Source organism: Pseudophryne corroboree, unplaced genomic scaffold (genome assembly GCF_028390025.1).
Source record: "Pseudophryne corroboree isolate aPseCor3 unplaced genomic scaffold, aPseCor3.hap2 scaffold_207, whole genome shotgun sequence".
In the NCBI taxonomy this organism is placed as follows: Eukaryota; Metazoa; Chordata; class Amphibia; order Anura; family Myobatrachidae; genus Pseudophryne; species Pseudophryne corroboree.
In genome coordinates this window covers 410,707-541,933 of record NW_026968711.1, presented here as the reverse complement: position 1 = coordinate 541,933, position 131,227 = coordinate 410,707, and the positions used below count along the sequence as shown (strand labels likewise).

The window sequence follows — 131,227 nt, the reverse complement described above, 5'->3', positions numbered from 1 at the left end:
CGAAAGACACTAGAATGAAAATTTTAAAGCCTCCTTTTAGTGCTTCATCTACACGTAATAGCCCTGAATTTTCCAATGCCTATCTTTTTGCAAAAGAGAGATATCGGCAAGGAAATGCTGTATTGTACCTTTGCATTTTTCTCCCAAACGAAAGACACTAGAATGAAAATTTTAAAGCCTCCTGTTAGTGCTTCATCTACACGTTATAGCCCTGAATTTTCCAATGCCTAGCTCTTTGCAAAAGAGAGATATTGGCAAGGAAAAGCTGTATTGTACCTTTGCATTTTTCTCCCAAACGAAAGACACTAGAATGAAAATTTTAAAGCCTCCTGTTAGTGCTTCATCTACACGTTATAGCCCTGAATTTTCCAATGCCTATCTCTTTGCAAAAGAGAGATATCGGCAAGGAAAAGCTGTAATGTACCTTTGCATTTTTCTCCCAAACGAAGGACACTAGAATGAAAATTTTAAAGCCTCCTGTTAGTGCTTCATCTACACGTTATAGCCCTGAATTTTCAAATGCCTATCTCTTTGCAAAAGAGAGATATCGGCAAGGAAAAGCTGTATTGTACCTTTGCATTTTTCTCCCAAACGAAAGACACTAGAATGAAAATTTTAAAGCCTCCTGTTAGTGCTTCATCTAAACGTTATAGCCCTGAATTTTCCAATGCCTATCTCTTTGCAAAAGAGAGATATCGGCAAGGAAAAACTGTATTGTACCTTTGCATTTTTCTCCCAAACGAAAGACACTAGAATGAAAATTTTAAAGCCTCCTGTTAGTGCTTCATCTACACGTTATAGCCCTGAATTTTCCAATGCCTAGCTCTTTGCAAAAGAGAGATATTGGCAAGGAAAAGCTGTATTGTACCTTTGCATTTTTCTCCCAAACGAAAGACACTAGAATGAAAATTTTAAAGTCTACTGTTAGTGCTTCATCTACACGTTATAGCCCTGAATTTTCCAATGCCTAGCTCTTTGCAAAAGAGAGATATCGGCAAGGAAAAGCTGTATTGTACCTTTGCATTTTTCTCCCAAACGAAAGACACTAGAATGAAAATTTTAAAGCCTCCTGTTAGTGCTTCATCTACACGTTATAGCCCTGAATTTTCCAATGCCTATCTCTTTGCAAAAGAGAGATATCGGCAAGGAAAAGCTGTATTGTACCTTTGCATTTTTCTCCCAAACGAAGGACACTAGAATGAAAATTTTAAAGCCTCCTATTAGTGCTTCATCTACACGTTATAGCCCTGAATTTTCCAATGCCTATCTCTTTGCAAAAGAGAGATATCGGCAAGGAAAAGCTGTATTGTACCTTTGCATTTTTCTCCCAAACGAAGGACACTAGAATGAAAATTTTAAAGCCTCCTGTTAGTGCTTCATCTACACGTTATAGCCCTGAATTTTCCAATGCCTATCTCTTAGCAAAAGAGAGATATCGGCAAGGAAAAGCTGTATTGTACCTTTGCATTTTTCTCCCAAACGAAAGACACTAGAATGAAAATTTTAAAGCCTCCTGTTAGTGCTTCATATACACGTTATAGCCCTGAATTTTCTCATGCCTATCTCTTTGCAAAAGAGAGATATCGGCAAGGAAAAGCTGCATTGTACTTTTACATTTTTCTCCCAAACGAAAGACACTAGAATGAAAATTTTAAAGCCTCCTGTTAGTGCTTTATCTACACGTTATAGCCCTGAATTTTCCAATGCCTATCTCTTTGCAAAAGAGAGATATCGGCAAGGAAAAGCTGTAATGTACCTTTGCATTTTTCTCCCAAACGAAGGACACTAGAATGAAAATTTTAAAGCCTCCTGTTAGTGCTTCATCTACACGTTATAGCCCTGAATTTTCAAATGCCTATCTCTTTGCAAAAGAGAGATATCGGCAAGGAAAAGCTGTATTGTACCTTTGCATTTTTCTCCCAAACGAAAGACACTAGAATGAAAATTTTAAAGAATCCTGTTAGTGCTTCATCTAAACGTTATAGCCCTGAATTTTCCAATGCCTATCTCTTTGCAAAAGAGAGATATCGGCAAGGAAAAACTGTATTGTACCTTTGCATTTTTCTCCCAAACGAAAGACACTAGAATGAAAATTTTAAAGCCTCCTGTTAGTGCTTCATCTACACGTTATAGCCCTGAATTTTCCAATGCCTAGCTCTTTGCAAAAGAGAGATATTGGCAAGGAAAAGCTGTATTGTACCTTTGCATTTTTCTCCCAAACGAAAGACACTAGAATGAAAATTTTAAAGTCTACTGTTAGTGCTTCATCTACACGTTATAGCCCTGAATTTTCCAATGCCTAGCTCTTTGCAAAAGAGAGATATCGGCAAGGAAAAGCTGTATTGTACCTTTGCATTTTTCTCCCAAACGAAAGACACTAGAATGAAAATTTTAAAGCCTCCTGTTAGTGCTTCATCTACACGTTATAGCCCTGAATTTTCCAATGCCTATCTCTTTGCAAAAGAGAGATATCGGCAAGGAAAAGCTGTATTGTACCTTTGCATTTTTCTCCCAAACGAAGGACACTAGAATGAAAATTTTAAAGCCTCCTATTAGTGCTTCATCTACACGTTATAGCCCTGAATTTTCCAATGCCTATCTCTTTGCAAAAGAGAGATATCGGCAAGGAAAAGCTGTATTGTACCTTTGCATTTTTCTCCCAAACGAAGGACACTAGAATGAAAATTTTAAAGCCTCCTGTTAGTGCTTCATCTACACGTTATAGCCCTGAATTTTCCAATGCCTATCTCTTAGCAAAAGAGAGATATCGGCAAGGAAAAGCTGTATTGTACCTTTGCATTTTTCTCCCAAACGAAAGACACTAGAATGAAAATTTTAAAGCCTCCTGTTAGTGCTTCATATACACGTTATAGCCCTGAATTTTCTCATGCCTATCTCTTTGCAAAAGAGAGATATCGGCAAGGAAAAGCTGCATTGTACTTTTACATTTTTCTCCCAAACGAAAGACACTAGAATGAAAATTTTAAAGCCTCCTGTTAGTGCTTCATCTACACGTTATAGCCCTGAATTTTCCAATGCCTATCTCTTTGCAAAAGAGAGATATCGGCAAGGAAAAGCTGCATTGTACTTTTACATTTTTCTCCCAAACGAAAGACACTAGAATGAAAATTTTAAAGCCTCCTTTTAGTGCTTCATCTACACGTAATAGCCCTGAATTTTCCAATGCCTATCTCTTTGCAAAAGAGAGATATCGGCAAGGAAATGCTGTATTGTACCTTTGCATTTTTCTCCCAAACGAAAGACACTAGAATGAAAATTTTAAAGCCTCCTGTTAGTGCTTCATCTACACGTAATAGCCCTGAATTTTCCAATGCCTAGCTCTTTGCAAAAGAGAGATATTGGCAAGGAAAAGCTGTATTGTACCTTTGCATTTTTCTCCCAAACGAAGGACACTAGAATGAAAATTTTAAAGCCTCCTGTTAGTGCTTCATCTACACGTAATAGCCCTGAATTTTCCAATGCCTATCTCTTTGCAAAAGAGAGATATCGGCAAGGAAAAGCAGCATTGTACTTTTGCATTTTTCTCCCAAACGAAAGACACTAGAATGAAAATTTTAAAGCCTCCTATTAGTGCTTCATCTACACGTTATAGCCCTGAATTTTCCAATGCCTAGCTCTTTGCAAAAGAGAGATATCGGCAAGGAAAAGCTGTATTGTACCTTTGCATTTTTCTCCCAAACGAAAGACACTAGAATGAAAATGTTAAAGCCTCCTGTTAGTGCTTCATCTACACGTTATAGCCCTGAATTTTCCAATGCCTATCTCTTTGCAAAAGAGAGATATCGGCAAGGAAAAGCTGTATTGTACCTTTGCATGTTTCTCCCAAACGAAGGACACTAGAATGACAATTTTAAAGCCTCCTATTAGTGCTTCATCTACACGTTATAGCCCTGAATTTTCCAATGCCTATCTCTTTGCAAAAGAGAGATATCGGCAAGGAAAAGCTGTATTGTACCTTTGCATTTTTCTCCCAAACGAAGGACACTAGAATGAAAATTTTAAAGCCTTCTGTTAGTGCTTCATCTACACGTTATAGCCCTGAATTTTCAAATGCCTATCTCTTTGCAAAAGAGAGATATCGGCAAGGAAAAGCTGTATTGTACCTTTGCATTTTTCTCCCAAACGAAAGACACTAGAATGAAAATTTTAAAGCCTCCTGTTAGTGCTTCATCTACACGTTATAGCCCTGAATTTTCCAATGCCTATCTCTTTGCAAAAGAGAGATATCGGCAAGGAAAAACTGTATTGTACCTTTGCATTTTTCTCCCAAACGAAAGACACTAGAATGAAAATTTTAAAGCCTCCTGTTAGTGCTTCATCTACACGTTATAGCCCTGAATTTTCCAATGCCTAGCTCTTTGCAAAAGAGAGATATTGGCAAGGAAAAGCTGTATTGTACCTTTGCATTTTTCTCCCAAACGAAAGACACTAGAATGAAAATTTTAAAGTCTACTGTTAGTGCTTCATCTACACGTTATAGCCCTGAATTTTCCAATGCCTAGCTCTTTGCAAAAGAGAGATATCGGCAAGGAAAAGCTGTATTGTACCTTTGCATTTTTCTCCCAAACGAAAGACACTAGAATGAAAATTTTAAAGCCTCCTGTTAGTGCTTCATCTACACGTTATAGCCCTGAATTTTCCAATGCCTATCTCTTTGCAAAAGAGAGATATCGGCAAGGAAAAGCTGTATTGTACCTTTGCATTTTTCTCCCAAACGAAGGACACTAGAATGAAAATTTTAAAGCCTCCTATTAGTGCTTCATCTACACGTTATAGCCCTGAATTTTCCAATGCCTATCTCTTTGCAAAAGAGAGATATCGGCAAGGAAAAGCTGTATTGTACCTTTGCATTTTTCTCCCAAACGAAGGACACTAGAATGAAAATTTTAAAGCCTCCTTTTAGTGCTTCATCTACACGTTATAGCCCTGAATTTTCCAATGCCTATCTCTTAGCAAAAGAGAGATATCGGCAAGGAAAAGCTGTATTGTACCTTTGCATTTTTCTCCCAAACGAAAGACACTAGAATGAAAATTTTAAAGCCTCCTGTTAGTGCTTCATATACACGTTATAGCCCTGAATTTTCCAATGCCTATCTCTTTGCAAAAGAGAGATATCGGCAAGGAAAAGCTGCATTGTACTTTTACATTTTTCTCCCAAACGAAAGACACTAGAATGAAAATTTTAAAGCCTCCTGTTAGTGCTTCATCTACACGTTATAGCCCTGAATTTTCCAATGCCTATCTCTTTGCAAAAGAGAGATATCGGCAAGGAAAAGCTGCATTGTACTTTTACATTTTTCTCCTAAACGAAAGACACTAGAATGAAAATTTTAAAGCCTCCTTTTAGTGCTTCATCTACACGTAATAGCCCTGAATTTTCCAATGCCTATCTCTTTGCAAAAGAGAGATATCGGCAAGGAAAAGCTGTATTGTACCTTTGCATTTTTCTCCCAAACGAAGGACACTAGAATGAAAATTTTAAAGCCTCCTTTTAGTGCTTCATCTACACGTTATAGCCCTGAATTTTCCAATGCCTATCTCTTAGCAAAAGAGAGATATCGGCAAGGAAAAGCTGTATTGTACCTTTGCATTTTTCTCCCAAACGAAAGACACTAGAATGAAAATTTTAAAGTCTACTGTTAGTGCTTCATCTACACGTTATAGCCCTGAATTTTCAAATGCCTAGCTCTTTGCAAAAGAGAGATATCGGCAAGGAAAAGCTGTATTGTACCTTTGCATTTTTCTCCCAAACGAAAGACACTAGAATGAAAATTTTAAAGCCTCCTGTTAGTGCTTCATCTACACGTTATAGCCCTGAATTTTCCAATGCCTATCTCTTTGCAAAAGAGAGATATCGGCAAGGAAAAGCTGTATTGTACCTTTGCATTTTTCTCCCAAACGAAAGACACTAGAATGAAAATTTTAAAGCCTCCTGTTAGTGCTTCATATACACGTTATAGCCCTGAATTTTCCAATGCCTATCTCTTTGCAAAAGAGAGATATCGGCAAGGAAAAGCTGCATTGTACTTTTACATTTTTCTCCCAAACGAAAGACACTAGAATGAAAATTTTAAAGCCTCCTGTTAGTGCTTCTTCTACACGTTATAGCCCTGAATTTTCCAATGCCTATCTCTTTGCAAAAGAGAGATATCGGCAAGGAAAAGCTGCATTGTACTTTTACATTTTTCTCCCAAACGAAAGACACTAGAATGAAAATTTTAAAGCCTCCTTTTAGTGCTTCATCTACACGTAATACCCCTGAATTTTCCAATGCCTATCTCTTTGCAAAAGAGAGATATCGGCAAGGAAATGCTGTATTGTACCTTTGCATTTTTCTCCCAAACGAAAGACACTAGAATGAAAATTTTAAAGCCTCCTGTTAGTGCTTCATCTACACGTTATAGCCCTGAATTTTCCAATGCCTATCTCTTTGCAAAAGAGAGATATCGGCAAGGAAAAGCTGTATTGTACCTTTGCATTTTTCTCCCAAACGAAGGACACTAGAATGCAAATTTTAAAGCCTCCTTTTAGTGCTTCATCTACACGTTATAGCCCTGAATTTTCCAATGCCTATCTCTTAACAAAAGAGAGATATCGGCAAGGAAAAGCTGTATTGTACCTTTGCATTTTTCTCCCAAACGAAAGACACTAGAATGAAAATTTTAAAGCCTCCTGTTAGTGCTTCATATACACGTTATAGCCCTGAATTTTCCAATGCCTATCTCTTTGCAAAAGAGAGATATCGGCAAGGAAAAGCTGCATTGTACTTTTACATTTTTCTCCCAAACGAAAGACACTAGAATGAAAATTTTAAAGCCTCCTGTTAGTGCTTCATCTACACGTTATAGCCCTGAATTTTCCAATGCCTATCTCTTTGCAAAAGAGAGATATCGGCAAGGAAAAGCTGCATTGTACTTTTACATTTTTCTCCCAAACGAAAGACACTAGAATGAAAATTTTAAAGCCTCCTTTTAGTGCTTCATCTACACGTAATAGCCCTGAATTTTCCAATGCCTATCTCTTTGCAAAAGAGAGATATCGGCAAGGAAATGCTGTATTGTACCTTTGCATTTTTCTCCCAAACGAAAGACACTAGAATGAAAATTTTAAAGCCTCCTGTTAGTGCTTCATCTACACGTTATAGCCCTGAATTTTCCAATGCCTAGCTCTTTGCAAAAGAGAGATATTGGCAAGGAAAAGCTGTATTGTACCTTTGCATTTTTCTCCCAAACGAAGGACACTAGAATGAAAATTTTAAAGCCTCCTGTTAGTGCTTCATCTACACGTTATAGCCCTGAATTTTCCAATGCCTATCTCTTTGCAAAAGAGAGATATCGGCAAGGAAAAACTGTATTGTACCTTTGCATTTTTCTCCCAAACGAAAGACACTAGAATGAAAATTTTAAAGCCTCCTGTTAGTGCTTCATCTACACGTTATAGCCCTGAATTTTCCAATGCCTAGCTCTTTGCAAAAGAGAGATATCGGCAAGGAAAAGCTGTATTGTACCTTTGCATTTTTCTCCCAAACGAAAGACACTAGAATGAAAATTTTAAAGCCTCCTGTTAGTGCTTCATCTACACGTTATAGCCCTGAATTTTCCAATGCCTATCTCTTTGCAAAAGAGAGATATCGGCAAGGAAAAGCTGTATTGTACCTTTGCATTTTTCTCCCAAACGAAGGACACTAGAATGAAAATTTTAAAGCCTCCTATTAGTGCTTCATCTACACGTTATAGCCCTGAATTTTCCAATGCCTATCTCTTTGCAAAAGAGAGATATCGGCAAGGAAAAGCTGTATTGTACCTTTGCATTTTTCTCCCAAACGAAGGACACTAGAATGAAAATTTTAAAGCCTCCTGTTAGTGCTTCATCTACACGTTATAGCCCTGAATTTTCCAATGCCTATCTCTTAGCAAAAGAGAGATATCAGCAAGGAAAAGCTGTATTGTACCTTTGCATTTTTCTCCCAAACGAAAGACACTAGAATGAAAATTTTAAAGCCTCCTGTTAGTGCTTCATATACACTTTATAGCCCTGAATTTTCTCATGCCTATCTCTTTGCAAAAGAGAGATATCGGCAAGGAAAAGCTGCATTGTACTTTTACATTTTTCTCCCAAACGAAAGACACTAGAATGAAAATTTTAAAGCCTCCTGTTAGTGCTTCATCTACACGTTATAGCCCTGAATTTTCCAATGCCTATCTCTTTGCAAAAGAGAGATATCGGCAAGGAAAAGCGGCATTGTACTTTTACATTTTTCTCCCAAACGAAAGACACTAGAATGAAAATTTTAAAGCCTCCTTTTAGTGCTTCATCTACACGTAATAGCCCTGAATTTTCCAATGCCTATCTCTTTGCAAAAGAGAGATATCGGCAAGGAAATGCTGTATTGTACCTTTGCATTTTTCTCCCAAACGAAAGACACTAGAATGAAAATTTTAAAGCCTCCTGTTAGTGCTTCATCTACACGTTATAGCCCTGAATTTTCCAATGCCTAGCTCTTTGCAAAAGAGAGATATTGGCAAGGAAAAGCTGTAATGTACCTTTGCATTTTTCTCCCAAACGAAGGACACTAGAATGAAAATTTTAAAGCCTCCTGTTAGTGCTTCATCTACACGTTATAGCCCTGAATTTTCCAATGCCTATCTCTTTGCAAAAGAGAGATATCGGCAAGGAAAAGCAGCATTGTACTTTTGCATTTTTCTCCCAAACGAAAGACACTAGAATGAAAATTTTAAAGCCTCCTATTAGTGCTTCATCTACACGTTATAGCCCTGAATTTTCCAATGCCTAGCTCTTTGCAAAAGAGAGATATCGGCAAGGAAAAGCTGTATTGTACCTTTGCATTTTTCTCCCAAACGAAAGACACTAGAATGAAAATTTTAAAGCCTCCTGTTAGTGCTTCATCTACACGTTATAGCCCTGAATTTTCCAATGCCTATCTCTTTGCAAAAGAGAGATATCGGCAAGGAAAAGCTGTATTGTACCTTTGCATGTTTCTCCCAAACGAAGGACACTAGAATGAAAATTTTAAAGCCTCCTATTAGTGCTTCATCTACACGTTATAGCCCTGAATTTTCCAATGCCTATCTCTTTGCAAAAGAGAGATATCGGCAAGGAAAAGCTGTATTGAACCTTTGCATTTTTCTCCCAAACGAAGGACACTAGAATGAAAATTTTAAAGCCTCCTGTTAGTGCTTCATCTACACGTTATAGCCCTGAATTTTCAAATGCCTATCTCTTTGCAAAAGAGAGATATCGGCAAGGAAAAGCTGTATTGTACCTTTGCATTTTTCTCCCAAACGAAAGACACTAGAATGAAAATTTTAAAGCCTCCTGTTAGTGCTTCATCTACACGTTATAGCACTGAATTTTCCAATGCCTATCTCTTTGCAAAAGAGAGATATCGGCAAGGAAAAACTGTATTGTACCTTTGCATTTTTCTCCCAAACGAAAGACACTAGAATGAAAATTTTAAAGCCTCCTGTTAGTGCTTCATCTACACGTTATAGCCCTGAATTTTCCAATGCCTAGCTCTTTGCAAAAGAGAGATATTGGCAAGGAAAAGCTGTATTGTACCTTTGCATTTTTCTCCCAAACGAAAGACACTAGAATGAAAATTTTAAAGTCTACTGTTAGTGCTTCATCTACACGTTATAGCCCTGAATTTTCCAATGCCTAGCTCTTTGCAAAAGAGAGATATCGGCAAAGAAAAGCTGTATTGTACCTTTGCATTTTTCTCCCAAACGAAAGACACTAGAATGAAAATTTTAAAGCCTCCTGTTAGTGCTTCATCTACACGTTATAGCCCTGAATTTTCCAATGCCTATCTCTTTGCAAAAGAGAGATATCGGCAAGGAAAAGCTGTATTGTACCTTTGCATTTTTCTCCCAAACGAAGGACACTAGAATGAAAATTTTAAAGCCTCCTGTTAGTGCTTCATCTACACGTTATAGCCCTGAATTTTCCAATGCCTAGCTCTTTGCAAAAGAGAGATATTGGCAAGGAAAAGCTGTAATGTACCTTTGCATTTTTCTCCCAAACGAAGGACACTAGAATGAAAATTTTAAAGCCTCCTGTTAGTGCTTCATCTACACGTTATAGCCCTGAATTTTCCAATGCCTATCTCTTTGCAAAAGAGAGATATCGGCAAGGAAAAGCAGCATTGTACTTTTGCATTTTTCTCCCAAACGAAAGACACTAGAATGAAAATTTTAAAGCCTCCTATTAGTGCTTCATCTACACGTTATAGCCCTGAATTTTCCAATGCCTAGCTCTTTGCAAAAGAGAGATATCGGCAAGGAAAAGCTGTATTGTACCTTTGCATTTTTCTCCCAAACGAAAGAAACTAGAATGAAAATTTTAAAGCCTCCTGTTAGTGCTTCATCTACACGTTATAGCCCTGAATTTTCCAATGCCTATCTCTTTGCAAAAGAGAGATATCGGCAAGGAAAAGCTGTATTGTACCTTTGCATGTTTCTCCCAAACGAAGGACACTAGAATGAAAATTTTAAAGCCTCCTATTAGTGCTTCATCTACACGTTATAGCCCTGAATTTTCCAATGCCTATCTCTTTGCAAAAGAGAGATATCGGCAAGGAAAAGCTGTATTGTACCTTTGCATTTTTCTCCCAAACGAAGGACACTAGAATGAAAATTTTAAAGCCTCCTGTTAGTGCTTCATCTACACGTTATAGCCCTGAATTTTCAAATACCTATCTCTTTGCAAAAGAGAGATATCGGCAAGGAAAAGCTGTATTGTACCTTTGCATTTTTCTCCCAAACGAAAGACACTAGAATGAAAATTTTAAAGCCTCCTGTTAGTGCTTCATCTACACGTTATAGCCCTGAATTTTCCAATGCCTATCTCTTTGCAAAAGAGAGATATCGGCAAGGAAAAACTGTATTGTACCTTTGCATTTTTCTCCCAAACGAAAGACACTAGAATGAAAATTTTAAAGCCTCCTGTTAGTGCTTCATCTACACGTTATAGCCCTGAATTTTCCAATGCCTAGCTCTTTGCAAAAGAGAGATATTGGCAAGGAAAAGCTGTATTGTACCTTTGCATTTTTCTCCCAAACGAAAGACACTAGAATGAAAATTTTAAAGTCTACTGTTAGTGCTTCATCTACACGTTATAGCCCTGAATTTTCCAATGCCTAGCTCTTTGCAAAAGAGAGATATCGGCAAGGAAAAGCTGTATTGTACCTTTGCATTTTTCTCCCAAACGAAAGACACTAGAATGAAAATTTTAAAGCCTCCTGTTAGTGCTTCATCTACACGTTATAGCCCTGAATTTTCCAATGCCTATCTCTTTGCAAAAGAGAGATATCGGCAAGGAAAAGCTGTATTGTACCTTTGCATTTTTCTCCCAAACGAAGGACACTAGAATGAAAATTTTAAAGCCTCCTATTAGTGCTTCATCTACACGTTATAGCCCTGAATTTTCCAATGCCTATCTCTTTGCAAAAGAGAGATATCGGCAAGGAAAAGCTGTATTGTACCTTTGCATTTTTCTCCCAAACGAAGGACACTAGAATGAAAATTTTAAAGCCTCCTTTTAGTGCTTCATCTACACGTTATAGCCCTGAATTTTCCAATGCCTATCTCTTAGCAAAAGAGAGATATCGGCAAGGAAAAGCTGTATTGTACCTTTGCATTTTTCTCCCAAACGAAAGACACTAGAATGAAAATTTTAAAGCCTCCTGTTAGTGCTTCATATACACTTTATAGCCCTGAATTTTCTCATGCCTATCTCTTTGCAAAAGAGAGATATCGGCAAGGAAAAGCTGCATTGTACTTTTACATTTTTCTCCCAAACGAAAGACACTAGAATGAAAATTTTAAAGCCTCCTGTTAGTGCTTCATCTACACGTTATAGCCCTGAATTTTCCAATGCCTAGCTCTTTGCAAAAGAGAGATATCGGCAAGGAAAAGCTGTATTGTACCTTTGCATTTTTCTCCCAAACGAAAGACACTAGAATGAAAATTTTAAAGCCTCCTGTTAGTGCTTCATCTACACGTTATAGCCCTGAATTTTCCAATGCCTATCTCTTTGCAAAAGAGAGATATCGGCAAGGAAAAGCGGCATTGTACTTTTACATTTTTCTCCCAAACGAAAGAAACTAGAATGAAAATTTTAAAGCCTCCTTTTAGTGCTTCATCTACACGTAATAGCCCTGAATTTTCCAATGCCTATCTCTTTGCAAAAGAGAGATATCGGCAAGGAAATGCTGTATTGTACCTTTGCATTTTTCTCCCAAACGAAAGACACTAGAATGAAAATTTTAAAGCCTCCTGTTAGTGCTTCATCTACACGTTATAGCCCTGAATTTTCCAATGCCTAGCTCTTTGCAAAAGAGAGATATTGGCAAGGAAAAGCTGTAATGTACCTTTGCATTTTTCTCCCAAACGAAGGACACTAGAATGAAAATTTTAAAGCCTCCTGTTAGTGCTTCATCTACACGTTATAGCCCTGAATTTTCCAATGCCTATCTCTTTGCAAAAGAGAGATATCGGCAAGGAAAAGCAGCATTGTACTTTTGCATTTTTCTCCCAAACGAAAGACACTAGAATGAAAATTTTAAAGCCTCCTATTAGTGCTTCATCTACACGTTATAGCCCTGAATTTTCCAATGCCTAGCTCTTTGCAAAAGAGAGATATCGGCAAGGAAAAGCTGTATTGTACCTTTGCATTTTTCTCCCAAACGAAAGACACTAGAATGAAAATTTTAATGCCTCCTGTTAGTGCTTCATCTACACGTTATAGCCCTGAATTTTCCAATGCCTATCTCTTTGCAAAAGAGAGATATCGGCAAGGAAAAGCTGTATTGTACCTTTGCATGTTTCTCCCAAACGAAGGACACTAGAATGAAAATTTTAAAGCCTCCTATTAGTGCTTCATCTACACGTTATAGCCCTGAATTTTCCAATGCCTATCTCTTTGCAAAAGAGAGATATCGGCAAGGAAAAGCTGTATTGAACCTTTGCATTTTTCTCCCAAACGAAGGACACTAGAATGAAAATTTTAAAGCCTCCTGTTAGTGCTTCATCTACACGTTATAGCCCTGAATTTTCAAATGCCTATCTCTTTGCAAAAGAGAGATATCGGCAAGGAAAAGCTGTATTGTACCTTTGCATTTTTCTCCCAAACGAAAGACACTAGAATGAAAATTTTAAAGCCTCCTGTTAGTGCTTCATCTACACGTTATAGCACTGAATTTTCCAATGCCTATCTCTTTGCAAAAGAGAGATATCGGCAAGGAAAAACTGTATTGTACCTTTGCATTTTTCTCCCAAACGAAAGACACTAGAATGAAAATTTTAAAGCCTCCTGTTAGTGCTTCATCTACACGTTATAGCCCTGAATTTTCCAATGCCTAGCTCTTTGCAAAAGAGAGATATTGGCAAGGAAAAGCTGTATTGTACCTTTGCATTTTTCTCCCAAACGAAAGACACTAGAATGAAAATTTTAAAGTCTACTGTTAGTGCTTCATCTACACGTTATAGCCCTGAATTTTCCAATGCCTAGCTCTTTGCAAAAGAGAGATATCGGCAAAGAAAAGCTGTATTGTACCTTTGCATTTTTCTCCCAAACGAAAGACACTAGAATGAAAATTTTAAAGCCTCCTGTTAGTGCTTCATCTACACGTTATAGCCCTGAATTTTCCAATGCCTATCTCTTTGCAAAAGAGAGATATCGGCAAGGAAAAGCTGTATTGTACCTTTGCATTTTTCTCCCAAACGAAGGACACTAGAATGAAAATTTTAAAGCCTCCTGTTAGTGCTTCATCTACACGTTATAGCCCTGAATTTTCCAATGCCTAGCTCTTTGCAAAAGAGAGATATTGGCAAGGAAAAGCTGTAATGTACCTTTGCATTTTTCTCCCAAACGAAAGACACTAGAATGAAAATTTTAAAGCCTCCTGTTAGTGCTTCATCTACACGTTATAGCCCTGAATTTTCCAATGCCTATCTCTTTGCAAAAGAGAGATATCGGCAAGGAAAAGCAGCATTGTACTTTTGCATTTTTCTCCCAAACGAAAGACACTAGAATGAAAATTTTAAAGCCTCCTATTAGTGCTTCATCTACACGTTATAGCCCTGAATTTTCCAATGCCTAGCTCTTTGCAAAAGAGAGATATCGGCAAGGAAAAGCTGTATTGTACCTTTGCATTTTTCTCCCAAACGAAAGACACTAGAATGAAAATTTTAAAGCCTCCTGTTAGTGCTTCATCTACACGTTATAGCCCTGAATTTTCCAATGCCTATCTCTTTGCAAAAGAGAGATATCGGCAAGGAAAAGCTGTATTGTACCTTTGCATGTTTCTCCCAAACGAAGGACACTAGAATGAAAATTTTAAAGCCTCCTATTAGTGCTTCATCTACACGTTATAGCCCTGAATTTTCCAATGCCTATCTCTTTGCAAAAGAGAGATATCGGCAAGGAAAAGCTGTATTGTACCTTTGCATTTTTCTCCCAAACGAAGGACACTAGAATGAAAATTTTAAAGCCTCCTGTTAGTGCTTCATCTACACGTTATAGCCCTGAATTTTCAAATACCTATCTCTTTGCAAAAGAGAGATATCGGCAAGGAAAAGCTGTATTGTACCTTTGCATTTTTCTCCCAAACGAAAGACACTAGAATGAAAATTTTAAAGCCTCCTGTTAGTGCTTCATCTACACGTTATAGCCCTGAATTTTCCAATGCCTATCTCTTTGCAAAAGAGAGATATCGGCAAGGAAAAACTGTATTGTACCTTTGCATTTTTCTCCCAAACGAAAGACACTAGAATGAAAATTTTAAAGCCTCCTGTTAGTGCTTCATCTACACGTTATAGCCCTGAATTTTCCAATGCCTAGCTCTTTGCAAAAGAGAGATATTGGCAAGGAAAAGCTGTATTGTACCTTTGCATTTTTCTCCCAAACGAAAGACACTAGAATGAAAATTTTAAAGTCTACTGTTAGTGCTTCATCTACACGTTATAGCCCTGAATTTTCCAATGCCTAGCTCTTTGCAAAAGAGAGATATCGGCAAGGAAAAGCTGTATTGTACCTTTGCATTTTTCTCCCAAACGAAAGACACTAGAATGAAAATTTTAAAGCCTCCTGTTAGTGCTTCATCTACACGTTATAGCCCTGAATTTTCCAATGCCTATCTCTTTGCAAAAGAGAGATATCGGCAAGGAAAAGCTGTATTGTACCTTTGCATTTTTCTCCCAAACGAAGGACACTAGAATGAAAATTTTAAAGCCTCCTATTAGTGCTTCATCTACACGTTATAGCCCTGAATTTTCCAATGCCTATCTCTTTGCAAAAGAGAGATATCGGCAAGGAAAAGCTGTATTGTACCTTTGCATTTTTCTCCCAAACGAAGGACACTAGAATGAAAATTTTAAAGCCTCCTTTTAGTGCTTCATCTACACGTTATAGCCCTGAATTTTCCAATGCCTATCTCTTAGCAAAAGAGAGATATCGGCAAGGAAAAGCTGTATTGTACCTTTGCATTTTTCTCCCAAACGAAAGACACTAGAATGAAAATTTTAAAGCCTCCTGTTAGTGCTTCATATACACGTTATAGCCCTGAATTTTCCAATGCCTATCTCTTTGCAAAAGAGAGATATCGGCAAGGAAAAGCTGCATTGTACTTTTACATTTTTCTCCCAAACGAAAGACACTAGAATGAAAATTTTAAAGCCTCCTGTTAGTGCTTCATCTACACGTTATAGCCCTGAATTTTCCAATGCCTATCTCTTTGCAAAAGAGAGATATCGGCAAGGAAAAGCTGCATTGTACTTTTACATTTTTCTCCCAAACGAAAGACACTAGAATGAAAATTTTAAAGCCTCCTTTTAGTGCTTCATCTACACGTTATAGCCCTGAATTTTCCAATGCCTAGCTCTTTGCAAAAGAGAGATATTTGCAAGGAAAAGCTGTATTGTACCTTTGCATTTTTCTCCCAAACGAAGGACACTAGAATGAAAATTTTAAAGCCTCCTGTTAGTGCTTCATCTACACGTTATAGCCCTGAATTTTCCAATGCCTATCTCTTTGCAAAAGAGAGATATCGGCAAGGAAAAACTGTATTGTACCTTTGCATTTTTCTCCCGAACGAAAGACACTAGAATGAAAATTTTAAAGCCTCCTGTTAGTGCTTCATCTACACGTTATAGCCCTGAATTTTCCAATGCCTAGCTCTTTGCAAAAGAGAGATATTGGCAAGGAAAAGCTGTATTGTACCTTTGCATTTTTCTCCCAAACGAAAGACACTAGAATGAAAATTTTAAAGTCTACTGTTAGTGCTTCATCTACACGTTATAGCCCTGAATTTTCCAATGCCTATCTCTTTGCAAAAGAGAGATATCGGCAAGGAAAAGCTGTATTGTACCTTTGCATTTTTCTCCCAAACGAAAGACACTAGAATGAAAATTTTAAAGCCTCCTGTTAGTGCTTCATATACACGTTATAGCCCTGAATTTTCCAATGCCTATCTCTTTGCAAAAGAGAGATATCGGCAAGGAAAAGCTGTATTGTACCTTTGCATTTTTCTCCCAAACGAAAGACACTAGAATGAAAATTTTAAAGCCTCCTGTTAGTGCTTCATCTACACGTTATAGCCCTGAATTTTCCAATGCCTAGCTCTTTGCAAAAGAGAGATATCGGCAAGGAAAAGCTGTATTGTACCTTTGCATTTTTCTCCCAAACGAAAGACACTAGAATGAAAATTTTAAAGCCTCCTGTTAGTGCTTCATCTACACGTTATAGCCCTGAATTTTCCAATGCCTATCTCTTTGCAAAAGAGAGATATCGGCAAGGAAAAGCTGTATTGTACCTTTGCATTTTTCTCCCAAACGAAGGACACTAGAATGAAAATTTTAAAACCTCCTATTAGTGCTTCATCTACACGTTATAGCCCTGAATTTTCCAATGCCTATCTCTTTGCAAAAGAGAGATATCGGCAAGGAAAAGCTGTATTGTACCTTTGCATTTTTCTCCCAAACGAAGTACACTAGAATGAAAATGTTAAAGCCTCCTGTTAGTGCTTCATCTACACGTTATAGCCCTGAATTTTCCAATGCCTATCTCTTTGCAAAAGAGAGATATCGGCAAGGAAAAGCTGTATTGTACCTTTGCATTTTTCTCCCAAACGAAAGACACTAGAATGAAAATTTTAAAGCCTCCTGTTAGTGCTTCATCTACACGTTATAGCCCTGCATTTTCCAATGCCTATCTCTTTGCAAAAGAGAGATATCGGCAAGGAAAAGCTGCATTGTACTTTTGCATTTTTCTCCCAAACGAAAGACACTAGAATGAAAATTTTAAAGCCTCCTGTTAGTGCTTCATCTATACGTTATAGCCCTGAATTTTCCAATGCCTATCTCTTTTCAAAAGAGAGATATCGGCAAGGAAAAGCTGTATTGTACCTTTGCATTTTTCTCCCAAACGAAGGACACTAGAATGAAAAATTTAAAGCCTCCTGTTAGTGCTTCATCTACACGTTATAGCCCTGAATTTTCCAATGCCTATCTCTTTGCAAAAGAGAGATATCGGCAAGGAAAAGCTGTATTGTACCTTTGCATTTTTCTCCCAAACGAAAGACACTAGAATGAAAATTTTAAAGCCTACTGTTAGTGCTTCATCTACACGTTATAGCCCTGAATTTTCCAATGCCTAGCTCTTTGCAAAAGAGAGATATCGGCAAGGAAATGCTGTATTGTACCTTTGCATTTTTCTCCCAAACGAAAGACACTAGAATGAAAATGTTAAAGCCTACTGTTAGTGCTTCATCTACACGTTATAGCCCTGAATTTTCCAATGCCTAGCTCTTTGCAAAAGAGAGATATCGGCAAGAAAAAGCTGTATTGTACCTTTGCATTTTTCTCCCAAACGAAAGACACTAGAATGAAAATTTTAAAGCCTCCTGTTAGTGCTTCATCTACACGTTATAGCCCTTAATTTTCCAATGCCTATCTCTTTGCAAAAGAGAGATATCAGCAAGGAAAAGCTGTATTGTACCTTTGCATTTTTCTCCCAAACGAAGGACACTAGAATGAAAATTTTAAAGCCTCCTATTAGTGCTTCATCTACACGTTATAGCCCTGAATTTTCCAATGCCTATCTCTTTGCAAAAGAGAGATATCGGCAAGGAAAAACTGTATTGTACCTTTGCATTTTTCTCCCAAACGAAAGACACTAAAATGAAAATTTTAAAGCCTCCTGTTAGTGCTTCATCTACACGTTATAGCCCTGAATTTTCCAATGCCTATCTCTTTGCAAAAGAGAGATATCGGCAAGGAAAAGCTGTATTGTACCTTTGCATTTTTCTCCCAAACGAAAGATACTAGAATGAAAATTTTAAATCCTACTGTTAGTGCTTCATCTGCACGTTATAGCCCTGAATTTTCCAATGCCTAGCTCTTTGCAAAAGAGAGATATCGGCAAGGAAAAGCTGTATTGTACCTTTGCATTTTTCTCCCAAACGAAAGACACTAGAATGAAAATTTTAAAGCCTACTGTTAGTGCTTCATCTACACGTTATAGCCCTGAATTTTCCAATGCCTAGCTCTTTGCAAAAGAGAGATATCGGCAAGGAAAAGCTGTATTGTACCTTTGCATTTTTCTCCCAAACGAAAGACACTAGAATGAAAATTTTAAAGCCTACTGTTAGTGCTTCATCTACACGTTATAGCCCTGAATTTTCCAATGCCTATCTCTTTTCAAAAGAGAGATATCGGCAAGGAAAAGATGTATTGTACCTTTGCATTTTTCTCCCAAACGAAGGATACTAGAATGAAAATGTTAAAGCCTCCTATTAGTGCTTCATCTACACGTTATAGCCCTGAATTTTCCAATGCCTATCTCTTTGCAAAAGAGAGATATCGGCAAGGAAAAGTGTATTGTACTTTTGCATTTTTCTCCCAAACGAAAGACACTAGAATGATAATTTTAAAGCCTCCTGTTAGTGCTTCATCTACACGTTATAGCCCTGCATTTTCCAATGCCTATCTCTTTGCAAAAGAGAGATATCGGCAAGGAAAAGCTGCATTGTACTTTTGCATTTTTCTCCCAAACGAAAGACACTAGAATGAAAATTTTAAAGCCTCCTGTTAGTGCTTCATCTACACGTTATAGCCCTGAATTTTCCAATGCCTATCTCTTTGCAAAAGAGAGATATCGGCAAGGAAAAGCTGTATTGTGCCTTTGCATTTTTCTCCCAAACGAAAGACACTAGAATGAAAATGTTAAAGCCTACTGTTAGTGCTTCATCTACACGTTATAGCCCTGAATTTTCCAATGCCTAGCTCTTTGCAAAAGAGAGATATCGGCAAGGAAAAGCTGTATTGTACCTTTGCATTTTTCTCCCAAACGAAAGACACTAGAATGAAAATTTTAAAGCCTCCTGTTAGTGCTTCATCTACACGTTATAGCCCTGAATTTTCCAATGCCTATCTCTTTGCAAAAGAGAGATATCGGCAAGGAAAAGCTGTATTGTACCTTTGCATTTTTCTCCCAAACGAAGGACACTAGAATGAAAATGTTAAAGCCTCCTATTAGTGCTTCATCTACACGTTATAGCCCTGAATTTTCCAATGCCTATCTCTTTGCAAAAGAGAGATATCGGCAAGGAAAAACTGTATTGTACCTTTGCATTTTTCTCCCAAACGAAAGACACTAGAATGAAAATTTTAAAGCCTCCTGTTAGTGCTTCATCTACACGTTATAGCCCTGAATTTTCCAATGCCTATCTCTTTGCAAAAGAGAGATATCGGCAAGGAAAAGCTGTATTGTACCTTTGCATTTTTCTCCCAAACGAAAGACACTAGAATGAAAATTTTAAATCCTACTGTTAGTGCTTCATCTACACGTTATAGCCCTGAATTTTCCAATGCCTAGCTCTTTGCAAAAGAGAGATATCGACAAGGAAAAGCTGTATTGTACCTTTGCATTTTTCTCCCAAACGAAAGACACTAGAATGAAAATTTTAAAGCCTCCTGTTAGTGCTTCATCTACACGTTATAGCCCTGAATTTTCCAATGCCTATCTCTTTGCAAAAGAGAGATATCGGCAAGGAAAAGCTGTATTGTACCTTTGCATTTTTCTCCCAAACGAAGGACACTAGAATGAAAATTTTAAAGCCTCCTGTTAGTGCTTCATCTACACGTAATAGCCCTGCATTTTCCAATGCCTATCTCTTTGCAAAAGAGAGATATCGGCAAGGAAAAGTTGCATTGTACTTTTGCATTTTTCTCCCAAACGAAAGACACTAGAATGAAAATTGTAAAGCCTCCTGTTAGTGCTTCATCTACACGTTATAGCCCTGCATTTTCCAATGCCTATCTCTTTGCAAAAGAGAGATATCGGCAAGGAAAAGCTGTATTGTACCTTTGCATTTTTCTCCCAAACGAAAGACACTAGAATGAAAATTGTAAAGCCTCCTGTTAGTGCTTCATCTACACGTTATAGCCCTGCATTTTCCAATGCCTATCTCTTTGCAAAAGAGAGATATCGGCAAGGAAAAGCTGTATTGTACCTTTGCATTTTTCTCCCAAACGAAAGACACTAGAATGAAAATGTTAAAGCCTACTGTTAGTGCTTCATCTACACGTTATAGCCCTGAATTTTCCAATGCCTATCTCTTTGCAAAAGAGAGATATCGGCAAGGAAAAGCTGTATTGTACCTTTGCATTTTTCTCCCAAACGAAAGACACTAGAATGAAAATTTTAAAGCCTCCTGTTAGTGCTTCATCTACACGTTATAGCCCTGAATTTTCCAATGCCTAGCTCTTTGCAAAAGAGAGATATCGGCAAGGAAAAGCTGTATTGTACCTTTGCATTTTTCTCCCAAACGAAAGACACTAGAATGAAAATTTTAAAGCCTCCTGTTAGTGCTTCATCTACACGTTATAGCCCTGAATTTTCCAATGCCTATCTCTTTGCAAAAGAGAGATATCGGCACGGAAAAGCTGTATTGTACCTTTGCATTTTTCTCCCAAACGAAGGACACTAGAATGAAAATTTTAAAGCCTCCTATTAGTGCTTCATCTACACGTTATAGCCCTGAATTTTCCAATGCCTATCTCTTTGCAAAAGAGAGATATCGGCAAGGAAAAGCTGTATTGTACCTTTGCATTTTTCTCCCAAACGAAGTACACTAGAATGAAAATTTTAAAGCCTCCTGTTAGTGCTTCATCTACACGTTATAGCCCTGAATTTTCCAATGCCTATCTCTTTGCAAAAGAGAGATATCGGCAAGGAAATGCTGTATTGTACCTTTGCATTTTTCTCCCAAACGAAAGACACTAGAATGAAAAGTTTAAAGCCTCCTGTTAGTGCTTCATCTACACGTTATAGCCCTGCATTTTCCAATGCCTATCTCTTTGCAAAAGAGAGATATCGGCAAGGAAAAGCTGCATTGTACTTTTGCATTTTTCTCCCAAACGAAAGACACTAGAATGAAAATTTTAAAGCCTCCTGTTAGTGCTTCATCTACACGTTATAGCCCTGAATTTTCCAATGCCTAGCTCTTTGCAAAAGAGAGATATTGGCAAGGAAAAGCTGTATTGTACCTTTGCATTTTTCTCCCAAACGAAAGACACTAGAATGAAAATTTTAAAGCCTCCTGTTAGTGCTTCATCTACACGATATAGCCCTGAATTTTCCAATGCCTATCTCTTTGCAAAAGAGAGATATCGGCAAGGAAAAGCTGTATTGTACCTTTGCATTTTTCTCCCAAACGAAGGACACTAGAATGAAAATTTTAAAGCCTCCTGTTAGTGCTTCATCTACACGTTATAGCCCTGAATTTTCCAATGCCTATTTCTTTGCAAAAGAGAGATATCGGCAAGGAAAAGCTGTATTGTACCTTTGCATTTTTCTCCCAAACGAAAGACACTAGAATGAAAATTTTAAAGCCTACTGTTAGTGCTTCATCTACACGTTATAGCCCTGAATTTTCCAATGCCTAGCTCTTTGCAAAAGAGAGATATCGGCAAGGAAAAGCTGTATTGTACCTTTGCATTTTTCTCCCAAACGAAAGACACTAGAATGAAAATTTTAAAGCCTCCTGTTAGTGCTTCATCTACACGTTATAGCCCTGAATTTTCCAATGCCTATCTCTTTGCAAAAGAGAGATATCGGCAAGGAAAAGCTGTATTGTACCTTTGCTTTTTTCTCCCAAACGAAAGACACTAGAATGAAAATTTTAAAGCCTCCTATTAGTGCTTCATCTACACGTTATAGCCCTGAATTTTCCAATGCCTATCTCTTTGCAAAAGAGAGATATCGGCAAGGAAAAGCTGCATTGTACTTTTGCATTTTTCTCCCAAACGAAAGACACTAGAATGAAAATTTTAAAGCCTCCTGTTAGTGCTTCATCTACACGTTATAGCCCTGAATTTTCCAATGCCTAGCTCTTTGCAAAAGAGAGATATTGGCAAGGAAAAGCTGTATTGTACCTTTGCATTTTTCTCCCAAACGAAAGACACTAGAATGAAAATTTAAAAGCCTCCTGTTAGTGCTTCATGTACGCGGTATAGCCCTGAATTTTCCAATGCCTAGCTCTTTGCAAAAGAGAGATATCGGCAAGGAAAAGCTGTATTGTACCTTTGCATTTTTCTCCCAAACGAAAGACACTAGAATGAAAATTTTAAAGCCTCCTGTTAGTGCTTCATCTACACGTTATAGCCCTGAATTTTCCAATGCCTATCTCTTTGCAAAAGAGAGATATCGGCAAGGAAATGCTGTATTGTACCTTTGCATTTTTCTCCCAAACGAAAGACACTAGAATGAAAATTTTAAAGCCTCCTGTTAGTGCTTCATCTACACGTTATAGCCCTGCATTTTCCAATGCCTATCTCTTTGCAAAAGAGAGATATCGGCAAGGAAAAGCTGCATTGTACTTTTGCATTTTTCTCCCAAACGAAAGACACTAGAATGAAAATTTTAAAGCCTCCTGTTAGTGCTTCATCTACACGTTATTGCCCTGAATTTTCCAATGCCTAGCTCTTTGCAAAAGAGAGATATTGGCAAGGAAAAGCTGTATTGTACCTTTGCATTTTTCTCCCAAACGAAAGACACTAGAATGAAAATTTTAAAGCCTCCTGTTAGTGCTTCATCTACACGTTATAGCCCTGAATTTTCCAATGCCTATCTCTTTGCAAAAGAGAGATATCGGCAAGGAAAAACTGTATTGTACCTTTGCATTTTTCTCCCAAACGAAAGACACTAGAATGAAAATTTTAAAGCCTCCTGTTAGTGCTTCATCTACACGTTATAGCCCTGAATTTTCCAATGCCTATCTCTTTGCAAAAGAGAGATATCGGCAAGGAAAAACTGTATTGTACCTTTGCATTTTTCTCCCAAACGAAAGACACTAGAATGAAAATTTTAAAGCCTCCTGTTAGTGCTTCATCTACACGTTATAGCCCTGAATTTTCCAATGCCTATCTCTTTGCAAAAGAGAGATATCGGCAAGGAAAAGCTGTATTGTACCTTTGCATTTTTCTCCCAAACGAAGTACACTAGAATGAAAATGTTAAAGCCTCCTGTTAGTGCTTCATCTACACGTTATAGCCCTGAATTTTCCAATGCCTATCTCTTTGCAAAAGAGAGATATCGGCAAGGAAAAGCTGTATTGTACCTTTGCATTTTTCTCCCAAACGAAAGACACTAGAATGAAAATTTTAAAGCCTCCTGTTAGTGCTTCATCTACACGTTATAGCCCTGAATTTTCCAATGCCTATCTCTTTGCAAAAGAGAGATATCGGCAAGGAAATGCTGTATTGTACCTTTGCATTTTTCTCCCAAACGAAAGACACTAGAATGAAAATTTTAAAGCCTCCTGTTAGTGCTTCATCTACACGTTATAGCCCTGCATTTTCCAATGCCTATCTCTTTGCAAAAGAGAGATATCGGCAAGGAAAAGCTGCATTGTACTTTTGCATTTTTCTCCCAAAAGAAAGACACTAGAATGAAAATTTTAAAGCCTCCTGTTAGTGCTACATCTACACGTTATAGCCCTGAATTTTCCAATGCCTAGCTCTTTGCAAAAGAGAGATATTGGCAAGGAAAAGCTGTATTGTACCTTTGCATTTCTCTCCCAAACGAAATACACTAGAATGAAAATTTTAAAGCCTACTGTTAGTGCTTCATCTACACGTTATAGCCCTGAATTTTCCAATGCCTAGCTCTTTGCAAAAGAGAGATATCGGCAAGGAAAAGCTGTATTGTACCTTTGCATTTTTCTCCCAAACGAAAGACACTAGAATGAAAATTTTAAAGCCTCCTGTTAGTGCTTCATCTACACGTTATAGCCCTGAATTTTCCAATGCCTATCTCTTTGCAAAAGAGAGATATCGGCAAGGAAAAGCTGTATTGTACCTTTGCTTTTTTCTCCCAAACGAAAGACACTAGAATGAAAATTTTAAAGCCTCCTATTAGTGCTTCATCTACACGTTATAGCCCTGAATTTTCCAATGCCTATCTCTTTGCAAAAGAGAGATATCGGCAAGGAAAAGCTGCATTGTACTTTTGCATTTTTCTCCCAAACGAAAGACACTAGAATGAAAATTTTAAAGCCTCCTGTTAGTGCTTCATCTACACGTTATAGCCCTGAATTTTCCAATGCCTAGCTCTTTGCAAAAGAGAGATATTGGCAAGGAAAAGCTGTATTGTACCTTTGCATTTTTCTCCCAAACGAAAGACACTAGAATGAAAATTTAAAAGCCTCCTGTTAGTGCTTCATCTACACGGTATAGCCCTGAATTTTCCAATGCCTAGCTCTTTGCAAAAGAGAGATATCGGCAAGGAAAAGCTGTATTGTACCTTTGCATTTTTCTCCCAAACGAAAGACACTAGAATGCAAACTACAGGTAGTGCTGCAGGGCCCACACCCTTTTACTTGCCTTACAGAGCAGCTCTGGAGCTGTTACAGTGCCCAGCTGCTGCAAGAAATCAGCTTGAATGCTTCAGGGGATGGGGCATGGCCAACATGAGCCCCACACCAAAGGAGGGGGGAGGTGTTTAATGCGAACTAGGGGTCATCCAAGCACTGCAAAAGGCCGCCATGCCCTGCATGCCCCTTTTCTCTTTTCATATGCAGATGAGGGTTCCAGTCAACTTTGGCCCACTGCTTGGATAACATCACCGTATGCAAATCCGTCTGCTGCAGACCTTCCCCCAGGAGTGCTTGTACTAGTTGTTGCATATGGTTTGATATTTGATGGTGCTTCAGTATTAGGCAGCCTTCCGCCCTCCCATGTTCATCTGAAAAGATGTGGTCTCCCTGCAGTTGTTGTCCCCAGATGAGAGTTCACTTGTGCTGCCTCAGTTGAATCTCCTTTACTTGACAGAGATGTGCCTGAGCAGCTGCCCTCACCAGCCCTATCCCAAATCATACTTATTTTGCATAGGAGATACCATGGTCATGAAGATTGTTCTCCAAGGGTGAGGTTCATTCATTGCATTCTGGGTATGCTGACCCCTGTGATTTTCCCAAATGTGGGAAACTCGACTGCATTATTTGTGGTAGTGGGGGACTGTGTTTGTGCTTTCCTCTGGTCAGCTCTGGTAAAAGTCAGATTTCTTTGTCTCAGATCTTCCTCTAGCCTTGTTCTTCTTTCGAGAGTTCCCTTGTGCTGCCTCAGTTGGATCTCTTTCACTTGACAGGGGGGTGCCCGAACAGCGACCCTCCCCAGCTCTAGCCCAACTCCTACTTACCTGCCAGGTGAGATACTATGATCATGAAGGTGCTTCTCCCAGGGCAAGGCTCACCCATTGCACTCTGGGTGTGCTGCCCCTGCGATTTCCCCAAATGTGGGAAACTTGACTGCATAATTTGTGTTTCCCCTGGTCGGCTCTCGTAAAATTCAGATCTCTTTGTCTCAGGTCTCTCTCCAGCCTAGTTTGCTGTCTGTTTCCACTTCTCTTTTCTTCAACCGCTCCCTTCTATACCCTTGTGCACTATCCTGACTTCTCCTCCCGTCTGCTTACTTTGTGCCTTCCAATGCACAATGCAAACTACAGGTAGTGCTGCAGGGCCCACACCCTTTTACTTGCCTTACAGAGCAGCTCTGGAGCTGTTACAGTGCCCAGCTGCTGCAAGAAATCAGCTTGAATGCTTCAGGGGATGGGGCATGGCCAACATGAGCCCCACACCAAAGGAGGGTGGAGGTGTTTAATGCGAACTAGGGGTCATCCAAGCACCGCAAAAGGCCGCCATGCCCTGCACGCCCCTTTTCTCTTTTCATATGCAGATGAGGGTTGAAGCCAACTTTGACCCACTGCTTGGATGACATCACCGTATGCAAATCCGTCTTCTGCAGAACTTCCCCCAGGAATGCTTGCACTAGTTGTTGCATTTGGTTTGTTGTTTGGGGGTGCTTCAGTATTAGGCAGCCTTCTGCCCTCCCATGTTCATCTGAAAATATGTGTTCTCCCTGCAGTTGTTGTCCCCAGATGAGAGTTCCCTTGTGCTGCCTCAGTTGAATCTCCTTTACTTGACAGAGATGTGCATGAGCAGCGGCCCTCCCCAGCCCTATTCCAAATCATACTTATTTTGCATAGGATATACCATGGTCATGAAGATTGTTCTCCCAGGGTGAGGTTCATTCATTGCATTTTGGGTATGCTGACCCCTGTGATTTCCCCAAATGTGGGAAACTTGACTGCATTATTTGTGGTAGTGGGGGACTGTGTTTGTGCTTTCCTCTGGTCAGCTCTGGTAAAAGTCAGATTTCTTTGTCTCAGATTTTCCTCTAGCCTTGTTCTTCTTTCGAGAGTTCCATTGTGCTGCCTCAGTTGGATCTCCTTCACTTGACAGGGGGGTACCCGAGCAGCGACCCTCCCCAGCTCTAGCCCAACTCCTACTTACCTGCCAGGTGAGATACTATGATCATGAAGGTGCTTCTCCCAGGGCAAGGCTCACCCATTGCACTCTGGGTGTGCTGCCCCTGCGATTTCCCCAAATGTGGGAAACTTGACTGCATAATTTGTGTTTCCCCTGGTCGGCTCTCGTATAATTCAGATCTATTTGTCTCAGGTCTCTCTCCAGCCTAGTTTGCTGTCTGTTTCCACTTCTCTTTTCTTCAGCCGCTCCCTTCTATACCCTTGTGCACTATCCTGACTTCTCCTCCCGTCTGCTTACTTTGTGCCTTCCAATGCACAATGCAAACTACAGGTAGTGCTGCAGGGCCCACACCCTTTTACTTGCCTTACAGAGCAGCTCTGGAGCTGTTACAGTGCCCAGCTGCTGCAAGAAATCAGCTTGAATGCTTCAGGGGATGGGGCATGGCCAACATGAGCCCCACACCAAAGGAGGGGGGAGGTGTTTAATGCGAACTAGGGGTCATCCAAGCACTGCAAAAGGCCGCCATGCCCTGCATGCCCCTTTTCTCTTTTCATATGCAGATGAGGGTTCCAGTCAACTTTGGCCCACTGCTTGGATAACATCACCGTATGCAAATCCGTCTGCTGCAGACCTTCCCCCAGGAGTGCTTGTACTAGTTGTTGCATATGGTTTGATATTTGATGGTGCTTCAGTATTAGGCAGCCTTCCGCCCTCCCATGTTCATCTGAAAAGATGTGGTCTCCCTGCAGTTGTTGTCCCCAGATGAGAGTTCACTTGTGCTGCCTCAGTTGAATCTCCTTTACTTGACAGAGATGTGCCTGAGCAGCTGCCCTCACCAGCCCTATCCCAAATCATACTTATTTTGCATAGGAGATACCATGGTCATGAAGATTGTTCTCCCAGGGTGAGGTTCATTCATTGCATTCTGGGTATGCTGACCCCTGTGATTTTCCCAAATGTGGGAAACTCGACTGCATTATTTGTGGTAGTGGGGGACTGTGTTTGTGCTTTCCTCTGGTCAGCTCTGGTAAAAGTCAGATTTCTTTGTCTCAGATCTTCCTCTAGCCTTGTTCTTCTTTCGAGAGTTCCCTGGTGCTGCCTCAGTTGGATCTCCTTCACTTCACAGGGGGGAACCCGAGCAGCGACCCTCCCCAGCTCTAGCCCAACTCCTACTTACCTGCCAGGTGAGATACTATGATCATGAAGGTGCTTCTCCCAGGGCAAGGCTCAACCATTGCACTCTGGGTGTGCTGCTCCTGCGATTTCCCCAAATGTGGGAAACTTGACTGCATAATTTGTGTTTCCCCTCGTCGGCTCTCGTATAATTCAGATCTCTTTGTCTCAGGTCTCTCTCCAGCCTAGTTTGCTGTCTGTTTCCACTTCTCTTTTCTTCAGCCGCTCCCTTCTATACCCTTGTGCACTATCCTGACTTCTCCTCCCGTCTGCTTACTTTGTGCCTTCCAATGCACAATGCAAACTACAGGTAGTGCTGCAGGGCCCACACCCTTTTACTTGCCTTACAGAGCAGCTCTGGAGCTGTTACAGTGCCCAGCTGCTGCAAGAAATCAGCTTGAATGCTTCAGGGGCTGGGGCATAGCCAACATGAGCCCCACACCAAAGGAGGGTGGAGGTGTTTAATGCAAACTAGGGGTCAGCCAAGCGCCGCAAAAGGCCACCATGCCCTGCACGCCCCTTTTCTCTTTTCATATGCAGACGAGGGTTGAAGCCAACTTTGACCCACTGCTTGGATGACATCACCATATGCAAATCCATCTGCGGCAGGCCTTCCCCCAGGAATGCTTGCACTAGTTGTTGCATTTGGTTTGTTGTTTGGGGGTGCTTCAGTATTAGGCAGCCTTCTGCCCTCCCATGTTCATCTTCAGGGGATGGGGCATGGCCAACATGAGCCCCACACCAAAGGAGGGTGGAGGTGTTTAATGCGAACTAGGGGTCATCCAAGCACCGCAAAAGGCCGCCATGCCCTGCACGCCCCTTTTCTCTTTTCATATGCAGATGAGGGTTGAAGCCAACTTTGACCCACTGCTTGGATGACATCACCGTATGCAAATCCGTCTTCTGCAGAACTTCACTTGACAGGGGGGTGCCCGAGCAGCGACCCTCCCCATCTCTAGCCCAACTCCTACTTACCTGCCAGGTGAGATACTATGATCAGGAAGGTGCTTCTCCCAGGGCAAGGCTCACCCATTGCACTCTGGGTGTGCTGCTCCTACGATTTCCCCAAATGTGGGACACTTGACTGCATAATTTGTGTTTCCTCTAGTCGGCTACTCGTATAATTCAGATCTCTTTGTCTCAGGTCTCTCTCCAGCCTAGTTTGCTGTCTGTTTCCACTTCTCTTTTCTTGAGCCGCTGCCTTCTATGCCCTTGTGCACTCTCCTGACTTCTCCTGTCTGCTTACTTTGTGCCTTCCAACGCACAATGCAAACTACAGGTAGTGCTGCAGGGCCCACACCCTTTTACTTGCCTTTCAGAGCAGCTCTGGAGCTGTTACAGTGCCCAGCTGCTGCAAGAAATCAGCTTGAATGCTTCAGGGGCTGGGGCATAGCCAACATGAGCCCCACACCGACGGAGGGTGGAGGTGTTTAATGCGAACTAAGGGTCATCCAAGCGCCGCAAAAGGCCGCCATGCCCTGCATACCCCTTTTCTCTTTTCATATGCAGATGAGGGTTCCAGCCAACTTTGGCCCACTGCTTGGATGACATCACCGTATGCAAATCCGTCTTCTGCAGACCTTCCCCCAGGAATGCTTGTACTAGTTGTTGCATTTGGTTTGTTGTTTGGGGTGCTTCAGTATTAGGCAGCCTTCAGCTCTCCCATGTTCATCTGAAAATATGTGTTCTCCCTGCAGTTGTTGTCCCCAGATGAGAGTTCCCTTGTGCTGCCTCAGTTGAATCTCCTTTACTTGAAAGAGATGTGCCTGAGCAGCGGCCCTCCCCAGCCCTATCCCAAATCATACTTATTTTGCATAGGAGATACCATGGTCATGAAGATTGTTCTCCCAGGGTGAGGTTCATTCATTGCATTCTGGGTATGCTGACCCCTGTGATTTCCCCAAATGTGGGAAACTCGACTGCATTATTTGTGGTAGTGGGGGACTGTGTTTGTGCTTTCCTCTGGTCAGCTCTGGTAAAAGTCAGATTTCTTTGTCTCAGATCTTCCTCTAGCCTTGTTCTTTTTTTGAGAGTTTCCTTGTGCTGCCTCAGTTGGATCTCCTTCACTTGACAGGGGGGTGCCCGAGCAGCGACCCTCCCCAGCTCAAGCCCAACTCCTACTTACCTGCCAAGTGAGATACTATGATCAGGAAGGTGCTTCTACCAGGGCAAGGCTCACCCATTGCACTCTGGGTGTGCTGCTCCTACGATTTCCCCAAATGTGGGACACTTGACTGCATAATTTGTGTTTCCTCTGGTCGGCTACTCGTATAATTCAGATCTCTTTGTCTCAGGTCTCTCTCCAGCCTAGTTTGCTGTCTGTTTCCACTTCTCTTTTCTTGAGCCCCTGCCTTCTATGCCCTTGTGCACTCTCCTGACTTCTCCTGTCTGCTTACTTTGTGCCTTCCAACGCACAATGCAAACTACAGGTAGTGCTGCAGGGCCAACACCCTTTTACTTGCCTTACAGAGCAGCTCTGGAGCTGTTACAGTGCCCAGCTGCTGCAAGAAATCAGCTTGAATGCTTCAGGGGCTGGGGCATAGCCAACATGAGCAGCAAGATGCAGCACTGGACTATTAGTAATGTACTGTTGTATGCTGAGCACCACAATGCAGCACAAGACAATGAGCAGTGATACTGAGCACTGATGAGGATACTACTGAGAACTGACACTGAGCAGGAGAGACACACTACTAGTATTACTGAGCAGCAATAAGTAACCACTGATACTGGGCACTGATATTGAGATTTCCACTGAGAGAACATAGCCACGTCCTCTCCGCTCTCTCTTCAATGCACGAGTAAAAATGGCGGCAACGCGCAGCTCTTTATATGGAATCCGAATCTCGCGAGAATCCGACAGCGGGATGATGACATTTTCCCTTGTTCAGGTTTTCCGAGTCAGGCGGGAACAACCGAGCCTGCCACGGACCAGTGTAAACCACGTGGAGTTCGTCGGGAATTCGGTTCTCGGAGAACCGAACCCGCTCCTCTATATATACTATATTACTATGTTACTGTAGTATACAGAACACCACAATGCAATGAGCAGTGATAGTGAGCACTGATGAGGATACTAGAACTGACACTGAGCAGCAAGATGCAGCACTGGACTATTAGTAATGTACTGTAGTATGCTGAGCACCACAATGCAGCACAAGACAATGAGCAGTGATACTGAGCACTGATGAGGATACTACTGAGAACATACACTGAGCAGGAGAGACACACTACTAGTATTACTGAGCAGCAATAAGTAACCACTGATACTGAGCACTGATATTGAGATTTCCACTGAGAGAACATAGCCACGTCCTCTCCGCTCTCTCTTCAATGCACGAGTAAAAATGGCAGCAACGCGCAGCTCTTTATATGGAATCCGAATCTCGCAAGAATCCGACAGCGGGATGATGACATTTTCCCTTGTTCAGGTTTTCCGAGTCAGGCGGGAACAACCGAGCCTGCCTCGGACCAGTGTAAACCACGTGGAGTTCGTGGGGAATTCGGTTCTCGGAGAACCGAACCCGCTCCTCTCTACCTTATACCCATCAATTTTTTTATTTTCAATCTAAGCCCCTGCAGTTTTCTGTAAGCATCTGCTTCGCTATGATGATCAACAAGTCACAAGGGCAAACACTCAGGGCTTGAGGCGTAGATCTTAGGACCAGCTGCTACAAGCATGGCAGAGGTGTCACTATCACTGGTGACACCCAGAAAGGTGGCGAGGGAGATTGTAATGCAGTGCGCGCAGATAAACAGCGCAATGGTAAAAAGGAGGCATGGTTTCATAGGTAGGGGCGTGGCCTGGTGGCCTGAATCTACATTTTGTTGCTCCGGGTGTCCCGGGGGTTGGGGGCTGCACCCGGGGACTAGTGTGTGAGCTGTGCTGGCTCCTGCACAGTGACAGGGCATGGCCACCCAGCATGACGCCTCCCTTCTTGACCATGCTGTAATTGCAGTCGCACTGCAGTTCAGCGTGATCATAAAAAATGGTGTAGGCTCCTGCTGGTGCAGGCTGTAGAGAAAAGCTGCTGTGACCACGCCCCCTGTGTCTCCTCCGTTGCAGACCCCATTTTGAAGCCTTGCCCCCGGACTAAGAGAAAAGTATGCCCTTGCGCACTATCCTGACTTCTCCTCCCGTCTGCTTAATTTGTGCCTTCCAACGCACAATGCGAACAACAGGTGGTGCTGCAGGGCCCACACCCTTTTACTTGCCTTACAGAACAGCTCTGGAGCTGTTACAGTGCCCAGCTGCTGCAAGAAATCAGCTTGAATGCTTCAGGGGATGGGGCATGGCCAACATGAGCCCCACACCAAAGGAGGGTGGAGGTGTTTAATGCGAACTAGGGGTCATCCAAGCACCGCAAAAGGCCGCCATGCCCTGCATGCCCCTTTTCTCTTTTCATATGCAGATGAGGGTTCCAGTCAACTTTGGCCCACTGCTTGGATAACATCACCGTATGCAAATCCGTCTGCTGCAGACCTTCCCCAAGGAGTGCTTGTACTAGTTGTTGCATATGGTTTGATATTTGATGGTGCTTCAGTATTAGGCAGCCTTCCGCCCTCCCATGTTCATCTGAAAAGATGTGGTCTCCCTGCAGTTGTTGTCCCCAGATGAGAGTTCCCTTGTGCTGCCTCAGTTGAATCTCCTTTACTTGACAGAGATGTGCCTGAGCAGCGGCCCTCACCAGCCCTATCCCAAATCATACTTATTTTGCATAGGAGATACCATGGTCATGAAGATTGTTCTCCCAGGGTGAGGTTCATTCATTGCATTCTGGGTATGCTGACCCCTGTGATTTTCCCAAATGTGGGAAACTCGACTGCATTATTTGTGGTAGTGGGGGACTGTGTTTGTGCTTTCCTCTGGTCAGCTCTGGTAAAAGTCAGATTTCTTTGTCTCAGATCTTCCTCTAGCCTTGTTCTTCTTTCGAGAGTTCCCTTGTGCTGCCTCAGTTGGATCTCTTTCACTTGACAGGGGGGTGCCCGAACAGCGACCCTCCCCAGCTCTAGCCCAACTCCTACTTACCTGCCAGGTGAGATACTATGATCATGAAGGTGCTTCTCCCAGGGCAAGGCTCACCCATTGCACTCTGGGTGTGCTGCCCCTGCGATTTCCCCAAATGTGGGAAACTTGACTGCATAATTTGTGTTTCCCCTGGTCGGCTCTCGTATAATTCAGATCTCTTTGTCTCAGGTCTCTCTCCAGCCTAGTTTGCTGTCTGTTTCCACTTCTCTTTTCTTCAACCGCTCCCTTCTATACCCTTGTGCACTATCCTGACTTCTCCTCCCGTCTGCTTACTTTGTGCCTTCCAATGCACAATGCAAACTACAGGTAGTGCTGCAGGGCCCACACCCTTTTACTTGCCTTACAGAGCAGCTCTGGAGCTGTTACAGTGCCCAGCTGCTGCAAGAAATCAGCTTGAATGCTTCAGGGGATGGGGCATGGCCAACATGAGCCCCACACCAAAGGAGGGTGGAGGTGTTTAATGCGAACTAGGGGTCATCCAAGCACCGCAAAAGGCCGCCATGCCCTGCACGCCCCTTTTCTCTTTTCATATGCAGATGAGGGTTGAAGCCAACTTTGACCCACTGCTTGGATGACATCACCGTATGCAAATCCGTCTTCTGCAGAACTTCCCCCAGGAATGCTTGCACTAGTTGTTGCATTTGGTTTGTTGTTTGGGGGTGCTTCAGTATTAGGCAGCCTTCTGCCCTCCCATGTTCATCTGAAAATATGTGTTCTCCCTGCAGTTGTTGTCCCCAGATGAGAGTTCCCTTGTGCTGCCTCAGTTGAATCTCCTTTACTTGACAGAGATGTGCATGAGCAGCGGCCCTCCCCAGCCCTATTCCAAATCATACTTATTTTGCATAGGAGATACCATGGTCATGAAGATTGTTCTCCCAGGGTGAGGTTCATTCATTGCATTTTGGGTATGCTGACCCCTGTGATTTCCCCAAATGTGGGAAACTTGACTGCATTATTTGTGGTAGTGGGGGACTGTGTTTGTGCTTTCCTCTGGTCAGCTCTGGTAAAAGTCAGATTTCTTTGTCTCAGATTTTCCTCTAGCCTTGTTCTTCTTTCGAGAGTTCCATTGTGCTGCCTCAGTTGGATCTCCTTCACTTGACAGGGGGGTACCCGAGCAGCGACCCTCCCCAGCTCTAGCCCAACTCCTACTTACCTGCCAGGTGAGATACTATGATCATGAAGGTGCTTCTCCCAGGGCAAGGCTCACCCATTGCACTCTGGGTGTGCTGCCCCTGCGATTTCCCCAAATGTGGGAAACTTGACTGCATAATTTGTGTTTCCCCTGGTCGGCTCTCGTATAATTCAGATCTCTTTGTCTCAGGTCTCTCTCCAGCCTAGTTTGCTGTCTGTTTCCACTTCTCTTTTCTTCAGCCGCTCCCTTCTATACCCTTGTGCACTATCCTGACTTCTCCTCCCGTCTGCTTACTTTGTGCCTTCCAATGCACAATGCAAACTACAGGTAGTGCTGCAGGGCCCACACCCTTTTACTTGCCTTACAGAGCAGCTCTGGAGCTGTTACAGTGCCCAGCTGCTGCAAGAAATCAGCTTGAATGCTTCAGGGGATGGGGCATGGCCAACATGAGCCCCACACCAAAGGAGGGGGGAGGTGTTTAATGCGAACTAGGGGTCATCCAAGCACTGCAAAAGGCCGCCATGCCCTGCATGCCCCTTTTCTCTTTTCATATGCAGATGAGGGTTCCAGTCAACTTTGGCCCACTGCTTGGATAACATCACCGTATGCAAATCCGTCTGCTGCAGACCTTCCCCCAGGAGTGCTTGTACTAGTTGTTGCATATGGTTTGATATTTGATGGTGCTTCAGTATTAGGCAGCCTTCCGCCCTCCCATGTTCATCTGAAAATATATGTTCTCCCTGCAGTTGTTGTCCCCAGATGAGAGTTCACTTGTGCTGCCTCAGTTGAATCTCCTTTACTTGACAGAGATGTGCCTGAGCAGCTGCCCTCACCAGCCCTATCCCAAATCATACTTATTTTGCATAGGAGATACCATGGTCATGAAGATTGTTCTCCCAGGGTGAGGTTCATTCATTGCATTTTGGGTATGCTGACCCCTGTGATTTCCCCAAATGTGGGAAACTCAACTGCATTATTTGTGGTAGTGGGGGACTGTGTTTGTGCTTTCCTCTGGTCAGCTCTAGTAAAAGTCAGATTTCTTTGTCTCACATTTTCCTCTAGCCTTGTTCTTCTTTCGAGAGTTCCCTTGTGCTGCCTTTGTTGGATCTCCTTCACTTTACAGGGGGGTACCCGAGCAGCGACCCTCCCCAGCTCTAGCCCAACTCCTACTTACCTGCCAGGTGAGATACTATGATCATTAAGGTGCTTCTCCCAGGGCAAGGCTCACCCATTGTACTCTGGGTGTGCTGCTCCTGCGATTTCCCCAAATGTGGGAAACTTGACTGCATAATTTGTGTTTCCCCTCGTCGGCTCTCGTATAATTCAGATCTCTTTGTCTCAGGTCTCTCTCCAGCCTAGTTTGCTGTCTGTTTCCACTTCTCTTTTCTTCAGCCGCTCCCTTCTATACCCTTGTGCACTATCCTGACTTCTCCTCCCGTCTGCTTACTTTGTGCCTTCCAATGCACAATGCAAACTACAGGTAGTGCTGCAGGGCCCACACCCTTTTACTTGCCTTACAGAGCAGCTCTGGAGCTGTTACAGTGCCCAGCTGCTGCAAGAAATCAGCTTGAATGCTTCAGGGGCTGGGGCATAGCCAACATCAGCCCCACACCGAAGGAGGGTGGAGGTGTTTAATGCAAACTAGGGGTCAGTCAAGCGCCGCAAAAGGCCACCATGCCCTGCACGCCCCTTTTCTGTTTTCATATGCAGATGAGGGTTGAAGCCAACTTTGACCCACTGCTTGGATGACATCACCATATGCAAATCCATCTGCGGCAGGCCTTCCCCCAGGAATGCTTGCACTAGTTGTTGCATTTGGTTTGTTGTTTGGGGGTGCTTCAGTATTAGGCAGCCTTCTGCTGCACCCTGCTTTGGTGTGGGGCTCATGTTGGCCATGCCCCATCCCCTGAAGCTTTCAAGCAGATTTCTTGCAGCAGCTGGGCACTGTAACAGCTCAAGAGCTGCTCTGTAAGGCAAGTAAAAGGGTGTGGGCCCTGCAGCACTACCTGTAGTTTGCATTGTGCATTGGAAGGCACAAAGTAAGCAGACGGGAGGAGAAGTCTGGATAGTGCACAAGGGTATAGAAGGGAGCGGCTGAAGAAAAGAGAAGTGGAAACAGACAGCAAACTAGGCTGGAGAGAGATCTGAGACAAAGAGATCTGAATTATACGATAGCCGACCAGGGGAAACACAAATTATGCAGTCAAGTTTCCCACATTTGGGGAAATCGCAGGGGCAGCACACCCAGAGTGCAATGGGTGAGCCTTGCCCTGGGAGAAGCACCTTCATGATCATAGTATCTCACCTGGCAGGTAAGTATGAGTTGGGCTAGAGCTGGGGAGGGTCGCTGCTCGGGCACCCCCCTGTTAAGTGAAGGAGATCCAACTGAGGCAGCACAAGGGAACTCTCAAAAGAAGAACAAGGCTAGAGGAAGATCTGAAACAAAGAAATCTGACTTTTACCAGAGCTGACCAGAAGAAAACACAAACACAGTCCCCCACTACCACAAATAAAGCAGTCGAGGTGAGGTTCATTCATTGCATTTTGGGTATGCTGACCCCTGTGATTTCCCCAAATGTGGGAAACTCGACTGCTTTATTTGTGGTAGTGGGGGACTGTGTTTGTGTTTTCTTCTGGTCAGCTCTGGTAAAAGTCAGATTTCTTTGTTTCAGATCTTCCTCTAGCCTTGTTCTTCTTTTGAGAGTTCCCTTGTGCTGCCTCAGTTGGATCTCCTTCACTTAACAGGGGGGTGCCCGAGCAGCGACCCTCCCCAGCTCTAGCCCAACTCCTACTTACCTGCCAGGTGAGATACTATGATCATGAAGGTGCTTCTCCCAGGGCAAGGCTCACCCATTGCACTCTGGGTGTGCAGCCCCTGCGATTTCCCCAAATGTGGGAAACTTGACTGCATAATTTGTGTTTCCCCTGGTCGGCTCTCGTATAATTCAGATCTCTTTGTCTCAGATCTCTCTCCAGCCTAGTTTGCTGTCTGTTTCCACTTCTCTTTTCTTCAGCCGCTCCCTTCTATACCCTTGTGCACTATCCTGACTTCTCCTCCCGTCTGCTTACTTTGTGCCTTCCAATGCACAATGCAAACTACAGGTAGTGCTGCAGGGCCCACACCCTTTTACTTGCCTTACAGAGCAGCTCTGGAGCTGTTACAGTGCCCAGCTGCTGCAAGAAATCTGCTTGAATGCTTCAGGGGATGGGACATGGCCAACATGAGCCCCACACCAAAGGAGGGTGGAGCAGAAGGCTGACTAATACTGAAGCACCCCCAAACAACAAACCAAATGCAACAACTAGTGCAAGCATTCCTGGGGGAAGGCCTGCCGCAGATGGATTTGCATATGGTGATGTCATCCAAGCAGTGGGTCAAAGTTGGCTTCAACCCTCGTCTGCATATGAAAACAGAAAAGGGGCGTGCAGGGCATGGTGGCCTTTTGCGGCGCTTGACCGACCCCTAGTTTGCATTAAACACCTCCACCCTCCTTCGGTGTGGGGCTCATGTTGGCTATGCCCCAGCCCCTGAAGCATTCAAGCTGATTTCTTGCAGCAGCTGGGCACTTTAACAGCTCCAGAGCTGCTCTGTAAGGCAAGTAAAAGGGTGTGGGCCCTGCAGCACTACCTGTAGTTTGCATTGTGCATTGGAAGGCACAAAGTAAGCAGACGGGAGGAGAAGTCAGGATAGTGCACAAGGGTATAGAAGGGAGCGGCTGAAGAAAAGAGAAGTGGAAACAGACAGCAAACTAGGCTGGAGAGAGACCTGAGACAAAGAGATCTGAATTATACGAGAGCCGACCAGGGGAAACACAAATTATGCAGTCAAGTTTCCCACATTTGGGGAAATCGCAGGAGCAGCACACCCAGAGTGCAATGGGTGAGCCTTGCCCTGGGAGAAGCACCTTCATGATCATAGTATCTCACCTGGCAGGTAAGTAGGAGTTGGGCTAGAGCTGGGGAGGGTCGCTGCTCGGGTACCCCCCTGTCAAGTGAAGGAGATCCAACTGAGGCAGCACAAGGGAACTCTCGAAAGAAGAACAAGGCAAGAGGAAAATCTGAGACAAAGAAATCTGACTTTTACCAGAGCTGACCAGAGGAAAGCACAAACACAGTCCCCCACTACCACAAATAATGCAGTTGAGTTTCCCACATTTGGGGAAATCACAGGGGTCAGCATACCCAAAATGCAATGAATGAACCTCACCCTGGGAGAACAATCTTCATGACCATGGTATCTCCTATGCAAAATAAGTATGATTTGGAATAGGGCTGGGGAGGGCCGCTGCTCATGCACATCTCTGTCAAGTAAAGGAGATTCAACTGAGGCAGCACAAGGGAACTCTCATCTGGGGACAACAACTGCAGGGAGAACACATATTTTCAGATGAACATGGGAGGGCAGAAGGCTGCCTAATACTGAAGCACCCCCAAACAACAAACCAAATGCAACAACTAGTGCAAGCATTCCTGGGGGAAGTTCTGCAGAAGACGGATTTGCATACGGTGATGTCATACAAGCAGTTGGTCAAAGTTGGCTTCAACCCTCATCTGCATATGAAAAGAGAAAAGGGGCGTGCAGGGCATGGCGGCCTTTTGCGGTGCTTGGATGACCCCTAGTTCGCATTAAACACCTCCACCCTCCTTTGGTGTGGGGCTCATGTTGGCCATGCCCCATCCCCTGAAGCATTCAAGCAGATTTCTTGCAGCAGCTGGGCACTGTAACAGCTCCAGAGCTGCTCTGTAAGGCAAGTAAAAGGGTGTGGGCCCTGCAGCACTACCTGTAGTTTGCATTGTGCATTGGAAGGCACAAAGTAAGCAGACGGGAGGAGAAGTCAGGATAGTGCACAAGGGTATAGAAGGGAGCGGCTGAAGAAAAGAGAAGTGGAAACAGACAGCAAACTAGGCTGGAGAGAGACCTGAGACAAAGAGATCTGAATTATACGAGAGCCGACCAGGGGAAACACAAATTATGCAGTCAAGTTTCCCACATTTGGGGAAATCGCAGGGGCAGCACACCCAGAGTGCAATGGGTGAGCCTTGCCCTGGGAGAAGCACCTTCATGATCATAGTATCTCACCTGGCAGGTAAGTAGGAGTTGGGCTAGAGCTGGGGAGGGTCTCTGCTCGGGCACCCCCCTGTCAAGTGAAGGAGATCCAACTGAGGCAGCACAAGGGAACTCTCAAAAGAAGAACAAGGCTCTGAAACAAAGAAATCTGACTTTTACCAGAGCTGACCAGAGGAAAACACAAACACAGTCCCCCACTACCACAAATAAAGCAGTCGAGTTTCCCACATTTGGGGAAATCACAGGGGTCAGCATACCCAGAATGCAATGAATGAACCTCACCCTGGGAGAATAATCTTCATGACCATGGTATCTCCTATGCAAAATAAGTATGATTTGGGATAGAGCTGGGGAGGGCCGCTGCTCAGGCACATCTCTGTCAAGTTAAGGAGATTCAACTGAGGCAGCACAAGGGAACTCTCATCTAGGGACAACAACTGCAGGGAGAACACATATTTTCAGATGAACATGGGAGGGCAGACGGCTGCCTAATACTGAAGCACCCCCAAACAACAAACCAAATGCAACAACTAGTGCAAGCATTCCTGGGGGAAGGCCTGCCGCAGATGGATTTGCATATGGTGATGTCATCCAAGCAGTGGGTCAAAGTTGGCTTCAACCCTCGTCTGCATATGAAAACAGAAAAGGGGCGTGCAGGGCATGGTGGCCTTTTGCTGCGCTTGTCTGACCCCTAGTTTGCATTAAACACCTCCACCCTTCTTCGGTGTGGGGCTCATGTTGGCTATGCCCCAGCCCCTGAAGCATTCAAGCTGATTTCTTGCAGCAGCTTGGCACTGCAACAGCTCCAGAGCTGCTCTGTAAGGCAAGTAAAAGGGTGTGGGCCCTGCAGCACTACCTGTAGTTTGCATTGTGCATTGGAAGGCACAAAGTAAGCAGACGGGAGGAGAAGTCAGGATAGTGCACAAGGGTATAGAAGGGAGCGGCTGAAGAAAAGAGAAGTGGAAACAGACAGCAAACTAGGCTGGAGAGAGACCTGAGACAAAGAGATCTGAATTATACGAGAGCCGACCAGGGGAAACACAAATTATGCAGTCAAGTTTCCCACATTTGGGGAAATCGCAGGAGCAGCACACCCAGAGTACAATGGGTGAGCCTTGCCCTGGGAGAAGCACCTTCATGATCATAGTATCTCACCTGGCAGGTAAGTAGGAGTTGGGCTAGAGCTGGGGAGGGTCGCTGCTCGGGTACCCCCCTGTAAAGTGAAGGAGATCCAACTGAGGCAGCACAAGGGAACTCTCGAAAGAAGAACAAGGCTAAAGGAAAATCTGAGACAAAGAAATCTGACTTTTACCAGAGCTGACCAGAGGAAAGCACAAACACAGTCTCCCACTACCACAAATAATGCAGTCAAGTTTCCCACATTTGGGGAAATCACAGGGGTCAGCATACCCAAAATGCAATGAATGAACCTCACCCTGGGAGAAAAATCTTCATGACCATGGTATCTCCTATGCAAAATAAGTATGATTTGGAATAGGGCTGGGGAGGGCCGCTGCTCATGCACATCTCTGTCAAGTAAAGGAGATTCAACTGAGGCAGCACAAGGGAACTCTCATCTTGGGACAACAACTGCAGGGAGAACATATATTTTCAGATGAACATGGGAGGGCAGAAGGCTGCCTAATACTGAAGCACCCCCAAACAACAAACCAAATGCAACAACTAGTGCAAGCATTCCTGGGGGAAGGCCTGCCGCAGATGGATTTGCATATGGTGATGTCATCCAAGCAGTGGGTCAAAGTTGGCTTCAACCCTCGTCTGCATATGAAAAGAGAAAAGGGGCGTGCAGGGCATGGTGGCCTTTTGCGGCGCTTGGCTGACCCCTAGTTTGCATTAAACACCTCCACCCTCCTTTGGTGTGGGGCTCATGTTGGCTATGCCCCAGCCCCTGAAGCATTCAAGCTGATTTCTTGCAGCAGCTGGGCACTGTAACAGCTCCAGAGCTGCTCTGTAAGGCAAGTAAAAGGGTCTGGGCCCTGCAGCACTACCTGTAGATCGCATTGTGCGTTGGAAGGCACAAAGTAAGCAGACAGGAGGAGAAGTCAGGATAGTGCGCAAGGGCATAGAAGGGAGCGGCTCAAGAAAAGAGAAGTGGAAACAGACAGCAAACTAGGCTGGAGAGAGACCTGAGACAAAGAGATCTGAATTATACGAGAGCCGACCAGGGGAAACACAAATTATGCAGTCAAGTTTCCCACATTTGGGGAAATCGCAGGGGCAGCACACCCAGAGTGCAATGGGTGAGCCTTGCCCTGGGAGAAGCACCTTCATGATCATAGTATCTCACCTGGCAGGTAAGTAGGAGTTGGGCTAGAGCTGGGGAGGGTCGCTGTTCGGGCACCCCCCTGTCAAGTGAAAGAGATCCAACTGAGGCAGCACAAGGGAACTCTCGAAAGAAGAACAAGGCTAGAGGAAGATCTGAGACAAAGAAATCTGACTTTTTCCAGAGCTGACCAGAGGAAAGCACAAACACAGTCCCCCACTACCACAAATAATGCAGTCGAGTTTCCCACATTTGGGGAAATCACAGGGGTCAGCATACCCAGAATGCAATGAATGAACCTCACCTTGGGAGAACAATCTTCATGACCATGGTATCGCCTATGCAAAATAAGTATGATTTGGGATAGGGCTGGGGAGGGCCGCTGCTCAGGCACATCTCTGTCAAGTAAAGGAGATTCAACTGAGGCAGCACAAGGGAACTCTCATCTGGGGACAACAACTGCAGGGAGAACACATATTTTCAGATGAACATGTGAGGGCAGAAGGCTGCCTAATACTGAAGCACCCCCAAACAACAAACCAAATGCAACAACTAGTGCAAGCATTCCTGGGGGAAGGCCTGCAGCAGATGGATTTGCATATGGTGATGTCATCCAAGCAGTGGGTCAAAGTTGGCTTCAACCCTCGTCTGCATATGAAAAGAGAAAAGGGGCGTGCAGGGCATGGCGGCCTTTTGCAGCGCTTGGATGACCCCTAGTTCGCATTACACACCTCCACCCTCCTTCGGTGTGGGGCTCATGTTGGCTATGCCCCAGCCCCTGAAGCATTCAAGCTGATTTCTTGCAGCAGCTGGGCACTGTAACTGCTCCAGAGCTACTCTGAAGCACCCCCAAACAACAAACCAAATGCAACAACTAGTGCAAGCATTCCTGGGGGAAGGCCTGCAGCAGATGGATTTGCATATGGTGATGTCATCCAAGCAGTGGGTCAAAGTTGGCTTCAACCCTCGTCTGCATATGAAAAGAGAAAAGGGGCGTGCAGGGCATGGCGGCCTTTTGCAGCGCTTGGATGACCCCTAGTTCGCATTACACACCTCCACCCTCCTTCGGTGTGGGGCTCATGTTGGCTATGCCCCAGCCCCTGAAGCATTCAAGCTGATTTCTTGCAGCAGCTGGGCACTGTAACTGCTCCAGAGCTACTCTGTAAGGCAAGTAAAAGGGTGTGGGCCCTGCAGCACTACCTGTAGTTCGCATTGTGCGTTGGAAGGCACGAAGTAAGCAGACGGGAGAAGTCAGGATAGTGCGCAAGGGCATAGAAGGGAGCGGCTCAAGAAAAGAGAAGTGGAAACAGACAGCAAACTAGGCTGGAGAGAGACCTGAGACAAAGAGATCTGAATTATACGAGAGCCGACGAGGGGAAACACAAATTATGCAGTCACGTTTCCCACATTTGGGGAAATCGCAGGAGCAGCACACCCAGAGTGCAATGGTTGAGCCTTGCCCTGGGAGAAGCACCTTCATGATCATAGTATCTCACCTGGCAGGTAAGTAGGAGTTGGGCTAGAGCTGGGGAGGGTCGCTGCTCGGGTTCCCCCCTGTGAAGTGAAGGAGATCCAACTGAGGCAGCACCAGGGAACTCTCGAAAGAAGAACAAGGCTAGAGGAAGATCTGAGACAAAGAAATCTGACTTTTACCAGAGCTGACCAGAGGAAAGCACAAACACAGTCTCCCACTACCACAAATAATGCAGTCAAGTTTCCCACATTTGGGGAAATCACAGGGGTCAGCATACCCAAAATGCAATGAATGAACCTCACCCTGGGAGAAAAATCTTCATGACCATGGTATCTCCTATGCAAAATAAGTATGATTTGGAATAGGGCTGGGGAGGGCCGCTGCTCATGCACATCTCTGTCAAGTAAAGGAGATTCAACTGAGGCAGCACAAGGGAACTCTCATCTTGGGACAACAACTGCAGGGAGAACATATATTTTCAGATGAACATGGGAGGGCAGAGGACTGCCTAATACTGAAGCACCCCCAAACAACAAACCAAATGCAACAACTAGTGCAAGCATTCCTGGGGGAAGGCCTGCCGCAGATGGATTTGCATATGGTGATGTCATCCAAGCAGTGGGTCAAAGTTGGCTTCAACCCTCGTCTGCATATGAAAAGAGAAAAGGGGCGTGCAGGGCATGGTGGCCTTTTGCGGCGCTTGGCTGACCCCTAGTTTGCATTAAACACCTCCACCCTCCTTTGGTGTGGGGCTCATGTTGGCTATGCCCCAGCCCCTGAAGCATTCAAGCTGATTTCTTGCAGCAGCTGGGCACTGTAACAGCTCCAGAGCTGCTCTGTAAGGCAAGTAAAAGGGTGTGGGCCCTGCAGCACTACCTGTAGTTCGCATTGTGCGTTGGAAGGCACAAAGTAAGCAGACAGGAGGAGAAGTCAGGATAGTGCGCAAGGGCATAGAAGTAAGCGGCTCAAGAAAAGAGAAGTGGAAACAGACAGCAAACTAGGCTGGAGAGAGACCTGAGACAAAGAGATCTGAATTATACGAGAGCCGACCAGGGGAAACACAAATTATACAGTCAAGTTTCCCACATTTGGGGAAATCGCAGGAGCAGCACACCCAGAGTGCAATGGGTTAGCCTTGCCCTGGGAGAAGCACCTTCATGATCATAGTATCTCACCTGGCAGGTAAGTAGGAGTTGGGCTAGAGCTGGGGAGGGTCGCTGCTAGGGTACCCCCCTGTAAAGTGAAGGAGATCCAATTAAGGCAGCACAAGGGAACTCTCGAAAGAAGAACAAGGCTAGAGGAAAATCTGAGACAAAGAAATCTGACTTTTACCAGAGCTGACCAGAGGAAAGCACAAACACAGTCCCCCACTACCACAAATAATGCAGTTGAGTTTCCCACATTTGGGGAAATCACAGGGGTCAGCATACCCAAAATGCAATGAATGAACCTCACCCTGGGAGAAAAATCTTCATGACCATGGTATCTCCTATGCAAAATAAGTATGATTTGGAATAGGGCTGGGGAGGGCCGCTGCTCATGCACATCTCTGTCAAGTAAAGGAGATTTAACTGAGGCAGCACAAGGGAACTCTCATCTGGGGACAACAACTGCAGGGAGAACACATATTTTCAGATGAACATGGGAGGGCAGAAGGCTGCCTAATACTGAAGCACCCCCAAACAACAAACCAAATGCAACAACTAGTGCAAGCATTCCTGGGGGAAGTTCTGCAGAAGACGGATTTGCATACGGTGATGTCATCCAAGCAGTGGGTCAAAGTTGGCTTCAACCCTCATCTGCATATGAAAAGAGAAAAGGGGCGTGCAGGGCATGGCGGCCTTTTGCGGTGCTTGGATGACCCCTAGTTCGCATTAAACACCTCCACCCTCCTTTGGTGTGGGGCTCATGTTGGCCATGCCCCATCCCCTGGAGCATTCAAGCTGATTTCTTGCAGCAGCTGGGCACTGTAACAGCTCCAGAGCTGCTCTGTAAGGCAAGTAAAAGGGTGTGGGCCCTGCAGCACTACCTGTAGTTTGCATTGTGCATTGGAAGGCACAAAGTAAGCAGACGGGAGGAGAAGTCAGGATAGTGCACAAGGGTATAGAAGGGAGCGGCTGAAGAAAAGAGAAGTGGAAACAGACAGCAAACTAGGCTGGAGAGAGACCTGAGACAAAGAGATCTGAATTATACGAGAGCCGACCAAGGGAAACACAAATTATGCAGTCAAGTTTCCCACATTTGGGGAAATCGCAGGGGCAGCACACCCAGAGTGCAATGGGTGAGCCTTGCCCTGGGAGAAGCACCTTCATGATCATAGTATCTCACCTGGCAGGTAAGTAGGAGTTGGGCTAGAGCTGGGGAGGGTCGCTGTTCGGGCACCCCCCTGTCAAGTGAAAGAGATCCAACTGAGGCAGCACAAGGGAACTCTCGAAAGAAGAACAAGGCTAGAGGAAGATCTGAGACAAAGAAATCTGACTTTTTCCAGAGCTGGCCAGAGGAAAGCACAAACACAGTCCCCCACTACCACAAATAATGCAGTCGAGTTTCCCACATTTGGGGAAATCACAGGGGTCAGCATACCCAGAATGCAATGAATGAACCTCACCCTGGGAGAACAATCTTCATGACCATGGTATCGCCTATGCAAAATAAGTATGATTTGGGATAGGGCTGGGGAGGGCCGCTGCTCAGGCACATCTCTGTCAAGTAAAGGAGATTCAACTGAGGCAGCACAAGGGAACTCTCATCTGGGGACAACAACTGCAGGGAGAACACATATTTTCAGATGAACATGTGAGGGCAGAAGGCTGCCTAATACTGAAGCACCCCCAAACAACAAACCAAATGCAACAACTAGTGCAAGCATTCCTGGGGGAAGGCCTGCAGCAGATGGATTTGCATATGGTGATGTCATCCAAGCAGTGGGTCAAAGTTGGCTTCAACCCTCGTCTGCATATGAAAAGAGAAAAGGGGCGTGCAGGGCATGGCGGCCTTTTGCAGCGCTTGGATGACCCCTAGTTTGCATTACACACCTCCTCCCTCCTTCGGTGTGGGGCTCATGTTGGCTATGCCCCAGCCCCTGAAGCATTAAAGCTGATTTCTTGCAGCAGCTGGGCACTGTAACTGCTCCAGAGCTACTCTGTAAGGCAAGTAAAAGGGTGTGGGCCCTGCAGCACTACCTGTAGTTCGCATTGTGCGTTGGAAGGCACGAAGTAAGCAGACGGGAGAAGTCAGGATAGTGCGCAAGGGCATAGAAGGGAGCGGCTCAAGAAAAGAGAAGTGGAAACAGACAGCAAACTAGGCTGGAGAGAGACCTGAGACAAAGAGATCTGAATTATACGAGAGCCGACGAGGGGAAACACAAATTATGCAGTCAAGTTTCCCACATTTGGGGAAATCGCAGGAGCAGCACACCCAGAGTGCAATGGTTGAGCCTTGCCCTGGGAGAAGCACCTTCATGATCATAGTATCTCACCTGGCAGGTAAGTAGGAGTTGGGCTAGAGCTGGGGAGGGTCGCTGCTCGGGTTCCCCCCTGTGAAGTGAAGGAGATCCAACTGAAGCAGCACCAGGGAACTCTCGAAAGAAGAACAAGGCTAGAGGAAGATCTGAGACAAAGAAATCTGACTTTTACCAGAGCTGACCAGAGGAAAGCACAAACACAGTCCCCCACTACCACAAATAATGCAGTCGAGTTTCCCACATTTGGGAAAATCACAGGGGTCAGCATACCCAGAATGCAATGAATGAACCTAACCCTGGGAGAACAATCTTCATGACCATGGTATCTCCTATGCAAAATAAGTATGATTTGGGATAGGGCTGGTGAGGGCCGCTGCTCAGGCACATCTCTGTCAAGTAAAGGAGATTCAACTGAGGCAGCACAAGGGAACTCTCATCTGGGGACAACAACTGCAGGGAGACCACATCTTTTCAGATGAACATGGGAGGGCGGAAGGCTGCCTAATACTGAAGCACCATCAAATATCAAACCATGGCCCTCATTCCGAGTTGATCGCTCGCAAGGCGATTTTAGCAGAGTTACACACGCTAAGCCGCCGCCTACTGGGAGTGAATCTTAGCTTCCTAAAATTGCGACCGATGTATTCGCAATATTGCGATTACAAACTACTTAGCAGTTTCAGAGTAGCTTCAGACTTACTCTGCATCTGCGATCAGTTCAGTGCTTGTCGTTCCTGGTTTGACGTCACAAACACTCCCAGAGTTCGCCCAGACACTCCCCCGTTTCTCCGGCCACTCCTGCGTTTTTTCCGGAAACTGTAGCGTTTTTTCCCACACGCCCATAAAATGGCCTGTTTCCGCCCAGTAACACCCATTTCCTGTCAATCACATTACGATCGCCGGAGCGAAGAAAAATCCGTGAGTAAAAATACTTTCTTCATTGTAAAATTACTTGGCGCAGTCGCAGTGCGAATATTGCGCATGCGTACTAAGCAGAATTTCACTGCGATGCGATGAAATTTACAGAGCGAACGACTCGGAATGAGGGCCCATATGCAACAACTAGTACAAGCACTCCTGGGGGAAGGTCTGCAGCAGACGGATTTGCATACGGTGATGTAAATCCAAGCAGTGGGCCAAAGTTGACTGGAACCCTCATCTGCATATGAAAATAGAAAAGGGGCATGCAGGGCATGGCGGCCTTTTGCAGTGCTTGGATGACCCCTAGTTCGCATTAAACACCCCCACCCTCCTTTGGTGTGGGGCTCATGTTGGCCATGCCCCATCCCCTGATGCATTCAAGCTGATTTCTTGCAGCAGCTGGGCACTGTAACAGCTCCAGAGCTGTTCTGTAAGGCAAGTAAAAGTGTGTGGGCCCTGCAGCACCACCTGTTGTTCGCATTGTGCGTTGGAAGGCACAAATTAAGCAGACGGGAGGAGAAGTCAGGATAGTGCGCAAGGGCATTCTTTTCTCTTAGTCCGGGGGCAAGGCTTCAAAATGGGGTCTGCAACGGAGGAGACACAGGGGGCGTGGTCACAGCAGCTTTTCTCTACAGTCTGCACCAGCAGGAGCCTACACCATTTTTTATGATCACGCTGAACTGCAGTGCGACTGCAATTACAGCATGGTCAAGAAGGGAGGCGTCATGCTGGGTGGCCATGCCCTGTCACTGTGCAGGAGCCAGCACCGCTCACACACTAGTCCCCGGGTGCAGCCCCAACCCCCGGGACACCCGGAGCAACAAAATGTAGATTCAGGCCACCAGGCCACGCCCCTACCTATGAAACCATGCCTCCTTTTTACCATTGCGCTGTTTATCTGCGCGCACTGCATTACAATCTCCCTCGCCACCTCTCTGGGTGTCACCAGTGATAGTGACACCTCTGCCATGCTTGTAGCAGCTGGTCCTAAGATCTACGCCTCAAGCCCTGAGTGTTTGCCCTTGTGACTTGTTGATCATCATAGCGAAGCAGATGCTTACAGAAAACTGCAGGGGCTTAGATTGAAAATAAAAACAATTGATGGGTATAAGGTAGAGAGGAGTGGGTTCGGTTCTCCGAGAACCGAATTCCCCACGAACTCCACGTGGTTTACATTGGTCCGAGGCAGGCTCGGTTGTTCCTGCCTGACTCGGAAAACCTGAACAAGGGAAAATGTCATCATCCCGCTGTCAGATTCTCGTGAGATTCGGATTCCATATAAAGAGCTGCGCGTTGCTGCCATTTTTACTCGTGCATTGAAGAGAGAGCGGAGAGGACGTGGCTATGTTCTCTCAGTGGAAATCTCAATATCAGTGCTCAGTATCAGTGGTTACTTATTGCTGCTCAGTAATACTAGTAGTGTGTCTCTCCTGCTCAGTGTCAGTTCTCAGTAGTATCCTCATCAGTGCTCAGTATCACTGCTCATTGTCTTGTGCTGCATTGTGGTGCTCAGCATACTACAGTACATTACTAATAGTCCAGTGCTGCATCTTGCTGCTCAGTGTCAGTTCTAGTATCCTCATCAGTGCTCACTATCACTGCTCATTGCATTGTGGTGTTCTGTATACTACAGTAACATAGTAATATAGTATATATAGAGGAGCGGGTTCGGTTCTCCGAGAACCGAATTCCCGACGAACTCCACGTGGTTTACACTGGTCCGAGGCAGGCTCGGTTGTTCCTGCCTGACTCGGAAAACCTGAACAAGGGAAAATGTCATCATCCCGCTGTCGGATTCTCGCGAGATTCGGATTCCATATAAAGAGCTGCGCGTTGCCGCCATTTTTACTCGTGCATTGAAGAGAGAGCGGAGAGGACGTGGCTATGTTCTCTCAGTGGAAATCTCAATATCAGTGCTCAGTATCAGTGGTTACTTATTGCTGCTCAGTAATACTAGTAGTGTGTCTCTCCTGCTCAGTGTCAGTTCTCAGTAGTATCCTCATCAGTGCTCAGTATCACTGCTCATTGTCTTGTGCTGCATTGTGGTGCTCAGCATACTACAGTACATTACTAATAGTCCAGTGCTGCATCTTGCTGCTCAGTGTCAGTTCTAGTATCCTCATCAGTGCTCACTATCACTGCTCATTACATTGTGGTGTTCTGTATACTACAGTAACATAGTAATATAGTAACATATGGTAACATAGTTTTTGAGGTTGAATAGAGGCAAATTGCCCATCGTGTTCAACCTGTTTTAAGTTGTGATGATTCTACATACTTGCTGAATAATGTTTTATGACTAGTTAGCTACTATAACTCATGTTACCCCCGGATTAACCATGTTGATATTTTAAGTATTATAACCTTGGATAGCTTTTTCATTCAGAAATGTATCCATTCCTTTTTTAAATCCAATTACAGAGTCCGCCATTACCACCTTCCCTGGCAGGGAATTCCACATCCTGATTGCCCTAACAGTGAAGATCATAGTATCTCACCTGGCAGGTAAGTAGGAGTTGGGCTAGAGCTGTGGAGGATTGCTGCTCGGGCACCCCCTGTCAAGTGAAGGAGATCCAACTGAGGCAGCACAAGGGAACTCTCGAAAGAAGAACAAGGCTAGAGGAAGATCTGAGACAAAGAAATCTGACTTTTACCAGAGCTGACCAGAGGAAAGCACAAACACAGTCCCCCACTACCACAAATAATGCAGTCGAGTTTCCCACATTTGGGGAAATCACAGGGGTCAGCATACCCAGAGTGCAATGAATGAACCTCACCCTGGGAGAACAATCTTCATGACCATGGTATCTCCTATGCAAAATAAGTATGATTTGGGATAGGGCTGGGGAGGGCCGCTGCTCAGGCACATCTCTGTCAAGTAAAGGAGATTCAACTGAGGCAGCACAAGGGAACTCTCATCTGGGGACAACAACTGCAGGGAGAACACATATTTTCAGATGAACATGGGAGGGCAGAAGGCTGCCTAATACTGAAGCACCCCCAAACAACAAACCAAATGCAACTACTAGTGCAAGCATTCCTGGGGGAAGGCCTGCAGCAGACGGATTTGCATATGGTGATGTCATCCAAGCAGTGGGTCAAAGTTGGCTTCAACCCTCGTCTGCATATGAAAATAAAAAAGGGGTGTGCAGGGCATGGCTGCCTTTTGCGGCGCTTGGATGACCCCTAGTTCGCATTAAACACCTCCACCCTCCTTCGGTGTGGGGCTCATGTTGGCTATGCCCCAGCCCCTGAAGCATTCAAGCTGATTTCTTGCAGCAGCTGGGCACTGTAACAGCTCCAGAGCTGCTCTGTAAAGCAAGTAAAAGGGTGTGGGCCCTGCAGCACTACCTGTAGTTTGCATTGTGCATTGGAAGGCACAAAGTAAGCAGACGGGGAAGTCAGGATAGTGCACAAGGGCATAGAAGGGAGCGGCTGAAGAAAAGAGAAGTGGAAACAGACAGCAAACAAGGCTGGAGAGAGACCTGAGACAAAGAGATCTGAATTATACGAGAGCCGACCAGGGGAAACACAAATTATGCAGTCAAGTTTCCCACATTTGGGGAAATCGCAGGGGCAGCACACCCAGAGTGCAATGGGTGAGCCTTGCCCTGGGAGAAGCACCTTCATGATCATAGTATCTCACCTGGCAGGTAAGTAGGAGTTGGGCTAGAGCTGGGGAGGGTCTCTGCTCGGGCACCCCCCTGTCAAGTGAAGGAGATCCAACTGAGGCAGCACAAGGGAACTCTCAGAAGAAGAACAAGGCTCTGAAACAAAGAAATCTGACTTTTACCAGAGCTGACCAGAGGAAAACACAAACACAGTCCCCCACTACCACAAATAAAGCAGTCGAGTTTCCCACATTTGGGGAAATCACAGGGGTCAGCATACCCAGAATGCAATGAATGAACCTCACCCTGGGAGAATAATCTTCATGACCATGGTATCTCCTATGCAAAATAAGTATGATTTGGGATAGAGCTGGGGAGGGCCGCTGCTCAGGCACATCTCTGTCAAGTTAAGGAGATTCAACTGAGGCAGCACAAGGGAACTCTCATCTAGGGACAACAACTGCAGGGAGAACACATATTTTCAGATGAACATGGGAGGGCAGAAGGCTGCCTAATACTGAAGCACCCCCAAACAACAAACCAAATGCAACAACTAGTGCAAGCATTCCTGGGGGAAGGCCTGCCGCAGATGGATTTGCATATGGTGATGTCATCCAAGCAGTGGGTCAAAGTTGGCTTCAACCCTCGTCTGCATATGAAAACAGAAAAGGGGCGCGCAGGGCATGGTGGCCTTTTGCTGCGCTTGTCTGACCCCTAGTTTGCATTAAACACCTCCACCCTCCTTCGGTGTGGGGCTCATGTTGGCTATGCCCCAGCCCCTGAAGCATTCAAGCTGATTTCTTGCAGCAGCTTGGCACTGCAACAGCTCCAGAGCTGCTCTGTAAGGCAAGTAAAAGGGTGTGGGCCCTGCAGCACTACCTGTAGTTTGCATTGTGCATTGGAAGGCACAAAGTAAGCAGACGGGAGGAGAAGTCAGGATAGTGCACAAGGGTATAGAAGGGAGCGGCTGAAGAAAAGAGAAGTGGAAACAGACAGCAAACTAGGCTGGAGAGAGACCTGAGACAAAGAGATCTGAATTATACGAGAGCCGACCAGGGGAAACACAAATTATGCAGTCAAGTTTCCCACATTTGGGGAAATCGCAGGAGCAGCACACCCAGAGTTCAATGGGTGAGCCTTGCCCTGGGAGAAGCACCTTCATGATCATAGTATCTCACCTGGCAGGTAAGTAGGAGTTGGGCTAGAGCTGGGGAGGGTCGCTGCTCGGGCACCCCCCTGTAAAGTGAAGGAGATCCAACTGAGGCAGCACAAGGGAACTCTCGAAAGAAGAACAAGGCTAAAGGAAAATCTGAGACAAAGAAATCTGACTTTTACCAGAGCTGACCAGAGGAAAGCACAAACACAGTCTCCCACTACCACAAATAATGCAGTCAAGTTTCCCACATTTGGGGAAATCACAGGGGTCAGCATACCCAAAATGCAATGAATGAACCTCACCCTGGGAGAAAAATCTTCATGACCATGGTATCTCCTATGCAAAATAAGTATGATTTGGAATAGGGCTGGGGAGGGCCGCTGCTCATGCACATCTCTGTCAAGTAAAGGAGATTCAACTGAGGCAGCACAAGGGAACTCTCATCTTGGGACAACAACTGCAGGGAGAACATATATTTTCAGATGAACATGGGAGGGCAGAAGGCTGCCTAATACTGAAGCACCCCCAAACAACAAACCAAATGCAACAACTAGTGCAAGCATTCCTGGGGGAAGGCCTGCCGCAGAGGGATTTGCATATGGTGATGTCATCCAAGCAGTGGGTCAAAGTTGGCTTCAACCCTCGTCTGCATATGAAAAGAGAAAAGGGGCGTGCAGGGCATGGTGGCCTTTTGCGGCGCTTGGCTGACCCCTAGTTTGCATTAAACACCTCCACCCTCCTTTGGTGTGGGGCTCATGTTGGCTATGCCCCAGCCCCTGAAGCATTCAAGCTGATTTCTTGCAGCAGCTGGGCACTGTAACAGCTCCAGAGCTGCTCTGTAAGGCAAGTAAAAGGGTCTGGGCCCTGCAGCACTACCTGTAGATCGCATTGTGCGTTGGAAGGCACAAAGTAAGCAGACAGGAGGAGAAGTCAGGATAGTGCGCAAGGGCATAGAAGGGAGCGGCTCAAGAAAAGAGAAGTGGAAACAGACAGCAAACTAGGCTGGAGAGAGACCTGAGACAAAGAGATCTGAATTATACGAGAGCCGACCAGGGGAAACACAAATTATGCAGTCAAGTTTCCCACATTTGGGGAAATCGCAGGGGCAGCACACCCAGAGTGCAATGGGTGAGCCTTGCCCTGGGAGAAGCACCTTCATAATCATAGTATCTCACCTGGCAGGTAAGTAGGAGTTGGGCTAGAGCTGGGGAGGGTCGCTGTTCGGGCACCCCCCTGTCAAGTGAAAGAGATCCAACTGAGGTAGCACAAGGGAACTCTCGAAAGAAGAACAAGGCTAGAGGAAGATCTGAGACAAAGAAATCTGACTTTTTCCAGAGCTGACCAGAGGAAAGCACAAACACAGTCCCCCACTACCACAAATAATGCTGTCGAGTTTCCCACATTTGGGGAAATCACAGGGGTCAGCATACCCAGAATGCAATGAATGAACCTCACCTTGGGAGAACAATCTTCATGACCATGGTATCGCCTATGCAAAATAAGTATGATTTGGGATAGGGCTGGGGAGGGCCGCTGCTCAGGCACATCTCTGTCAAGTAAAGGAGATTCAACTGAGGCAGCACAAGGGAACTCTCATCTGGGGACAACAACTGCAGGGAGAACACATATTTTCAGATGAACATGGGAGGGCAGAAGGCTGCCTAATACTGAAGCACCCCCAAACAACAAACCAAATGCTACAACTAGTGCAAGCATTCCTGGGGGAAGGCCTGCAGCAGATGGATTTGCATATGGTGATGCCATCCAAGCAGTGGGTCAAAGTTGGCTTCAACCCTCGTCTGCATATGAAAAGAGAAAAGGGGCGTGCAGGGCATGGCGGCCTTTTGCGGCGCTTGGATGACCCCTAGTTAGCATTACACACCTCCACCCTCCTTCGGTGTGGGGCTCATGTTGGCTATGCCCCAGCCCCTGAAGCATTCAAGCTGATTTCTTGCAGCAGCTGGGCACTGTAACTGCTCCAGAGCTGCTCTGTAAGGCAAGTAAAAGGGTGTGGGCCCTGCAGCACTACCTGTAGTTTGCATTGTGCGTTGGAAGGCACGAAGTAAGCAGACGGGAGAAGTCAGGATAGTGCGCAAGGGCATAGAAGGGAGCGGCTCAAGAAAAGAGAAGTGGAAACAGACAGCAAACTAGGCTGGAGATAGACCTGAGACAAAGAGATCTGAATTATACGAGAGCCGACCAAGGGAAACACAAATTATGCAGTCAAGTTTCCCACATTTGGGGAAATCACAGGGGCAGCACAACCAGAGTGCAATGGGTGAGCCTTGCCCTGGGAGAAGCACCTTCATGATCATAGTATCTCACCTGGCAGGTAAGTAGGAGTTGGGCTAGAGCTGGGGAGGGTCGCTGCTCGGGCACCCCCCTGTCAAGTGAAAGAGATCCAACTGAGGCAGCACAAGGGAACTCTCGAAAGAAGAACAAGGCTAGAGGAAGATCTGAGATAAAGAAATCTGATTTTTACCAGAGCTGACCAGAGGAAAGCACAAACACAGTCCCCCACTACCACAAATAATGCAGTCGAGTTTCCCACATTTGGGGAAATCACAGGGGTCAGCATACCCAGAATGCAATGAATGAACCTCACCCTGGGAGAACAATCTTCATGACCATGGTATCGCCTATGCAAAATAAGTATGATTTGGGATAGGGCTGGGGAGGGCCGCTGCTCAGGCACATCTCTGTCAAGTAAAGGAGATTCAACTGAGGCAGCACAAGGGAACTCTCATCTGGGGACAACAACTGCAGGGAGAACATATATTTTCAGATGAACATGGGAGGGCAGAAGGCTGCCTAATACTGAAGCACCCCCAAACAACAAACCAAATGCAACAACTAGTGCAAGCATTCCTGGGGGAAGGCCTGCAGCAGATGGATTTGCATATGGTGATGTCATCCAAACAGTGGGTCAAAGTTGGCTTCAACCCTCGTCTGCATATGAAAAGAGACAAGGGGCGTGCAGGGCATGGCGGCCTTTTGCGGCGCTTGGATGACCCCTAGTTCGCATTACACACCTCCACCCTCCTTCGGTGTGGGGCTCATGTTGGCTATTCCCCAGCCCCTGAAGCATTCAAGCTGATTTCTTGCAGCAGCTGGGCACTGTAACTGCTCCAGAGACGCTCTGTAAGGCAAGTAAAAGGGTGTGGGTCCTGCAGCACTACCTGTAGTTTGCATTGTGCGTTGGAAGGCACAAAGTAAGCAGACGGGAGAAGTCAGGATAGTGCGCAAGGGCATAGAAGGGAGCGGCTCAAGAAAAGAGAAGTAGAAACAGACAGCAAACTAGGCTGGAGAGAGACCTGAGACAAAGAGATCTGAATTATACGAGAGCCGACCAGGGGAAACACAAATTATGCAGTCAAGTTTCCCACATTTGGGGAAATCGCAGAAGCAGCACACCCAGAGTGCAATGGGTGAGCCTTGCCCTGGGAGAAGCACCTTCATGATCATAGTATCTCACCTGGCAGGTAAGTAGGAGTTGGGCTAGAGCTGGGGAGGGTCGCTGCTCGAGCATCCCCCTGTCAAGTAAAGGAGATTCAACTGAGGCAGCACAAGGGAACTCTCATCTGGGGACAACAACTGCAGGGAGAACACATATTTTCAGATAAAAATCTTGGTCATGCTCTGGTTTCTCTTCAGAACGAACAAATCTTTCGCCTTTTACTAAAGATTTCCGTGGAGAGGAGCAAAACCGAGTTTTATCTCAATTTTTGCATGCCCCATCTTTTTGGGGTTTCTTTTATCGGTTTAAAGATAGAATGAGTGTGCTTTAATGTAAGCTCATTTGCATAGAAATGACAGTAAATGTTTGTTTCTTTTCAAACAGAACTTTCTTGACCATGCTACTTGCTTGAAAGATCTGGGAGCACATGGAATACAGTACAAACCATGCTTATAGCAAGGAGAAGACAGGTGAGAAATCTGCTTTCTTTCAAATTGGGCGCTTACTTTGATCTGAATGAGGACTGCTGGCACGGCACTCAGGCGACAGGTGGAATCTTGGTCATGCTCTGGTTTCTCTTCAGAACGAACAAATCTTTCGCCTTTTACTAAAGATTTCCGTGGAGAGGAGCAAAACTGAGTTTTATCTCAATTTTTGCATGTCCCATATTATTGGGGTTTCTTTTATCGGATTAAAGACAGAACGAGTGTGCTTTCTTGTTAGCTTTAATGTAAGTATATTTGCATAACAATGACAATAAATGTCTGTTTCTTTTCAAGCAGAACTTTCTTGACCATACTAATTGCTTGAAAGATCTGGGAGCACATGGAAAAGAGTACAAACCATGCTTATAGCAAGGGGAAGCCTGGTGAGAAATCTGCTTTCTTTCTTTCAAATTGGGTGCTCACTTTGAGCTGAATGAGGACTGCTGGCATGGCACTCAGGCGACAGGTGGAATCTTGGTCATGCTCTGGTTTCTCTTCAGAACGAACAAATCTTTCGCCTTTTACTAAAGATTTCCGTGGAGAGGAGCAAAACTGAGTTTTATCTCAATTTTTGCATGCCCCGTCTTATTGGGGTTTCTTTTATCAGTTTAAAGATAGAACGAGTGTGCTTTAATGTAAGCTCATTTGCGTAGAAATGACAGTAAATGTTTGTTTCTTTTCAAACAGAACTTTCTTGACTATACTAATTGCTTGAAAGATCTGGGAGCACATGGAAAAGAGTACAAACCATGTTTATAGCAAGGGGAAGCCTGGTGAGAAATCTGCTTTCTTTCTTTCAAATTGGGTGCTCACTTTGAGCTGAATGAGGACTGCTGGCATGGCACTCAGGCGACAGGTAGAATCTTGGTCATGCTGTGGTTTCTCTTCAGAACGAACAAATCTTTCGCCTTTTACTAAAGATTTCCGTGGAGAGGAGCAAAACTGAGTTTTATCTCAATTTTTGCATGCCCCATCTTATTGGGGTTTTATTTTATTGGTTTAAAGATAGAACGAGTGTGCTTTAATGTAAGCTCATTTGCATAGAAATTACAGTAAATGTTTGTTTCTTTTCAAACAGAACTTTCTTGACCACACTAATTGTTTGAAAGATCTGGGAGCACATGGAAAAGAGTACAAACCATGTTTATAGCAAGGGGAAGCCTGGTGAGAAATCTGCTTTCTTTCATTCAAATTGGGTGCTCACTTTGAGCTGAATGAGAACTGCTGGCATGGCACTCAGGCGACAGGTGGAATCTTGGTCATGCTCTGGTTTCTCTTCAGAACTAACAAATATTTCGCCTTTTATTAAAGATTTCCGTGGAGAGGAGCAAAACTGAGTTTTATCTCAATTTTTGCATGCCCCATATTATTGGGGTTTCTTTTATCAGTTTAAAGACAGAACGAGTGTGCTTTCTTGTTAGCTTTAATGTAAGTTTATTTGCATAACAATGACAGTAAATGTTTGTTTCTTTTCAAACAGAACTTTCTTGACCATGCTACTTGCTTGAAAGATCTGGGAGCACATGGAAAACAGTACAAACCATGCAGTATCACAAGAGCCTTTATTTGATCTTTCATGAAGATAGAGCAGAATTGAGGACACGTCAACAATTTCTGCCGAAGGTGGTTCATCTTTCCACATGGTGCCTTTGGCCACTGACACCTTCGTTGAGTCAAAGTCTCTGGCTGTGGTCAGAACTTTGAAAATTTATGTCACCAGAACGGTTCAGATTAGGAAAACAGAGGCTCTGTTTGTCCTGTATGCTCCCAACATGATTGGGTGTCCTGCTTCCATGCAGACCATTATGCGCTGGATCTGTGGTAAGATTCAGCATGCTCATTCCACGGCAGGATTGCCGTTACTGAATTAGGTGAAGACCCATTCTACTAGAAAGGTGGGTTCATCCTGGGCAGCTGGTCGGGGAGTCTCGGCATTGCAACTTTGCCGAGCAGCTATTTAGTAAACACTTTTGCTAAGTTTTACAAGTTTGATACCTTGGCTGATGATAACCTCAAGTTGGGTCATTCGGTGCTGCAGAGTCGTACGCACTCTCCCACCCGTTCAAGAGCTTTGGTATAACCCCATGGTTCTTAATGTGACCCCAGCATCCTCTAGGTCGTATGAGAAAATAGGATTTTAATACCTACCGGTAAATCCTTTTCTCTTAGTACGTAGAGGATGCTGGGCACCCGTCCCAGTCCATACTGTGTCTGCAGTTATTACTTGTGGTTATACACATGTTGTGTTACGGTTCTGGTCAGCTTTTTGCTGCAATTGTTCATGCCGTTGGCTTGTGTTCTGTTGAATGCCACGTTCTGCGGCATGCTTAAGGTGTGAGCTGGTAAGATGCTCACCTTAGTTTAACTATAAATCCTTTCCTCGAAATGTCTGTCTCCCTGGGCACAGTTCCTATAACTGGAGTCTGGAGGAGGGGCATAGAGGGAGGAGCCAGTTCACACCCTTTGAAAGTCTTAAAGTGCCCATGTCTTTTGCGGATCCCGTCTATACCCCATGGTTCTTAATGTGACCCCAGCATCCTCTACGGACTAAGAGAAAAGGATGCCCTTGTGTACTATCCTGACTTCTCCTCCCGTCTGCTTACTTTGTGCCTTCCAACGCACAATGCGAACTACAGGTGGTGCTGCAGGGCCCACACCCTTTTACTTGCCTTACAGAGCAGCTCTGGAGCTGTTACAGTGCCCAGCTGCTGCAAGAAATCAGCTTGAATGCTTCAGGGGATGGGGCATGGCCAACATGAGCCCCACACCAAAGGAGGGTGGGGGTGTTTAATGCGAACAAGGGGTCATCCAAGCACTGCAAAAGGCCGCCATGCCCTGCATGCCCCTTTTCTCTATGGAATCCGAATCTCGCAAGAATCCGACAGCGGGATGATGACATTTTCCCTTGTTCAGGTTTTCCGAGTCAGGCGGGAACAACTGAGCCTGCCTCGGACCAGTGTAAACCACGTGGAGTTCGTGGGGAATTCGGTTCTCGGAGAACCGAACCCGCTCCTCTCTACCTTATACCCATCAATTTTTTTTATTTTCAATCTAAGCCCCTGCAGTTTTCTGTAAGCATCTGCTTCGCTATGATGATCAACAAGTCACAAGGGCAAACACTCAGGGTGTGAGGCGTAGATCTTAGGACCAGCTGCTACAAGCATGGCAGAGGTGTCACTATCACTGGTGACACCCAGAGAGGTGGCGAGGGAGATTGTAATGCAGTGCGCGCAGATAAGCAGCGCAATGGTAAAAAGGAGGCATGGTTTCATAGGTAGGGGCGTGGCCTGGTGGCCTGAATCTACATTTTGTTGCTCCGGGTGTCCCGGGGGTTGGGGGCTGCACCCGGGGACTAGTGTGTGAGCGGTGCTGGCTCCTGCATAGTGACAGGGCATGGCCACCCAGCATGACGCCTCCCTTCTTGACCATGCTGTAATTGCAGTCGCACTGCAGTTCAGCGTGATCATAAAAAATGGTGTAGGCTCCTGCTGGTGCAGACTGTATGTGCGCGCAGGAAGCCGCCACCATTTTTGTGATCACAGCGGCTGAATGTGATGTCATACAGCCGCTGTGACCACGCCCCCTGTGTCTCCTCCGTTGCAGACCCCATTTTGAAGCCTTGCCCCCGCACCGCTCCATCCCTGACTTGGAAATGGAGTGTTGCTGACCCACCTCTCCCCCCCTTCCCCGCCCCGATTGACAGGCAGAGGCGATCACATTCTCTGCGGGGTGCCGCAGAAAATGCAGGCACATGCGTATGCTCTTAGCAATTTTTGCAGTTGGATCGCTTATTGTGATTGCAATCCAACCTGAATCAGGCCCTATTACCTATCACAATGCGCTGCGGGCAGTACAAAATTGGGTTAATATAGGAGAAAAACCCCCAGACCTGTGCTCCTTAACTGTACCTGGTGGCTAGTGGAGCGGCTGCCCAGTAATCAGTGTCCACCGCAGTGCGCACACGGCCCACCCCCTACGGCCTCGCTCCCCTTCATCAGCGGCCTCGTGATCCGGAAGGGTGGTGTGTGTGTGACTGACCTTAGGATGAAACCGGAGCCTCCGCTGCAGTGACCCAGCAACCAGGGCACGGGAGTATACAGCGCCGCTGGGAGTGATGAAGCTGCAGTAAAGATGTCTATTAGACCTAGCCTGCTGCAGCCCTTGTAGATTCTCATAAAACAAGTTCTTCTTTTCTTGTCAAAATTAATAGCTAAGAATAGGCTGCCTGAGGCAGGCCCCTGTTAATTGGCCTGCTACTGAAGGCACCAACTACAAACTGAGCTCCCTGTTCATGGAAGCGGGGTTATAGAGGAGAATGCACTGAGCTTCTTGGGAACAGTCAAAAGCTTTGAGCCGGTTGGTGCCTCAGATCAAGATCCTACTCTACACCCCAATGTGAATCCTTGTGGAGTCCAGTGTACCCCACAGAAGAAATGAATGTGTCACACCCATTGGCAGCAACCTTAGAATAGCTGCTGACGGGCACAATTGAGAAAGGAAGGGGGGGGGACATTTGAATCCAGCACATAGATGCAATTCAAATATGTAATTTGTACCTTCCTATTTTAAAATATAATGGATGAACCTCACCCTGTGAGAACAATCTTCATGATCAAGAGATCTAATATGTAAAATAAGTATGAGTTGGGATAGGGCTGGGGAGGGTGGCAGCTCGGGCAGCCCCTCCCCCGTCAAGTTAAGGAGATTCAACTGAGGAAGCACAAGGGAACTCTCGTCTGGGGACAACAACTGCAGGGAGACCACATCTTTTCAGATGAACATGGGAGGGCGGAAGGCTGCCTAATACTGAAGCACCATCAAATATCAAACCATATCCAACAACTAGTACAAGCATTCCTGGGGGAAGGTCTGCAGCAGAAGGATTTGCATACGGTGATGTCATCCAAGCAGTGGGCCAAAGTTGGCTGGAACCCTCATCTGCATATAAAAAGAGAAAAGGGGCATGCAGGGCATGGCGGCCTTTTGCAGTGCTTGGATGACCCCTAGTTCGCATTAAACACCCCCACCCTCCTTTGGTGTGGGGCTCATGTTGGCCATGCCCCATCCCCTGAAGCATTCATGCTGATTCGGATTCCATAGAGAAAAGGGGCATGCAGGGCATGGCGGCCTTTTGCAGTGCTTGGATGACCCCTAGTTTGCATTAAACACCCCCACCCTCCTTTGGTGTGGGGCTCATGTTGGCCATGCCCCATCCCCTGAAGCATTCAAGCTGATTTCTTGCAGCAGCTGGGCACTGTAACATATAAAGAGCTGCGCGTTGCTGCCATTTTTACTCGTGCATTGAAGAGAGAGCGGAGAGGACGTGGCTATGTTCTCTCAGTGGAAATCTCAATATCAGTGCTCAGTATCAGTGGTTACTTATTGCTGCTCAGTAATACTAGTAGTGTGTCTCTCCTGCTCAGTGTCAGTTCTCAGTAGTATCCTCATCAGTGCTCAGTATCACTGCTCATTGTCTTGTGCTGCATTGTGGTGCTCAGCATACTACAGTACATTACTAATAGTCCAGTGCTGCATCTTGCTGCTCAGTGTCAGTTCTAGTATCCTCATCAGTGCTCACTATCACTGCTCATTGCATTGTGGTGTTCTGTATACTACAGTAACATAGTAATATAGTATATATAGAGGAGCGGGTTCGGTTCTCCGAGAACCGAATTCCCGACGAACTCCACGTGGTTTACACTGGTCCGAGGCAGGCTCGGTTGTTCCCGCCTGACTCGGAAAACCTGAACAAGGGAAAATGTCTTCATCCCGCTGTCGGATTCTCGCGAGATTCGGATTCCATATAAAGAGCTGCGCGTTGCCGCCATTTTTACTCGTGCATTGAAGAGAGAGCGGAGAGGACGTGGCTATGTTCTCTCAGTGGAAATCTCAATATCAGTGCCCAGTATCAGTGGTTACTTATTGCTGCTCAGTAATACTAGTAGTGTGTCTCTCCTGCTCAGTGTCAGTTCTCTGTAGTATCCTCATCAGTGCTCAGTATCACTGCTCATTGTCTTGTGCTGCATTGTGGTGCTCAGCATACAACAGTACATTACTAATAGTCCAGTGCTGCATCTTGCTGCTCATGTTGGCTATGCCCCAGCCCCTGAAGCATTCAAGCTGATTTCTTGCAGCAGCTGGGCACTGTAACAGCTCCAGAGCTGCTCTGTAAGGCAAGTAAAAGGGTGTTGGCCCTGCAGCACTACCTGTAGTTTGCATTGTGCGTTGGAAGGCACAAAGTAAGCAGACAGGAGAAGTCAGGAGAGTGCACAAGGGCATAGAAGGCAGGGGCTCAAGAAAAGAGAAGTGGAAACAGACAGCAAACTAGGCTGGAGAGAGACCTGAGACAAAGAGATCTGAATTATACGAGTAGCCGACCAGAGGAAACACAAATTATGCAGTCAAGTGTCCCACATTTGGGGAAATCGTAGGAGCAGCACACCCAGAGTGCAATGGGTGAGCCTTGCCCTGGTAGAAGCACCTTCCTGATCATAGTATCTCACTTGGCAGGTAAGTAGGAGTTGGGCTTGAGCTGGGGAGGGTCGCTGCTCGGATACCCCCCTGTCAAGTGAAGGAGATCCAACTGAGGCAGCACAAGGAAACTCTCGAAAAAAAACAAGGCTAGAGGAAGATCTGAGACAAAGAAATCTGACTTTTACCAGAGCTGACCAGAGGAAAGCACAAACACAGTCCCCCACTACCACAAATAATGCAGTCGAGTTTCCCACATTTGGGGAAATCACAGGGGTCAGCATACCCAGAATGCAATGAATGAACCTCACCCTGGGAGAACAATCTTCATGACCATGGTATCTCCTATGCAAAATAAGTATGATTTGGGATAGGGCTGGGGAGGGCCGCTGCTCAGGCACATCTCTGTCAAGTAAAGGAGATTCAACTGAGGCAGCACAAGGGAACTCTCATCTGGGGACAACAACTGCAGGGAGAACACATATTTTCAGATGAACATGGGAGAGCAGAAGGCTGCCTAATGCACCCCAAACAACAAACCAAATGCAACAACTAGTACAAGCATTCCTGGGGGAAGGTCTGCAGAAGACGGATTTGCATACGGTGATGTCATCCAAGCAGTGGGCCAAAGTTGGCTGGAACCCTCATCTGCATATGAAAAGAGAAAAGGGGTATGCAGGGCATGGCGGCCTTTTGCGGCGCTTGGATGACCCTTAGTTCGCATTAAACACCTCCACCCTCCGTCGGTGTGGGGCTCATGTTGGCTATGCCCCAGCCCCTGAAGCATTCAAGCTGATTTCTTGCAGCAGCTGGGCACTGTAACAGCTCCAGAGCTGCTCTGAAAGGCAAGTAAAAGGGTGTGGGCCCTGCAGCACTACCTGTAGTTTGCATTGTGCGTTGGAAGGCACAAAGTAAGCAGACAGGAGAAGTCAGGAGAGTGCACAAGGGCATAGAAGGCAGCGGCTCAAGAAAAGAGAAGTGGAAACAGACAGCAAACTAGGCTGGAGAGAGACCTGAGACAAAGAGATCTGAATTATACGAGTAGCCGACTAGAGGAAACACAAATTATGCAGTCAAGTGTCCCACATTTGGGGAAATCGTAGGAGCAGCACACCCAGAGTGCAATGGGTGAGCCTTGCCCTGGGAGAAGCACCTTCATGATCATAGTATCTCACCTGGCAGGTAAGTAGGAGTTGGGCTAGAGATGGGGAGGGTCGCTGCTCGGGCACCCCCCTGTCAAGTGAAGGAGATCCAACTGAGGCAGCACAAGGAAACTCTCGAAAAAAGAACAAGGCTAGAGGAAGATCTGAGACAAAGAAATCTGTCTTTTACCAGAGCTGACCAGAGGAAAGCACAAACACAGTCCCCCACTACCACAATTAATGCAGTCGAGTTTCCCACATTTGGGGAAATCACAGGGGTCAGCATACCCAGAATGCAATGAATGAACCTCACCCTGGGAGAACAATCTTCATGACCATGGAAACTCCTATGCAAAATAAGTATGATTTGGGATAGGGCTGGGGAGGGCCGCTGCTCAGGCACATCTCTGTCAAGTAAAGGAGATTCAACTGAGGCAGCACAAGGGAACTCTCATCTGGGGACAACAACTGCAGGGAGAACACATATTTTCAGATGAACATGGGAGGGCAGAAGGCTGCCTAATACTGAAGCACCCCCAAACAACAAACCAAATGTAACAACTAGTAAAAGCATTCCTGGGAGAAGGTCTGCAGAAGACGGATTTGCATACGGTGATGTCATCCAAGCAGTGGGCCAAAGTTGGCTGGAACCCTCATCTGCATATGAAAAGAGAAAAGGGTTATGCAGGGCATGGCGGCCTTTTGCGGTGCTTGGATGACCCCTAGTTCGCATTAAAGACCTCCACCGTCCTTCGGTGTGGGGCTCATGTTGGCTATGCCCCAGCCCCTGAAGCATTCAAGCTGATTTCTTGCAGCAGCTGGGCACTGTAACAGCTCCAGAGCTGCTCTGTACGGCAAGTAAAAGGGTGTGGGCCCTGCAGCACTACCTGTAGTTCGCATTGTGCGTTGGAAGGCACAAAGTAAGCAGACGGGAGAAGTCAGGATAGTGCGCAAGGGCATAGAAGGGAGCGGCTCAAGAAAACAGAAGTGGAAACAGACAGCAAACTAGGCTGGAGAGAGACCTGAGACAAAGAGATCTGAATTATACGAGAGCCGACCAGGGGAAACACAAATTATGCAGTCAAGTTTCCCACATTTGGGGAAATCGCAGGAGCAGCACACCCAGAGTGCAATGGGTGAGCCTTGCCCTGGGAGAAGCACCTTCATGATCATAGTATCTCACCTGGCAGGTATGTAGGAGTTGGGCTAGAGCTGGGGAGGGTCGCTGCTCGGGTACCCCCCTGTCAAGTGAAGGAGATCAAACTGAGGCAGCACAATGGAACTCTCGAAAGAAGAACAAGGCTAGAGGAAGATCTGAGACAAAGAAATCTGACTTTTACCAGAGCTGACAAGAGGAAAACACAAACACAGTGCCCCACTACCACAAATAATGCAGTTGAGTTTCCCACATTTGGGGAAATCACAGGGGTCAGCATACCCAGAATGCAATGAATGAACCTCACCCTGGGAGAACAATCTTTATGACCATGGTATCTCCTATGCAAAATAAGTATGATTTGAGATAGGGCTGGGGAGGGCCGCTGCTCAGGCACATCTCTGTCAAGTAAAGGAGATTCAACTGAGGCAGCACAAGGGAACTCTCATCTGGGGACAACAACTGCCGGGAGAACACATATTTTCAGATGAACATGGGAGGGCAGAAGGCTGCCTAATACTGAAGCACGCCCAAACAACAAACCAAATGCAACAACTAGTACAAGCATTCCTGGGAGAAGGTCTGCAGAAGACGGATTTACATACGGTGATGTCATCCAAGCAGTGGGCCAAAGTTGGCTGGAACCCTCATCTGCATATGTTGAAGATACAATTTGTGAATTGCATTTAATACTATCTCCCTTTCCTGGGGAGAAGATGGTAGGGCCGATTTGAAAAACCGGCGAGGAGGCACCTCTTCGAATTTCAGCTTGTAACCCTGAGAAACAATTTCTATTGCCTAGGGATCCACCTGCGAATGAACCCAGATGTGGCTGAAAACTCGAAGACGTGCCCTCAACTGGGCGGACTCCTTTAGCGGAGCCCCAGCGTCATGCGGTGGATTTTGTAGAGGCCGGGGAGGACTTCTGTTCCTGGGAACTAGCTGTGTTGTGCAGCTTCTTCCCTCTGCCCTTACCTCTGGCAAGAAAGGACGCACCTCGTACTTTCTTGTTTCTCTGTGATCGAAAGGACTGCATTTGATAATGTGGTGCTTTCTTAGGCTGTGAGGGAATATAAGGCAAAAAATTTGATTTACCAGCTGTAGCTGTGGAGACTAGGTCCGAGAGACCTTTCCCAAACAATTCCTCACCCCTGTAAGGTAAAACCTCCATATGCCTTTTTGAGTCGGCATCACCTGTCCATTGCCGGGTCCATAGGACTCGTCTAGCAGAAATCGACATAGCGTTTATTCTAGAACCCAGTAGACTAATGTCACTTTGAGCATCTCTCATATATAGGACAGCATCTTTTATATGCCCTATGGTCAATAACATAGCATCCTTATCTAGGGTCTCAATCTCTGCTGATAAGGTATCTGTCCATGCTGCCACCGCGCTACAACCCCGGCCGACGCAATTGCCGGTCTGAGTAAGGTACCAGAATGTGTGTAAATGGACTTTAGGGTAACCTCCTGCTTGCGGTCAGCAGGGTCCCTGATGGTAGCCGTATCCTGGGATGGCAGCGCTACCTTTTTGGATAAGCGTGTCAATGCTTTATCCACCCTAGGGGAGGATTCCCACCGTATCCTGTCCATTGGCGGGAAAGGATACGCCATAAGAATCCTTTTGGGAATCTGCAGCTTTTTGTCTGGAGATTCCCAAGCTTTTTCACATAATTCGTTCAACTCATGTGAGGGGGGAAAGGTTATCTCAGGTTTCTTTCCCTTATACATGTGTACCCTCGTGTCAGGGACAGGGGACTCTGTGATGTGCAAAACATCTTTTATTGCAATAATCATATATCGAATACATTTAGCCAATTTTGGCTGTAACTTTGCATCATCGTAGTCGACACTGGAGTCAGAATCTGTGTCGGTATCTGTGTCAACTATTTGGGATAGTGGGCGCTTTTGAGACCCCGAAGGTCCCTGCGACATAGGGACAGGCATGGGTTGACTCCCTGACTGTTCCCTAGCTTCAGCTTTGTCTAATCTCTTGTGTAATAAGTTTACATTAGCACTTAAAACATTCCACATATCCATCCAGTCAGGTGTCGGCGTTGTCGATGGAGACACCACATTAATTTGCTCCTGCTCCTCTCTAGGAGAGCCTTCTACCTCAGACATGTCGACACACGTGTACCGACACACCATACACTCAGGGAATCCTCTTATCTGAGGACAGTTCCCCAACAAGGCCCTTTGGAGAGACAGAGAGAGAGAGTATGCCAGCACACACCCCAGCGCTATATGACCCAGGAAAAAAACACAATAATTTTATGTTTACCCAGTAGCGCTGTATTTCCATATATATATGCGCCTAATTATGTGCCCCCTCTTCTTTAAGACCCTCTTTCTACCGTGGTATAAGCAGGGGAGAGTCCATGGAGCTTCCCCTCAGCGGTGCTGTGGAGAAAATGGCGCTGGGGAGTGCTGAGGGAGAAGCCCCACCCCCTCAGCGACGGGCTTCTGTCCCGCTCAAATAGCCCCCCCCATAAAAAAATGGCGGGGGCTCTTATATATATATACAGTGCCTAGCTGCATATATATTTATTTTGCCAAAGAGAGGTCTATATTGCTGCCCAGGGCGTCCCCCCTGCGCCCTTCACCCTTACACTGACTGCCGTGTGTGAGGTGTATGGGAGCAATGGAGCACAGCTTTACTGCTGTGCGTTACCTCAGTGAAGATCATGAAGTCTTCCGCCGCCTCTGAAGTCTTCTTTTCTTCTCATACTCACCCGGCTTCTATCTTCCGGCTCTGCGAGGGGGACGGCGGCGCGGCTCTGGGACGGACGGCGAGGGTGAGACCTGCGTACCGATCCCTCTGGAGCTAATGCTGTACAGTAGCCTAAGAAGCAGAGCCTATCAACTCACAGAAGTAGGTGTGCATCTCTCCCCTCCGCCCCTCGATGCAGGGAGTCTGTTGCCAGCAGGCTCCCTGAAAATAAAAAAATCTAACAAATATACTTTCTGTCAGGAAACTCAGGAGAGCTCCCTGAAAAGCACCCAGTCTCCTCTGGGCACAGTAGTAAACTGAGGTCTGGAGGAGGGGCATAGAGGGAGGAGCCAGTGCACACCCAGATCTAAAGTCTTTCTTAAAGTGCCCATGTCTCCTGCGGAGCCCGTCTATCCCCCATGGTCCTTACGGAGTCCCCAGCATCCTCTAGGACGTAAGAGAAAAATTATGCTGGCAGAAAAATCCAATTGAGTGATTAAACAGCTCCAGAGCTGCTCTGTAAGGCAAGTAAAAGGGTGTGGGCCCTGCAGCACTACCTGTAGTTTGCATTGTGCATTGGAAGCCTAGTTTGCTGTCTGTTTCCACTTCTTTTTTCTTGATCCCCTCCCGTCTATACCCTTGTGCACTATCCTGACTTCTCCTCCCGTCTGCTTACTTTGTGCCTTCCAATGCACAATGCAAACTACAGGTAGTGCTGCAGGGCCCACACCCTTTTACTTGCCTTACAGAGCAGCTCTTGAGCTGTTACAGTGCCCAGCTGCTGCAAGAAATCAGCGTGAATGCTTCAGGGGCTGGGGCATGGCCAACATGAGCCCCACACCGAAGGAGGGTGGGGGTGTTTAATGCGAACTAGGGGTCTTGCACAATGCGAACTACAGGTAGTGCTGCAGGGCCCACACCCTTTTACTTGCCTTACAGAGCAGCTCTGGAGCTGTTACAGTGCCCAGCTGCTGCAAGAAATCAGCTTGAATCCTTCAGGGGCTGGGGCATAGCCAACATCAGCCCCACACCGACAGAGGGTGGAGGTGTTTAATGCGAACTAGGGGTCATCCAAGTGCCGCAAAAGGCCGCCATGCCCTGCACGCCCCTTTTCTCTTTTCATATGCAGACGAGGGTTGAAGCCAACTTTGACCCACTGCTTGGATGACATCGCCATATGCAAATCCATCTGCTGCAGGCCTTCCCCCAGGAATGCTTGCACTAGTTGTTGCATTTGGTTTGTTGTTTGGGGGTGCTTCAGTATTAGGCAGCCTTCTGCCCTCCCATGTTCATCTGAAAATATGTGTTCTCCCTGCAGTTGTTGTCCCCAGATGAGAGTTCCCTTGTGCTGCCTCAGTTGAATCTCCTTTACTTGACAGAGATGTGCCTGAGCAGCGGCCCTCCCCAGCCCTATCCCAAATCATACTTATTTTGCATAGGAGATACCATGGTCATGAAGACTGTTCTCCCAGGGTGCGGTTCATTCATTGCATTCTGGGTATGCTGACCCCTGTGATTTCCCCAAATGTGGGAAACTCGACTGCATTATTTAATGCGAACTAGGGGTCATCCAAGCACCGCAAAAGGCCGCCATGCCCTGCATACCCCTTTTCTCTTTTCATAAGCAGACGAGGTTTGAAGCCAACCTTGACCCACTGCTTGGATGACATCACTTGCTGCCTTTCCAATGAAGCAAGTTTAATTTAATAATAGGTGAAAAACCATCCCTACAAAGGTGTTAATAAGATACTTGGCTTTGTGGACACTTTTCAGAGCACAAATTTGTTAGCATAAAAATAAAGCCAGAAAATGAAGAGCTGTTTAATCACTCAATTGGATTTTTCTGCCAGCATATTTCTTTTTCTCTGCAACCCACTGCTAAATTGTGCTTCGTGGCTGTTTTTTTTATAAAATCACTTAATCAAATCTAACTCTGATTACATCAGAGAAGGCCAGGTACCCTACTCCATAACAGGGGTTTTCGAAATTTTGACTTGTCTACTTAAAGATCACCAAAATCTGATAACAAGGTCAATTACGTCCCTAGGTGGGATTGAACCACCAACCTTTTGGTTAACAACTGAACACGCTAACTGTTTGTGCCTCAGAGACACTTTGCGAAAGTACATACTGACAAAGGCTAATAAGCATTCATCTAGAACGTTTCCTAGAAAAACTTTAAAAAGTCAATAATCTGGAGAGTTTTTGTAAGATGTTTCTTCCATCAACCAATGAAGAAACACATTGGTACTTTCCCATGATGAGTGAGTGCTTCAGGATCTCTTGCACTTACATGTGCAGCAGAGTACTGTAATGGAAGCATGCTGGGTCCATAACCCAGAGGTAGGCAGATTGAAACTATCCTCTGCTATATGCATTGTTTTTTGTTAATTAAAGTAATCCAAAACTGGGATTGATATTTTTGCTCTTTTATTTTTACTTAAAGTACAATAACTTTTACCATTTTAATTTGTTTTAATAGTATATTGACAGTATTGTTTTCTTTCAAAAATCCACTTAATTTTCTTTACCCTATTATTAAAATGGTAATTGACAAAAACAAACTACATTGTCACCAGAAGAGCAGTACAAAATATACAAGTGATATATTAAAATCATCTTTCCAGCTTTAATTTCAATGATGCCTTGGTGCAACAATTTTGTGAGAAACATCTTCACCCATAAAGAAAGATTTTCTTAATTCCTTACCTGTGTGCTGATTAGATATCACCTTGTTTTCACATTAAACAGACTTCCCCATGAGGAAGCAGCAAGGATGCAGTGACGTTTATGTTTCCTGGTGTCAACCTGTATTATTTCAGTAGACATTGAAATGAGGATGCATCTTGCTTCCTTTCCAATGAAGCAAGTTTAATTCAGTAATAGGTGGATAATCATTCCTACAAAGGTGTTAATCAGAGACTTGGCTTTGTGGACACTTTTCAGAGAGCAAATTTGTTAGCATAAACATAAAATCAGAAAATGAAGAGCTGTTTAATCACTCAATTGGACTTTTCTGCCAGCATAATTTTTTTTCTCTGCAACCCACTGCTAAATTGTGCTTCCTAGCTGTTTTTTATAAAATCACTTAATCAAATCTAACTCTGATTACATCAGAGAAGGCCGGGTACCCTACACCATAAGAGGGGGTTTGAAATTTTGACTTGTCTACTTAAAGATCACCAAAATCTGATAACAAGGTCAATTACGTCCCTGGGTGGGATTGAATCACCAACCTTTAGGTTAATAGCCATACACACTGACTGATTGTGCCACAGCGACACTTTGCAAAAGTACATACTGACAAAGGCTAATAAGCATTCATCTAGAACGTTTCCTAGAAAAACTTTAAAAAGTCAATAATCTGGAGAATTTTTGTAAGAAACACATTGGTACTTTCCCATGATGAGTGAGTGCTTCAGGATCTCTTGCACTTACATGGGCTATTAACCAAAAGGTTCCCACCCAGTGATGTAATTGACCTTGTGATCAGATTTTGGTGATCTTTAAGTAGACAAGTCAAAATTTCAAACCCCCTCTTATGGTGTAGGGTACCTGGCCTTCTCTGACGTAATCAGAGTTAGATTTAATTAAGGTGCGCAAGGACATAGAAGGGAGCGGTTTAAGAAAAGAGAAGTGGAAACAGACAGCAAACTAGGCTGGAGAGAGACCTGAGACAAAGAGATCTGAATTATACGAGAGCCGACCAGGGGAAACACAAATTATGCAGTCAAGTTTCCCACATTTGGGGAAATCGCAGGAGCAGCACACCCAGAGTGCAATGGGTGAGCCTTGCCCTGGGAGAAGCACCTTCATGATCATAGTATCTCACCTGGCAGGTAAGTAGGAGTTGGGCTAGTGCTGGGGAGGGTCGCTGCTCGGGTACGCCCCTGTCAAGTGAAGGAGATCCAACTGAGGCAGCACAAGGGAACTCTCGAAAGAACAACAAGGCTAGAGGAAGATCTGAGACAAAGAAATCTGACTTTTACCAGAGCTGACCAGAGGAAAGCACAAACACAGTCCCCCACTACCACCAGGAAACATTAACGCCACTGCATCCTTGCTGCTTTCTCATGTGGAAGTCTATTTAATGTGAAAACAAGGTGCTATCTAATTAGCACACAGAAAAGAAAATTAAGTGAATTTTTGAAAGAAAACAATACTGTCAATATACTATTAAAACAAATTAAAATGGTAAAAGTTATTGTACTTTAAGTAAAAATAAAAGAGCAAAAATGTCAATCCCAGTTTTGGATTACTTTAATTAACAAAAAAAATGCATATAGCAGAGGATAGTTTCAATCTGCCTACCTCTGGGTTATGGACCCAGCATGCTTCCATTACAGTACTCTGCTGCACATGTAAGTGCAAGAGATCCTGAAGCACTCACTCATCATGGGAAAGTACCAATGTGTTTCTTCATTGGTTGATGGAAGAAACATCTTACAAAAACTCTCCACATTATTGACTTTTTAAAATGTTTCTAGGAAACGTTCTAGATGAATGCTTATTAGCCTTTTTCAGTATATGCTTTTGCAAAGTGTCGCTGTGGCGCAATCAGTTAGTGTGTAAGGCTATTAACCAAAAAGTTGGTGGTTCAATCCCACCCAGGGACGTAATTGACCTTGTTATCAGATTTTGGTGATCTTTATGTAGACAAGTAAAAATTTCAAACCCCCTCTTATGGTGTAGGGTACCTGGCCTTCTCTGATGTAATCAGAGTTAGATTTGATTCAGTGATTTTATAAAAAACAGATAGGAAGCACAATTTAGCAGTGGGTTGCAGAGAAAAAGAAATATGCTGGCAAAAAAATCCAATTGAGTGATTAAACAGCTCTTCATTTTCTGGCTTTATTTTTATGCTAACAAATTTGTTCTGTGAAAAGTGTCCACAAAGCCAAGTCTCTGATTAACACCTTTGTAGGGATGGTTTTTCACCTATTACTAAATTAAACTTGCTTCATTGGAAAGGCAGCAAGATGCATCCTCATTTCAATATCTACAGAAATAATACAGGTTGACACCAGGAAACATTAACGCCACTGCAAACTTGCTGCTTTCTCATGTGGAAGTCTGTTTAATGTGAAAACAAGGTGATATCTAATTAGCACACAGGTAAGGAATTAAGAAAATCTTTATTTAAGGGTGAAGATGTTTCTCACAAAATCGTTGCCCCAATGCATCATTGAAATTCAAGCTGGAAAGATGATTTTAATATATCACTTGTACATTTTGTATTGCTCTTCTGGTGACAATGTAGTTTGTTTTTGTCAATTACCATTTTAATAATCGGGTAAAGAAAATTAATTGGATTTTTGAAAGAAAACAATACTGTCAATATACTATTAAAACAAATTAAAATGGTAAAAGTTATTGTACTTTAAGTAAAAATAAAAGAGCAAAAATATCAATCCCAGTTTTGGATTACTTTAATTAACAAAAAAAAATGCATATAGCAGAGGATAGTTTCAATCTGCCTACCTCTGGGTTATGGACCCAGCATGCTTCCATTACAGTACTCTGCTGCACATGTAAGTGCAAGAGGTCCTGAAGCACTCACTTATCATGGGAAAGTACCAATGTGTTTCTTCATTGGTTGATGGAAGAAACATCTTACAAAAACTCTCCACATTATTGACTTTTTAAAATGTTTCTAGGAAGCGTTCTAGATGAATGCTTATTAGCCTTTGTCAGTATGTACTTTTGCAAAGTGTCGCTGTGGCGCAATCAGTTAGTGTGTATGGTTATTAACCAAAAGGTTGGTGGTTCAATCCCACCCAGGGACGTAATTGACCTTGTTATCAGATTTTGGTGATCTTTAAGTAGACAAGTCAAAATTTCAAACCCCCTGTTATGGTGTAGGGTACCTGGCCTTCTCTGATGTAATCAGAGTTAGATTTGATTCAGTGATTTTATAAAAACAGCTAGGAAGCACAATTTAGCAGTGGGTTGCAGAGAAAAAGAAATATGCTGGCAAAAAAATCCAATTGAGTGATTAAACAGCTCTTCATTTTCTGGCTTTATTTTTATGCTAACAAATTTGTTCTCTGAAAAGTGTCCACAAAGCCAAGTCTCTGATTAACACCTTTGTAGGGATGGTTTTTCACCTATTACTAAATTAAACTTGCTTCATTGGAAAGGCAGCAAGATGCATCCTCATTTCAATGTCTACTGAAATAATACAGGTTGACACCAGGAAACATTAACGCCACTGCATCCTTGCTGCTTTCGCATGTTGAAGTCTGTTTAATGTGAAAACAAGGTGATATCTAATTAGCACACAGGTAAGGAATTAAGAAAATCTTTATTCAAGGGTGAAGGTGTTTCTCACAAAATCGTTACCCCAATGCATCATTGAAATTCAAGCTGGAAAGATGATTTTAATATATCACTTGTACATTTTGTATTGCTCTTCTGGTGACAATGTAGTTTGTTTTTGTCAATTACCATTTTAATAATAGGGTAAAGAAAATTAAGTGGATTTTTGAAAGAAAACAATACTGTCAATATACTATTAAAACAAATTAAAAAGGTAAAAGTTATTGCACTTTAAGTAAAAATAAAAGAGCAAAAATATCAATCCCAGTTTTGGATTACTTTAATTAACAAAAAAAAATGCATATAGCAGAGGATAGTTTCAATCTGCCTACCTCTGGGTTATGGGCCCAGCATTTTTCCATTGCAGTACTCTGCTGCACATGTAAGTGCAAGAGATCCTGAAGCACTCACTCATCATGGGAAAGTACCAATGTGTTTCTTCGTTGGTTGATGGAAGAAACATCTTACAAAAACTCTCCAGATTATTGACTTTTTAAAGTTTTTCTAGGAAACGTTCTAGATGAATGCTTATTAGCCTTTGTCAGTATGTAAGTTTGTAAAGTGTCTCTGTGGCGCAATCTGTTGGTGTGTTTGGTTATTAATCACAGGGTTGGTGGTTCAATCCCACGCAGGGATGTAATTGACCTTGTTATCAGATTTTGGTGATCTTTAAGTAGACAAGTCAAAATTTCAAACCCCCTTCTTATGGTGTAGGGTACCTGGCCTACTCTGATGTAATCAGAGTTAGATTTGAATCAGTGATTTTATAAAAAAAACAGCTAGGAAGCACAATTTAGCAGTGGGTTGCAGAGAAAAAGAAATATGCTGGCAGAAAAATCCAATTGAGTGATTAAACAGCTCTTCATTTTCTGGCTTTATTTTTATGCTAACGAATTTGTTCTCTGAAAAGTGTCCACAAAGCCAAGTATCTGATTAACATATTTGTAGGGATGGTTTTTCACCTATTACTAAATTAAACTTGCTTCATTGGAAAGGCAGCAAGATGCATCCTCATTTCAATATCTACTGAAATAATACAGGTTGACACCAGGAAACATTAACGCCACTGCATCCTTGCTGCTTTCTCATGTGGAAGTCTGTTTAATGTGAAAACAAGGTGATATCTAATTAGCACACAGGTAAGGAATTAAGAAAATCTTTATTTAAGCCTCCTGTTAGTGCTTCATATACACGTTATAGCCCTGAATTTTCCAATGCCTATCTCTTTGCAAAAGAGAGATATCGGCAAGGAAAAGCTGCATTGTACCTTTACATTTTTCTCCCAAACGAAAGACACTAGAATGAAAATTTTAAAGCCTCCTGTTAGTGCTTCATCTACACGTTATAGCCCTGAATTTTCCAATGCCTATCTCTTTGCAAAAGAGAGATATCGGCAAGGAAAAGCTGCATTGTACTTTTACATTTTTCTCCCAAACGAAAGACACTAGAATGAAAATTTTAAAGCCTCCTTTTAGTGCTTCATCTACACGTAATAGCCCTGAATTTTCCAATGCCTATCTCTTTGCAAAAGAGAGATATCGGCAAGGAAAAGCTGTATTGTACCTTTGCATTTTTCTCCCAAACGAAGGACACTAGAATGAAAATTTTAAAGCCTCCTTTTAGTGCTTCATCTACACGTTATAGCCCTGAATTTTCCAATGCCTATCTCTTAGCAAAAGAGAGATATCGGCAAGGAAAAGCTGTATTGTACCTTTGCATTTTTCTCCCAAACGAAAGACACTAGAATGAAAATTTTAAAGTCTACTGTTAGTGCTTCATCTACACGTTATAGCCCTGAATTTTCAAATGCCTAGCTCTTTGCAAAAGAGAGATATCGGCAAGGAAAAGCTGTATTGTACCTTTGCATTTTTCTCCCAAACGAAAGACACTAGAATGAAAATGTTAAAGCCTCCTGTTAGTGCTTCATCTACACGTTATAGCCCTGAATTTTCCAATGCCTATCTCTTTGCAAAAGAGAGATATCGGCAAGGAAAAGCTGTATTGTACCTTTGCATTTTTCTCCCAAACGAAGGACACTAGAATGAAAATTTTAAAGCCTCCTATTAGTGCTTCATCTACACGTTATAGCCCTGAATTTTCCAATGCCTATCTCTTTGCAAAAGAGAGATATCGGCAAGGAAAAGCTGTATTGTACCTTTGCATTTTTCTCCCAAACGAAGGACACTAGAATGAAAATTTTAAAGCCTCCTGTTAGTGCTTCATCTATACGTTATAGCCCTGAATTTTCAAATGCCTATCTCTTTGCAAAAGAGAGATATCGGCAAGGAAAAGCTGTATTGTACCTTTGCATTTTTCTCCCAAACGAAAGACACTAGAATGAAAATTTTAAAGCCTCCTGTTAGTGCTTCATCTACACGTTATAGCCCTGAATTTTCCAATGCCTATCTCTTTGCAAAAGAGAGATATCGGCAATGAAAAGCTGTATTGTACCTTTGCATTTTTCTCCCAAACGAAGGACACTAGAATGAAAATGTAAAAGCCTCCTGTTAGTGCTTCATCTACACGGTATAGCCCTGAATTTTCCAATGCCTAGCTCTTTGCAAAAGAGAGATATTGGCAAGGAAAAGCTGTATTGTACCTTTGCATTTTTCTCCTAAACGAAGGACACTAGAATGAAAATTTTAAAGCCTCCTGTTAGTGCTTCATCTACACGTTATAGCCCTGAATTTTCCAATGCCTATCTCTTTGCAAAAGAGAGATATCGGCAAGGAAAAACTGTATTGTACCTTTGCATTTTTCTCCCAAACGAAAGACACTAGAATGAAAATTTTAAAGCCTCCTGTTAGTGCTTCATCTACACGTTATAGCCCTGAATTTTCCAATGCCTAGCTCTTTGCAAAAGAGAGATATTGGCAAGGAAAAGCTGTATTGTACCTTTGCATTTTTCTCCCAAACGAAAGACACTAGAATGAAAATTTTAAAGCCTCCTGTTAGTGCTTCATCTACACGTTATAGCCCTGAATTTTCCAATGCCTAGCTCTTTGCAAAAGAGAGATATTGGCAAGGAAAAGCTGTATTGTACCTTTGCATTTTTCTCCCAAACGAAAGACACTAGAATGAAAATTTTAAAGCCTCCTGTTAGTGCTTCATCTACACGTTATAGCCCTGAATTTTCCAATGCCTAGCTCTTTGCAAAAGAGAGATATCGGCAAGGAAAAGCTGTATTGTACCTTTGCATTTTTCTCCCAAACGAAAGACACTAGAATGAAAATTTTAAAGCCTCCTGTTAGTGCTTCATCTACACGTTATAGCCCTGAATTGTCCAATGCCTAGCTCTTTGCAAAAGAGAGATATTGGCAAGGAAAAGCTGTATTGTACCTTTGCATTTTTCTCCCAAACGAAGGACACTAGAATGAAAATTTTAAAGCCTCCTGTTAGTGCTTCATCTACACGTTATAGCCCTGAATTTTCCAATGCCTATCTCTTTGCAAAAGAGAGATATCGGCAAGGAAAAACTGTATTGTACCTTTGCATTTTTCTCCCAAACGAAAGACACTAGAATGAAAATTTTAAAGCCTCCTGTTAGTGCTTCATCTACACGTTATAGCCCTGAATTTTCCAATGCCTAGCTCTTTGCAAAAGAGAGATATTGGCAAGGAAAAGCTGTATTGTACCTTTGCATTTTTCTCCCAAACGAAAGACACTAGAATGAAAATTTTAAAGCCTCCTGTTAGTGCTTCATCTACACGTTATAGCCCTGAATTTTCCAATGCCTAGCTCTTTGCAAAAGAGAGATATTGGCAAGGAAAAGCTGTATTGTACCTTTGCATTTTTCTCCCAAACGAAAGACACTAGAATGAAAATTTTAAAGCCTCCTGTTAGTGCTTCATCTACACGTTATAGCCCTGAATTTTCCAATGCCTAGCTCTTTGCAAAAGAGAGATATCGGCAAGGAAAAGCTGTATTGTACCTTTGCATTTTTCTCCCAAACGAAAGACACTAGAATGAAAATTTTAAAGCCTCCTGTTAGTGCTTCATCTACACGTTATAGCCCTGAATTGTCCAATGCCTATCTCTTTGCAAAAGAGAGATATCGGCAAGGAAAAGCTGTATTGTACCTTTGCATTTTTCTCCCAAACGAAGGACACTAGAATGAAAATTTTAAAGCCTCCTGTTAGTGCTTCATCTACACGTTATAGCCCTGAATTTTCCAATGCCTATCTCTTTGCAAAAGAGAGATATCGGCAAGGAAAAACTGTATTGTACCTTTGCATTTTTCTCCCAAACGAAAGACACTAGAATGAAAATTTTAAAGCCTCCTGTTAGTGCTTCATCTACACGTTATAGCCCTGAATTTTCCAATGCCTAGCTCTTTGCAAAAGAGAGATATTGGCAAGGAAAAGCTGTATTGTACCTTTGCATTTTTCTCCCAAACGAAAGACACTAGAATGAAAATTTTAAAGCCTCCTGTTAGTGCTTCATCTACACGTTATAGCCCTGAATTTTCCAATGCCTAGCTCTTTGCAAAAGAGAGATATTGGCAAGGAAAAGCTGTATTGTACCTTTGCATTTTTCTCCCAAACGAAAGACACTAGAATGAAAATTTTAAAGCCTCCTGTTAGTGCTTCATCTACACGTTATAGCCCTGAATTTTCCAATGCCTAGCTCTTTGCAAAAGAGAGATATCGGCAAGGAAAAGCTGTATTGTACCTTTGCATTTTTCTCCCAAACGAAAGACACTAGAATGAAAATTTTAAAGCCTCCTGTTAGTGCTTCATCTACACGTTATAGCCCTGAATTGTCCAATGCCTAGCTCTTTGCAAAAGAGAGATATTGGCAAGGAAAAGCTGTATTGTACCTTTGCATTTTTCTCCCAAACGAAGGACACTAGAATGAAAATTTTAAAGCCTCCTGTTAGTGCTTCATCTACACGTTATAGCCCTGAATTTTCCAATGCCTATCTCTTTGCAAAAGAGAGATATCGGCAAGGAAAAACTGTATTGTACCTTTGCATTTTTCTCCCAAACGAAAGACACTAGAATGAAAATTTTAAAGCCTCCTGTTAGTGCTTCATCTACACGTTATAGCCCTGAATTTTCCAATGCCTAGCTCTTTGCAAAAGAGAGATATTGGCAAGGAAAAGCTGTATTGTACCTTTGCATTTTTCTCCCAAACGAAAGACACTAGAATGAAAATTTTAAAGCCTCCTGTTAGTGCTTCATCTACACGTTATAGCCCTGAATTTTCCAATGCCTAGCTCTTTGCAAAAGAGAGATATTGGCAAGGAAAAGCTGTATTGTACCTTTGCATTTTTCTCCCAAACGAAAGACACTAGAATGAAAATTTTAAAGCCTCCTGTTAGTGCTTCATCTACACGTTATAGCCCTGAATTTTCCAATGCCTAGCTCTTTGCAAAAGAGAGATATCGGCAAGGAAAAGCTGTATTGTACCTTTGCATTTTTCTCCCAAACGAAAGACACTAGAATGAAAATTTTAAAGCCTCCTGTTAGTGCTTCATCTACACGTTATAGCCCTGAATTGTCCAATGCCTATCTCTTTGCAAAAGAGAGATATCGGCAAGGAAAAGCTGTATTGTACCTTTGCATTTTTCTCCCAAACGAAGGACACTAGAATGAAAATTTTAAAGCCTCCTGTTAGTGCTTCATCTACACGTTATAGCCCTGAATTTTCCAATGCCTATCTCTTTGCAAAAGAGAGATATCGGCAAGGAAAAACTGTATTGTACCTTTGCATTTTTCTCCCAAACGAAAGACACTAGAATGAAAATTTTAAAGCCTCCTGTTAGTGCTTCATCTACACGTTATAGCCCTGAATTTTCCAATGCCTAGCTCTTTGCAAAAGAGAGATATCGGCAAGGAAAAGCTGTATTGTACCTTTGCATTTTTCTCCCAAACGAAAGACACTAGAATGAAAATTTTAAAGCCTCCTGTTAGTGCTTCATCTACACGTTATAGCCCTGAATTTTCCAATGCCTATCTCTTTGCAAAAGAGAGATATCGGCAAGGAAAAGCTGTATTGTACCTTTGCATGTTTCTCCCAAACGAAGGACACTAGAATGAAAATTTTAAAGCCTCCTATTAGTGCTTCATCTACACGTTATAGCCCTGAATTTTCCAATGCCTATCTCTTTGCAAAAGAGAGATATCGGCAAGGAAAAGCTGTATTGTACCTTTGCATTTTTCTCCCAAACGAAGGACACTAGAATGAAAATTTTAAAGCCTCCTGTTAGTGCTTCATCTACACGTTATAGCCCTGAATTTTCAAATGCCTATCTCTTTGCAAAAGAGAGATATCGGCAAGGAAAAGCTGTATTGTACCTTTGCATTTTTCTCCCAAACGAAAGACACTAGAATGAAAATTTTAAAGCCTCCTGTTAGTGCTTCATCTACACGTTATAGCCCTGAATTTTCCAATGCCTATCTCTTTGCAAAAGAGAGATATCGGCAAGGAAAAACTGTATTGTACCTTTGCATTTTTCTCCCAAACGAAGGACACTAGAATGAAAATTTTAAAGCCTCCTATTAGTGCTTCATCTACACGTTATAGCCCTGAATTTTCCAATGCCTATCTCTTTGCAAAAGAGAGATATCGGCAAGGAAAAGCTGCATTGTACTTTTACATTTTTCTCCCAAACGAAAGACACTAGAATGAAAATTTTAAAGCCTCCTTTTAGTGCTTCATCTACACGTAATAGCCCTGAATTTTCCAATGCCTATCTCTTTGCAAAAGAGAGATATCGGCAAGGAAATGCTGTATTGTACCTTTGCATTTTTCTCCCAAACGAGAGACACTAGAATGAAAATTTTAAAGCCTCCTGTTAGTGCTTCATCTACACGTTATAGCCCTGAATTTTCCAATGCCTAGCTCTTTGCAAAAGAGAGATATCGGCAAGGAAAAGCTGTATTGTACCTTTGCATTTTTCTCCCAAACGAAAGACACTAGAATGAAAATTTTAAAGCCTCCTGTTAGTGCTTCATCTACACGTTATAGCCCTGAATTTTCCAATGCCTATCTCTTTGCAAAAGAGAGATATCGGCAAGGAAAAGCTGTATTGTACCTTTGCATTTTTCTCCCAAACGAAGGACACTAGAATGAAAATTTTAAAGCCTCCTATTAGTGCTTCATCTACACGTTATAGCCCTGAATTTTCCAATGCCTATCTCTTTGCAAAAGAGAGATATCGGCAAGGAAAAGCTGTATTGTACCTTTGCATTTTTCTCCCAAACGAAGGACACTAGAATGAAAATTTTAAAGCCTCCTTTTAGTGCTTCATCTACACGTTATAGCCCTGAATTTTCCAATGCCTATCTCTTAGCAAAAGAGAGATATCGGCAAGGAAAAGCTGTATTGTACCTTTGCATTTTTCTCCCAAACGAAAGACACTAGAATGAAAATTTTAAAGCCTCCTGTTAGTGCTTCATATACACGTTATAGCCCTGAATTTTCCAATGCCTATCTCTTTGCAAAAGAGAGATATCGGCAAGGAAAAGCTGCATTGTACTTTTACATTTTTCTCCCAAACGAAAGACACTAGAATGAAAATTTTAAAGCCTCCTGTTAGTGCTTCATCTACACGTTATAGCCCTGAATTTTCCAATGCCTATCTCTTTGCAAAAGAGAGATATCGGCAAGGAAAAGCTGCATTGTACTTTTACATTTTTCTCCCAAACGAAAGACACTAGAATGAAAATTTTAAAGCCTCCTTTTAGTGCTTCATCTACACGTAATAGCCCTGAATTTTCCAATGCCTATCTCTTTGCAAAAGAGAGATATCGGCAAGGAAATGCTGTATTGTACCTTTGCATTTTTCTCCCAAACGAAAGACACTAGAATGAAAATTTTAAAGCCTCCTGTTAGTGCTTCATCTACACGTTATAGCCCTGAATTTTCCAATGCCTAGCTCTTTGCAAAAGAGAGATATTGGCAAGGAAAAGCTGTATTGTACCTTTGCATTTTTCTCCCAAACGAAGGACACTAGAATGAAAATTTTAAAGCCTCCTGTTAGTGCTTCATCTACACGTTATAGCCCTGAATTTTCCAATGCCTATCTCTTTGCAAAAGAGAGATATCGGCAAGGAAAAGCTGTATTGTACCTTTGCATTTTTCTCCCAAACGAAGGACACTAGAATGAAAATTTTATAACCTCCTATTAGTGCTTCATCTACACGTTATAGCCCTGAATTTTCCAATGCCTATCTCTTTGCAAAAGAGAGATATCGGCAAGGAAAAGCTGTATTGTACCTTTGCATTTTTCTCCCAAACGAAGTACACTAGAATGAAAATGTTAAAGCCTCCTGTTAGTGCTTCATCTACACGTTATAGCCCTGCATTTTCCAATGCCTATCTCTTTGCAAAAGAGAGATATCGGCAAGGAAAAGCTGCATTGTACTTTTGCATTTTTCTCCCAAACGAAAGACACTAGAATGAAAATTTTAAAGCCTCCTGTTAGTGCTTCATCTACACGTTATAGCCCTGAATTTTCCAATGCCTATCTCTTTGCAAAAGAGAGATATCGGCAAGGAAAAGCTGTATTGTACCTTTGCATTTTTCTCCCAAACGAAGGACACTAGAATGAAAAATTTAAAGCCTCCTGTTAGTGCTTCATCTACACGTTATAGCCCTGAATTTTCCAATGCCTATCTCTTTGCAAAAGAGAGATATCGGCAAGGAAAAGCTGTATTGTACCTTTGCATTTTTCTCACAAACGAAAGACACTAGAATGAAAATTTTAAAGCCTCCTTTTAGTGCTTCATCTACACGTAATAGCCCTGAATTTTCCAATGCCTATCTCTTTGCAAAAGAGAGATATCGGCAAGGAAATGCTGTATTGTACCTTTGCATTTTTCTCCCAAACGAGAGACACTAGAATGAAAATTTTAAAGCCTCCTGTTAGTGCTTCATCTACACGTTATAGCCCTGAATTTTCCAATGCCTAGCTCTTTGCAAAAGAGAGATATCGGCAAGGAAAAGCTGTATTGTACCTTTGCATTTTTCTCCCAAACGAAAGACACTAGGATGAAAATTTTAAAGCCTCCTGTTAGTGCTTCATCTACACGTTATAGCCCTGAATTTTCCAATGCCTATCTCTTTGCAAAAGAGAGATATCGGCAAGGAAAAGCTGTATTGTACCTTTGCATTTTTCTCCCAAACGAAGGACACTAGAATGAAAATTTTAAAGCCTCCTATTAGTGCTTCATCTACACGTTATAGCCCTGAATTTTCCAATGCCTATCTCTTTGCAAAAGAGAGATATCGGCAAGGAAAAGCTGTATTGTACCTTTGCATTTTTCTCCCAAACGAAGGACACTAGAATGAAAATTTTAAAGCCTCCTTTTAGTGCTTCATCTACACGTTATAGCCCTGAATTTTCCAATGCCTATCTCTTAGCAAAAGAGAGATATCGGCAAGGAAAAGCTGTATTGTACCTTTGCATTTTTCTCCCAAACGAAAGACACTAGAATGAAAATTTTAAAGCCTCCTGTTAGTGCTTCATATACACGTTATAGCCCTGAATTTTCCAATGCCTATCTCTTTGCAAAAGAGAGATATCGGCAAGGAAAAGCTGCATTGTACTTTTACATTTTTCTCCCAAACGAAAGACACTAGAATGAAAATTTTAAAGCCTCCTGTTAGTGCTTCATCTACACGTTATAGCCCTGAATTTTCCAATGCCTATCTCTTTGCAAAAGAGAGATATCGGCAAGGAAAAGCTGCATTGTACTTTTACATTTTTCTCCCAAACGAAAGACACTAGAATGAAAATTTTAAAGCCTCCTTTTAGTGCTTCATCTACACGTAATAGCCCTGAATTTTCCAATGCCTATCTCTTTGCAAAAGAGAGATATCGGCAAGGAAATGCTGTATTGTACCTTTGCATTTTTCTCCCAAACGAAAGACACTAGAATGAAAATTTTAAAGCCTCCTGTTAGTGCTTCATCTACACGTTATAGCCCTGAATTTTCCAATGCCTAGCTCTTTGCAAAAGAGAGATATTGGCAAGGAAAAGCTGTATTGTACCTTTGCATTTTTCTCCCAAACGAAGGACACTAGAATGAAAATTTTAAAGCCTCCTGTTAGTGCTTCATCTACACGTTATAGCCCTGAATTTTCCAATGCCTAGCTCTTTGCAAAAGAGAGATATTGGCAAGGAAAAGCTGTATTGTACCTTTGCATTTTTCTCCCAAACGAAAGACACTAGAATGAAAATTTTAAAGTCTACTGTTAGTGCTTCATCTACACGTTATAGCCCTGAATTTTCCAATGCCTATCTCTTTGCAAAAGAGAGATATCGGCAAGGAAAAGCTGTATTGTACCTTTGCATTTTTCTCCCAAACGAAAGACACTAGAATGAAAATTTTAAAGCCTCCTGTTAGTGCTTCATATACACGTTATAGCCCTGAATTTTCCAATGCCTATCTCTTTGCAAAAGAGAGATATCGGCAAGGAAAAGCTGTATTGTACCTTTGCATTTTTCTCCCAAACGAAAGACACTAGAATGAAAATTTTAAAGCCTCCTGTTAGTGCTTCATCTACACGTTATAGCCCTGAATTTTCCAATGCCTAGCTCTTTGCAAAAGAGAGATATCGGCAAGGAAAAGCTGTATTGTACCTTTGCATTTTTCTCCCAAACGAAAGACACTAGAATGAAAATTTTAAAGCCTCCTGTTAGTGCTTCATCTACACGTAATAGCCCTGAATTTTCCAATGCCTATCTCTTTGCAAAAGAGAGATATCGGCAAGGAAAAGCTGTATTGTACCTTTGCATTTTTCTCCCAAACGAAGGACACTAGAATGAAAATTTTATAACCTCCTATTAGTGCTTCATCTACACGTTATAGCCCTGAATTTTCCAATGCCTATCTCTTTGCAAAAGAGAGATATCGGCAAGGAAAAGCTGTATTGTACCTTTGCATTTTTCTCCCAAACGAAGTACACTAGAATGAAAATGTTAAAGCCTCCTGTTAGTGCTTCATCTACACGTTATAGCCCTGCATTTTCCAATGCCTATCTCTTTGCAAAAGAGAGATATCGGCAAGGAAAAGCTGCATTGTACTTTTGCATTTTTCTCCCAAACGAAAGACACTAGAATGAAAATTTTAAAGCCTCCTGTTAGTGCTTCATCTACACGTTATAGCCCTGAATTTTCCAATGCCTATCTCTTTGCAAAAGAGAGATATCGGCAAGGAAAAGCTGTATTGTACCTTTGCATTTTTCTCCCAAACGAAGGACACTAGAATGAAAAATTTAAAGCCTCCTGTTAGTGCTTCATCTACACGTTATAGCCCTGAATTTTCCAATGCCTATCTCTTTGCAAAAGAGAGATATCGGCAAGGAAAAGCTGTATTGTACCTTTGCATTTTTCTCCCAAACGAAAGACACTAGAATGAAAATTTTAAAGCCTCCTGTTAGTGCTTCATCTACACGTTATAGCCCTGAATTTTCCAATGCCTATCTCTTTGCAAAAGAGAGATATCGGCAAGGAAAAGCTGTATTGTACCTTTGCATTTTTCTCCCAAACGAAGGACACTAGAATGAAAAATTTAAAGCCTCCTGTTAGTGCTTCATCTACACGTTATAGCCCTGAATTTTCCAATGCCTAGCTCTTTGCAAAAGAGAGATATCGGCAAGGAAAAGCTGTATTGTACCTTTGCATTTTTCTCCCAAACGAAAGACACTAGAATGAAAATTTTAAAGCCTCCTGTTAGTGCTTCATCTACACGTTATAGCCCTGAATTTTCCAATGCCTATCTCTTTGCAAAAGAGAGATATCGGCAAGGAAAAGCTGTATTGTACCTTTGCATTTTTCTCCCAAACGAAGGACACTAGAATGAAAATTTTAAAGCCTCCTATTAGTGCTTCATCTACACGTTATAGCCCTGAATTTTCCAATGCCTAGCTCTTTGCAAAAGAGAGATATCGGCAAGGAAAAGCTGTATTGTACCTTTGCATTTTTCTCCCAAACGAAAGACACTAGAATGAAAATTTTAAAGCCTCCTGTTAGTGCTTCATCTACACGTTATAGCCCTGAATTTTCCAATGCCTATCTCTTTGCAAAAGAGAGATATCGGCAAGGAAAAGCTGTATTGTACCTTTGCATGTTTCTCCCAAACGAAGGACACTAGAATGAAAATTTTAAAGCCTCCTATTAGTGCTTCATCTACACGTTATAGCCCTGAATTTTCCAATGCCTATCTCTTTGCAAAAGAGAGATATCGGCAAGGAAAAGCTGTATTGTACCTTTGCATTTTTCTCCCAAACGAAGGACACTAGAATGAAAATTTTAAAGCCTCCTGTTAGTGCTTCATCTACACGTTATAGCCCTGAATTTTCAAATGCCTATCTCTTTGCAAAAGAGAGATATCGGCAAGGAAAAGCTGTATTGTACCTTTGCATTTTTCTCCCAAACGAAAGACACTAGAATGAAAATTTTAAAGCCTCCTGTTAGTGCTTCATCTACACGTTATAGCCCTGAATTTTCCAATGCCTATCTCTTTGCAAAAGAGAGATATCGGCAAGGAAAAACTGTATTGTACCTTTGCATTTTTCTCCCAAACGAAGGACACTAGAATGAAAATTTTAAAGCCTCCTATTAGTGCTTCATCTACACGTTATAGCCCTGAATTTTCCAATGCCTATCTCTTTGCAAAAGAGAGATATCGGCAAGGAAAAGCTGCATTGTACTTTTACATTTTTCTCCCAAACGAAAGACACTAGAATGAAAATTTTAAAGCCTCCTTTCAGTGCTTCATCTAACACGTAATAGCCCTGAATTTTCCAATGCCTATCTCTTTGCAAAAGAGAGATATCGGCAAGGAAATGCTGTATTGTACCTTTGCATTTTTCTCCCAAACGAGAGACACTAGAATGAAAATTTTAAAGCCTCCTGTTAGTGCTTCATCTACACGTTATAGCCCTGAATTTTCCAATGCCTAGCTCTTTGCAAAAGAGAGATATCGGCAAGGAAAAGCTGTATTGTACCTTTGCATTTTTCTCCCAAACGAAAGACACTAGAATGAAAATTTTAAAGCCTCCTGTTAGTGCTTCATCTACACGTTATAGCCCTGAATTTTCCAATGCCTATCTCTTTGCAAAAGAGAGATATCGGCAAGGAAAAGCTGTATTGTACCTTTGCATTTTTCTCCCAAACGAAGGACACTAGAATGAAAATTTTAAAGCCTCCTATTAGTGCTTCATCTACACGTTATAGCCCTGAATTTTCCAATGCCTATCTCTTTGCAAAAGAGAGATATCGGCAAGGAAAAGCTGTATTGTACCTTTGCATTTTTCTCCCAAACGAAGGACACTAGAATGAAAATTTTAAAGCCTCCTTTTAGTGCTTCATCTACACGTTATAGCCCTGAATTTTCCAATGCCTATCTCTTAGCAAAAGAGAGATATCGGCAAGGAAAAGCTGTATTGTACCTTTGCATTTTTCTCCCAAACGAAAGACACTAGAATGAAAATTTTAAAGCCTCCTGTTAGTGCTTCATATACACGTTATAGCCCTGAATTTTCCAATGCCTATCTCTTTGCAAAAGAGAGATATCGGCAAGGAAAAGCTGCATTGTACTTTTACATTTTTCTCCCAAACGAAAGACACTAGAATGAAAATTTTAAAGCCTCCTGTTAGTGCTTCATCTACACGTTATAGCCCTGAATTTTCCAATGCCTATCTCTTTGCAAAAGAGAGATATCGGCAAGGAAAAGCTGCATTGTACTTTTACATTTTTCTCCCAAACGAAAGACACTAGAATGAAAATTTTAAAGCCTCCTTTTAGTGCTTCATCTACACGTAATAGCCCTGAATTTTCCAATGCCTATCTCTTTGCAAAAGAGAGATATCGGCAAGGAAATGCTGTATTGTACCTTTGCATTTTTCTCCCAAACGAAAGACACTAGAATGAAAATTTTAAAGCCTCCTGTTAGTGCTTCATCTACACGTTATAGCCCTGAATTTTCCAATGCCTAGCTCTTTGCAAAAGAGAGATATTGGCAAGGAAATGCTGTATTGTACCTTTGCATTTTTCTCCCAAACGAAGGACACTAGAATGAAAATTTTAAAGCCTCCTGTTAGTGCTTCATCTACACGTTATAGCCCTGAATTTTCCAATGCCTATCTCTTTGCAAAAGAGAGATATCGGCAAGGAAAAGCTGTATTGTACCTTTGCATTTTTCTCCCAAACGAAAGACACTAGAATGAAAATTTTAAAGCCTCCTGTTAGTGCTTCATATACACGTTATAGCCCTGAATTTTCCAATGCCTATCTCTTTGCAAAAGAGAGATATCGGCAAGGAAAAGCTGTATTGTACCTTTGCATTTTTCTCCCAAACGAAAGACACTAGAATGAAAATTTTAAAGCCTCCTGTTAGTGCTTCATCTACACGTTATAGCCCTGAATTTTCCAATGCCTAGCTCTTTGCAAAAGAGAGATATCGGCAAGGAAAAGCTGTATTGTACCTTTGCATTTTTCTCCCAAACGAAAGACACTAGAATGAAAATTTTAAAGCCTCCTGTTAGTGCTTCATCTACACGTTATAGCCCTGAATTTTCCAATGCCTATCTCTTTGCAAAAGAGAGATATCGGCAAGGAAAAGCTGTATTGTACCTTTGCATTTTTCTCCCAAACGAAGTACACTAGAATGAAAATGTTAAAGCCTCCTGTTAGTGCTTCATCTACACGTTATAGCCCTGCATTTTCCAATGCCTATCTCTTTGCAAAAGAGAGATATCGGCAAGGAAAAGCTGCATTGTACTTTTGCATTTTTCTCCCAAACGAAAGACACTAGAATGAAAATTTTAAAGCCTCCTGTTAGTGCTTCATCTACACGTTATAGCCCTGAATTTTCCAATGCCTATCTCTTTGCAAAAGAGAGATATCGGCAAGGAAAAGCTGTATTGTACCTTTGCATTTTTCTCCCAAACGAAGGACACTAGAATGAAAAATTTAAAGCCTCCTGTTAGTGCTTCATCTACACGTTATAGCCCTGAATTTTCCAATGCCTATCTCTTTGCAAAAGAGAGATATCGGCAAGGAAAAGCTGTATTGTACCTTTGCATTTTTCTCCCAAACGAAAGACACTAGAATGAAAATTTTAAAGCCTCCTGTTAGTGCCTCATCTACACGTTATAGCCCTGAATTTTCCAATGCCTATCTCTTTGCAAAAGAGAGATATCGGCAAGGAAAAGCTGTATTGTACCTTTGCATTTTTCTCCCAAACGAAGGACACTAGAATGAAAAATTTAAAGCCTCCTGTTAGTGCTTCATCTACACGTTATAGCCCTGAATTTTCCAATGCCTATCTCTTTGCAAAAGAGAGATATCGGCAAGGAAAAGCAGCATTGTACTTTTGCATTTTTCTCCCAAACGAAAGACACTAGAATGAAAATTTTAAAGCCTCCTATTAGTGCTTCATCTACACGTTATAGCCCTGAATTTTCCAATGCCTAGCTCTTTGCAAAAGAGAGATATCGGCAAGGAAAAGCTGTATTGTACCTTTGCATTTTTCTCCCAAACGAAAGACACTAGAATGAAAATTTTAAAGCCTCCTGTTAGTGCTTCATCTACACGTTATAGCCCTGAATTTTCCAATGCCTATCTCTTTGCAAAAGAGAGATATCGGCAAGGAAAAGCTGCATTGTACTTTTACATTTTTCTCCCAAACGAAAGACACTAGAATGAAAATTTTAAAGCCTCCTTTTAGTGCTTCATCTACACGTAATAGCCCTGAATTTTCCAATGCCTATCTCTTTGCAAAAGAGAGATATCGGCAAGGAAATGCTGTATTGTACCTTTGCATTTTTCTCCCAAACGAAAGACACTAGAATGAAAATTTTAAAGCCTCCTGTTAGTGCTTCATCTACACGTTATAGCCCTGAATTTTCCAATGCCTAGCTCTTTGCAAAAGAGAGATATCGGCAAGGAAAAGCTGTATTGTACCTTTGCATTTTTCTCCCAAACGAAAGACACTAGAATGAAAATTTTAAAGCCTCCTGTTAGTGCTTCATATACACGTTATAGCCCTGAATTTTCCAATGCCTATCTCTTTGCAAAAGAGAGATATCGGCAAGGAAAAGCTGTATTGTACCTTTGCATTTTTCTCCCAAACGAAAGACACTAGAATGAAAATTTTAAAGCCTCCTGTTAGTGCTTCATCTACACGTTATAGCCCTGAATTTTCCAATGCCTAGCTCTTTGCAAAAGAGAGATATCGGCAAGGAAAAGCTGTATTGTACCTTTGCATTTTTCTCCCAAACGAAAGACACTAGAATGAAAATTTTAAAGCCTCCTGTTAGTGCTTCATCTACACGTTATAGCCCTGAATTTTCCAATGCCTATCTCTTTGCAAAAGAGAGATATCGGCAAGGAAAAGCTGTATTGTACCTTTGCATTTTTCTCCAAAACGAAGTACACTAGAATGAAAATGTTAAAGCCTCCTGTTAGTGCTTCATCTACACGTTATAGCCCTGCATTTTCCAATGCCTATCTCTTTGCAAAAGAGAGATATCGGCAAGGAAAAGCTGCATTGTACTTTTGCATTTTTCTCCCAAACGAAAGACACTAGAATGAAAATTTTAAAGCCTCCTGTTAGTGCTTCATCTACACGTTATAGCCCTGAATTTTCCAATGCCTATCTCTTTGCAAAAGAGAGATATCGGCAAGGAAAAGCTGTATTGTACCTTTGCATTTTTCTCCCAAACGAAGGACACTAGAATGAAAAATTTAAAGCCTCCTGTTAGTGCTTCATCTACACGTTATAGCCCTGAATTTTCCAATGCCTATCTCTTTGCAAAAGAGAGATATCGGCAAGGAAAAGCTGTATTGTACCTTTGCATTTTTCTCCCAAACGAAAGACACTAGAATGAAAATTTTAAAGCCTCCTGTTAGTGCCTCATCTACACGTTATAGCCCTGAATTTTCCAATGCCTATCTCTTTGCAAAAGAGAGATATCGGCAAGGAAAAGCTGTATTGTACCTTTGCATTTTTCTCCCAAACGAAGGACACTAGAATGAAAAATTTAAAGCCTCCTGTTAGTGCTTCATCTACACGTTATAGCCCTGAATTTTCCAATGCCTATCTCTTTGCAAAAGAGAGATATCGGCAAGGAAAAGCAGCATTGTACTTTTGCATTTTTCTCCCAAACGAAAGACACTAGAATGAAAATTTTAAAGCCTCCTATTAGTGCTTCATCTACACGTTATAGCCCTGAATTTTCCAATGCCTAGCTCTTTGCAAAAGAGAGATATCGGCAAGGAAAAGCTGTATTGTACCTTTGCATTTTTCTCCCAAACGAAAGACACTAGAATGAAAATTTTAAAGCCTCCTGTTAGTGCTTCATCTACACGTTATAGCCCTGAATTTTCCAATGCCTATCTCTTTGCAAAAGAGAGATATCGGCAAGGAAAAGCTGTATTGTACCTTTGCATGTTTCTCCCAAACGAAGGACACTAGAATGAAAATTTTAAAGCCTCCTATTAGTGCTTCATCTACACGTTATAGCCCTGAATTTTCCAATGCCTATCTCTTTGCAAAAGAGAGATATCGGCAAGGAAAAGCTGTATTGAACCTTTGCATTTTTCTCCCAAACGAAGGACACTAGAATGAAAATTTTAAAGCCTCCTGTTAGTGCTTCATCTACACGTTATAGCCCTGAATTTTCAAATGCCTATCTCTTTGCAAAAGAGAGATATCGGCAAGGAAAAGCTGTACACAAAGCTTGTAGTGCACAAGGGTATAGAAGGGAGCGGCTGAAGAAAAGAGAAGTGGAAACAGACAGCAAACTAGGCTGGAGAGAGACCTGAGACAAAGAGATCTGAATTATACGAGAGCCGACCAGGGGAAACACAAATTATGCAGTCAAGTTTCCCACATTTGGGGAAATCGCAGGAGCAGCACACCCAGAGTACAATGGGTGAGCCTTGCCCTGGGAGAAGCACCTTCATGATCATAGTATCTCACCTGGCAGGTAAGTAGGAGTTGGGCTAGAGCTGGGGAGGGTCGCTGCTCGGGTACCCCCCTGTAAAGTGAAGGAGATCCAACTGAGGCAGCACAAGGGAACTCTCGAAAGAAGAACAAGGCTAAAGGAAAATCTGAGACAAAGAAATCTGACTTTTACCAGAGCTGACCAGAGGAAAGCACAAACACAGTCTCCCACTACCACAAATAATGCAGTCAAGTTTCCCACATTTGGGGAAATCACAGGGGTCAGCATACCCAAAATGCAATGAATGAACCTCACCCTGGGAGAAAAATCTTCATGACCATGGTATCTCCTATGCAAAATAAGTATGATTTGGAATAGGGCTGGGGAGGGCCGCTGCTCATGCACATCTCTGTCAAGTAAAGGAGATTCAACTGAGGCAGCACAAGGGAACTCTCATCTTGGGACAACAACTGCAGGGAGAACATATATTTTCAGATGAACATGGGAGGGCAGAAGGCTGCCTAATACTGAAGCACCCCCAAACAACAAACCAAATGCAACAACTAGTGCAAGCATTCCTGGGGGAAGGCCTGCCGCAAATGGATTTGCATATGGTGATGTCATCCAAGCAGTGGGTCAAAGTTGGCTTCAACCCTCGTCTGCATATGAAAAGAGAAAAGGGGCGTGCAGGGCATGGTGGCCTTTTGCGGCGCTTGGCTGACCCCTAGTTTGCATTAAACACCTCCACCCTCCTTTGGTGTGGGGCTCATGTTGGCTATGCCCCAGCCCCTGAAGCATTCAAGCTGATTTCTTGCAGCAGCTGGGCACTGTAACAGCTCCAGAGCTGCTCTGTAAGGCAAGTAAAAGGGTCTGGGCCCTGCAGCACTACCTGTAGATCGCATTGTGCGTTGGAAGGCACAAAGTAAGCAGACAGGAGGAGAAGTCAGGATAGTGCGCAAGGGCATAGAAGGGAGCGGCTCAAGAAAAGAGAAGTGGAAACAGACAGCAAACTAGGCTGGAGAGAGACCTGAGACAAAGAGATCTGAATTATACGAGAGCCGACCAGGGGAAACACAAATTATGCAGTCAAGTTTCCCACATTTGGGGAAATCGCAGGGGCAGCACACCCAGAGTGCAATGGGTGAGCCTTGCCCTGGGAGAAGCACCTTCATGATCATAGTATCTCACCTGGCAGGTAAGTAGGAGTTGGGCTAGAGCTGGGGAGGGTCGCTGTTCGGGCACCCCCCTGTCAAGTGAAAGAGATCCAACTGAGGCAGCACAAGGGAACTCTCGAAAGAAGAACAAGGCTAGAGGAAGATCTGAGACAAAGAAATCTGACTTTTTCCAGAGCTGACCAGAGGAAAGCACAAACACAGTCCCCCACTACCACAAATAATGCAGTCGAGTTTCCCACATTTGGGGAAATCACAGGGGTCAGCATACCCAGAATGCAATGAATGAACCTCACCTTGGGAGAACAATCTTCATGACCATGGTATCGCCTATGCAAAATAAGTATGATTTGGGATAGGGCTGGGGAGGGCCGCTGCTCAGGCACATCTCTGTCAAGTAAAGGAGATTCAACTGAGGCAGCACAAGGGAACTCTCATCTGGGGACAACAACTGCAGGGAGAACACATATTTTCAGATGAACATGTGAGGGCAGAAGGCTGCCTAATACTGAAGCACCCCCAAACAACAAACCAAATGCAACAACTAGTGCAAGCATTCCTGGGGGAAGGCCTGCAGCAGATGGATTTGCATATGGTGATGTCATCCAAGCAGTGGGTCAAAGTTGGCTTCAACCCTCGTCTGCATATGAAAAGAGAAAAGGGGCGTGCAGGGCATGGCGGCCTTTTGCAGCGCTTGGATGACCCCTAGTTCGCATTACACACCTCCACCCTCCTTCGGTGTGGGGCTCATGTTGGCTATGCCCCAGCCCCTGAAGCATTCAAGCTGATTTCTTGCAGCAGCTGGGCACTGTAACTGCTCCAGAGCTACTCTGAAGCACCCCCAAACAACAAACCAAATGCAACAACTAGTGCAAGCATTCCTGGGGGAAGGCCTGCAGCAGATGGATTTGCATATGGTGATGTCATCCAAGCAGTGGGTCAAAGTTGGCTTCAACCCTCGTCTGCATATGAAAAGAGAAAAGGGGCGTGCAGGGCATGGCGGCCTTTTGCAGCGCTTGGATGACCCCTAGTTCGCATTACACACCTCCACCCTCCTTCGGTGTGGGGCTCATGTTGGCTATGCCCCAGCCCCTGAAGCATTCAAGCTGATTTCTTGCAGCAGCTGGGCACTGTAACTGCTCCAGAGCTACTCTGTAAGGCAAGTAAAAGGGTGTGGGCCCTGCAGCACTACCTGTAGTTCGCATTGTGCGTTGGAAGGCACGAAGTAAGCAGACGGGAGAAGTCAGGATAGTGCGCAAGGGCATAGAAGGGAGCGGCTCAAGAAAAGAGAAGTGGAAACAGACAGCAAACTAGGCTGGAGAGAGACCTGAGACAAAGAGATCTGAATTATACGAGAGCCGACGAGGGGAAACACAAATTATGCAGTCACGTTTCCCACATTTGGGGAAATCGCAGGAGCAGCACACCCAGAGTGCAATGGTTGAGCCTTGCCCTGGGAGAAGCACCTTCATGATCATAGTATCTCACCTGGCAGGTAAGTAGGAGTTGGGCTAGAGCTGGGGAGGGTCGCTGCTCGGGTTCCCCCCTGTGAAGTGAAGGAGATCCAACTGAGGCAGCACCAGGGAACTCTCGAAAGAAGAACAAGGCTAGAGGAAGATCTGAGACAAAGAAATCTGACTTTTACCAGAGCTGACCAGAGGAAAGCACAAACACAGTCTCCCACTACCACAAATAATGCAGTCAAGTTTCCCACATTTGGGGAAATCACAGGGGTCAGCATACCCAAAATGCAATGAATGAACCTCACCCTGGGAGAAAAATCTTCATGACCATGGTATCTCCTATGCAAAATAAGTATGATTTGGAATAGGGCTGGGGAGGGCCGCTGCTCATGCACATCTCTGTCAAGTAAAGGAGATTCAACTGAGGCAGCACAAGGGAACTCTCATCTTGGGACAACAACTGCAGGGAGAACATATATTTTCAGATGAACATGGGAGGGCAGAGGACTGCCTAATACTGAAGCACCCCCAAACAACAAACCAAATGCAACAACTAGTGCAAGCATTCCTGGGGGAAGGCCTGCCGCAGATGGATTTGCATATGGTGATGTCATCCAAGCAGTGGGTCAAAGTTGGCTTCAACCCTCGTCTGCATATGAAAAGAGAAAAGGGGCGTGCAGGGCATGGTGGCCTTTTGCGGCGCTTGGCTGACCCCTAGTTTGCATTAAACACCTCCACCCTCCTTTGGTGTGGGGCTCATGTTGGCTATGCCCCAGCCCCTGAAGCATTCAAGCTGATTTCTTGCAGCAGCTGGGCACTGTAACAGCTCCAGAGCTGCTCTGTAAGGCAAGTAAAAGGGTGTGGGCCCTGCAGCACTACCTGTAGTTCGCATTGTGCGTTGGAAGGCACAAAGTAAGCAGACAGGAGGAGAAGTCAGGATAGTGCGCAAGGGCATAGAAGTAAGCGGCTCAAGAAAAGAGAAGTGGAAACAGACAGCAAACTAGGCTGGAGAGAGACCTGAGACAAAGAGATCTGAATTATACGAGAGCCGACCAGGGGAAACACAAATTATACAGTCAAGTTTCCCACATTTGGGGAAATCGCAGGAGCAGCACACCCAGAGTGCAATGGGTTAGCCTTGCCCTGGGAGAAGCACCTTCATGATCATAGTATCTCACCTGGCAGGTAAGTAGGAGTTGGGCTAGAGCTGGGGAGGGTCGCTGCTAGGGTACCCCCCTGTAAAGTGAAGGAGATCCAATTAAGGCAGCACAAGGGAACTCTCGAAAGAAGAACAAGGCTAGAGGAAAATCTGAGACAAAGAAATCTGACTTTTACCAGAGCTGACCAGAGGAAAGCACAAACACAGTCCCCCACTACCACAAATAATGCAGTTGAGTTTCCCACATTTGGGGAAATCACAGGGGTCAGCATACCCAAAATGCAATGAATGAACCTCACCCTGGGAGAAAAATCTTCATGACCATGGTATCTCCTATGCAAAATAAGTATGATTTGGAATAGGGCTGGGGAGGGCCGCTGCTCATGCACATCTCTGTCAAGTAAAGGAGATTTAACTGAGGCAGCACAAGGGAACTCTCATCTGGGGACAACAACTGCAGGGAGAACACATATTTTCAGATGAACATGGGAGGGCAGAAGGCTGCCTAATACTGAAGCACCCCCAAACAACAAACCAAATGCAACAACTAGTGCAAGCATTCCTGGGGGAAGTTCTGCAGAAGACGGATTTGCATACGGTGATGTCATCCAAGCAGTGGGTCAAAGTTGGCTTCAACCCTCATCTGCATATGAAAAGAGAAAAGGGGCGTGCAGGGCATGGCGGCCTTTTGCGGTGCTTGGATGACCCCTAGTTCGCATTAAACACCTCCACCCTCCTTTGGTGTGGGGCTCATGTTGGCCATGCCCCATCCCCTGGAGCATTCAAGCTGATTTCTTGCAGCAGCTGGGCACTGTAACAGCTCCAGAGCTGCTCTGTAAGGCAAGTAAAAGGGTGTGGGCCCTGCAGCACTACCTGTAGTTTGCATTGTGCATTGGAAGGCACAAAGTAAGCAGACGGGAGGAGAAGTCAGGATAGTGCACAAGGGTATAGAAGGGAGCGGCTGAAGAAAAGAGAAGTGGAAACAGACAGCAAACTAGGCTGGAGAGAGACCTGAGACAAAGAGATCTGAATTATACGAGAGCCGACCAAGGGAAACACAAATTATGCAGTCAAGTTTCCCACATTTGGGGAAATCGCAGGGGCAGCACACCCAGAGTGCAATGGGTGAGCCTTGCCCTGGGAGAAGCACCTTCATGATCATAGTATCTCACCTGGCAGGTAAGTAGGAGTTGGGCTAGAGCTGGGGAGGGTCGCTGTTCGGGCACCCCCCTGTCAAGTGAAAGAGATCCAACTGAGGCAGCACAAGGGAACTCTCGAAAGAAGAACAAGGCTAGAGGAAGATCTGAGACAAAGAAATCTGACTTTTTCCAGAGCTGGCCAGAGGAAAGCACAAACACAGTCCCCCACTACCACAAATAATGCAGTCGAGTTTCCCACATTTGGGGAAATCACAGGGGTCAGCATACCCAGAATGCAATGAATGAACCTCACCCTGGGAGAACAATCTTCATGACCATGGTATCGCCTATGCAAAATAAGTATGATTTGGGATAGGGCTGGGGAGGGCCGCTGCTCAGGCACATCTCTGTCAAGTAAAGGAGATTCAACTGAGGCAGCACAAGGGAACTCTCATCTGGGGACAACAACTGCAGGGAGAACACATATTTTCAGATGAACATGTGAGGGCAGAAGGCTGCCTAATACTGAAGCACCCCCAAACAACAAACCAAATGCAACAACTAGTGCAAGCATTCCTGGGGGAAGGCCTGCAGCAGATGGATTTGCATATGGTGATGTCATCCAAGCAGTGGGTCAAAGTTGGCTTCAACCCTCGTCTGCATATGAAAAGAGAAAAGGGGCGTGCAGGGCATGGCGGCCTTTTGCAGCGCTTGGATGACCCCTAGTTTGCATTACACACCTCCTCCCTCCTTCGGTGTGGGGCTCATGTTGGCTATGCCCCAGCCCCTGAAGCATTAAAGCTGATTTCTTGCAGCAGCTGGGCACTGTAACTGCTCCAGAGCTACTCTGTAAGGCAAGTAAAAGGGTGTGGGCCCTGCAGCACTACCTGTAGTTCGCATTGTGCGTTGGAAGGCACGAAGTAAGCAGACGGGAGAAGTCAGGATAGTGCGCAAGGGCATAGAAGGGAGCGGCTCAAGAAAAGAGAAGTGGAAACAGACAGCAAACTAGGCTGGAGAGAGACCTGAGACAAAGAGATCTGAATTATACGAGAGCCGACGAGGGGAAACACAAATTATGCAGTCAAGTTTCCCACATTTGGGGAAATCGCAGGAGCAGCACACCCAGAGTGCAATGGTTGAGCCTTGCCCTGGGAGAAGCACCTTCATGATCATAGTATCTCACCTGGCAGGTAAGTAGGAGTTGGGCTAGAGCTGGGGAGGGTCGCTGCTCGGGTTCCCCCCTGTGAAGTGAAGGAGATCCAACTGAAGCAGCACCAGGGAACTCTCGAAAGAAGAACAAGGCTAGAGGAAGATCTGAGACAAAGAAATCTGACTTTTACCAGAGCTGACCAGAGGAAAGCACAAACACAGTCCCCCACTACCACAAATAATGCAGTCGAGTTTCCCACATTTGGGAAAATCACAGGGGTCAGCATACCCAGAATGCAATGAATGAACCTAACCCTGGGAGAACAATCTTCATGACCATGGTATCTCCTATGCAAAATAAGTATGATTTGGGATAGGGCTGGTGAGGGCCGCTGCTCAGGCACATCTCTGTCAAGTAAAGGAGATTCAACTGAGGCAGCACAAGGGAACTCTCATCTGGGGACAACAACTGCAGGGAGACCACATCTTTTCAGATGAACATGGGAGGGCGGAAGGCTGCCTAATACTGAAGCACCATCAAATATCAAACCATGGCCCTCATTCCGAGTTGATCGCTCGCAAGGCGATTTTAGCAGAGTTACACACGCTAAGCCGCCGCCTACTGGGAGTGAATCTTAGCTTCTTAAAATTGCGACCGATGTATTCGCAATATTGCGATTACAAACTACTTAGCAGTTTCAGAGTAGCTTCAGACTTACTCTGCATCTGCGATCAGTTCAGTGCTTGTCGTTCCTGGTTTGACGTCACAAACACTCCCAGAGTTCGCCCAGACACTCCCCCGTTTCTCCGGCCACTCCTGCGTTTTTTCCGGAAACTGTAGCGTTTTTTCCCACACGCCCATAAAACGGCCTGTTTCCGCCCAGTAACACCCATTTCCTGTCAATCACATTACGATCGCCGGAGCGAAGAAAAATCCGTGAGTAAAAATACTTTCTTCATTGTAAAATTACTTGGCGCAGTCGCAGTGCGAATATTGCGCATGCGTACTAAGCAGAATTTCACTGCGATGCGATGAAATTTACAGAGCGAACGACTCGGAATGAGGGCCCATATGCAACAACTAGTACAAGCACTCCTGGGGGAAGGTCTGCAGCAGACGGATTTGCATACGGTGATGTAAATCCAAGCAGTGGGCCAAAGTTGACTGGAACCCTCATCTGCATATGAAAAGAGAAAAGGGGCATGCAGGGCATGGCGGCCTTTTGCAGTGCTTGGATGACCCCTAGTTCGCATTAAACACCCCCACCCTCCTTTGGTGTGGGGCTCATGTTGGCCATGCCCCATCCCCTGATGCATTCAAGCTGATTTCTTGCAGCAGCTGGGCACTGTAACAGCTCCAGAGCTGTTCTGTAAGGCAAGTAAAAGTGTGTGGGCCCTGCAGCACCACCTGTTGTTCGCATTGTGCGTTGGAAGGCACAAATTAAGCAGACGGGAGGAGAAGTCAGGATAGTGCGCAAGGGCATTCTTTTCTCTTAGTCCGGGGGCAAGGCTTCAAAATGGGGTCTGCAACGGAGGAGACACAGGGGGCGTGGTCACAGCAGCTTTTCTCTACAGTCTGCACCAGCAGGAGCCTACACCATTTTTTATGATCACGCTGAACTGCAGTGCGACTGCAATTACAGCATGGTCAAGAAGGGAGGCGTCATGCTGGGTGGCCATGCCCTGTCACTGTGCAGGAGCCAGCACCGCTCACACACTAGTCCCCGGGTGCAGCCCCAACCCCCGGGACACCCGGAGCAACAAAATGTAGATTCAGGCCACCAGGCCACGCCCCTACCTATGAAACCATGCCTCCTTTTTACCATTGCGCTGTTTATCTGCGCGCACTGCATTACAATCTCCCTCGCCACCTCTCTGGGTGTCACCAGTGATAGTGACACCTCTGCCATGCTTGTAGCAGCTGGTCCTAAGATCTACGCCTCAAGCCCTGAGTGTTTGCCCTTGTGACTTGTTGATCATCATAGCGAAGCAGATGCTTACAGAAAACTGCAGGGGCTTAGATTGAAAATAAAAACAATTGATGGGTATAAGGTAGAGAGGAGTGGGTTCGGTTCTCCGAGAACCGAATTCCCCACGAACTCCACGTGGTTTACATTGGTCCGAGGCAGGCTCGGTTGTTCCTGCCTGACTCGGAAAACCTGAACAAGGGAAAATGTCATCATCCCGCTGTCAGATTCTCGTGAGATTCGGATTCCATATAAAGAGCTGCGCGTTGCTGCCATTTTTACTCGTGCATTGAAGAGAGAGCGGAGAGGACGTGGCTATGTTCTCTCAGTGGAAATCTCAATATCAGTGCTCAGTATCAGTGGTTACTTATTGCTGCTCAGTAATACTAGTAGTGTGTCTCTCCTGCTCAGTGTCAGTTCTCAGTAGTATCCTCATCAGTGCTCAGTATCACTGCTCATTGTCTTGTGCTGCATTGTGGTGCTCAGCATACTACAGTACATTACTAATAGTCCAGTGCTGCATCTTGCTGCTCAGTGTCAGTTCTAGTATCCTCATCAGTGCTCACTATCACTGCTCATTGCATTGTGGTGTTCTGTATACTACAGTAACATAGTAATATAGTATATATAGAGGAGCGGGTTCGGTTCTCCGAGAACCGAATTCCCGACGAACTCCACGTGGTTTACACTGGTCCGAGGCAGGCTCGGTTGTTCCTGCCTGACTCGGAAAACCTGAACAAGGGAAAATGTCATCATCCCGCTGTCGGATTCTCGCGAGATTCGGATTCCATATAAAGAGCTGCGCGTTGCCGCCATTTTTACTCGTGCATTGAAGAGAGAGCGGAGAGGACGTGGCTATGTTCTCTCAGTGGAAATCTCAATATCAGTGCTCAGTATCAGTGGTTACTTATTGCTGCTCAGTAATACTAGTAGTGTGTCTCTCCTGCTCAGTGTCAGTTCTCAGTAGTATCCTCATCAGTGCTCAGTATCACTGCTCATTGTCTTGTGCTGCATTGTGGTGCTCAGCATACTACAGTACATTACTAATAGTCCAGTGCTGCATCTTGCTGCTCAGTGTCAGTTCTAGTATCCTCATCAGTGCTCACTATCACTGCTCATTACATTGTGGTGTTCTGTATACTACAGTAACATAGTAATATAGTAACATATGGTAACATAGTTTTTGAGGTTGAATAGAGGCAAATTGCCCATCGTGTTCAACCTGATTTAAGTTGTGATGATTCTACATACTTGCTGAATAATGTTTTATGACTAGTTAGCTACTATAACTCATGTTACCCCCGGATTAACCATGTTGATATTTTAAGTATTATAACCTTGGATAGCTTTTTCATTCAGAAATGTATCCATTCCTTTTTTAAATCCAATTACAGAGTCCGCCATTACCACCTTCCCTGGCAGGGAATTCCACATCCTGATTGCCCTAACAGTGAAGATCATAGTATCTCACCTGGCAGGTAAGTAGGAGTTGGGCTAGAGCTGTGGAGGATTGCTGCTCGGGCACCCCCTGTCAAGTGAAGGAGATCCAACTGAGGCAGCACAAGGGAACTCTCGAAAGAAGAACAAGGCTAGAGGAAGATCTGAGACAAAGAAATCTGACTTTTACCAGAGCTGACCAGAGGAAAGCACAAACACAGTCCCCCACTACCACAAATAATGCAGTCGAGTTTCCCACATTTGGGGAAATCACAGGGGTCAGCATACCCAGAGTGCAATGAATGAACATCACCCTGGGAGAACAATCTTCATGACCATGGTATCTCCTATGCAAAATAAGTATGATTTGGGATAGGGCTGGGGAGGGCCGCTGCTCAGGCACATCTCTGTCAAGTAAAGGAGATTCAACTGAGGCAGCACAAGGGAACTCTCATCTGGGGACAACAACTGCAGGGAGAACACATATTTTCAGATGAACATGGGAGGGCAGAAGGCTGCCTAATACTGAAGCACCCCCAAACAACAAACCAAATGCAACTACTAGTGCAAGCATTCCTGGGGGAAGGCCTGCAGCAGACGGATTTGCATATGGTGATGTCATCCAAGCAGTGGGTCAAAGTTGGCTTCAACCCTCGTCTGCATATGAAAATAAAAAAGGGGTGTGCAGGGCATGGCTGCCTTTTGCGGCGCTTGGATGACCCCTAGTTCGCATTAAACACCTCCACCCTCCTTCGGTGTGGGGCTCATGTTGGCTATGCCCCAGCCCCTGAAGCATTCAAGCTGATTTCTTGCAGCAGCTGGGCACTGTAACAGCTCCAGAGCTGCTCTGTAAAGCAAGTAAAAGGGTGTGGGCCCTGCAGCACTACCTGTAGTTTGCATTGTGCATTGGAAGGCACAAAGTAAGCAGACGGGGAAGTCAGGATAGTGCACAAGGGCATAGAAGGGAGCGGCTGAAGAAAAGAGAAGTGGAAACAGACAGCAAACTAGGCTGGAGAGAGACCTGAGACAAAGAGATCTGAATTATACGAGAGCCGACCAGGGGAAACACAAATTATGCAGTCAAGTTTCCCACATTTGGGGAAATCGCAGGGGCAGCACACCCAGAGTGCAATGGGTGAGCCTTGCCCTGGGAGAAGCACCTTCATGATCATAGTATCTCACCTGGCAGGTAAGTAGGAGTTGGGCTAGAGCTGGGGAGGGTCTCTGCTCGGGCACCCCCCTGTCAAGTGAAGGAGATCCAACTGAGGCAGCACAAGGGAACTCTCAAAAGAAGAACAAGGCTCTGAAACAAAGAAATCTGACTTTTACCAGAGCTGACCAGAGGAAAACACAAACACAGTCCCCCACTACCACAAATAAAGCAGTCGAGTTTCCCACATTTGGGGAAATCACAGGGGTCAGCATACCCAGAATGCAATGAATGAACCTCACCCTGGGAGAATAATCTTCATGACCATGGTATCTCCTATGCAAAATAAGTATGATTTGGGATAGAGCTGGGGAGGGCCGCTGCTCAGGCACATCTCTGTCAAGTTAAGGAGATTCAACTGAGGCAGCACAAGGGAACTCTCATCTAGGGACAACAACTGCAGGGAGAACACATATTTTCAGATGAACATGGGAGGGCAGAAGGCTGCCTAATACTGAAGCACCCCCAAACAACAAACCAAATGCAACAACTAGTGCAAGCATTCCTGGGGGAAGGCCTGCCGCAGATGGATTTGCATATGGTGATGTCATCCAAGCAGTGGGTCAAAGTTGGCTTCAACCCTCGTCTGCATATGAAAACAGAAAAGGGGCGCGCAGGGCATGGTGGCCTTTTGCTGCGCTTGTCTGACCCCTAGTTTGCATTAAACACCTCCACCCTCCTTCGGTGTGGGGCTCATGTTGGCTATGCCCCAGCCCCTGAAGCATTCAAGCTGATTTCTTGCAGCAGCTTGGCACTGCAACAGCTCCAGAGCTGCTCTGTAAGGCAAGTAAAAGGGTGTGGGCCCTGCAGCACTACCTGTAGTTTGCATTGTGCATTGGAAGGCACAAAGTAAGCAGACGGGAGGAGAAGTCAGGATAGTGCACAAGGGTATAGAAGGGAGCGGCTGAAGAAAAGAGAAGTGGAAACAGACAGCAAACTAGGCTGGAGAGAGACCTGAGACAAAGAGATCTGAATTATACGAGAGCCGACCAGGGGAAACACAAATTATGCAGTCAAGTTTCCCACATTTGGGGAAATCGCAGGAGCAGCACACCCAGAGTACAATGGGTGAGCCTTGCCCTGGGAGAAGCACCTTCATGATCATAGTATCTCACCTGGCAGGTAAGTAGGAGTTGGGCTAGAGCTGGGGAGGGTCGCTGCTCGGGCACCCCCCTGTAAAGTGAAGGAGATCCAACTGAGGCAGCACAAGGGAACTCTCGAAAGAAGAACAAGGCTAAAGGAAAATCTGAGACAAAGAAATCTGACTTTTACCAGAGCTGACCAGAGGAAAGCACAAACACAGTCTCCCACTACCACAAATAATGCAGTCAAGTTTCCCACATTTGGGGAAATCACAGGGGTCAGCATACCCAAAATGCAATGAATGAACCTCACCCTGGGAGAAAAATCTTCATGACCATGGTATCTCCTATGCAAAATAAGTATGATTTGGAATAGGGCTGGGGAGGGCCGCTGCTCATGCACATCTCTGTCAAGTAAAGGAGATTCAACTGAGGCAGCACAAGGGAACTCTCATCTTGGGACAACAACTGCAGGGAGAACATATATTTTCAGATGAACATGGGAGGGCAGAAGGCTGCCTAATACTGAAGCACCCCCAAACAACAAACCAAATGCAACAACTAGTGCAAGCATTCCTGGGGGAAGGCCTGCCGCAGAGGGATTTGCATATGGTGATGTCATCCAAGCAGTGGGTCAAAGTTGGCTTCAACCCTCGTCTGCATATGAAAAGAGAAAAGGGGCGTGCAGGGCATGGTGGCCTTTTGCGGCGCTTGGCTGACCCCTAGTTTGCATTAAACACCTCCACCCTCCTTTGGTGTGGGGCTCATGTTGGCTATGCCCCAGCCCCTGAAGCATTCAAGCTGATTTCTTGCAGCAGCTGGGCACTGTAACAGCTCCAGAGCTGCTCTGTAAGGCAAGTAAAAGGGTCTGGGCCCTGCAGCACTACCTGTAGATCGCATTGTGCGTTGGAAGGCACAAAGTAAGCAGACAGGAGGAGAAGTCAGGATAGTGCGCAAGGGCATAGAAGGGAGCGGCTCAAGAAAAGAGAAGTGGAAACAGACAGCAAACTAGGCTGGAGAGAGACCTGAGACAAAGAGATCTGAATTATACGAGAGCCGACCAGGGGAAACACAAATTATGCAGTCAAGTTTCCCACATTTGGGGAAATCGCAGGGGCAGCACACCCAGAGTGCAATGGGTGAGCCTTGCCCTGGGAGAAGCACCTTCATAATCATAGTATCTCACCTGGCAGGTAAGTAGGAGTTGGGCTAGAGCTGGGGAGGGTCGCTGTTCGGGCACCCCCCTGTCAAGTGAAAGAGATCCAACTGAGGTAGCACAAGGGAACTCTCGAAAGAAGAACAAGGCTAGAGGAAGATCTGAGACAAAGAAATCTGACTTTTTCCAGAGCTGACCAGAGGAAAGCACAAACACAGTCCCCCACTACCACAAATAATGCTGTCGAGTTTCCCACATTTGGGGAAATCACAGGGGTCAGCATACCCAGAATGCAATGAATGAACCTCACCTTGGGAGAACAATCTTCATGACCATGGTATCGCCTATGCAAAATAAGTATGATTTGGGATAGGGCTGGGGAGGGCCGCTGCTCAGGCACATCTCTGTCAAGTAAAGGAGATTCAACTGAGGCAGCACAAGGGAACTCTCATCTGGGGACAACAACTGCAGGGAGAACACATATTTTCTGATGAACATGTGAGGGCAGAAGGCTGCCTAATACTGATGCACCCCCAAACAACAAACCAAATGCAACAACTAGTGCAAGCATTCCTGGGGGAAGGCCTGCAGCAGATGGATTTGCATATGGTGATGTCATCCAAGCAGTGGGTCAAAGTTGGCTTCAACCCTCGTCTGCATATGAAAAGAGAAAAGGGGCGTGCAGGGCATGGCGGCCTTTTGCAGCGCTTGGATGACCCCTAGTTCGCATTACACACCTCCACCCTCCTTCGGTGTGGGGCTCATGTTGGCTATGCCCCAGCCCCTGAAGCATTCAAGCTGATTTCTTGCAGCAGCTGGGCACTGTAACTGCTCCAGAGCTACTCTGTAAGGCAAGTAAAAGGGTGTGGACCCTGCAGCACTACCTGTAGTTCGCATTGTGCGTTGGAAGGCACGAAGTAAGCAGACGGGAGAAGTCAGGATAGTGCGCAAGGGCATAGAAGGGAGCGGCTCAAGAAAAGAGAAGTGGAAACAGACAGCAAACTAGGCTGGAGAGAGACCTGAGACAAAGAGATCTGAATTATACGAGAGCCGACGAGGGGAAACACAAATTATGCAGTCAAGTTTCCCACATTTTGGGGAAATCGCAGGAGCAGCACACCCAGAGTGCAATGGTTGAGCCTTGCCCTGGGAGAAGCACCTTCATGATCATAGTATCTCACCTGGCAGGTAAGTAGGAGTTGGGCTAGAGCTGGGGAGGGTCGCTGCTCGGGTTCCCCCCTGTGAAGTGAAGGAGATCCAACTGAGGCAGCACCAGGGAACTCTTGAAAGAAGAACAAGGCTAGAGGAAGATCTGAGACAAAGAAATCTGACTTTTACCAGAGCTGACCAGAGGAAAGCACAAACACAGTCTCCCACTACCACAAATAATGCAGTCAAGTTTCCCACATTTGGGGAAATCACAGGGGTCAGCATACCCAAAATGCAATGAATGAACCTCACCCTGGGAGAAAAATCTTCATGACCATGGTATCTCCTATGCAAAATAAGTATGATTTGGAATAGGGCTGGGGAGGGCCGCTGCTCATGCACATCTCTGTCAAGTAAAGGAGATTCAACTGAGGCAGCACAAGGGAACTCTCATCTTGGGACAACAACTGCAGGGAGAACATATATTTTCAGATGAACATGGGAGGGCAGAAGACTGCCTAATACTGAAGCACCCCCAAACAACAAACCAAATGCAACAACTAGTGCAAGCATTCCTGGGGGAAGGCCTGCCGCAGATGGATTTGCATATGGTGATGTCATCCAAGCAGTGGGTCAAAGTTGGCTTCAACCCTCGTCTGCATATGAAAAGAGAAAAGGGGCGTGCAGGGCATGGTGGCCTTTTGCGGCGCTTGGCTGACCCCTAGTTTGCATTAAACACCTCCACCCTCCTTTGGTGTGGGGCTCATGTTGGCTATGCCCCAGCCCCTGAAGCATTCAAGCTGATTTCTTGCAGCAGCTGGGCACTGTAACAGCTCCAGAGCTGCTCTGTAAGGCAAGTAAAAGGGTGTGGGCCCTGCAGCACTACCTGTAGTTCGCATTGTGCGTTGGAAGGCACAAAGTAAGCAGACAGGAGGAGAAGTCAGGATAGTGCGCAAGGGCATAGAAGGGAGCGGCTCAAGAAAAGAGAAGTGGAAACAGACAGCAAACTAGGCTGGAGAGAGACCTGAGACAAAGAGATCTGAATTATACGAGAGCCGACCAGGGGAAACACAAATTATACAGTCAAGTTTCCCACATTTGGGGAAATCGCAGGAGCAGCACACCCAGAGTGCAATGGGTTAGCCTTGCCCTGGGAGAAGCACCTTCATGATCATAGTATCTCACCTGGCAGGTAAGTAGGAGTTGGGCTAGAGCTGGGGAGGGTCGCTGCTCGGGTACCCCCCTGTAAAGTGAAGGAGATCCAACTAAGGCAGCACAAGGGAACTCTCGAAAGAAGAACAAGGCTAGAGGAAAATCTGAGACAAAGAAATCTGACTTTTACCAGAGCTGACCAGAGGAAAGCACAAACACAGTCCCCCACTACCACAAATAATGCAGCTGAGTTTCCCACATTTGGGGAAATCACAGGGGTCAGCATACCCAAAATGCAATGAATGAACCTCACCCTGGGAGAAAAATCTTCATGACCATGGTATCTCCTATGCAAAATAAGTATGATTTGGAATAGGGCTGGGGAGGGCCGCTGCTCATGCACATCTCTGTCAAGTAAAGGAGATTTAACTGAGGCAGCACAAGGGAACTCTCATCTGGGGACAACAACTGCAGGGAGAACACATATTTTCAGATGAACATGGGAGGGCAGAAGGCTGCCTAATACTGAAGCACCCCCAAACAACAAACCAAATGCAACAACTAGTGCAAGCATTCCTGGGGGAAGTTCTGCAGAAGACGGATTTGCATACGGTGATGTCATCCAAGCAGTGGGTCAAAGTTGGCTTCAACCCTCATCTGCATATGAAAAGAGAAAAGGGGCGTGCAGGGCATGGCGGCCTTTTGCGGTGCTTGGATGACCCCTAGTTCGCATTAAACACCTCCACCCTCCTTTGGTGTGGGGCTCATGTTGGCCATGCCCCATCCCCTGAAGCATTCAAGCTGATTTCTTGCAGCAGCTGGGCACTGTAACAGCTCCAGAGCTGCTCTGTAAGGCAAGTAAAAGGGTGTGGGCCCTGCAGCACTACCTGTAGTTTGCATTGTGCATTGGAAGGCACAAAGTAAGCAGACGGGAGGAGAAGTCAGGATAGTGCACAAGGGTATAGAAGGGAGCGGCTGAAGAAAAGAGAAGTGGAAACAGACAGCAAACTAGGCTGGAGAGAGACCTGAGACAAAGAGATCTGAATTATACGAGAGCCGACCAAGGGAAACACAAATTATGCAGTCAAGTTTCCCACATTTGGGGAAATCGCAGGGGCAGCACACCCAGAGTGCAATGGGTGAGCCTTGCCCTGGGAGAAGCACCTTCATGATCATAGTATCTCACCTGGCAGGTAAGTAGGAGTTGGGCTAGAGCTGGGGAGGGTCGCTGTTCGGGCACCCCCCTGTCAAGTGAAAGAGATCCAACTGAGGCAGCACAAGGGAACTCTCGAAAGAAGAACAAGGCTAGAGGAAGATCTGAGACAAAGAAATCTGACTTTTTCCAGAGCTGGCCAGAGGAAAGCACAAACACAGTCCCCCACTACCACAAATAATGCAGTCGAGTTTCCCACATTTGGGGAAATCACAGGGGTCAGCATACCCAGAATGCAATGAATGAACCTCACCCTGGGAGAACAATCTTCATGACCATGGTATCGCCTATGCAAAATAAGTATGATTTGGGATAGGGCTGGGGAGGGCCGCTTCTCAGGCACATCTCTGTCAAGTAAAGGAGATTCAACTGAGGCAGCACAAGGGAACTCTCATCTGGGGACAACAACTGCAGGGAGAACACATATTTTCAGATGAACATGTGAGGGCAGAAGGCTGCCTAATACTGAAGCACCCCCAAACAACAAACCAAATGCAACAACTAGTGCAAGCATTCCTGGGGGAAGGCCTGCAGCAGATGGATTTGCATATGGTGATGTCATCCAAGCAGTGGGTCAAAGTTGGCTTCAACCCTCGTCTGCATATGAAAAGAGAAAAGGGGCGTGCAGGGCATGGCGGCCTTTTGCAGCGCTTGGATGACCCCTAGTTTGCATTACACACCTCCTCCCTCCTTCGGTGTGGGGCTCATGTTGGCTATGCCCCAGCCCCTGAAGCATTCAAGCTGATTTCTTGCAGCAGCTGGGCACTGTAACTGCTCCAGAGCTACTCTGTAAGGCAAGTAAAAGGGTGTGGGCCCTGCAGCACTACCTGTAGTTCGCATTGTGCGAGACCCCTAGTTCGCATTAAACACCCCCACCCTCCTTCGGTGTGGGGCTCATGTTGGCCATGCCCCAGCCCCTGAAGCATTCACGCTGATTTCTTGCAGCAGCTGGGCACTGTAACAGCTCAAGAGCTGCTCTATAAGGCAAGTAAAAGGGTGTGGGCCCTGCAGCACTACCTGTAGTTTGCATTGTGCATTGGAAGGCACAAAGTAAGCAGACGGGAGGAGAAGTCAGGATAGTGCACAAGGGTATAGACGGGAGGGGCTCAAGAAAAAAGAAGTGGAAACAGACAGCAAACTAGGCTTCCAATGCACAATGCAAACTACAGGTAGTGCTGCAGGGCCCACACCCTTTTACTTGCCTTACAGAGCAGCTCTGGAGCTGTTTAATCACTCAATTGGATTTTTCTGCCAGCATAATTTTTCTCTTACGTCCTAGAGGATGCTGGGGACTCCGTAAGGATAGACGGGCTCCGCAGGAGACATGGGCACTTTAAGAAAGACTTTAGATCTGGGTGTGCACTGGCTCCTCCCTCTATGCCCCTCCTCCAGACCTCAGTTTACTACTGTGCCCAGAGGAGACTGGGTGCTTTTCAGGGAGCTCTCCTGAGTTTCCTGACAGAAAGTATATTTGTTAGATTTTTTTATTTTCAGGGAGCCTGCTGGCAACAGACTCCCTGCATCGAGGGGCGGAGGGGAGAGATGCACACCTACTTCTGTGAGTTGATAGGCTCTGCTTCTTAGGCTACTGTACAGCATTAGCTCCAGAGGGATCGGTACGCAGGTCTCACCCTCGCCGTCCGTCCCAGAGCCGCGCCGCCGTCCCCCTCGCAGAGCCGGAAGATAGAAGCCGGGTGAGTATGAGAAGAAAAGAAGACTTCAGAGGCGGCGGAAGACTTCATGATCTTCACTGAGGTAACGCACAGCAGTAAAGCTGTGCTCCATTGCTCCAATACACCTCACACACGGCAGTCAGTGTAAGGGTGAAGGGCGCAGGGGGGACGCCCTGGGCAGCAATATAGACCTCTCTTTGGCAAAATAAATATATATGCAGCTAGGCACTGTATATATATATAAGAGCCCCCGCCATTTTTTTACTATATTTGAGCGGGACAGAAGCCCGTCGCTGAGGGGGTGGGGCTTCTCCCTCAGCACTCACCAGCGCCATTTTCTCCACAGCACCGCTGAGGGGAAGCTCCACGGACTCTCCCCTGCTTATACCACGGTAGAAAGAGGGTCTTAAAGAAGAGGGGGGCACATAATTAGGCGCATATATATATGGAAATACAGCGCTACTGGGTAAACATAAAATTATTGTGTTTTTTTCCTGGGTCATATAGCGCTGGGGTGTGTGCTGGCATACTCTCTCTCTCTGTCTCTCCAAAGGGCCTTGTTGGGGAACTGTCCCCAGATAAGAGGATTCCCTGAGTGTATGGTGTGTCGGTACACGTGTGTCGACATGTCTGAGGTAGAAGGCTCTCCTAGAGAGGAGCAGGAGCAAATTAATGTGGTGTCTCCATCGACAACGCCGACACCTGACTGGATGGATATGTGGAATGTTTTAAGTGCTAATGTAAACTTATTACACAAGAGATTAGACAAAGCTGAAGCTAGGGAACAGTCAGGGAGTCAACCCATGCCTGTCCCTATGTCGCAGGGACCTTCGGGGTCTCAAAAGCGCCCACTATCCCAAATAGTTGACACAGATACCGACACAGATTCTGACTCCAGTGTCGACTACGATGATGCAAAGTTACAGCCAAAATTGGCTAAATGTATTCGATATATGATTATTGCAATAAAAGATGTTTTGCACATCACAGAGTCCCCTGTCCCTGACACGAGGGTACACATGTATAAGGGAAAGAAACCTGAGATAACCTTTCCCCCCTCACATGAGTTGAACGAATTATGTGAAAAAGCTTGGGAATCTCCAGACAAAAAGCTGCAGATTCCCAAAAGGATTCTTATGGCGTATCCTTTCCCGCCAATGGACAGGATACGGTGGGAATCCTCCCCTAGGGTGGATAAAGCATTGACACGCTTATCCAAAAAGGTAGCGCTGCCATCCCAGGATACGGCTACCATCAGGGACCCTGCTGACCGCAAGCAGGAGGTTACCCTAAAGTCCATTTACACACATTCTGGTACCTTACTCAGACCGGCAATTGCGTCGGCCGGGGTTGTAGCGCGGTGGCAGCATGGACAGATACCTTATCAGCAGAGATTGAGACCCTAGATAAGGATGCTATGTTATTGACCATAGGGCATATAAAAGATGCTGTCCTATATATGAGAGATGCTCAAAGTGACATTAGTCTACTGGGTTCTAGAATAAACGCTATGTCGATTTCTGCTAGACGAGTCCTATGGACCCGGCAATGGACAGGTGATGCCGACTCAAAAAGGCATATGGAGGTTTTACCTTACAGGGGTGAGGAATTGTTTGGGAAAGGTCTCTCGGACCTAGTCTCCACAGCTACAGCTGGTAAATCAAATTTTTTGCCTTATATTCCCTCACAGCCTAAGAAAGCACCACATTATCAAATGCAGTCCTTTCGATCACAGAGAAACAAGAAAGTACGAGGTGCGTCCTTTCTTGCCAGAGGTAAGGGCAGAGGGAAGAAGCTGCACAACACAGCTAGTTCCCAGGAACAGAAGTCCTCCCCGGCCTCTACAAAATCCACCGCATGACGCTGGGGCTCCGCTAAAGGAGTCCGCCCAGTTGAGGGCACGTCTTCGAGTTTTCAGCCACATCTGGGTTCATTCGCAGGTGGATCCCTAGGCAATAGAAATTGTTTCTCAGGGTTACAAGCTGAAATTCGAAGAGGTGCCTCCTCGCCGGTTTTTCAAATCGGCCCTACCATCTTCTCCCCAGGAAAGGGAGATAGTATTAAATGCAATTCACAAATTGTATCTTCAACATATGCAGATGAGGGTTCCAGCCAACTTTGGCCCACTGCTTGGATGACATCACCGTATGTAAATCCGTCTTCTGCAGACCTTCTCCCAGGAATGCTTGTACTAGTTGTTGCATTTGGTTTGTTGTTTGGGCGTGCTTCAGTATTAGGCAGCCTTCTGCCCTCCCATGTTCATCTGAAAATATGTGTTCTCCCGGCAGTTGTTGTCCCCAGATGAGAGTTCCCTTGTGCTGCCTCAGTTGAATCTCCTTTACTTGACAGAGATGTGCCTGAGCAGCGGCCCTCCCCAGCCCTATCTCAAATCATACTTATTTTGCATAGGAGATACCATGGTCATAAAGATTGTTCTCCCAGGGTGAGGTTCATTCATTGCATTCTGGGTATGCTGACCCCTGTGATTTCCCCAAATGTGGGAAACTCAACTGCATTATTTGTGGTAGTGGGGCACTGTGTTTGTGTTTTCCTCTTGTCAGCTCTGGTAAAAGTCAGATTTCTTTGTCTCAGATCTTCCTCTAGCCTTGTTCTTCTTTCGAGAGTTCCATTGTGCTGCCTCAGTTTGATCTCCTTCACTTGACAGGGGGGTACCCGAGCAGCGACCCTCCCCAGCTCTAGCCCAACTCCTACATACCTGCCAGGTGAGATACTATGATCATGAAGGTGCTTCTCCCAGGGCAAGGCTCACCCATTGCACTCTGGGTGTGCTGCTCCTGCGATTTCCCCAAATGTGGGAAACTTGACTGCATAATTTGTGTTTCCCCTGGTCGGCTCTCGTATAATTCAGATCTCTTTGTCTCAGGTCTCTCTCCAGCCTAGTTTGCTGTCTGTTTCCACTTCTGTTTTCTTGAGCCGCTCCCTTCTATGCCCTTGCGCACTATCCTGACTTCTCCCGTCTGCTTACTTTGTGCCTTCCAACGCACAATGCGAACTACAGGTAGTGCTGCAGGGCCCACACCCTTTTACTTGCCGTACAGAGCAGCTCTGGAGCTGTTACAGTGCCCAGCTGCTGCAAGAAATCAGCTTGAATGCTTCAGGGGCTGGGGCATAGCCAACATGAGCCCCACACCGAAGGAGGGTGGAGGTATTTAATGCGAACTAGGGGTCATCCAAGCACCGCAAAAGGCCGCCATGCCCTGCATAACCCTTTTCTCTTTTCATATGCAGATGAGGGTTCCAGCCAACTTTGGCCCACTGCTTGGATGACATCACCGTATGCAAATCCGTCTTCTGCAGACCTTCTCCCAGGAATGCTTTTACTAGTTGTTACATTTGGTTTGTTGTTTGGGGGTGCTTCAGTATTAGGCAGCCTTCTGCCCTCCCATGTTCATCTGAAAATATGTGTTCTCCCTGCAGTTGTTGTCCCCAGATGAGAGTTCCCTTGTGCTGCCTCAGTTGAATCTCCTTTACTTGACAGAGATGTGCCTGAGCAGCGGCCCTCCCCAGCCCTATCCCAAATCATACTTATTTTGCATAGGAGTTTCCATGGTCATGAAGATTGTTCTCCCAGGGTGAGGTTCATTCATTGCATTCTGGGTATGCTGACCCCTGTGATTTCCCCAAATGTGGGAAACTCGACTGCATTAATTGTGGTAGTGGGGGACTGTGTTTGTGCTTTCCTCTGGTCAGCTCTGGTAAAAGACAGATTTCTTTGTCTCAGATCTTCCTCTAGCCTTGTTCTTTTTTCGAGAGTTTCCTTGTGCTGCCTCAGTTGGATCTCCTTCACTTGACAGGGGGGTGCCCGAGCAGCGACCCTCCCCATCTCTAGCCCAACTCCTACTTACCTGCCAGGTGAGATACTATGATCATGAAGGTGCTTCTCCCAGGGCAAGGCTCACCCATTGCACTCTGGGTGTGCTGCTCCTACGATTTCCCCAAATGTGGGACACTTGACTGCATAATTTGTGTTTCCTCTAGTCGGCTACTCGTATAATTCAGATCTCTTTGTCTCAGGTCTCTCTCCAGCCTAGTTTGCTGTCTGTTTCCACTTCTCTTTTCTTGAGCCCCTGCCTTCTATGCCCTTGTGCACTCTCCTGACTTCTCCTGTCTGCTTACTTTGTGCCTTCCAACGCACAATGCAAACTACAGGTAGTGCTGCAGGGCCCACACCCTTTTACTTGCCTTTCAGAGCAGCTCTGGAGCTGTTACAGTGCCCAGCTGCTGCAAGAAATCAGCTTGAATGCTTCAGGGGCTGGGGCATAGCCAACATGAGCCCCACACCGACGGAGGGTGGAGGTGTTTAATGCGAACTAAGGGTCATCCAAGCGCCGCAAAAGGCCGCCATGCCCTGCATACCCCTTTTCTCTTTTCATATGCAGATGAGGGTTCCAGCCAACTTTGGCCCACTGCTTGGATGACATCACCGTATGCAAATCCGTCTTCTGCAGACCTTCCCCCAGGAATGCTTGTACTAGTTGTTGCATTTGGTTTGTTGTTTGGGGTGCATTAGGCAGCCTTCTGCTCTCCCATGTTCATCTGAAAATATGTGTTCTCCCTGCAGTTGTTGTCCCCAGATGAGAGTTCCCTTGTGCTGCCTCAGTTGAATCTCCTTTACTTGACAGAGATGTGCCTGAGCAGCGGCCCTCCCCAGCCCTATCCCAAATCATACTTATTTTGCATAGGAGATACCATGGTCATGAAGATTGTTCTCCCAGGGTGAGGTTCATTCATTGCATTCTGGGTATGCTGACCCCTGTGATTTCCCCAAATGTGGGAAACTCGACTGCATTATTTGTGGTAGTGGGGGACTGTGTTTGTGCTTTCCTCTGGTCAGCTCTGGTAAAAGTCAGATTTCTTTGTCTCAGATCTTCCTCTAGCCTTGTTTTTTTTCGAGAGTTTCCTTGTGCTGCCTCAGTTGGATCTCCTTCACTTGACAGGGGGGTATCCGAGCAGCGACCCTCCCCAGCTCAAGCCCAACTCCTACTTACCTGCCAAGTGAGATACTATGATCAGGAAGGTGCTTCTACCAGGGCAAGGCTCACCCATTGCACTCTGGGTGTGCTGCTCCTACGATTTCCCCAAATGTGGGACACTTGACTGCATAATTTGTGTTTCCTCTGGTCGGCTACTCGTATAATTCAGATCTCTTTGTCTCAGGTCTCTCTCCAGCCTAGTTTGCTGTCTGTTTCCACTTCTCTTTTCTTGAGCCCCTGCCTTCTATGCCCTTGTGCACTCTCCTGACTTCTCCTGTCTGCTTACTTTGTGCCTTCCAACGCACAATGCAAACTACAGGTAGTGCTGCAGGGCCAACACCCTTTTACTTGCCTTACAGAGCAGCTCTGGAGCTGTTACAGTGCCCAGCTGCTGCAAGAAATCAGCTTGAATGCTTCAGGGGCTGGGGCATAGCCAACATGAGCAGCAAGATGCAGCACTGGACTATTAGTAATGTACTGTTGTATGCTGAGCACCACAATGCAGCACAAGACAATGAGCAGTGATACTGAGCACTGATGAGGATACTACAGAGAACTGACACTGAGCAGGAGAGACACACTACTAGTATTACTGAGCAGCAATAAGTAACCACTGATACTGGGCACTGATATTGAGATTTCCACTGAGAGAACATAGCCACGTCCTCTCCGCTCTCTCTTCAATGCACGAGTAAAAATGGCGGCAACGCGCAGCTCTTTATATGGAATCCGAATCTCGCGAGAATCCGACAGCGGGATGAAGACATTTTCCCTTGTTCAGGTTTTCCGAGTCAGGCGGGAACAACCGAGCCTGCCTCGGACCAGTGTAAACCACGTGGAGTTCGTCGGGAATTCGGTTCTCGGAGAACCGAACCCGCTCCTCTATATATACTATATTACTATGTTACTGTAGTATACAGAACACCACAATGCAATGAGCAGTGATAGTGAGCACTGATGAGGATACTAGAACTGACACTGAGCAGCAAGATGCAGCACTGGACTATTAGTAATGTTCTGTAGTATGCTGAGCACCACAATGCAGCACAAGACAATGAGCAGTGATACTGAGCACTGATGAGGATACTACTGAGAACTGACACTGAGCAGGAGAGACACACTACTAGTATTACTGAGCAGCAATAAGTAACCACTGATACTGAGCACTGATATTGAGATTTCCACTGAGAGAACATAGCCACGTCCTCTCCGCTCTCTCTTCAATGCACGAGTAAAAATGGCAGCAACGCGCAGCTCTTTATATGTTACAGTGCCCAGCTGCTGCAAGAAATCAGCTTGAATGCTTCAGGGGATGGGGCATGGCCAACATGAGCCCCACACCAAAGGAGGGTGGGGGTGTTTAATGCAAACTAGGGGTCATCCAAGCACTGCAAAAGGCCGCCATGCCCTGCATGCCCCTTTTCTCTATGGAATCCGAATCAGCATGAATGCTTCAGGGGATGGGGCATGGCCAACATGAGCCCCACACCAAAGGAGGGTGGGGGTGTTTAATGCGAACTAGGGGTCATCCAAGCACTGCAAAAGGCCGCCATGCCCTGCATGCCCCTTTTCTCTTTTTATATGCAGATGAGGGTTCCAGCCAACTTTGGCCCACTGCTTGGATGACATCACCGTATGCAAATCCTTCTGCTGCAGACCTTCCCCCAGGAATGCTTGTACTAGTTGTTGGATATGGTTTGATATTTGATGGTGCTTCAGTATTAGGCAGCCTTCCGCCCTCCCATGTTCATCTGAAAAGATGTGGTCTCCCTGCAGTTGTTGTCCCCAGACGAGAGTTCCCTTGTGCTTCCTCAGTTGAATCTCCTTAACTTGACGGGGGAGGGGCTGCCCGAGCTGCCACCCTCCCCAGCCCTATCCCAACTCATACTTATTTTACATATTAGATCTCTTGATCATGAAGATTGTTCTCACAGGGTGAGGTTCATCCATTATATTTTAAAATAGGAAGGTACAAATTACATATTTGAATTGCATCTATGTGCTGGATTCAAATGTCCCCCCCCCTTCCTTTCTCAATTGTGCCCGTCAGCAGCTATTCTAAGGTTGCTGCCAATGGGTGTGACACATTCATTTCTTCTGTGGGGTACACTGGACTCCACAAGGATTCACATTGGGGTGTAGAGTAGGATCTTGATCTGAGGCACCAACCGGCTCAAAGCTTTTGACTGTTCCCAAGAAGCTCAGTGCATTCTCCTCTATAACCCCGCTTCCATGAACAGGGAGCTCAGTTTGTAGTTGGTGCCTTCAGTAGCAGGCCAATTAACAGGGGCCTGCCTCAGGCAGCCTATTCTTAGCTATTAATTTTGACAAGAAAAGAAGAACTTGTTTTATGAGAATCTACAAGGGCTGCAGCAGGCTAGGTCTAATAGACATCTTTACTGCAGCTTCATCACTCCCAGCGGCGCTGTATACTCCCGTGCCCTGGTTGCTGGGTCACTGCAGCGGAGGCTCCGGTTTCATCCTAAGGTCAGTCACACACACACCACCCTTCCGGATCACGAGGCCGCTGATGAAGGGGAGCGAGGCCGTAGGGGGTGGGCCGTGTGCGCACTGCGGTGGACACTGATTACTGGGCAGCCGCTCCACTAGCCACCAGGTACAGTTAAGGAGCACAGGTCTGGGGGTTTTTCTCCTATATTAACCCAATTTTGTACTGCCCGCAGCGCATTGTGATAGGTAATAGGGCCTGATTCAGGTTGGATTGCAATCACAATAAGCGATCCAACTGCAAAAATTGCTAAGAGCATACGCATGTGCCTGCATTTTCTGCGGCACCCCGCAGAGAATGTGATCGCCTCTGCCTGTCAATCGGGGCGGGGAAGGGGGGGAGAGGTGGGTCAGCAACACTCCATTTCCAAGTCAGGGATGGAGCGGTGCGGGGGCAAGGCTTCAAAATGGGGTCTGCAACGGAGGAGACACAGGGGGCGTGGTCACAGCGGCTGTATGACATCACATTCAGCCGCTGTGATCACAAAAATGGTGGCGGCTTCCTGCGCGCACATACAGTCTGCACCAGCAGGAGCCTACACCATTTTTTATGATCACGCTGAACTGCAGTGCGACTGCAATTACAGCATGGTCAAGAAGGGAGGCGTCATGCTGGGTGGCCATGCCCTGTCACTATGCAGGAGCCAGCACCGCTCACACACTAGTCCCCGGGTGCAGCCCCCAACCCCCGGGACACCCGGAGCAACAAAATGTAGATTCAGGCCACCAGGCCACGCCCCTACCTATGAAACCATGCCTCCTTTTTACCATTGCGCTGCTTATCTGCGCGCACTGCATTACAATCTCCCTCGCCACCTCTCTGGGTGTCACCAGTGATAGTGACACCTCTGCCATGCTTGTAGCAGCTGGTCCTAAGATCTACGCCTCACACCCTGAGTGTTTGCCCTTGTGACTTGTTGATCATCATAGCGAATCAGATGCTTACAGAAAACTGCAGGGGCTTAGATTGAAAATAAAAAAAATTGATGGGTATAAGGTAGAGAGGAGCGGGTTCGGTTCTCCGAGAACCGAATTCCCCACGAACTCCACGTGGTTTACACTGGTCCGAGGCAGGCTCAGTTGTTCCCGCCTGACTCGGAAAACCTGAACAAGGGAAAATGTCATCATCCCGCTGTCGGATTCTTGCGAGATTCGGATTCCATAGAGAAAAGGGGCATGCAGGGCATGGCGGCCTTTTGCAGTGCTTGGATGACCCCTTGTTCGCATTAAACACCCCCACCCTCCTTTGGTGTGGGGCTCATGTTGGCCATGCCCCATCCCCTGAAGCATTCAAGCTGATTTCTTGCAGCAGCTGGGCACTGTAACAGCTCCAGAGCTGCTCTGTAAGGCAAGTAAAAGGGTGTGGGCCCTGCAGCACCACCTGTAGTTCGCATTGTGCGTTGGAAGGCACAAAGTAAGCAGACGGGAGGAGAAGTCAGGATAGTACACAAGGGCATCCTTTTCTCTTAGTCCGTAGAGGATGCTGGGGTCACATTAAGAACCATGGGGTATAGACGGGATCCGCAAGAGACATGGGCACTTTAAGACTTTCAAAGGGTGTGAACTGGCTCCTCCCTCTATGCCCCTCCTCCAGACTCCAGTTATAGGAACTGTGCCCAGGGAGACGGACATTTCGAGGAAAGGATTTATAGTTAAACTAAGGTGAGCATCTTACCAGCTCACACCTTAAGCATGCCGCAGAACGTGGCATTCAACAGAACACAAGCCAACGGCATGAACAATTGCAGCAAAAAGCTGACCAGAACCGTAACACAACATGTGTATAACCACAAGTAATAACTGCAGACACAGTATGGACTGGGACGGGTGCCCAGCATCCTCTACGTACTAAGAGAAAAGGATTTACCGGTAGGTATTAAAATCCTATTTTCTCATACGACCTAGAGGATGCTGGGGTCACATTAAGAACCATGGGGTTATACCAAAGCTCTTGAACGGGTGGGAGAGTGCGTACGACTCTGCAGCACCGAATGACCCAACTTGAGGTTATCATCAGCCAAGGTATCAAACTTGTAAAACTTAGCAAAAGTGTTTACTAAATAGCTGCTCGGCAAAGTTGCAATGCCGAGACTCCCCGACCAGCTGCCCAGGATGAACCCACCTTTCTAGTAGAATGGGTCTTCACCTAATTCAGTAACGGCAATCCTGCCGTGGAATGAGCATGCTGAATCTTACCACAGATCCAGCGCATAATGGTCTGCATGGAAGCAGGACACCCAATCATGTTGGGAGCATACAGGACAAACAGAGCCTCTGTTTTCCTAATCTGAACCGTTCTGGTGACATAAATTTTCAAAGTTCTGACCACAGCCAGAGACTTTGACTCAACGAAGGTGTCAGTGGCCAAAGGCACCATGTGGAAAGATGAACCACCTTCGGCAGAAATTGTTGACGTGTCCTCAATTCTGCTCTATCTTCATGAAAGATCAAATAAAGGCTCTTGTGATACTGCATGGTTTGTACTGTTTTCCATGTGCTCCCAGATCTTTCAAGCAAGTAGCATGGTCAAGAAAGTTCTGTTTGAAAAGAAACAAACATTTACTGTCATTGTTATGCAAATAAACTTACATTAAAGCTAACAAGAAAGCACACTCGTTCTGTCTTTAAACTGATAAAAGAAACCCCAATAATATGGGGCATGCAAAAATTGAGATAAAACTCAGTTTTGCTCCTCTCCACGGAAATCTTTAATAAAAGGCGAAATATTTGTTAGTTCTGAAGAGAAACCAGAGCATGACCAAGATTCCACCTGTCGCCTGAGTGCCATGCCAGCAGTTCTCATTCAGCTCAAAGTGAGCACCCAATTTGAATGAAAGAAAGCAGATTTCTCACCAGGCTTCCCCTTGCTATAAACATGGTTTGTACTCTTTTCCATGTGCTCCCAGATCTTTCAAACAATTAGTGTGGTCAAGAAAGTTCTGTTTGAAAAGAAACAAACATTTACTGTAATTTCTATGCAAATGAGCTTACATTAAAGCACACTCGTTCTATCTTTAAACCAATAAAATAAAACCCCAATAAGATGGGGCATGCAAAAATTGAGATAAAACTCAGTTTTGCTCCTCTCCACGGAAATCTTTAGTAAAAGGCGAAAGATTTGTTCGTTCTGAAGAGAAACCACAGCATGACCAAGATTCTACCTGTCGCCTGAGTGCCATGCCAGCAGTCCTCATTCAGCTCAAAGTGAGCACCCAATTTGAAAGAAAGAAAGCAGATTTCTCACCAGGCTTCCCCTTGCTATAAACATGGTTTGTACTCTTTTCCATGTGCTCCCAGATCTTTCAAGCAATTAGTATAGTCAAGAAAGTTCTGTTTGAAAAGAAACAAACATTTACTGTCATTTCTACGCAAATGAGCTTACATTAAAGCACACTCGTTCTATCTTTAAACTGATAAAAGAAACCCCAATAAGACGGGGCATGCAAAAATTGAGATAAAACTCAGTTTTGCTCCTCTCCACGGAAATCTTTAGTAAAAGGCGAAAGATTTGTTCGTTCTGAAGAGAAACCAGAGCATGACCAAGATTCCACCTGTCGCCTGAGTGCCATGCCAGCAGTCCTCATTCAGCTCAAAGTGAGCACCCAATTTGAAAGAAAGAAAGCAGATTTCTCACCAGGCTTCCCCTTGCTATAAGCATGGTTTGTACTCTTTTCCATGTGCTCCCAGATCTTTCAAGCAATTAGTATGGTCAAGAAAGTTCTGCTTGAAAAGAAACAGACATTTATTGTCATTGTTATGCAAATATACTTACATTAAAGCTAACAAGAAAGCACACTCGTTCTGTCTTTAATCCGATAAAAGAAACCCCAATAATATGGGACATGCAAAAATTGAGATAAAACTCAGTTTTGCTCCTCTCCACGGAAATCTTTAGTAAAAGGCGAAAGATTTGTTCGTTCTGAAGAGAAACCAGAGCATGACCAAGATTCCACCTGTCGCCTGAGTGCCGTGCCAGCAGTCCTCATTCAGATCAAAGTGAGCGCCCAATTTGAAAGAAAGCAGATTTCTCACCTGTCTTCTCCTTGCTATAAGCATGGTTTGTACTGTATTCCATGTGCTCCCAGATCTTTCAAGCAAGTAGCATGGTCAAGAAAGTTCTGTTTGAAAAGAAACAAACATTTACTGTCATTTCTATGCAAATGAGCTTACATTAAAGCACACTCATTCTATCTTTAAACCGATAAAAGAAACCCCAAAAAGATGGGGCATGCAAAAATTGAGATAAAACTCGGTTTTGCTCCTCTCCACGGAAATCTTTAGTAAAAGGCGAAAGATTTGTTCGTTCTGAAGAGAAACCAGAGCATGACCAAGATTTTTATCTGAAAATATGTGTTCTCCCTGCAGTTGTTGTCCCCAGATGAGAGTTCCCTTGTGCTGCCTCAGTTGAATCTCCTTTACTTGACAGGGGGATGCTCGAGCAGCGACCCTCCCCAGCTCTAGCCCAACTCCTACTTACCTGCCAGGTGAGATACTATGATCATGAAGGTGCTTCTCCCAGGGCAAGGCTCACCCATTGCACTCTGGGTGTGCTGCTTCTGCGATTTCCCCAAATGTGGGAAACTTGACTGCATAATTTGTGTTTCCCCTGGTCGGCTCTCGTATAATTGAGCTCTCGTTGTCTCAGGTCTCTCTCCAGCCTAGTTTGCTGTCTGTTTCTACTTCTCTTTTCTTGAGCCGCTCCCTTCTATGCCCTTGCGCACTATCCTGACTTCTCCCGTCTGCTTACTTTGTGCCTTCCAACGCACAATGCAAACTACAGGTAGTGCTGCAGGACCCACACCCTTTTACTTGCCTTACAGAGCGTCTCTGGAGCAGTTACAGTGCCCAGCTGCTGCAAGAAATCAGCTTGAATGCTTCAGGGGCTGGGGAATAGCCAACATGAGCCCCACACCGAAGGAGGGTGGAGGTGTGTAATGCGAACTAGGGGTCATCCAAGCGCCGCAAAAGGCCGCCATGCCCTGCACGCCCCTTGTCTCTTTTCATATGCAGACGAGGGTTGAAGCCAACTTTGACCCACTGTTTGGATGACATCACCATATGCAAATCCATCTGCTGCAGGCCTTCCCCCAGGAATGCTTGCACTAGTTGTTGCATTTGGTTTGTTGTTTGGGGGTGCTTCAGTATTAGGCAGCCTTCTGCCCTCCCATGTTCATCTGAAAATATATGTTCTCCCTGCAGTTGTTGTCCCCAGATGAGAGTTCCCTTGTGCTGCCTCAGTTGAATCTCCTTTACTTGACAGAGATGTGCCTGAGCAGCGGCCCTCCCCAGCCCTATCCCAAATCATACTTATTTTGCATAGGCGATACCATGGTCATGAAGATTGTTCTCCCAGGGTGAGGTTCATTCATTGCATTCTGGGTATGCTGACCCCTGTGATTTCCCCAAATGTGGGAAACTCGACTGCATTATTTGTGGTAGTGGGGGACTGTGTTTGTGCTTTCCTCTGGTCAGCTCTGGTAAAAATCAGATTTCTTTATCTCTGATCTTCCTCTAGCCTTGTTCTTCTTTCGAGAGTTCCCTTGTGCTGCCTCAGTTGGATCTCTTTCACTTGACAGGGGGGTGCCCGAGCAGCGACCCTCCCCAGCTCTAGCCCAACTCCTACTTACCTGCCAGGTGAGATACTATGATCATGAAGGTGCTTCTCCCAGGGCAAGGCTCACCCATTGCACTCTGGTTGTGCTGCCCCTGTGATTTCCCCAAATGTGGGAAACTTGACTGCATAATTTGTGTTTCCCTTGGTCGGCTCTCGTATAATTCAGATCTCTTTGTCTCAGGTCTATCTCCAGCCTAGTTTGCTGTCTGTTTCCACTTCTCTTTTCTTGAGCCGCTCCCTTCTATGCCCTTGCGCACTATCCTGACTTCTCCCGTCTGCTTACTTCGTGCCTTCCAACGCACAATGCAAACTACAGGTAGTGCTGCAGGGCCCACACCCTTTTACTTGCCTTACAGAGCAGCTCTGGAGCAGTTACAGTGCCCAGCTGCTGCAAGAAATCAGCTTGAATGCTTCAGGGGCTGGGGCTGGGACTAGTGTCTTTCGTTTGGGAGAAAAATGCAAAAGTACAATGCAGCTTTTCCTTGCCGATATCTCTCTTTTGCAAAGAGATAGGCATTGGAAAATGCAGGGCTATAACGTGTAGATGAAGCACTAACAGGAGGCTTTAAAATTTTCATTCTAGTGTCTTTCGTTTGGGAGAAAAATGCAAAGGTACAATACAGCATTTCCTTGCCGATATCTCTCTTTTGCAAAGAGATAGGCATTGGAAAATTCAGGGCTATAACGTGTAGATGAAGCACTAACAGGAGGCTTTAAAATTTTCATTCTAGTGTCTTTCGTTTGGGAGAAAAATGCAAAGGTACAATACAGCTTTTCCTTGCCGATATCTCTCTTTTGCAAAGAGCTAGGCATTGGAAAATTCAGGGCTATACCGCGTACATGAAGCACTAACAGGAGGCTTTTAAATTTTCATTCTAGTGTCTTTCGTTTGGGAGAAAAATGCAAAGGTACAATACAGCTTTTCCTTGCCAATATCTCTCTTTTGCAAAGAGCTAGGCATTGGAAAATTCAGGGCTATAACGTGTAGATGAAGCACTAACAGGAGGCTTTAAAATTTTCATTCTAGTGTCTTTCGTTTGGGAGAAAAATGCAAAAGTACAATGCAGCTTTTCCTTGCCGATATCTCTCTTTTGCAAAGAGATAGGCATTGGAAAATTCAGGGCTATAACGTGTAGATGAAGCACTAATAGGAGGCTTTAAAATTTTCATTCTAGTGTCTTTCGTTTGGGAGAAAAAAGCAAAGGTACAATACAGCTTTTCCTTGCCGATATCTCTCTTTTGCAAAGAGATAGGCATTGGAAAATTCAGGGCTATAACGTGTAGATGAAGCACTAACAGGAGGCTTTAAAATTTTCATTCTAGTGTCTTTCGTTTGGGAGAAAAATGCAAAGGTACAATACAGCTTTTCCTTGCCGATATCTCTCTTTTGCAAAGAGCTAGGCATTGGAAAATTCAGGGCTATAACGTGTAGATGAAGCACTAACAGTAGGCTTTAAAATTTTCATTCTAGTGTCTTTCGTTTGGGAGAAAAATGCAAAGGTACAATACAGCTTTTCCTTGCCGATATCTCTCTTTTGCAAAGAAATAGGCATTGGAAAATTCAGGGCTATAACGTGTAGATGAAGCACTAACAGGAGGCTTTAAAATTTTCATTCTAGTGTCCTTCGTTTGGGAGAAAAATGCAAAGGTACAATACAGCTTTTCCTTGCCGATATCTCTCTTTTGCAAAGAGATAGGCATTGGAAAATTCAGGGCTATATCGTGTAGATGAAGCACTAACAGGAGGCTTTAAAATTTTCATTCTAGTGTGTTTCGTTTGGGAGAAAAATGCAAAGGTACAATACAGCTTTTCCTTGCCAATATCTCTCTTTTGCAAAGAGCTAGGCATTGGAAAATTCAGGGCTATAACGTGTAGATGAAGCACTAACAGGAGGCTTTAAAATTTTCATTCTAGTGTCTTTCGTTTGGGAGAAAAATGCAAAAGTACAATGCAGCTTTTCCTTGCCGATATCTCTCTTTTGCAAAGAGATAGGCATTGGAAAATGCAGGGCTATAACGTGTAGATGAAGCACTAACAGGAGGCTTTAAAATTTTCATTCTAGTGTCTTTCGTTTGGGAGAAAAATGCAAAGGTACAATACAGCATTTCCTTGCCGATATCTCTCTTTTGCAAAGAGATAGGCATTGGAAAATTCAGGGCTATAACGTGTAGATGAAGCACTAACAGGAGGCTTTAAAATTTTCATTCTAGTGTACTTCGTTTGGGAGAAAAATGCAAAGGTACAATACAGCTTTTCCTTGCCGATATCTCTCTTTTGCAAAGAGATAGGCATTGGAAAATTCAGGGCTATAACGTGTAGATGAAGCACTAACAGGAGGCTTTAAAATTTTCATTCTAGTGTCTTTCGTTTGGGAGAAAAATGCAAAGGTACAATACAGCTTTTCCTTGTGATATCTCTCTTTTGCAAAGAGCTAGGCATTGGAAAATTCAGGGCTATAACGTGTAGATGAAGCACTAACAGTAGGATTTAAAATTTTCATTCTAGTGTCTTTCGTTTGGGAGAAAAATGCAAAGGTACAATACAGCTTTTCCTTGCCGATATCTCTCTTTTGCAAAGAGATAGGCATTGGAAAATTCAGGGCTATAACGTGTAGATGAAGCACTAACAGGAGGCTTTAAAATTTTCATTCTAGTGTCTTTCGTTTGGGAGAAAAATGCAAAGGTACAATACAGTTTTTCCTTGCCGATATCTCTCTTTTGCAAAGAGATAGGCATTGGAAAATTCAGGGCTATAACGTGTAGATGAAGCACTAATAGGAGGCTTTAACATTTTCATTCTAGTGTCCTTCGTTTGGGAGAAAAATGCAAAGGTACAATACAGCTTTTCCTTGCCGATATCTCTCTTTTGCAAAGAGATAGGCATTGGAAAATTCAGGGCTATAACGTGTAGATGAAGCACTAACAGGAGGCTTTAAAATTTTCATTCTAGTGTCTTTCGTTTGGGAGAAAAATGCAAAGGTACAATACAGCTTTTCCTTGCCGATATCTCTCTTTTGCAAAGAGCTAGGCATTGGAAAATTCAGGGCTATAACGTGTAGATGAAGCACTAACAGTAGGCTTTAACATTTTCATTCTAGTGTCTTTCGTTTGGGAGAAAAATGCAAAGGCACAATACAGCTTTTCCTTGCCGATATCTCTCTTTTGCAAAGAGATAGGCATTGGAAAATTCAGGGCTATAACGTGTAGATGAAGCACTAACAGGAGGCTTTAAAATTTTCATTCTAGTGTCTTTCGTTTGGGAGAAAAATGCAAAAGTACAATGCAGCTTTTCCTTGCCGATATCTCTCTTTTGCAAAGAGATAGGCATTGGAAAATGCAGGGCTATAACGTGTAGATGAAGCACTAACAGGAGGCTTTAAAATTATCATTCTAGTGTCTTTCGTTTGGGAGAAAAATGCAAAAGTACAATACACTTTTCCTTGCCGATATCTCTCTTTTGCAAAGAGATAGGCATTGGAAAATGCAGGGCTATAACGTGTAGATGAAGCACTAATAGGAGGCTTTAACATTTTCATTCTAGTATCCTTCGTTTGGGAGAAAAATGCAAAGGTACAATACATCTTTTCCTTGCCGATATCTCTCTTTTGAAAAGAGATAGGCATTGGAAAATTCAGGGCTATAACGTGTAGATGAAGCACTAACAGGAGGCTTTAAAATTTTCATTCTAGTGTCTTTCGTTTGGGAGAAAAATGCAAAGGTACAATACAGCTTTTCCTTGCCGATATCTCTCTTTTGCAAAGAGCTAGGCATTGGAAAATTCAGGGCTATAACGTGTAGATGAAGCACTAACAGTAGGCTTTAAAATTTTCATTCTAGTGTCTTTCGTTTGGGAGAAAAATGCAAAGGTACAATACAGCTTTTCCTTGCCGATATCTCTCTTTTGCAAAGAGCTAGGCATTGGAAAATTCAGGGCTATAACGTGCAGATGAAGCACTAACAGTAGGATTTAAAATTTTCATTCTAGTATCTTTCGTTTGGGAGAAAAATGCAAAGGTACAATACAGCTTTTCCTTGCCGATATCTCTCTTTTGCAAAGAGATAGGCATTGGAAAATTCAGGGCTATAACGTGTAGATGAAGCACTAACAGGAGGCTTTAAAATTTTCATTTTAGTGTCTTTCGTTTGGGAGAAAAATGCAAAGGTACAATACAGTTTTTCCTTGCCGATATCTCTCTTTTGCAAAGAGATAGGCATTGGAAAATTCAGGGCTATAACGTGTAGATGAAGCACTAATAGGAGGCTTTAAAATTTTCATTCTAGTGTCCTTCGTTTGGGAGAAAAATGCAAAGGTACAATACAGCTTTTCCTTGCTGATATCTCTCTTTTGCAAAGAGATAGGCATTGGAAAATTAAGGGCTATAACGTGTAGATGAAGCACTAACAGGAGGCTTTAAAATTTTCATTCTAGTGTCTTTCGTTTGGGAGAAAAATGCAAAGGTACAATACAGCTTTTCCTTGCCGATATCTCTCTTTTGCAAAGAGCTAGGCATTGGAAAATTCAGGGCTATAACGTGTAGATGAAGCACTAACAGTAGGCTTTAACATTTTCATTCTAGTGTCTTTCGTTTGGGAGAAAAATGCAAAGGTACAATACAGCATTTCCTTGCCGATATCTCTCTTTTGCAAAGAGCTAGGCATTGGAAAATTCAGGGCTATAACGTGTAGATGAAGCACTAACAGTAGGCTTTAAAATTTTCATTCTAGTGTCTTTCGTTTGGGAGAAAAATGCAAAGGTACAATACAGCTTTTCCTTGCCGATATCTCTCTTTTGCAAAGAGATAGGCATTGGAAAATTCAGGGCTATAACGTGTAGATGAAGCACTAACAGGAGGCTTTAAATTTTTCATTCTAGTGTCCTTCGTTTGGGAGAAAAATGCAAAGGTACAATACAGCTTTTCCTTGCCGATATCTCTCTTTTGCAAAGAGATAGGCATTGGAAAATTCAGGGCTATAACGTATAGATGAAGCACTAACAGGAGGCTTTAAAATTTTCATTCTAGTGTCTTTCGTTTGGGAGAAAAATGCAAAAGTACAATGCAGCTTTTCCTTGCCGATATCTCTCTTTTGCAAAGAGATAGGCATTGGAAAATGCAGGGCTATAACGTGTAGATGAAGCACTAACAGGAGGCTTTAAAATTTTCATTCTAGTGTCTTTCGTTTGGGAGAAAAATGCAAAGGTACAATACAGCTTTTCCTTGCCGATATCTCTCTTTTGCAAAGAGATAGGCATTGGAAAATTCAGGGCTATAACGTGTAGATGAAGCACTAACAGGAGGCTTTAACATTTTCATTCTAGTGTACTTCGTTTGGGAGAAAAATGCAAAGGTACAATACAGCTTTTCCTTGCCGATATCTCTCTTTTGCAAAGAGATAGGCATTGGAAAATTCAGGGCTATAACGTGTAGATGAAGCACTAATAGGAGGTTTTAAAATTTTCATTCTAGTGTCCTTCGTTTGGGAGAAAAATGCAAAGGTACAATACAGCTTTTCCTTGCCGATATCTCTCTTTTGCAAAGAGATAGGCATTGGAAAATTCAGGGCTATAACGTGTAGATGAAGCACTAACAGGCGGCTTTAAAATTTTCATTCTAGTGTCTTTCGTTTGGGAGAAAAATGCAAAGGTACAATACAGCTTTTCCTTGCCGATATCTCTCTTTTGCAAAGAGCTAGGCATTGGAAAATTCAGGGCTATAACGTGTAGATGAAGCACTAACAGGAGGCTTTAAAATTTTCATTCTAGTGTCTTTCGTTTGGGAGAAAAATGCAAAGGTACAATACAGCTTTTCCTTGCCGATATCTCTCTTTTGCAAAGAGATAGGCATTGGAAAATTCAGGGCTATAACGTGTATATGAAGCACTAACAGGAGGCTTTAAAATTTTCATTCTAGTGTCTTTCGTTTGGGAGAAAAATGCAAAGGTACAATACAGCTTTTCCTTGCCGATATCTCTCTTTTGCAAAGAGATAGGCATTGGAAAATTCAGGGCTATAACGTGTAGATGAAGCACTAACAGTAGACTTTAAAATTTTCATTCTAGTGTCTTTCGTTTGGGAGAAAAATGCAAAGGTACAATACAGCTTTTCCTTGCCAATATCTCTCTTTTGCAAAGAGCTAGGCATTGGAAAATTCAGGGCTATAACGTGTAGATGAAGCACTAACAGGAGGCTTTAAAATTTTCATTCTAGTGTCTTTCGTTCGGGAGAAAAATGCAAAGGTACAATACAGTTTTTCCTTGCCGATATCTCTCTTTTGCAAAGAGATAGGCATTGGAAAATTCAGGGCTATAACGTGTAGATGAAGCACTAACAGGAGGCTTTAAAATTTTCATTCTAGTGTCCTTCGTTTGGGAGAAAAATGCAAAGGTACAATACAGCTTTTCCTTGCCAATATCTCTCTTTTGCAAAGAGCTAGGCATTGGAAAATTCAGGGCTATAACGTGTAGATGAAGCACTAAAAGGAGGCTTTAAAATTTTCATTCTAGTGTCTTTCGTTTGGGAGAAAAATGTAAAAGTACAATGCAGCTTTTCCTTGCCGATATCTCTCTTTTGCAAAGAGATAGGCATTGGAAAATTCAGGGCTATAACGTGTAGATGAAGCACTAACAGGAGGCTTTAAAATTTTCATTCTAGTGTCTTTCGTTTGGGAGAAAAATGTAAAAGTACAATGCAGCTTTTCCTTGCCGATATCTCTCTTTTGCAAAGAGATAGGCATTGGAAAATTCAGGGCTATAACGTGTATATGAAGCACTAACAGGAGGCTTTAAAATTTTCATTCTAGTGTCTTTCGTTTGGGAGAAAAATGCAAAGGTACAATACAGCTTTTCCTTGCCGATATCTCTCTTTTGCTAAGAGATAGGCATTGGAAAATTCAGGGCTATAACGTGTAGATGAAGCACTAATAGGAGGCTTTAAAATTTTCATTCTAGTGTCCTTCGTTTGGGTGAAAAATGCAAAGGTACAATACAGCTTTTCCTTGCCGATATCTCTCTTTTGCAAAGAGATAGGCATTGGAAAATTCAGGGCTATAACGTGTAGATGAAGCACTAATAGGAGGCTTTAAAATTTTCATTCTAGTGTCCTTCGTTTGGGAGAAAAATGCAAAGGTACAATACAGCTTTTCCTTGCCGATATCTCTCTTTTGCAAAGAGATAGGCATTGGAAAATTCAGGGCTATAACGTGTAGATGAAGCACTAACAGGAGGCTTTAAAATTTTCATTCTAGTGTCTTTCGTTTGGGAGAAAAATGCAAAGGTACAATACAGCTTTTCCTTGCCGATATCTCTCTTTTGCAAAGAGCTAGGCATTGGAAAATTCAGGGCTATAACGTGTAGATGAAGCACTAACAGTAGACTTTAAAATTTTCATTCTAGTGTCTTTCGTTTGGGAGAAAAATGCAAAGGTACAATACAGCTTTTCCTTGCCAATATCTCTCTTTTGCAAAGAGCTAGGCATTGGAAAATTCAGGGCTATAACGTGTAGATGAAGCACTAACAGGAGGCTTTAAAATTTTCATTCTAGTGTCTTTCGTTCGGGAGAAAAATGCAAAGGTACAATACAGTTTTTCCTTGCCGATATCTCTCTTTTGCAAAGAGATAGGCATTGGAAAATTCAGGGCTATAACGTGTAGATGAAGCACTAACAGGAGGCTTTAAAATTTTCATTCTAGTGTCCTTCGTTTGGGAGAAAAATGCAAAGGTACAATACAGCTTTTCCTTGCCAATATCTCTCTTTTGCAAAGAGCTAGGCATTGGAAAATTCAGGGCTATAACGTGTAGATGAAGCACTAAAAGGAGGCTTTAAAATTTTCATTCTAGTGTCTTTCGTTTGGGAGAAAAATGTAAAAGTACAATGCAGCTTTTCCTTGCCGATATCTCTCTTTTGCAAAGAGATAGGCATTGGAAAATTCAGGGCTATAACGTGTAGATGAAGCACTAACAGGAGGCTTTAAAATTTTCATTCTAGTGTCTTTCGTTTGGGAGAAAAATGTAAAAGTACAATGCAGCTTTTCCTTGCCGATATCTCTCTTTTGCAAAGAGATAGGCATTGGAAAATTCAGGGCTATAACGTGTATATGAAGCACTAACAGGAGGCTTTAAAATTTTCATTCTAGTGTCTTTCGTTTGGGAGAAAAATGCAAAGGTACAATA

The 131,227-nt window shown here is 44.5% G+C and overlaps 85 non-coding genes and 10 pseudogenes across 85 annotated transcripts; 31 read left to right on the top strand and 64 right to left on the bottom strand.

Annotated features, from left to right (window-relative positions):
* Positions 1-25,413: 25,413 nt before the first annotated feature.
* On the top strand, positions 25,414-25,577 carry LOC135005597 (U1 spliceosomal RNA). The gene has a single exon (XR_010206131.1). It is a non-coding gene; the product is annotated as a U1 spliceosomal RNA (small nuclear RNA).
* A 152-nt stretch (positions 25,578-25,729) lies between these two features.
* On the top strand, positions 25,730-25,871 carry LOC135005830 (U1 spliceosomal RNA; annotated as a pseudogene).
* Positions 25,872-26,566: 695 nt separating this feature from the next.
* Positions 26,567-26,730, top strand: LOC135005648 (U1 spliceosomal RNA). The gene has a single exon (XR_010206178.1). It is a non-coding gene; the product is annotated as a U1 spliceosomal RNA (small nuclear RNA).
* A 152-nt stretch (positions 26,731-26,882) lies between these two features.
* On the top strand, positions 26,883-27,045 carry LOC135005793 (U1 spliceosomal RNA). Its single transcript, XR_010206317.1, has one exon. It is a non-coding gene; the product is annotated as a U1 spliceosomal RNA (small nuclear RNA).
* A 674-nt stretch (positions 27,046-27,719) lies between these two features.
* Positions 27,720-27,883, top strand: LOC135005984 (U1 spliceosomal RNA). The gene has a single exon (XR_010206458.1). It is a non-coding gene; the product is annotated as a U1 spliceosomal RNA (small nuclear RNA).
* Positions 27,884-28,035: 152 nt separating this feature from the next.
* Positions 28,036-28,171, top strand: LOC135005921 (U1 spliceosomal RNA; annotated as a pseudogene).
* Positions 28,172-29,006: 835 nt separating this feature from the next.
* Positions 29,007-29,170, top strand: LOC135005903 (U1 spliceosomal RNA). The gene has a single exon (XR_010206419.1). It is a non-coding gene; the product is annotated as a U1 spliceosomal RNA (small nuclear RNA).
* Positions 29,171-29,840: 670 nt separating this feature from the next.
* Positions 29,841-30,004, top strand: LOC135005812 (U1 spliceosomal RNA). Its single transcript, XR_010206336.1, has one exon. It is a non-coding gene; the product is annotated as a U1 spliceosomal RNA (small nuclear RNA).
* Positions 30,005-30,156: 152 nt separating this feature from the next.
* On the top strand, positions 30,157-30,320 carry LOC135005981 (U1 spliceosomal RNA). Its single transcript, XR_010206455.1, has one exon. It is a non-coding gene; the product is annotated as a U1 spliceosomal RNA (small nuclear RNA).
* Positions 30,321-32,744: 2,424 nt separating this feature from the next.
* Positions 32,745-32,908, top strand: LOC135005973 (U1 spliceosomal RNA). Its single transcript, XR_010206447.1, has one exon. It is a non-coding gene; the product is annotated as a U1 spliceosomal RNA (small nuclear RNA).
* Positions 32,909-33,060: 152 nt separating this feature from the next.
* LOC135005770 (U1 spliceosomal RNA) lies at positions 33,061-33,223 on the top strand. The gene has a single exon (XR_010206295.1). It is a non-coding gene; the product is annotated as a U1 spliceosomal RNA (small nuclear RNA).
* A 674-nt stretch (positions 33,224-33,897) lies between these two features.
* Positions 33,898-34,061, top strand: LOC135005606 (U1 spliceosomal RNA). Its single transcript, XR_010206139.1, has one exon. It is a non-coding gene; the product is annotated as a U1 spliceosomal RNA (small nuclear RNA).
* Positions 34,062-34,213: 152 nt separating this feature from the next.
* On the top strand, positions 34,214-34,376 carry LOC135005768 (U1 spliceosomal RNA). Its single transcript, XR_010206294.1, has one exon. It is a non-coding gene; the product is annotated as a U1 spliceosomal RNA (small nuclear RNA).
* A 674-nt stretch (positions 34,377-35,050) lies between these two features.
* On the top strand, positions 35,051-35,214 carry LOC135005672 (U1 spliceosomal RNA). Its single transcript, XR_010206201.1, has one exon. It is a non-coding gene; the product is annotated as a U1 spliceosomal RNA (small nuclear RNA).
* A 152-nt stretch (positions 35,215-35,366) lies between these two features.
* On the top strand, positions 35,367-35,502 carry LOC135005935 (U1 spliceosomal RNA; annotated as a pseudogene).
* An 855-nt stretch (positions 35,503-36,357) lies between these two features.
* On the bottom strand, positions 36,358-36,520 carry LOC135005752 (U1 spliceosomal RNA). Its single transcript, XR_010206278.1, has one exon. It is a non-coding gene; the product is annotated as a U1 spliceosomal RNA (small nuclear RNA).
* A 468-nt stretch (positions 36,521-36,988) lies between these two features.
* On the top strand, positions 36,989-37,151 carry LOC135005837 (U1 spliceosomal RNA). The gene has a single exon (XR_010206358.1). It is a non-coding gene; the product is annotated as a U1 spliceosomal RNA (small nuclear RNA).
* Positions 37,152-37,979: 828 nt separating this feature from the next.
* Positions 37,980-38,142, bottom strand: LOC135005804 (U1 spliceosomal RNA). Its single transcript, XR_010206328.1, has one exon. It is a non-coding gene; the product is annotated as a U1 spliceosomal RNA (small nuclear RNA).
* Positions 38,143-38,294: 152 nt separating this feature from the next.
* On the bottom strand, positions 38,295-38,458 carry LOC135005661 (U1 spliceosomal RNA). Its single transcript, XR_010206190.1, has one exon. It is a non-coding gene; the product is annotated as a U1 spliceosomal RNA (small nuclear RNA).
* A 674-nt stretch (positions 38,459-39,132) lies between these two features.
* On the bottom strand, positions 39,133-39,295 carry LOC135005767 (U1 spliceosomal RNA). Its single transcript, XR_010206293.1, has one exon. It is a non-coding gene; the product is annotated as a U1 spliceosomal RNA (small nuclear RNA).
* A 142-nt stretch (positions 39,296-39,437) lies between these two features.
* LOC135005674 (U1 spliceosomal RNA) lies at positions 39,438-39,601 on the bottom strand. The gene has a single exon (XR_010206203.1). It is a non-coding gene; the product is annotated as a U1 spliceosomal RNA (small nuclear RNA).
* Positions 39,602-40,275: 674 nt separating this feature from the next.
* LOC135005845 (U1 spliceosomal RNA) lies at positions 40,276-40,438 on the bottom strand. Its single transcript, XR_010206365.1, has one exon. It is a non-coding gene; the product is annotated as a U1 spliceosomal RNA (small nuclear RNA).
* A 152-nt stretch (positions 40,439-40,590) lies between these two features.
* LOC135005714 (U1 spliceosomal RNA) lies at positions 40,591-40,754 on the bottom strand. The gene has a single exon (XR_010206241.1). It is a non-coding gene; the product is annotated as a U1 spliceosomal RNA (small nuclear RNA).
* A 674-nt stretch (positions 40,755-41,428) lies between these two features.
* On the bottom strand, positions 41,429-41,591 carry LOC135005766 (U1 spliceosomal RNA). Its single transcript, XR_010206292.1, has one exon. It is a non-coding gene; the product is annotated as a U1 spliceosomal RNA (small nuclear RNA).
* Positions 41,592-41,743: 152 nt separating this feature from the next.
* LOC135005691 (U1 spliceosomal RNA) lies at positions 41,744-41,907 on the bottom strand. Its single transcript, XR_010206219.1, has one exon. It is a non-coding gene; the product is annotated as a U1 spliceosomal RNA (small nuclear RNA).
* A 1,020-nt stretch (positions 41,908-42,927) lies between these two features.
* LOC135005968 (U1 spliceosomal RNA) lies at positions 42,928-43,063 on the bottom strand (annotated as a pseudogene).
* A 152-nt stretch (positions 43,064-43,215) lies between these two features.
* Positions 43,216-43,379, bottom strand: LOC135005713 (U1 spliceosomal RNA). Its single transcript, XR_010206240.1, has one exon. It is a non-coding gene; the product is annotated as a U1 spliceosomal RNA (small nuclear RNA).
* A 674-nt stretch (positions 43,380-44,053) lies between these two features.
* On the bottom strand, positions 44,054-44,216 carry LOC135005888 (U1 spliceosomal RNA). Its single transcript, XR_010206406.1, has one exon. It is a non-coding gene; the product is annotated as a U1 spliceosomal RNA (small nuclear RNA).
* A 152-nt stretch (positions 44,217-44,368) lies between these two features.
* On the bottom strand, positions 44,369-44,532 carry LOC135005578 (U1 spliceosomal RNA). Its single transcript, XR_010206112.1, has one exon. It is a non-coding gene; the product is annotated as a U1 spliceosomal RNA (small nuclear RNA).
* A 674-nt stretch (positions 44,533-45,206) lies between these two features.
* On the bottom strand, positions 45,207-45,369 carry LOC135005821 (U1 spliceosomal RNA). The gene has a single exon (XR_010206344.1). It is a non-coding gene; the product is annotated as a U1 spliceosomal RNA (small nuclear RNA).
* Positions 45,370-45,521: 152 nt separating this feature from the next.
* LOC135005635 (U1 spliceosomal RNA) lies at positions 45,522-45,685 on the bottom strand. The gene has a single exon (XR_010206165.1). It is a non-coding gene; the product is annotated as a U1 spliceosomal RNA (small nuclear RNA).
* Positions 45,686-46,383: 698 nt separating this feature from the next.
* On the bottom strand, positions 46,384-46,519 carry LOC135005920 (U1 spliceosomal RNA; annotated as a pseudogene).
* Positions 46,520-46,671: 152 nt separating this feature from the next.
* LOC135005617 (U1 spliceosomal RNA) lies at positions 46,672-46,835 on the bottom strand. Its single transcript, XR_010206149.1, has one exon. It is a non-coding gene; the product is annotated as a U1 spliceosomal RNA (small nuclear RNA).
* Positions 46,836-50,074: 3,239 nt separating this feature from the next.
* On the bottom strand, positions 50,075-50,238 carry LOC135005579 (U1 spliceosomal RNA). Its single transcript, XR_010206113.1, has one exon. It is a non-coding gene; the product is annotated as a U1 spliceosomal RNA (small nuclear RNA).
* A 670-nt stretch (positions 50,239-50,908) lies between these two features.
* Positions 50,909-51,071, bottom strand: LOC135005765 (U1 spliceosomal RNA). Its single transcript, XR_010206291.1, has one exon. It is a non-coding gene; the product is annotated as a U1 spliceosomal RNA (small nuclear RNA).
* A 142-nt stretch (positions 51,072-51,213) lies between these two features.
* On the bottom strand, positions 51,214-51,377 carry LOC135005673 (U1 spliceosomal RNA). The gene has a single exon (XR_010206202.1). It is a non-coding gene; the product is annotated as a U1 spliceosomal RNA (small nuclear RNA).
* Positions 51,378-52,051: 674 nt separating this feature from the next.
* On the bottom strand, positions 52,052-52,214 carry LOC135005871 (U1 spliceosomal RNA). The gene has a single exon (XR_010206390.1). It is a non-coding gene; the product is annotated as a U1 spliceosomal RNA (small nuclear RNA).
* A 152-nt stretch (positions 52,215-52,366) lies between these two features.
* Positions 52,367-52,530, bottom strand: LOC135005711 (U1 spliceosomal RNA). Its single transcript, XR_010206239.1, has one exon. It is a non-coding gene; the product is annotated as a U1 spliceosomal RNA (small nuclear RNA).
* Positions 52,531-53,204: 674 nt separating this feature from the next.
* LOC135005856 (U1 spliceosomal RNA) lies at positions 53,205-53,367 on the bottom strand. Its single transcript, XR_010206376.1, has one exon. It is a non-coding gene; the product is annotated as a U1 spliceosomal RNA (small nuclear RNA).
* A 152-nt stretch (positions 53,368-53,519) lies between these two features.
* On the bottom strand, positions 53,520-53,683 carry LOC135005736 (U1 spliceosomal RNA). Its single transcript, XR_010206263.1, has one exon. It is a non-coding gene; the product is annotated as a U1 spliceosomal RNA (small nuclear RNA).
* A 671-nt stretch (positions 53,684-54,354) lies between these two features.
* Positions 54,355-54,517, bottom strand: LOC135005943 (U1 spliceosomal RNA). The gene has a single exon (XR_010206435.1). It is a non-coding gene; the product is annotated as a U1 spliceosomal RNA (small nuclear RNA).
* A 152-nt stretch (positions 54,518-54,669) lies between these two features.
* LOC135005633 (U1 spliceosomal RNA) lies at positions 54,670-54,833 on the bottom strand. Its single transcript, XR_010206164.1, has one exon. It is a non-coding gene; the product is annotated as a U1 spliceosomal RNA (small nuclear RNA).
* A 671-nt stretch (positions 54,834-55,504) lies between these two features.
* Positions 55,505-55,667, bottom strand: LOC135005852 (U1 spliceosomal RNA). Its single transcript, XR_010206372.1, has one exon. It is a non-coding gene; the product is annotated as a U1 spliceosomal RNA (small nuclear RNA).
* Positions 55,668-55,811: 144 nt separating this feature from the next.
* Positions 55,812-55,927, top strand: LOC135006009 (U5 spliceosomal RNA). Its single transcript, XR_010206469.1, has one exon. It is a non-coding gene; the product is annotated as a U5 spliceosomal RNA (small nuclear RNA).
* Positions 55,928-56,197: 270 nt separating this feature from the next.
* On the top strand, positions 56,198-56,313 carry LOC135006016 (U5 spliceosomal RNA). Its single transcript, XR_010206476.1, has one exon. It is a non-coding gene; the product is annotated as a U5 spliceosomal RNA (small nuclear RNA).
* Positions 56,314-56,599: 286 nt separating this feature from the next.
* LOC135006012 (U5 spliceosomal RNA) lies at positions 56,600-56,715 on the top strand. Its single transcript, XR_010206472.1, has one exon. It is a non-coding gene; the product is annotated as a U5 spliceosomal RNA (small nuclear RNA).
* Positions 56,716-56,989: 274 nt separating this feature from the next.
* Positions 56,990-57,105, top strand: LOC135006025 (U5 spliceosomal RNA). Its single transcript, XR_010206484.1, has one exon. It is a non-coding gene; the product is annotated as a U5 spliceosomal RNA (small nuclear RNA).
* A 275-nt stretch (positions 57,106-57,380) lies between these two features.
* On the top strand, positions 57,381-57,496 carry LOC135006041 (U5 spliceosomal RNA). The gene has a single exon (XR_010206499.1). It is a non-coding gene; the product is annotated as a U5 spliceosomal RNA (small nuclear RNA).
* A 4,977-nt stretch (positions 57,497-62,473) lies between these two features.
* LOC135005980 (U1 spliceosomal RNA) lies at positions 62,474-62,637 on the bottom strand. The gene has a single exon (XR_010206454.1). It is a non-coding gene; the product is annotated as a U1 spliceosomal RNA (small nuclear RNA).
* Positions 62,638-62,788: 151 nt separating this feature from the next.
* On the bottom strand, positions 62,789-62,952 carry LOC135005800 (U1 spliceosomal RNA). The gene has a single exon (XR_010206324.1). It is a non-coding gene; the product is annotated as a U1 spliceosomal RNA (small nuclear RNA).
* Positions 62,953-63,616: 664 nt separating this feature from the next.
* LOC135005877 (U1 spliceosomal RNA) lies at positions 63,617-63,780 on the bottom strand. Its single transcript, XR_010206396.1, has one exon. It is a non-coding gene; the product is annotated as a U1 spliceosomal RNA (small nuclear RNA).
* Positions 63,781-63,932: 152 nt separating this feature from the next.
* LOC135005663 (U1 spliceosomal RNA) lies at positions 63,933-64,096 on the bottom strand. The gene has a single exon (XR_010206192.1). It is a non-coding gene; the product is annotated as a U1 spliceosomal RNA (small nuclear RNA).
* Positions 64,097-64,767: 671 nt separating this feature from the next.
* LOC135005867 (U1 spliceosomal RNA) lies at positions 64,768-64,930 on the bottom strand. Its single transcript, XR_010206386.1, has one exon. It is a non-coding gene; the product is annotated as a U1 spliceosomal RNA (small nuclear RNA).
* Positions 64,931-65,082: 152 nt separating this feature from the next.
* LOC135005653 (U1 spliceosomal RNA) lies at positions 65,083-65,246 on the bottom strand. The gene has a single exon (XR_010206183.1). It is a non-coding gene; the product is annotated as a U1 spliceosomal RNA (small nuclear RNA).
* A 3,777-nt stretch (positions 65,247-69,023) lies between these two features.
* On the top strand, positions 69,024-69,202 carry LOC135005992 (U1 spliceosomal RNA; annotated as a pseudogene).
* A 2,083-nt stretch (positions 69,203-71,285) lies between these two features.
* Positions 71,286-71,448, bottom strand: LOC135005803 (U1 spliceosomal RNA). The gene has a single exon (XR_010206327.1). It is a non-coding gene; the product is annotated as a U1 spliceosomal RNA (small nuclear RNA).
* A 20,263-nt stretch (positions 71,449-91,711) lies between these two features.
* On the bottom strand, positions 91,712-91,874 carry LOC135005844 (U1 spliceosomal RNA). The gene has a single exon (XR_010206364.1). It is a non-coding gene; the product is annotated as a U1 spliceosomal RNA (small nuclear RNA).
* A 152-nt stretch (positions 91,875-92,026) lies between these two features.
* Positions 92,027-92,190, bottom strand: LOC135005710 (U1 spliceosomal RNA). The gene has a single exon (XR_010206238.1). It is a non-coding gene; the product is annotated as a U1 spliceosomal RNA (small nuclear RNA).
* A 674-nt stretch (positions 92,191-92,864) lies between these two features.
* LOC135005763 (U1 spliceosomal RNA) lies at positions 92,865-93,027 on the bottom strand. Its single transcript, XR_010206289.1, has one exon. It is a non-coding gene; the product is annotated as a U1 spliceosomal RNA (small nuclear RNA).
* A 152-nt stretch (positions 93,028-93,179) lies between these two features.
* LOC135005689 (U1 spliceosomal RNA) lies at positions 93,180-93,343 on the bottom strand. Its single transcript, XR_010206217.1, has one exon. It is a non-coding gene; the product is annotated as a U1 spliceosomal RNA (small nuclear RNA).
* Positions 93,344-94,363: 1,020 nt separating this feature from the next.
* LOC135005967 (U1 spliceosomal RNA) lies at positions 94,364-94,499 on the bottom strand (annotated as a pseudogene).
* A 152-nt stretch (positions 94,500-94,651) lies between these two features.
* LOC135005709 (U1 spliceosomal RNA) lies at positions 94,652-94,815 on the bottom strand. Its single transcript, XR_010206237.1, has one exon. It is a non-coding gene; the product is annotated as a U1 spliceosomal RNA (small nuclear RNA).
* Positions 94,816-95,489: 674 nt separating this feature from the next.
* Positions 95,490-95,652, bottom strand: LOC135005887 (U1 spliceosomal RNA). The gene has a single exon (XR_010206405.1). It is a non-coding gene; the product is annotated as a U1 spliceosomal RNA (small nuclear RNA).
* Positions 95,653-95,804: 152 nt separating this feature from the next.
* LOC135005577 (U1 spliceosomal RNA) lies at positions 95,805-95,968 on the bottom strand. Its single transcript, XR_010206111.1, has one exon. It is a non-coding gene; the product is annotated as a U1 spliceosomal RNA (small nuclear RNA).
* A 674-nt stretch (positions 95,969-96,642) lies between these two features.
* On the bottom strand, positions 96,643-96,805 carry LOC135005820 (U1 spliceosomal RNA). Its single transcript, XR_010206343.1, has one exon. It is a non-coding gene; the product is annotated as a U1 spliceosomal RNA (small nuclear RNA).
* Positions 96,806-96,957: 152 nt separating this feature from the next.
* LOC135005632 (U1 spliceosomal RNA) lies at positions 96,958-97,121 on the bottom strand. Its single transcript, XR_010206163.1, has one exon. It is a non-coding gene; the product is annotated as a U1 spliceosomal RNA (small nuclear RNA).
* Positions 97,122-97,819: 698 nt separating this feature from the next.
* On the bottom strand, positions 97,820-97,955 carry LOC135005919 (U1 spliceosomal RNA; annotated as a pseudogene).
* A 152-nt stretch (positions 97,956-98,107) lies between these two features.
* LOC135005616 (U1 spliceosomal RNA) lies at positions 98,108-98,271 on the bottom strand. The gene has a single exon (XR_010206148.1). It is a non-coding gene; the product is annotated as a U1 spliceosomal RNA (small nuclear RNA).
* Positions 98,272-101,510: 3,239 nt separating this feature from the next.
* LOC135006056 (U1 spliceosomal RNA) lies at positions 101,511-101,674 on the bottom strand. The gene has a single exon (XR_010206514.1). It is a non-coding gene; the product is annotated as a U1 spliceosomal RNA (small nuclear RNA).
* A 670-nt stretch (positions 101,675-102,344) lies between these two features.
* Positions 102,345-102,507, bottom strand: LOC135005762 (U1 spliceosomal RNA). The gene has a single exon (XR_010206288.1). It is a non-coding gene; the product is annotated as a U1 spliceosomal RNA (small nuclear RNA).
* A 142-nt stretch (positions 102,508-102,649) lies between these two features.
* LOC135005671 (U1 spliceosomal RNA) lies at positions 102,650-102,813 on the bottom strand. Its single transcript, XR_010206200.1, has one exon. It is a non-coding gene; the product is annotated as a U1 spliceosomal RNA (small nuclear RNA).
* Positions 102,814-103,487: 674 nt separating this feature from the next.
* Positions 103,488-103,650, bottom strand: LOC135005842 (U1 spliceosomal RNA). The gene has a single exon (XR_010206363.1). It is a non-coding gene; the product is annotated as a U1 spliceosomal RNA (small nuclear RNA).
* Positions 103,651-103,802: 152 nt separating this feature from the next.
* LOC135005708 (U1 spliceosomal RNA) lies at positions 103,803-103,966 on the bottom strand. Its single transcript, XR_010206236.1, has one exon. It is a non-coding gene; the product is annotated as a U1 spliceosomal RNA (small nuclear RNA).
* Positions 103,967-104,640: 674 nt separating this feature from the next.
* On the bottom strand, positions 104,641-104,803 carry LOC135005855 (U1 spliceosomal RNA). Its single transcript, XR_010206375.1, has one exon. It is a non-coding gene; the product is annotated as a U1 spliceosomal RNA (small nuclear RNA).
* Positions 104,804-104,955: 152 nt separating this feature from the next.
* Positions 104,956-105,119, bottom strand: LOC135005735 (U1 spliceosomal RNA). Its single transcript, XR_010206262.1, has one exon. It is a non-coding gene; the product is annotated as a U1 spliceosomal RNA (small nuclear RNA).
* A 698-nt stretch (positions 105,120-105,817) lies between these two features.
* On the bottom strand, positions 105,818-105,954 carry LOC135005949 (U1 spliceosomal RNA; annotated as a pseudogene).
* Positions 105,955-106,106: 152 nt separating this feature from the next.
* Positions 106,107-106,270, bottom strand: LOC135005706 (U1 spliceosomal RNA). The gene has a single exon (XR_010206234.1). It is a non-coding gene; the product is annotated as a U1 spliceosomal RNA (small nuclear RNA).
* Positions 106,271-106,944: 674 nt separating this feature from the next.
* On the bottom strand, positions 106,945-107,107 carry LOC135005886 (U1 spliceosomal RNA). Its single transcript, XR_010206404.1, has one exon. It is a non-coding gene; the product is annotated as a U1 spliceosomal RNA (small nuclear RNA).
* A 152-nt stretch (positions 107,108-107,259) lies between these two features.
* Positions 107,260-107,423, bottom strand: LOC135005589 (U1 spliceosomal RNA). Its single transcript, XR_010206123.1, has one exon. It is a non-coding gene; the product is annotated as a U1 spliceosomal RNA (small nuclear RNA).
* A 674-nt stretch (positions 107,424-108,097) lies between these two features.
* LOC135005819 (U1 spliceosomal RNA) lies at positions 108,098-108,260 on the bottom strand. Its single transcript, XR_010206342.1, has one exon. It is a non-coding gene; the product is annotated as a U1 spliceosomal RNA (small nuclear RNA).
* A 152-nt stretch (positions 108,261-108,412) lies between these two features.
* LOC135005631 (U1 spliceosomal RNA) lies at positions 108,413-108,576 on the bottom strand. The gene has a single exon (XR_010206162.1). It is a non-coding gene; the product is annotated as a U1 spliceosomal RNA (small nuclear RNA).
* A 3,761-nt stretch (positions 108,577-112,337) lies between these two features.
* LOC135005652 (U1 spliceosomal RNA) lies at positions 112,338-112,501 on the top strand. The gene has a single exon (XR_010206182.1). It is a non-coding gene; the product is annotated as a U1 spliceosomal RNA (small nuclear RNA).
* Positions 112,502-112,653: 152 nt separating this feature from the next.
* Positions 112,654-112,816, top strand: LOC135005866 (U1 spliceosomal RNA). The gene has a single exon (XR_010206385.1). It is a non-coding gene; the product is annotated as a U1 spliceosomal RNA (small nuclear RNA).
* A 671-nt stretch (positions 112,817-113,487) lies between these two features.
* On the top strand, positions 113,488-113,651 carry LOC135005662 (U1 spliceosomal RNA). The gene has a single exon (XR_010206191.1). It is a non-coding gene; the product is annotated as a U1 spliceosomal RNA (small nuclear RNA).
* Positions 113,652-113,803: 152 nt separating this feature from the next.
* On the top strand, positions 113,804-113,967 carry LOC135005876 (U1 spliceosomal RNA). The gene has a single exon (XR_010206395.1). It is a non-coding gene; the product is annotated as a U1 spliceosomal RNA (small nuclear RNA).
* A 664-nt stretch (positions 113,968-114,631) lies between these two features.
* On the top strand, positions 114,632-114,795 carry LOC135005789 (U1 spliceosomal RNA). Its single transcript, XR_010206313.1, has one exon. It is a non-coding gene; the product is annotated as a U1 spliceosomal RNA (small nuclear RNA).
* Positions 114,796-114,946: 151 nt separating this feature from the next.
* On the top strand, positions 114,947-115,110 carry LOC135005979 (U1 spliceosomal RNA). Its single transcript, XR_010206453.1, has one exon. It is a non-coding gene; the product is annotated as a U1 spliceosomal RNA (small nuclear RNA).
* A 4,977-nt stretch (positions 115,111-120,087) lies between these two features.
* LOC135006040 (U5 spliceosomal RNA) lies at positions 120,088-120,203 on the bottom strand. Its single transcript, XR_010206498.1, has one exon. It is a non-coding gene; the product is annotated as a U5 spliceosomal RNA (small nuclear RNA).
* Positions 120,204-120,478: 275 nt separating this feature from the next.
* On the bottom strand, positions 120,479-120,594 carry LOC135006024 (U5 spliceosomal RNA). Its single transcript, XR_010206483.1, has one exon. It is a non-coding gene; the product is annotated as a U5 spliceosomal RNA (small nuclear RNA).
* A 274-nt stretch (positions 120,595-120,868) lies between these two features.
* Positions 120,869-120,984, bottom strand: LOC135006011 (U5 spliceosomal RNA). Its single transcript, XR_010206471.1, has one exon. It is a non-coding gene; the product is annotated as a U5 spliceosomal RNA (small nuclear RNA).
* Positions 120,985-121,270: 286 nt separating this feature from the next.
* Positions 121,271-121,386, bottom strand: LOC135006015 (U5 spliceosomal RNA). Its single transcript, XR_010206475.1, has one exon. It is a non-coding gene; the product is annotated as a U5 spliceosomal RNA (small nuclear RNA).
* A 270-nt stretch (positions 121,387-121,656) lies between these two features.
* On the bottom strand, positions 121,657-121,772 carry LOC135006008 (U5 spliceosomal RNA). The gene has a single exon (XR_010206468.1). It is a non-coding gene; the product is annotated as a U5 spliceosomal RNA (small nuclear RNA).
* A 144-nt stretch (positions 121,773-121,916) lies between these two features.
* LOC135005897 (U1 spliceosomal RNA) lies at positions 121,917-122,058 on the top strand (annotated as a pseudogene).
* Positions 122,059-122,750: 692 nt separating this feature from the next.
* Positions 122,751-122,914, top strand: LOC135005630 (U1 spliceosomal RNA). Its single transcript, XR_010206161.1, has one exon. It is a non-coding gene; the product is annotated as a U1 spliceosomal RNA (small nuclear RNA).
* A 152-nt stretch (positions 122,915-123,066) lies between these two features.
* On the top strand, positions 123,067-123,229 carry LOC135005942 (U1 spliceosomal RNA). Its single transcript, XR_010206434.1, has one exon. It is a non-coding gene; the product is annotated as a U1 spliceosomal RNA (small nuclear RNA).
* Positions 123,230-131,227: the final 7,998 nt, after the last annotated feature.